The 144179-nt window shown below is 43.4% G+C and overlaps 3 protein-coding genes and 2 pseudogenes across 14 annotated transcripts; 2 read left to right on the top strand and 3 right to left on the bottom strand.

Moving 5' to 3' along the window:
• Positions 1 to 52825: 52825 nt before the first annotated feature.
• Positions 52826 to 84312, top strand: Them4 (thioesterase superfamily member 4). 11 transcript variants are annotated; one of them, XR_015448227.1, is made up of 8 exons: positions 52828 to 52984; positions 55041 to 55142; positions 60241 to 60427; positions 64064 to 64223; positions 65055 to 65165; positions 73870 to 74133; positions 74317 to 74441; positions 78345 to 84312. XR_015448227.1 is itself a non-coding variant. In XM_087203548.1 (7 exons), exons 1-7 carry the CDS (start codon positions 52925 to 52927, stop codon positions 78383 to 78385), a joined length of 783 nt encoding a protein of 260 aa, XP_087059674.1. In that variant the 5' UTR covers positions 52827 to 52924; the 3' UTR covers positions 78386 to 84312. The 11 variants fall into 11 exon arrangements, 8 of the variants coding, with proteins under 8 accessions (XP_087059677.1, XP_087059674.1, XP_087059675.1 ...); XR_015448225.1 differs by lacking the exon at positions 73870 to 74133 and adding an exon at positions 65858 to 66008; XM_087203548.1 differs by lacking the exon at positions 73870 to 74133 and having other exon boundaries at positions 52827 to 52984; positions 55044 to 55142.
• Positions 84313 to 98597: 14285 nt separating this feature from the next.
• Tchhl1 (trichohyalin like 1) lies at positions 98598 to 105273 on the bottom strand. Its single transcript, XM_087203448.1, is given in 8 exon segments — positions 98598 to 98665; positions 98668 to 98869; positions 99078 to 100127; positions 100129 to 100691; positions 100694 to 101357; positions 102580 to 102722; positions 103588 to 103627; positions 105235 to 105273. Coding segments are annotated over 8 exon segments (2769 nt in total).
• LOC110351029 (protein YIPF1 pseudogene) lies at positions 101335 to 115425 on the top strand (annotated as a pseudogene). Its single transcript, XR_015448122.1, has 3 exons — positions 101335 to 104456; positions 105172 to 105258; positions 113888 to 115425. The product of XR_015448122.1 is annotated as a protein YIPF1 pseudogene (transcript).
• Positions 115426 to 115793: 368 nt separating this feature from the next.
• Positions 115794 to 116390, bottom strand: LOC101704235 (large ribosomal subunit protein eL6 pseudogene; annotated as a pseudogene).
• Positions 116391 to 119753: 3363 nt separating this feature from the next.
• Tchh (trichohyalin) lies at positions 119754 to 127496 on the bottom strand. The gene is made up of 3 exons (XM_087203432.1): positions 127451 to 127496; positions 125911 to 126077; positions 119754 to 125371 (listed from the first exon to the last, which is right to left on the bottom strand). Exons 2-3 carry the CDS (start codon positions 126046 to 126048, stop codon positions 122852 to 122854), a joined length of 2658 nt encoding a protein of 885 aa, XP_087059558.1. The 5' UTR covers positions 126049 to 126077; positions 127451 to 127496; the 3' UTR covers positions 119754 to 122851.
• Between the last annotated feature and the right edge of the window lie 16683 nt (positions 127497 to 144179).

The following is a 144179-nucleotide window of genomic DNA, read 5'->3' as shown; positions in this document are numbered from 1 at the left end:
AGACTGGGTTTCACTGCTTCCCACTGCTCTCCTTCTTGTCAGAACCATGCCCAGGGAACCTATAGGGTGCAGTTCATGGAAGCTTTTATAGGGCCGCACGTTTTTACTTGGGTCACAACCTAGGTGGGACCCTAACCCCATTAAAGACTATCTTCCTGTCCTACAAGTCTAAAAAGACATAAGATGTGTTGGTAACCTCCTGCCTTTTCCTGACACCCAGCCTCATGAAGAAGACCTGGCTAATAAATGGATTTTAATAAAAAATTTAAATTACCAGTCTCTACATCCTAAATGAAAAAGATACTTCCTGTTTGTCTACAGCACTCCAACAGCTATTCATCTCCAGGATCCTCCTCAATGGGTTCATCAATCTTGAGTGAAGCTGTGCCCAGCTGACACCTTGCCTGACCCCTCTTTGTAAAAATCGCAAGTGTTCTCCCCTACTTCCATCAGGTTGACTCAAATTCCAGAAGATACATAAATGCCTTTTTCTGTCTCTTGTCATTTCACCTACTTCCTTCATTCAGGCTGCTGTAATCTTATTTAGTCTCACCCTCATATTTCCACCCTCAAATCCTATCTTAGCTGGATAGAAGATCTCTTTTTTCAGGGCATTCTGTGTGACTTCTCCCAAGAAGAGACCAAATTGCTTTCTTTCCTTCTCACCCTCCTTGCCTTTCTCCTATTCTATAGTCAATAAAAAAGACCTTAAATACCTCCCTTTCCTTTTCCCATGTCCTTTAACCTAGTTATCTCTCCTGTTTCTTTTACAATGTCCTGCAGCTTCTCCTGACAGTTTCTCCATAAAACTGTAGTTAACCCCTTCCCTGCTTCCTCAGACTTCTCTTACAGGACTGCATTCAAGCTGCTGACCTGGCCACTCTCAGATATGTTTTCCAAGATTTTTTTCCCATTTGGGTTCCCCATTTGTCTCACACAAAGCAGCCATGAGAAACTTCACCCACTTTCCCGTATATAACAACAAAAAGACAGAAATGTCATGCCTGGCCTGAATAAGACCTTTGCAGGATAGAAGGGAATGGGATTAATATGAGAAAATGGAAAAACAGGAACAAAATCTTTGTAAATAGGGAGGAATGGAGGGGTTGAAGGGAGGGCTGGGCAAGGTTGAAAAATAAGAACCAAGAGAGATTATGTAAAGATGTAAATTTCCAATGATGAATGTCATTATATTGTATACCTAAAATGTACCAATGATTAGAATGAATAATCGATAATGCAAAATAAGAAGAAAAGGTCCAAAGGGGTAGGGGTAGTGGGAGGGGCAGGGGAAAGGAAAGAAGGGAAAGGAAAAATGCTGAGAAATGGAAAAAATGGAAATAAAGTCTTTGTAAATAGGGAAGGGTGGAGGGGGTGAAGGGAGGGCTAGGAATGTGGAAAAAATAAGAACCAAGATGCATTAGGTAAAGGTACAGGTTCCCAATGAGAAATGTAATTGTGCTGTATACCTACAATGTACCAATAAAAGAATTTAACAATAACAACAAAAAAAAGACCTTTGCAAAGCCAACAGGCCAGTCTCAGCAAACAACGGGCTATTTCCCAGCAAAAAGGACAGATAAGCATAAAACAATCTCACAGGTGCCAAAAGTCCAGTGATTATCTGCATACCTGCCCTGACTGTCCTTGGACCCTCCATTATAAACATTTCTTATAATCATAAACTCCCTTTTCAATACCTATGTAAGCCTAATTCCCTTCCCAGATAGCTGCTACTATCTATCTCTTGATGTCAGCCCATCCACACATGAATGTAACAGATTTGGCTTTTCCCAGCTGGCTGCTAAAATCTAAAACCCCAGTTTTAGTCTCTGTTCATGGGAGTAAACCACTCCTTTTCCTCACAAAGCCTGTCTCCAAGCAAGTGGTTTCACACACGGCGTTTATAACAAGATGTGGTAGTCCTGAGCCTCGTGCATGAACGGCAAGCACTCCATCCCTGAGCTCCAACCCAGATCAAGTGCTGACCTTCCTCTGCCATAAAGAACACTTTGGAGGTAGTTAGACTCACTCTATGCTACAGAAACAGCCCCACTTGGCAAGTGTCAGGCACACCCAGCATGTCCTGGTCTCTTCACTCTGATCAGCTCATACCCTCCCAGCTTCTGACCCAGCTTTCTATTCTTAGGTATGTGTGCCTCTACTTCACCTTCCAGACTTGAATTTACTCCTACTCTGTGTGCGTGCATGAGTGTGTGTGTGTGTGTGTGTGTGTGTGTGTGTTTTACTAGGGATTAAACCCAGAGCCTTTACACTGACCTACATCCCAAGCTCTTTTTTTGTTTTTGAGATAGGGTTTTGCTAAGTCACTAAGTTGCCCAAGCTGAGTTCAAACTCACTGTCCTCCTGCCTCAGCCTTTCAGAGCACTGCACACCCCCTTAGAGCTTCACTCCTGCTTAAATATGCTAACAATCTTGGCTTCTCTACTTAACAATGTTTCTCCCCAATGTATGCTTGCTTGAGAACTCTAGAGCCTTCCACATTATAGCCTCCTAGGAAAAAGACTTCCAACAGGCATTCTCTGGTAACAGATGGAGGGGCCAGGGTGCAAAACAAGTTACATTCAGCCATAAAAAGGAGAGAATTTTGACACACACTATAACATAGATAAACCTGGAGGACGTTATGCAAACAATCCAGTCACGAAAAGACAAACACTGTCTGATTGCACTTATATAAAGCACCAGGAATCATCTGACTTAGAGACAGACAGAACAGTGGAAACCAGGGACTGAAGAGTGGGTAGGATGAGGAGCTGATTCAGCTCTGGAGATGATTGCACAACAATGTGAATGTACTCAATGCCATTCAACCGAACACTTAAAATGGTTAAATTATATGTGATGTGTATGAATTTTTTTAAAAAGAAGTTTAAAAAATTTAACAGAGGGCTGAGGATTTAGCTCAGTGGTTTCGCTGCCTGCTGCGCAAGTGTAAGGATCAGAGTTCAATCGCCAGTACCAAAAAAACCCACAAAAAAATTTATAGTCAAAAAATGTAACAGAACTCAGTGACTAATAAAAATGGTTAAAAATAGAAGTATAAGATACACTTTAAAATCTTCTCCAGCTTGATCACTGGGGTTGGGGCTTAGGGTGGCAAACTTCCAAAGGAGCTCCTATAATGACCGGTAATGAATGAGCCACAATATGCAAGGATTTGTCCAGACTAAATCCTCACTTTGATGTGGGATTAGCCCATAGGCTATGCCTTCCCTCATAGATCTCAACACGTATCTGTGGGGCCATATGTGTGATGTCGGCGACTTCTGTGGCCTCCACCTACACTCTGTAGGCCGGTATTGTCCCTGCTTTGCTGGCCTCCAACCCCTAGTCTGATGCTGGTGCTGCCTTCTCAGCACTGACCACACACAACAGTTAGATACGATGGGGAGAAGTCAGAGAAGACACTTGCACAGACAGGGGTTGAAATGTCCACTGATAGCACTGAGGAAGCTTGGAGGACGGCCTGTAGTGCTGGAACAGGATGCAGGGGTGGCCATATGTATGGTGGTTACATGTTGGGACTCCAGAGTCAAGCAGATCAGTGCTCTTAGCTTGCCTATGGTGGTCTTTAGGACATTTTATAAGAATGGGTAACATCTATTGGCCATTTTTCATGAGCCAGGCATTTTACTGAGCTCTTGACATGTATTTTCTCATTTAATCATCATAGTGATGCCTGGGGATTTAGCTCAGTGGTTCCGGCGCTTGCCTCGCAAGCGCAAGGTCCCGAGTTCGATCCCCGGCACACACACACACAAAAAAAGTGAACATTAATCATCATAGTGATTCTGAGTTGAATATTATTGTCCTCACATTCCCAGTGAAGAAACTGAGCTGTAGAGAAATTAAGTAATCTGCTATGTAACTTTTAAGTGGTAGAGCTGTGATTCATGCCCAGATCTGACCCCAAATTCTATGCCTTTAGCCAAATAACTATTGAGTAGATGAGTATGAAGTCAAAAAATCAAATTTGAGAATCAAGTCTAGTTATTCTCCTCCATAGAGATCTATGGTTCCTACCTGAGAAGCAATAGCCTAATACTTAAGAGGCCAGACTCAAGCCACTCTTCCTGGGTTCAAATTCTGACTTTGATACTTACGGGCTGTGTAAACAAGTTACTCAGCCTTTTTGTGCCTTGTTTTCTCCTCTGTACACAGAGACAAGACTAGAACCTACCTCACAGGGTTGCTCTACAATTAAGTCATTAAATCTATAACACCTAGAACAATGGTTCTCCCTATACAAATATCACGAGGATTAGTCCTGCAATTCTTACTAAGTTTAAGTTCAAGAAGTTGGAAAGAGATGACAAAATCCTGGGAAGCAGGTTTTATGCCAGGGGATATTACAAAGCTTCATAAATCATCTTCCAACCAGCAGGTCCCGACCTGTCCCAAAAGCTAAAGCAAGAGCTTTGGAGTCAGAAAGAAAAAGCTTGCTTCATCACCATCTTCTGTGGCCTTAGGCAAGGTACTTGACCTCTTTGAGCAGTCACTCATACAATAGAATCCACGAGGCAAGATTGTTGGGAGGAGGAGTAAAAGAGACAATCACGTAAGATATGCACCTTGGCATCCTTCAGCCACACAGAAGCAAGAGCAAGGTTATTTGTTCTAGTTCAGTCTAGCTTAGGAAGAAGTCAGACCTTTGGTACTGAGTTGGTCAAACATTAATGAAGGGTGGCTTCTTTCTAGAGCACTACCAAACAGCACTGTCCATTTGTTCCAATAGAAGCTCTCTGCATTCTGGCTTCTCAAGTCATGGAACAAGGATCCAACTGAATTTCAGTCATTTTTAGGGGCACTTCCTATGGAGAACGTAAGCTTTTAAAATATTGCAGGTAAATAGAGGATCACAGTGAGGCTTAAAGCAAGCACTGACCTTGGGTCAGATTTAGGTGCTCCTGGGTGACTGTGGGCAAGTTACCTAACTTTTCTGGACCCCTATTGCATCATTTGCAAATTAGAAGGAACAACATCCACTCCCAGAGAGTTTTAGAAGGATTTAATGATATAATATAGAGCCTACATAAATCCCTTTTTGTTTTTCTCCTCTTATAACAGCTAGACACCTGACTTGCCCTCTGGGCTCTGGCTCTCATCTCCTCCCTGCCTTCTAGATTTCCTTCTATCAATCATCTGTTCTTTTCTATGTCTTCTTTCCATTGCTCCCCCGCAACACACACCAAGTCATTCTACTCATCTGACTTAATTTTTAGGTACGGCTAAGTTTCTCTCATTAGAAGAAAAAAAAATCCAGCAAGACCACAGCCCACAAATTTCTTGAAAGAATTGGACTTAACTGCTGTCTCTACTCTCTCATCATCTCTTTTTCAATTCATTCTATATGAACCATGCCCACTCCACTCCACTGAAAATTCTTGAGTTCAAATTTTCACAAAACTGCCTCCAACAGACAATTTTTTTTCTTTTCTTTTTGTAATGGGGATCGAACTTCGGACCTTACGCTTGCAAGGCAGGTGCCGGAACCACTGAGCTAAATCCCCAGCCCCTAACAGACAATTTTTAGCCCTAAATTAATCTGAATGTTTCTTCTTGTTAGCCGTTTCCTCCTTTAGAACACTCCTCCCTTAGGTTCCACAAGGTCTCCTTCTGGTTTTCTTCCTTCCTCTCAGACTTACTCTTCTCCCGGTTAGCATCTCTTCTTCCTCCTTGGATGCTGGTCTTTCTCCAGGACATTAGGACCTTTTCTCTCCCTGTGGACTCCCTCCCTGGGAAAGTTCACTGACCATTAGCTCCGCCCCACTCAATCACCATCAGTGTAGTAACAACCCCACCCGGATGTCCCACAGGCCTGTCCCGAACCCTAACCCTAACCCTAACTCACCTTAGGACCTATGCTCACCATCTCCCTGCCTACCTCACTTGGAAAGGAGAAAGCTCACTTTTCCATGGTTCTTGTTTTCAACCAACAAAATTCAGTCAGTCTTGTTTCAGCAAAAAAGAATTTCTAAGGATCTTGAAGACACAATAAGGCTGTAAGTTGGGCTCTGGGCCTGTGCTTTTCACCTGTAAATGACACTTCCTCCCACAGAACCAGGCAGTATCTTTCAGCTTCAAACACATGGAAATGGTTCCCATTCTCACAAAGCCTGCTAGATGGGTAACCTTGGTCACCCATTCTGAAGACACCTTCAAGACCCCATAAAAATCCCCAGCTCTCTTGAGTGTCTGTGCTGTAGTCTGAGTGTGTGCATTTTACATACTGCCTAATAAACCTCTTCATGCCTCTCTCACTGATATGTCCTGAAAATTATTTTTCTGTGACAAATGAAAGCCAATGAAATGAAAACCTACCCATGGGTTGGGTGAGTTGAGGTCCTCATTTCCTCTTTGGGGGACCTCATTGGGCCAGTCTGGGGATATCCTGACAGAGGGTTCCTATTCAACCCAGAGCCTTTGATTAAATGCACTTCCTCCAGAAAGCCATCCTGAATCCCCAGTCAGTGTTTATGGCCCTTCTATCTGCTCTCAAGGGATCCTGTTCTTTGCTAAATAAGGCACTCATCATATCATTTGGTAAAACTTTCCTTAATTCTCTGCCTCCAACAGTACTCTGTACATTTTGGGAGGGAAGAGACCATCTCTATTGCTCATGATTGCCCCAAAACAATCTAGCACGGTTCCAGGCACAATATAAAACTTTATGAATATGCCTGGCACATATTAGATGCCCCAAATGCTTGTGGGAATGGTGAGGGAAGAACTGATACAGGGCTCACAGCAAGATGTAGCATAACTAAGCCCAAGCAGGCAGATGCAGTTCAGAGAAGAAATGTGAAGCGCTTGGGCTCACTAGTCAGTCCAGTGTCCACCTGAGCCACTGTGGAACCAGACCTCCAACTCAGGAAATCATGGAATCAGCTTTCAACAAAATGACAGAGATCACCGGGTGTGGTGGTGCACCTGGTAGGAGGATTGCAGCCTGGAATACATGGCGAGATTCTGTCTTAAAAAACCAAGAAAAGAAAAAATGACAGAGACCATGTAGGTCATTGGATAGTGGTACTGTCAAAATGATTCGCAATTCATAAACCAATCTAGAATTAGCCTTATTAAATTAGCAGCAAGTTCTCAAATGGTAATAACATATTTTCGTAATTTGGTGACAGAAAAGACAGTGTATCCAAGTACATTAACTGCTGAGTCAAACAGCTGAATAAAGTCCAGTCAAGCCTGGCAGTGCCCTGTCCAGTGGTGACTCAGGGCTTCTCAGTCAGCAAAGGGTGAGGCAGGGGGGACACAGAAGAGGCAGAGAGGGCCAGGGATAGCTCAGTGGTTCTGGCACCTGCCTCAAAAGCGCAAGGTCCCAAATTCGATCCCTGGTACCAAAAAAAAAAAAAGTACAGAAGAGGCAGGGAGGGACGTGTGTGTGGAAGCTCACACTGACACCCAGTCACCTCCTGCCGCCCAAGCAGGAGTTCATTTTAGAAAACCAAAGTGAGCTGATGAGAATCAGGACTCCTTATCAGTACAACCAAGGGCCTTAGTCTTATCAAATGGACCCAGAGGCAAAGACAGGCATCGCTACAGCTCTCTCAGGGACCCTTGCAATATTTCCTGCTCCGCAGATCTCCCTGCCCCTGATTCTTCCTGCTTCCTCTTCCAGTTATCATGCAGTTTGCTCTTGGAATAACTAAGTTCAAATCTCCCCTCTCTAAATCCTACTAATGGCTCTCTGGTACCTGCCAGAGGCAGCATAAATTCTGCAGGGTGGCGTTAATGACCCACTATGCTTGCTTCATTTTCTGCCACTTCCTCTCCAGCCCCTAAAGCTTCTGGCAACGTCCTGCCTGGCACAGGCCATGCCTCTAGACGTGCTGCTGAAACGCCCCTTAAGCTTCTCCCGGGGAATACTGACCTCATCTCCAGATTCGATTTGTGTCTCTTCCCATATGAAGACTTCTCTAAATCTACCCTTTATCCAACTGAAGTTAACTATCTTCTCCTTTGAGCCACCACTTTTCTTTGTACATACATTGTGTAAGACATGTGTCACAGTACACGATCATTACTTGCTTACACATCTGTCTTACTATACTACTAACCCTTAGGTACAGGCCGTCTCTTCATCACTGTTTGCAGAGCCCACCATGGTGTGCAGGAGGTACTGGGAGCTCAGCAAGTGTGTGGCGAACAAATTAATGCATGTGTGCACACCCTTCCAGAGTGAACCTTGAATGGTGACATTCTTCTGTTACTCATGGAAGCCAATAGATGAAGATAATATTTCTAAACCAAAAATATGCCTCTAGGGCCTGTAATATCCCTCTCTCTCTCTCTCTCTCCCTCCCTCCCTCCCTCTTGGCAAAGTCTTGCTTTGTAATGCAGGCTGGCCTTCAACTCGAAGCAATCCTCCTATACCAGTGAGCCACCACGCTGGCTAAGGGCCTCTAATTTCAATTCAACCTGTGACTAGAACATTTGTGAACAATTTCATTCTAATTTCAGATTCAGCTGGGGAGAGAAAACAGTACTTTCTCATTTCTGCTGATCCTTTTATATATATTCATAAGTTCAAGCCAAACATGAGACATACACACGGAACCACAAGCAGAAGTGAGTTCCTGTCCAATGAGAAGAATTTATGCTCAGTCTAAACAACTTCCTACAGATGAAGAAGGTTTCAAATTTTGTTTTAATTTTTATCTCATTTTTTCAATTAAAATGTCAACACAGCTGGGCATATGCCCAGTGCTGTATGCCTTTAATCCCAGCACTCTGGGAGGGTGAGACAGGATGATTGCAGGTTCAAGTCCTGCTTAGGCAATTTAGTAAGACCTTGTCTCAGTTTTTTTTTTTTTTTTTGAGACAAGGTCTTGCTATGTAATCCAGGCTGGCCTTGAACTCACTATCCAGGCTAGCCTTGAACTCGTGGTAATCCTCCTGTCTCACCCTCCTGAGTGCTAGGATTACAAGTGTGTGCCACCACACCTGGCCCTGTCTCAAAAGTTAAAAAAGAAAAGGACTGGGGATGTATCTCAGTGCAAAGGCCCTGGGTTCAATCTCCAGTACAGCAAAATACAAAGTCAATTACTAATACCAAACATAGGGATTTTTAACTATCAGAAGACAATGACTGAATATAGCCTTTCCTAGACTGCCTATTAAGCTTTTACTTAAATCATACATCCTAATTTCAATGCCTGAGCTTAACTCTACATTCACAGTTCTAGTTTGCATGACTTAGCCCTAGTCATTTTATTTGTCTTGGAAATAACTTTTATTGAGAAATAGTAAGTACAGGTACTACGTTAGACGCTTTATGTATGTCATGTCATTTATTCTGAATCACAACCTCTTCAAGTGTTGCCATAGGTAGGTTTTAGGCTGCCCAGCATTTGAACTCCCTCCCCAGATTTGAGAAATTTCCCACCATATTCTTCTTCTTCTTTTTTTTTTTTTGGTTCTGGGGATCGAACTTGGGACCTTGCACTTGCGAGGCAGGCGGTGGAACCACTGAGCTAAATCCCTGGCTCCACTATTATTTCTCTTTCCTCTTTTTCTTCTTCTCCTCCTCCTCCTCTTCCTCCTCCTCCTCCTCCTTCTTCCTCTTCCTCTTCGTCGTCTGTGTCATCGTCTTCTTCCTCCTCCTCCTCTTCTTCTTCTTCTTCTTCTTCTTCTTCTTCTTCTTCTTCTTCTTCTTCTTCTTCTTCTTCTTCTTCTTCTTCTTCTTCTTCTTCTTCTCCTCCTTCTCCTCCTCCTCCTCCTCCTTCTCCTTCTCCTTCTCCTTCTTCTTCTTCTTCTTTCTTCTTCATCCCACTATTAAGTCTGAAAGGGCTGGTACTTACTTTCTAAGACTTCCTTCTACATAGGAAGTTGGCACAAGACCTAGGCTATCCTTGCAGTAAACCCACCGAGACTTATGTTTACCTAGCTATGCTATGCTTCATAGCACTGCTATGAAGAATCTCCATTAATGGAATTGTTACCGTGGTCACCTGGATGAATAATCCCACTGAAGGGAAGATTCCAGGGACACAGCAGTGACTGACCTATGTAGACAGCACAGGACCAAAGGACTGTGCTGGACAGCAGGGTGGTTTCTTCTCATGTCACTGGACAGAATAAGGAAAGACAGTAATAAGCTCAAATTCTTACACTTCCCCCTCACAGCATGGACTGAAACCCCAAAGTTAAAAGATACAAACTTTAAAACATTTTACCATAATAAAAATCTTTAAAAAGTAAAAACAAGGGCCGGGGATTTGGCTCAGTGGTTCCGGCACCTGCCTTGCAAGCGCAAGGTCCCGAGTTCAATCTCTGGTACCAAAAAAAAAAAAAGTAAAAACAAAATTCATATCTCCAATGGGTGTCAGACTGAGACAGTGCAAAAACAACACAAAGTTTGGTTCTGTGGGTCCCAAATTATTTGTTGAAGGCTGTGGAGTCTTGCAAGATCTTTTTGTGAGCTTCAGGACACCAAGCAGGAAGAATTTAATTTACCCCAGTACTGGAATTGAGGACTATGGTAGGCTGAGGCAGACTCAACCCTTAAATGACCCACTCTGGCTGAGTCAGCCCCCGCCCTGTGCATGTTTCAGCCTTTCTGCAACTTCAGGGAGGTGTCCTGCACTTGGAAATTGCTAAAACTCTGCTAATCTATACTGGAAAAAAGTTGGAAAATGTATACAAAAATAGATACAGAGCATTAGTTAAGGAGGACAGAGCATAAGTTTAGATAGATTATGGGTGTGGGTACATTTGGCCTTTTGTGGGGGGCAGTGGGGATTGAACCCAGGGCCTTCACACTGAGCTACATCCCTACCCCCCTCCTTTTTTACTTTGAGATATGGTCTCTATAGGATCTCTCTAAGTTGCCCAGGCTGGGCTAGATTTGGGATCCTCCTGCCTCAGCTTCCCAAAGTGCTGGGATTACAGGAGTGTGACACCACACTCGGCTCCATTTTCTGATTCACTGTGCAAACTTCAGCTGTGAGAATGAGCTCTAATTGCATGTTCAGTTGGTCGGCTAAATCTTGGGCCAGTGGTGGCCCATGCTAAATGAGGTTGAGAAGCCAGAAATTATCTGCTATTTATTCAGAAAAAAAATTGTCTTCTGTGATGTTCAGTACGAAATACATTCTCAAAATGATAAGGATGTTGGGGTCTTATCATGTGTAAGCTGCCTAGACATTCCCCTAAAATGCCTCCAGAGAGATCCTTTCACCAAGGCTGTGATGGCTGTGTCTAGATGTTCCCCCAAACGCTTGTGTGCTCATAGGAGGGGGTTTGGGGAAGCGGCCGGATCATGGGTATGTGATAGTGGGATTAAGGGTAGGTGGTACTGGATTAGCCCACCAATTGGTTTAGCATAGTTCTGAGTGTGGCTGGCTGGACTTACTGACAGGGAAGCCCCACCCTGGGTGTGTTGGCACCAACCAGTAGGCTTGTATCCTGAATGGAATGAAAGGGAGAGAGGCTGTGGCTGCTGCTTCCCTGCTTCCTGCCTGTGATGCCACCCTGCCTTGGAGCCACAGACTATGGACTGAGGCTTCTACAAACTGTGAGCTAAAATAAACCTTTCCTCCTTTAACTTGTAGGTGTCAAGTATTTTGTCCCAGCAATGGGAAAGTAACTCAGACAAAGGCCTTTAGAAATACATAGGTGAGGAAAATAGCCTGCTAGTGATTGTTCTCAGGTGAGCTAGGTAACAGAGAGACCATGCAGCTTAAATGAACTCCCTGACTTCAGGGAGAGCGCTAGGATCCCCAGGCTGCAGAAGCCAAGGAGCAAGGACTTACTGCTTGCCACATACTAGTTGGACTCGAGAGGCAGTTGAGCTAAGGTTATCAGGACAGTCTGTCCAAGAGGAGCTTCAAGTGTGGCTTGTTCATTACTGGATCCCTAAGGCCAAAATAGTTTTGCTGAAAGCATTCCAAGTCTGAAAAACAGAGACCTGAACTGAGTCACCCAGAAATAAAGTCCTGGCTATGAGCCATCTTCCAGGCCTGAGTCTTCACCTGGATGTGGAGGCCCTTGAACATGGAGGACTTGAACAAGGACCCCGCAATGACACCAAGCCCAGGTCCATCTTCCTCAGCTCTCTCCAGTGCAGCCTGCCATCATTCATAGGATAACCTCGCAGCATATTTATCTTCAGCTCTGAACTAACTCTAACTTCTGAGGACCTAGAATGTCACTGGTATCCACCAGCCAGAGTGGATCTTAAGGAAGAAAGTGAATAAGGAGGATTTTTCATATATATCCAGAACATGTTTGTTTTTTGAGAAAAGGCCTTGCTAAGTACCTCAGGCTAGGCTCAAATTTGCAGTTCTCCTGCCTCAGCCTCCCAGAGTGCTGGGATTATAGGTAGGAGCCTCCGTACCTGGCTACATAACGTGTTTATTGACATGGCCATCCTACAGGCTGCTAAAATAGCTCTGTCTTTGCTTTTACTTTTTATTTATACACAAAATATAAAATTATATTTTTTATAAAATTGTGGTGCATGTTTACATAACGTTAGTAATGACACTAGCTTCAACAATTATTAACTTTATTAATAATCCACTTTGAAGCTAATCTTATTTCTGCTATGCTCTCTATCTCCCTCTCTCCCCTGATTATTGTGAGCAAACCTCAGATGCATTTGGTCTGTAAATATTTCAGTATGTGCCTCCAGGGGACAAGGACTCTTCTATTTTTATACACACACACAAAATCAATACGTTAACAGAGTTTTTGCCTCCATTCTTTTTTTTTTTTTCTGGTACCGGGGATTGAACTCGAGTCCTTGCGCTTGCGCAGCAGGTGGCGGAAACCACTGAGCTAGATCCCTGGCCCCTGTTAACAGAGTTTTTGAAAAATAAGCTATTGCATCTTTCTCAGATACTCAAGCAGCTAAGAAAAATCCTCAAAGCTTGGTGATTGCAGCAATAAGGATAGAGTAGGGAGAAACTACACAATTATTTGAACAGAGGAGCTCTAATATAAAGAATGATTAACTTGTAACAAGAAATTACCAACTAAGGGGTAAAAGAAATCTAAAGAATGTGGAAACAGGCAGGCATGAGGGGGAAGCTTCACATCTAGGCTTTCGGCGGCGGAGTACCTCTGGAGAGAAGCAAAAAACCAAACCAACAAGTTTTTCTATTTCAACAGTCAACAGAATACTTCTGTGACCCCTGACCACCGAAATGTGTGGGGATTTCTTCCCACCAGCAGCCAATCGATTCTCCCGCAGATTCTCTAGCAGACACGGCTGGGTGTCCTCTCATTCGATCCAGTTCTAGCCAGGCATACTGGCACACACCTGTAATCCCAGCACTTGGGAGACTGAGGCAGGAGGATCGCCATGAGTTCGAGCCAGGGCTCCATAGTGAGTTCAAGGCCAGCCTGAACCGCATAGAGAGACCTAGTCCGACTCTGACACTGTCAGATCCTGACACTGTCTACCAAGAGGTGGCACTGGATCCCAACGCTGAAGCCTCAGTCCTTCGGGACGACTCCTCTTAGATGCCAGTCTCATGCTCAGGCTGTGCTTCTGACCCCGGGCTCACCGTCAGGGTCCCACTGTCCCCTCTTCAGGCTCAAGTAATCTGCTGGCACAGCATACAGGACTCAAGGAAACACATCCCTTACGTTTACATTTATTAAACAGATGGACAAGATGTGACCTGCTCCATGGGTATGACTCAACTTCTTTTTTCCATCTCAGTGAAGTTGTTTTGTTGTTCTATAGGTATTGATATGCAAAAGATAACCCTAATAAGAGAAGTGATAATTTTTTGACTTTTTTTTTTTTTTTGAGACAAGGTCTCACTATGTAGCCCAAGCTGGCCCTGAACTCACGGTGATCCTCCTGCCTCAGCCTCCCATGTGCTGGGATTACTGGTGTGCGCCATCACACCTAGCCTTAATTTTTCAATTTAATTGGAAACAGAGGCTGCCTTGAGACTCGTCAAACCACTGGGAAAACAAAACTTACCCTGTGTGGGAGACCAGAGGAGAACTGAAGCCTGGCTGGCCTCCTCTGTGAGCATAAAGGAGAAAAGGCTGCACTCAGGGGTGATGGCATGTTGCAGGTTCTAGGGAAAAATTAAGACGGCTGAGGTTAAGTCGTTTACCTGAGCATGTACCAATGGATAATGGAAAGCAGATGACTCTTGTGTTACCTTGAGGGCTTGAACCCATGTTTAGGTGAATAAAGGTAAGATAAGCCAGAGCGGGGAGCCTCCTCTCTAGACCAGAGGCAGGAACCCCCTGGCTGCCCGAGGGTTAACCTGCCTCCATGTCTCTTCATCATTCATCCTTGTTCACCTAGGGGCAGGGAGAACAGCAGTGGGTCTAAGTCCCCCACCAGTGGTGCCTGGGTGGGGAAAGCTCCGAGGAGTGGGCTGGCTCCCTATGGGTGGCTCCTGGGGCAGGAGAGACCTGAGACCTGCTTCTAAGGCCCCTGGGTGGGTGGCTACAATGCTGGGTGTGTCTGTGAGTGTTGTTTCAACTTTCCTGAATATCAAGAGGAAATTGAGCTGCTGCTGCTGCATAATAAACAAGAAAAGTATGGCTGGATCCAGGGGGGCCTAGGATTGTCAAGCTTAGCTCCCCCAGGAGTGGAGGTATGGGTCAGGCCACTCGATGAGGAACATCTCTTAGCCAAGGTAAAGGCTGAAGGTCAAGTGAGGTGGAATTTGGGGTGAAGGAGGGAAATCAGAAATACTTATTTTGGCCTTGTGACCTGATGCACAAGCATGGGATATAGAATTATCAACATTTCCTTTCTTGCTATGTGATGTGTTTACATATTTAAATTAATTTTCTTTCTCCCTCTTCAGTGTTGTAGGTTATTCCAGTGATGGTTACCTTTACAATTCAGTCTATATATTACAACAACTTTGAGATGGATCATGCCAGAGCTGAAGCAGGGATGGAGACCATTCAGAGATCCAGCATTTGAACATGAACACAGTGACCGGGCAGACTGGTGTTTCCCTCCTGGGAAAGGGGTGTGTGGTGGTTCACCTGGGTTGTCAACTGGATTGGGTTGAGAAGCATGTAGGAAATTAGGAAAGCACTCTTCTGGGGAAGTCTGTGAGGGTGTTTCCAGACATGACTGGCACACAGGACAACAAACCGAGGAGGCTCCCTAACCGTGGGTGGCTCTACGCAATAGGTGGGGGCCCAGATAGAACAAAGGTAGAACAACGAGCTAGCCAGGCTCTTTCCCCTCTCTCTCTACTTCCTGGCTGCCATGAGGATGCCACCTCCCCTGCCACATTGCTCCAGCTGCCATCATGGGTTTTGCCCCACCTCAGGCCCAAAGTAATAGCACCAGCAGACCATGGACTGAAACCTCTGAAACCGTGAGCCAAAGTAAGCCTTTCCTCCTCCAAGTTGTTTTTCTCAAGTGTCTGGACACAGTGACAAAAACCTGATTAGCAAGCAGGAAGCACAGAGGATCGCTGCATCAGATTGTATAGGAGAAACTGTTTCTCTAGAAGAGTAAATGTAAGGAAAATGAGGTAGATCAGTGTTGGACAATCAAAGGGATGGACTCTGGTGAATATTTTCTTTCTTCCTTTCTTCCTCTCTTCCTTTCTCCCTTGTAGTGGTGGTAGGGGACTAACTCTGGATCTCCTTCCTATGTTTGAAAAATCCCCAGTCTTAGGAATTTCAATGGATGGGAAGAGTCTATTCCTTACTATGGAAACCAAAACCACAGATATTTGCTTTCTCAGACTCCTTCACTGCTAGTGAATAGCAGATGACCTGTGCTCACCAGGCGAACACAGCACTGAATTGGAAGTGAGTGATGTTGCAAAGCAGAGGCTGCAGAGAAGCCTCTCCACCAGTGGTTAGGGCAAGAGGACAGAAATCCTGAGTTTGCATGAGAGAGGGGCCACGAAATGCTAACTAGTATCAGTGTCCAGCCACAGGGCAGCACTGTCTCACCAGACTGACTCTGCGACATACTTCAGCTGCCAATCCCACAGCTGCTTGGTCACCTTTGTTCCTATACATTTTCCTTTCTGGAGATTCTTGAGCTAGCCCATTCTCAGTAAACTGCTGCTTCAGTGTCAATTAATTGTGTAGTTGGTTTCAGTTGTTATAAACTAAGGACTCTGCTGGATAGAGGTGGATATTACCTCATTTCGTGGATGTGGAAATTGAGGTTTTAGAGAGGGTAAGTGATACAGGACAAGAGAGAGCCAAAGAATAGCAGGACTGGATTTGGCTCCAAGCCAGCTTGTCTCTCTTGGCTGTGTTTTTTCCTTTCCATTCTCCAACGTCTAGAACTGAAATGTTTTCCTCTACCAAGGAAAACTGCTCAAATCAAAGTCACTATTAAATGAATGCAGAGAAAGTCATGTACAACATTTTAGTGTAAGGTGGGAAAAATCAATTTTTCCAACAACTTTTCCCAAGTTCTGCTTATCAGAATCAGCCACTGCAGTGGAAAGGTTTGGAATGCAATACTTCCATCCTCTTCAAAACAAAATCTGTTTCCTTTCTCTGTCAGAGCATGCCAGGAAAAAAAAAATGCTGTTCTAAAGAAATTCTAAGAAAAAGTTGAAGGAGAGTTACTTTTTTTCCCTTCTACTAAAGTGGAGATAATCTTTTGAATAATTAATCAACTAAGAGGACAAAACTCTAGGAAAACTCAGGTTCTTGTCTTATCATTAAACAATTGTGGGAGGTGTACAAATTCCAAATGAACAAGGCCAGCCTTTTCACATGAACGTGGGGTTGATGAAAAGACTGCTTTGATTAGAATAACACCTTCAGAGATTTTTGGACTGCTTGGGAATTACACACAGTAGGTGCCCAATACTTATTGAATGAAGGTATTTTTACCATTTCTATATAAACAGTTTAAAGCCATCTAATTTGGAGTTCAGAGCCTACATAGAAGGATGATTTGCAAATCAGGAATTAGTTTAATCCTTTTTAAAGATACAGTATCAAAACCATTCTTTTTTTTTTTTTTTGTACCAGGGATCGAACTCGGGACCTTGCACTTGTGAGGCAGGCAGCAGAACCACTGAGCTAAATCCCCGGCTAAAAGCATTCATTTTTGTTAATCCCTCAGCTTCCATTCCCTCATGTTCTTAGTGCTACAGAAGTTGAGATGAAAACAAATTAACCATGACCAACAGGGCTAGAATTTCTTTCTAAAGGATCCCTAGAAAAGTAAAAAAATTCCATGGAAGAGGAATAAAAAGCTCTGGCCCAAAAGGGAGGGTGTGCTTGGTCACTGATGCCTGCTTTCAAAGACTTTATACACTCAAAGAAGTGGACATGCTACACTATACAGATACCCACGTATCTGTGTTTGTATACAGATACCCACATACCTGAGGCACAATTCACAATAGCCAAGATATGCAACCATCCTAGCTACCTGTCAACAGATGAAAATTCAGCTGTAAAGAAGAGCAAAATTTTGCGGGGGATTTAGCTCAGTGGCACCAAACCTGTGTTGCAAGCGCAAGGTCCTGAGTTTGATTCCTGGTACCAAAGAAAAAGAACAAACTTTTGCCATTTATAGGAAAATGGATGAAGCTAGAGACTCTCATGAAGAGCAAAATAAGCCAGACTCAGAAAGACAAGTATCTCATGCTCTCCCTAATATGTGGAATCTTAAAAAAAGGTGACATGAAAGCAGAAAGGAGACTATCATGAAACAAAAGGAAAGGAATACAGGGGAGGAAGGAGGGCTTCAGGGAGGGTAAGGGAGAGAATGAATATGATCAAAATATAGAGTATACATAGAAACCCAATATTTTGTAACATTAATAGGTGCTAATGATAAAAGGAAAAAAGAATATGTTAATTTTTAAAATTTCTTTTTAGAGGGGCCAGGGATATGGCTTAGTGGTTCTGCCTCCTGCCTCGCAAGCACAAGGACCTGAGTTCGATCCCTGATACCAAAAAAAAAAAAAAATTTCTTTTTAGAAGTAGGCATGCTATTTTTTTTAATCCTTGAACTAAAAAGAAAAAGCCTACAATTCTGTGTCTAGAATTTCACTCTACCCACCAGAAGGGAAACCATAGGTAGCCAATAAATATTTTCATCTTCAGGATTAATATTCAGTGACTCAGAAGACAAACTTATGACCTAGCCAGCATCACAAGCACCAACTTCAAGTTTTTAACCTTTCAACAATCTATGTAGAGGCATAGGATATGCAGCATAAAACTCCCCTCCCCTAGACATGTCCTTGTTCTAATTCTCAGAGCCTGGGAATATTTTACACATTCAAAGGGACCTGCATTTCTTCATCTTTTGTTGGCTATCTCTACTTTTTTGACCAGCCATTCCATTTCTACGTATCTTACCAAAAGAGTTAAAGACAGAACATTACAGTGATACATTCACACCTGTGTTTATAGTTTATAGTTAAATCTTGGAAGCAGCTTATATGTCCATCAAGAGATGAATAAAGAAAATGTGGTATTTATACACAATGTAGCACTACTCTGCCATAAAGAAGGATAAATTTGAGTCATTTGTAGGAAAATGAATGCAACTTGAGACCATAATGTTAAGTGAAATAAATCAGACACACAAGCTTAAATATCATATCAAGTTATAAATAAAGAGCAAAATAAAAGACAGATAATAGGAAGTGGGTGTCATGCCTGGCCTGAATGAGATCTTCATAGTAAATATGCCATTCTCAGCAAACAGGTTATCCTCAACAAACAGAACAGATGGCCGTAAAGAAAATTTGGGACAAGATATACAATCTTCCAGTGCTGCAGAGTCCAGTATTATGTGCACAACCTGCACTGACTGTCCTTGGACGCTCTCTCATAAACATTCCACTCAATTCCTTAGGATTATAGGCCCCTTCTCAGAACATACAAGAACTTAATTTCTTCTTAGCTAGCTGCTGTAATCACTCAGAATCTTAGCCTTGTGTGTGTCCAGACAGAATAAATCCAGCCTTTTCCCACATATGCCCATGTCCAGTGAGTCATTTGCAAAGTTGGGATAGGGTTCCCCTCCTTGGAGGGAATAGGTCTCCCGCCCTTGCTCCAGTGCTCCAGGCAGCTCGCCAGCTCCCGCCATTCCAGCAGGTTCAGACCAGATGAGGCTTTTTTCCTACCTCCTAGCCACCTCTGCCCTGCTTTTCCACTCCCCATGCATCTCCCTCTCTCTCCTCTCTGTTCTACACCTTTAACCCCCACTCTGGCACTGCAGGCTCTGCTGCTGCTGCTACAGCTACACCATAGTCCCACCCTCTCTTCTCCTTAGCTGTTCTCTCTCTCCCCTCACACACCATCACAGAGAGGTCCATCCTGCTTTTCTGTGCTGTTTTACTTTTTTTTTGGTACCGGGCATGGAACTTGGGTCCTTGTGCTTGCAAGGCAGGCGGCGGAACCACTGGGCTAAATCCCCAGCCCTCTGTGCTGTTTTAAATCCAGCACTGGTGACAGAACTCCCCAGAGAAAGAACTGTCTCCCCTTGGTGTTTGACCAATCATAGTGACACTGTTTTGGTCACTCACCCACATTCTGTCACAGCCTGGGTCACAGCTGGAGATGTCTGTTGTTGACCCTATTGCTGCTCTTTGTCATGCCAAGTGTGACAATATTCTCTCTGCTTCCATGGGAAAGTTTTCTTTTTCTATTCCTCTTTCCTCTCCCCTAGCCTGTCTCTTAAAGAACTTGAAATCTCTCTGCCTCTACCCTGATCTGAAGCCTAAATGTCTGATATTCTTCTGCATGGCCATAATATAAACTAGAAAGTGGCTCTCAGTGGCCAGAGAATGGCACTTTTGATTTCTCCGTCCTACAGGACTTAGACAACTACTGCAGGAGGCTGAGCAAATGGCCTGAAGTGCCCTATGTTTATACTTTATACTTCATGACATTCCCACTCTGTGCACCTCTTGTGAGTCCTCTCAAATCCTTCTTTCTCATCTGCACCCCCTCTACTTGACACTGACTCCTCCCTGACAACAGATCCAACTGACCTCTCTGTTCCCTGGCAGCTCCCAGTGCCTCCTCTCACAGCTGCAAGCACTGCTCCCTCCCCTTCCCTGGAGCCCGCTTGGTGCTTTACAGCCCAGCAACATAGCACGACAGGCAGCAATGCCGGGGGCCACTTCACAGGGCACCGCCATAGAGGCCACGGTCCTGCTCAGCTGGCACTCACGATCACGTGGCAGGGCTATAGCCTGCACCCGAAGGCTGCCCACAGCACCCTTGCACACACCCCACCGTCCAGCCACCAGCCTGAGTCCAGCTGGACAAGATGAATGCAAGCCTGCGTGGAGCACCCCTCTGCCCTCCCGCTGTCACCACCACTGTGGCCGCCTGGCTCTGCAGTCGAGCTGGTCTGCACCCCGCCTGAGTCCCCAGGCCCACCTCCATCGGGGCTGCTCTCCCTCTTCCCCCTTCTCCCCTTTCTGATTAAACAGGCCCCTGCGCCACAGGTGGCACCACACGTAGTTCTTCCATCCCCCAGATCCTCCTGCCAATGAACTCTGGGTCTCTACAGCCTAAGTAGAACTTATTGTCCTCGGATAAAACTGTTTCCAGCTGCCTGACTCCTTATAAGAATTGCCAGTAATCTCCCCTACTTCCCTCAGACTATCCTGAATTCCAGAGAGTCCCGGAAACATCCATGGTTGATAAAGGGAGCTTAAAGCACCCTGTGTTTCTGTTATGTGTTCTACGGGTTCTGCTCTCCATTCTGCTGGTCCTCCAACTCGGTGGCTTCTTGCTTCAGGGATGGATTCATTTCTCTTCCTCACAGTCCTCACGTTCAACACCTCCTTCCCCCTTCCCATGCCCTTTGACCCAATTAGGCTTCCTCTTCTTTTTCCACCATGCCTGGAGGTTGCACCCCCCTAACCCTGCAGAATCTCCAGGCAGTTCCTAATTATCTTTAACCCACTCCCTGCTAAACTGGTGTCATGTCTCCTCAGACTTCTCTCTAGCCCTATTCCTAAGATCTTTCTCCCATCTAGGCTGCCCACACTGCCCATTTGTCATGCACAGAGCAGTCATGAGAAGCATCATCCCCTTTCCTGCCCCTTTCTGTACATAACAACAAAAAGATGGGAATGTCATGCCTGGCTTGAATGAGATCTTCACAGCAAACATGCTGTTCTCAGCAAACAACAGGCTATCTTTGACAGATGGCCATAAAGAATATTTGGGACAAGATATACAATCTCCCCAGTGCTGCAGAGTCCAGTATTATGTTCACAACCTGCACTGACTGTCCTTGGACATCAATCATAAACATCTCACTCAATTCCTTAGGATTATAACCCCCTTCACAGAACCTTTAAAAACTTAATTTCTCCCCCAGCTAGCTGCTGAAATCATTCAGAATCTAGCTCTGTCTGCATCCAAACAGAATAAATCCAGTCTCTTCTCAGATAAAGCCTGTCAGGCCAAGGATTTAGCTCAGTGGTTCTGGTGCCTGCCTCGCAAGTGCAAGGTCCCAAGTTTGATCCCTGGTACCAAAAAAAAACAACCAAAAAAACCCCAAACAAATCAAATAAAGCCTGTGTCCGCGTGTTCTCTTGTGAGCCATTTATAACAGTACATCTTTCTCATATGGGAAGGGAATAAGAGATAGAGGTGGGGGAGGGATAGGGAATGAAAAATATTAAGATGTGTTCTATACATGTACCAATTCTCCACAAGGAATGTAATCATGTGCTGCAAATACGTACTGGAGAGAGAGAGAGAGACTCTGTAGATACGATTAATGGCTAAGTATCACGAGATAGGGAGGTTATCTGTCTTACCTGTGTAGGCCCAGTTTTATCATATTAGTCCTTTAAAAACAGAGAAACTTTCCTGGCTCCCTGGGAAAGATGAGAGGGGAGAAGAGAGAAAAAGAAGCCAGATCCTCGCTTTGAAAATAGTCGAGGGGCCACAAGTCAAGGAATGTGGATGGTCTCCAGATCAGCCTCAGCTTTATCCAGCAGGAGGGGGCCACCACCCTCCAGCTGCAAAGAACTAAGTTCTGATAAGAAACATGGAAGCAAATCCTCTCTTAGAGGCTCCAAAGGGAATGCAGCCCTGTAGACACCTTGAGTTCGGTTCAATGGGACTACCAGAGGTGTGTTGCTTTTCGATTTGACTTCCTGAGCACCTATTCAAGCCCTTGCTGAAGTCCCTCTGGAGCCAATGCTAGCATTTTCTTTTCTGTGTGAAATTATTCAAAGGGACCATTCTGGTGGGGTTTGAGGGGGGCCAATAGCTGAGCTAATGAAAAAGGCAGATTCCCCTCTCTGCACCACCCAATGTTGGAGTTAGCTAGGGCCCTGGAGGTCATCTAGTTGAATCTAGAAACAGATGCTCAGAGAGTTCAAAGGACTTCCTCAAGAACACACAGCAAGCTATGCCAGAGCTAGGACTTCAAACTTGGTATTTTGGCTTCCATTTCAGGGCTGGGTTTCCATCATGCTGGGGGTCCCCAGCCTTGGATGTGCATAGAATCACCAAGAAAGTGTTAATTAAAATTGGATACCAGGGCCCACCCCAGTGATTCTGACTCAGTCAGGTCTGGGTGGTACCCAAATCATTATTTTTTATGTATTTATTTTTATTTTTTATTTTTAAAATTTTAAAATATTTAGCAGTACATGTTTGCATACATGATTAGATTCCTTGTGAGGAATTGGTACATGTACATAACACATTTTGATTCTTTTTTCCCCTTCCCCTAAACCTCCATATTTTTCATTTTTTTGCCAGCATCAGATTTATTTATTTTATGTTTTTATCAAGTTAATTATCATAAACACAGATTAACAGCCAGACTATTAGGCCAAAAAAGATACAAAACACATAAAACAATTATGCTAAATCAAGATACACTTTTAGATATATTGGCCACATTGGATTACAATAAAGTTCTCTCTGCCACCCCCCTCTTTCCTATTATCTGTCTTTTATTTTGTACTTTTTTTATATATGGGGCTTCTCATATAAGAGAAACCATGTGACATTTAACCTTGTGTGTCTGATTTACTTCATTTAATATAGCGTCAAGGTGCAACCACTGTCTTATAAACAACTCAAAGTTTATCATTCTTTATGGTAGGACACATTTTCTTTATCCATTCATCTATTTTTGGGTTTTTTTAAAAGCATACATTTATTTTTTTTATTTTTTTAGTTTTTTGGTACTGGGGATCGAACTTGGGTCCTTGTGCTTGCGTAGCAGGCGTTGAAAATACATTTATTTATTTATTTATTTATTGGCACCAGGGATCGAACTTGGGACCTGGTGCTTGTGAGGTAGGCGGCAGAACCACTGAGTAAATCCCCGGCCCTACCCATTCATCTGTTGATGGACATATCAGCCACTTCCAAGATTTAGCTATTATGAATTGTGCTGCTATAAACATATGTATCCATGTAATAGGATGTCTTCTTCAGGAAATATCCAGAAGGGGAATAGCTGGATCAAATGAAAGTTCTATTTTTAGTTTTTTGAGGATTCCCTATAGAGAATTGTTTCCATAGTGGCGGTACCATATCTACATTGCCACCAACAGTGGAGAAGGGTTCCTTTTTCTCTGCAGCCTCTCCATCATTTGTTATTGTTTGATTTCTTAAAGATAGCCATTCTTTCTGGAATGAGATGAAACTCAGTGTTGTTTTAATTTGCATTTCTCTACTGGACAGCCATGATGAACATTTTTTCATGTATTTATTGGCCATTTGCACTTCTTCTGAGAAGTGTCTATTCATTTCAGCTGCCCATTTTTTTTATTGAGTCTTTTATTTTAGGGGCCTAGTGTTTTCGAGTTCTTGATATATTTCAGATGTTAGTCTTTTGTTCAACGACTAGCTGGCAAAATTTTTTCCATAGGTTGTCTCTTCACTCTGTTGGTTGTTTCTTTTTTTCTTTCTTTTTTTTTTTCTTTGGTACCGGGGATCAAACCCAGGTCCTTCCCTGGCCCTTGTTCCAACATTTAGATCTTTCATCCATTTTGATTTTATTTAGTGCATGGTGAGAGACATGGCTCTAGCTTTAATCACTGGCATGTGAAAAACCAGTTTTCTCAGTACCATATATTAAGGAGGCTGTCTTTCTGTCACTTTTTTAACCTTGTCAAAGATCAAATAGCTAAACGTGTCTGGGGTTGTTTCTGCTTTCTCTATTCTGTTCCACTGATACACAGATCTGTTTTTGTGCCCAAATTGGTATTTTTTAAAAGCTCTCTTAAGGCCAGTCATTGGGCACCTGCCTATAGTCCCAGCACTTGAGAGGCTGAGGCTGGAGGATGACAAGTTCAAGGCCAGCTTGGAGGCCATAGTAAGTTAAGGCCAGCCTGAACTATAGCCTGGCTCAAAAACCAAATTGAAAATAAATAAATAAAAGCTCTCCTATTCGAATGTGCTTCCCTCAATGCTTTTACATTTTGGCCCATTCTCAGCACACACTGAATTCTACTTAAAGGATGAATGATAGCAAATGTCAAGCACAACATAGAGACCAATACCAATTTTATTCCTGGTAACCATAGGTTTTCATTAGATGCAAAGTGTAAGCAAAATATTTCACTGGATTCCCCCTTTTTCTCTTCTAACAGAAGTTCTCTTCCCCTGAGCTTGCTTACCTTGTGACACGGAGGTAAACATTCTGCCATCTAGAACATCTGGCATTTGCCTCCATTTTCTTTTTCTTTTTTTTTTGGTACCGGGTATCAAACTTGGGTCCTTGCACTTGCCCAGCAGGCGGCGAAATCACTGAGCTAAATCCTCGGCTCTCTGTCTCCATTTTCTGCCCCTTGTCCCACAGCTGTCAATGTTTCTTTTTCCTCTAACGGCTCCGGAGCTTCCCTTAGCTCCCTTCCACCTGCCTGCCCGGACCACTTCCGGTCAACCCTGCATGCCAGCCAGGCTGTGTTCGGCCTGCAGCAGTCTGCCCTGTGGTGGCAGCCCAACTTCCTTCCTTACTCGCTCCCCTGAAGGTCCCCTACTAAAACCTGCCCCACTCCATGCCAACAGGAAGTTGCTGATGTCCTTGAAGATGACAATTGCACACAGAAAAAAAGTTAATTATAGAGTTTTTATCTTTAAGTCTCATACTTGGTTTGTTTTTTTTTTAATTGGGGGGGTTGTTTTGTATTTTTTTTGAGACAGAGTCTTGCTGTAGTTCAGGCTGGCCTTAACCCACTATGTAGCCTGGGCTGGCCTTGAACTCACAGTGACCCTCCTACCTCAGTCTGCTAACTGCTGGGATTATAGGCATGCACCTGTACACCTGCATCCCTAGCAAAGTTAAAATGTTTAAACCCAGGGGTTTTGTTTGTTTGTTTTTGTTTTGAGACAGGATCATGATATATAGTCCAGACTGGCCTTGAACTCATGGAGATCCTACTGTCTCAGTCTCCTGACGGCACCACCATACCTGGCTAAAACTCAGGCTATTAATCTTTTTATATTTTAAGTAAAACTCTTCATATTCTAATTACTAATCAAGAAGGAAAATTCAACAATCACTTTTAAGGAGTACCGTGACAAATGAACTATGTGCTCTTAAACATTTTAAAACTGACTGTAGATTTAGTGTATTTTCTTTTTCATTTTAATTTGTTTTTCTGGCTAATAATCTCACTCTCAAATAATTTCAGGGTTATAATGTCAATTCTTCAGCCCCTTCACACCTTATGAAATTATGGTGTAAAATTTTGCACTTTACTGCATGAGCCAGGTTGGATTCTTTTCATCTTTTCCTAGCATGGCAGGGCCATACCAAACAAGTTTCTTTTTTGTTTTTGTTTCGTTTGTTTGTTTGTTTTTTGCTTTTTGAGAGATGGTCTCACTGTGTAGCCCAGGCTGGCCTTGAACTCACAGCTTCAGCCTCCTGGGGGCTGGGATTACAGGTTGTGCCACCACGCCTGGCTCCCAAACAAGTTTCACATAGTCCCCCTTTGGATTCTCTTGGTTGGCTCCACAAGCACTGCATCCTGTGCTAGGAATTCCCACTGCATGCTAACCCCACCCTACACCAGTGAGCTCTCCCCCATGTCTGGCCCTCCCTTGCCCTGTCCCAATATCCCCCCATGGGCCAAATTCCAGTGCTGAGACCCAGCCTCTGCAGTTACCCTTGCCCTGCGCATCCCCTCCTTCTCCGCTGGCCCTTTAAAGGTCATGCCAAGCCTGCCTTCTCTGACCACCAGAGCCCAGATCGACTTCTCCCTCCTCCACGTGCACCACCGGTTGCCCACACTATTCATTTATTGTTACCACACACACTACATTATTGGTATTTTTTTCCTTCCTGATTTGTCTTCTCTTTTACCTAGATTATAAACTCCCAGAAAGCAAGGGTGGTGTTTTACAGTGTCGAAACCCCTGCCTATGTCCTAGCGTGGTGCCTTTTTCACGGCCACAGCTCCAAAAGACCTAAGTGATTGAGTGGTTGGCTTTGTTAGCAAGTCACTTCCTAAAGGGCCTGTCAAGTTCTGTTCCTGCCTGCTATGCTATGGGAAGTCAGTGAGATTGAGCAACATTAATCCAAACTAACCACTCGAAGCTTATGACATCCCTATCAGGAGGTGGCATGCAATTCTGCTTCCTGGCTTGTTTGATGCAGATTTGCTGACTTAAACCAGCTAGTAAATTCCAGAGATTTTCCATCCTGAAATTATGTTGCTTGTGGCTTTTCAAATATTTCCAGTGGAAAAATCTCTTCCCATGTAATGAACTGAGAAGAAAATGCTGGTTAATTCATTCCCGAGTAATGATGTATGAACAAGGCATGTTTGTGAAGAGGTGGAAAGTAATATAGATAGCTCAGCTGGGCCCACAGGGCCCCTCCCTTCCATATGCTGCTGGACCACTCCCTTCTGCTCGCCTGGTCCCGGGCCATTCCACAAAGCCAACCCTCAACCTTTGTCCTAAGGCCCACTACCCAAAGACAGAGGTAAGAAAAACAAAAAACCCTTGGGCCTGCCCTGGAAAAAACTGAAATCCCAAACCAGGACTCACGGGTGCCAGACCTACCAGCATGACCTGCAACAAACTTTTGTCACTTGGCACTCATTGAAGTTTCACCTATGCACTGCATCTCCTACACCCAATTATAACAGAGTGAACGATGGGAAAAGGACGATGTGACTCAGCATCCTGTCAATCATGTTGTCAGTCAACTTCTGGAAGACCCAATAGGAGGCGCCCTAGGTCCAGTAACATTTTAAGTACATTTTAAATTCTTGTTTGTTTGTTTGTTTTTTGGTACTGGGGATCAAACTTGGGACCTTGCACTTGTGAGGCAGGTGGCGGAACCACTGAGCTAAATCCCCAGCCCAACACTTTAAATTCTTAAACCCACCGCCTTCCTTCCTTGTGCCATTTTCCTTTCTGCCTGCTGGAGCCCAATCATTCTGAGCATACTGTCACCTAATTAAAACTTTTCTGCTTTTTCCTTACCATCACATGTCATGGCTAATTCTTTGTTCCTCACACACAAGAACCTAGAAACCTGTCTGGGATCCAATCACCTGAGGCAACAGAAGGAGGCCACATTATTAGAGTAATGCAAATTAAAACAACACTGACATTCCATTTTACCCCAGAAAGAATGACCATCATCAAAAAATCAAGTAATAATACATGCTGGATATGCAGAGGGAAAAAGGAACCCTTCTACACTGTTGGTGGAAATGTAAACAAATTCAACCCCTAAGGAAATCAGTATGGAGATTCCTCGAAAAAACTGAAACTAGATCTTTCATCTGATCCAACTATTTACCTTCTAGGTATATTCTCACCTCAAAGAGTTAAAGACATCATATTACAGAGATACACACATATCCATGTTTAGAGCAGCATAATTCATCATTGCTCAATCTTGGAGCAGCCTATATGTCTCCATCAAGGGATGAATGGACAAAGAAAATGTGGTGTTTGCACACAATGGTGCACTACTGCGCCATAAGGAAAGGTAAACTTGAGTCCTTTGTAGAAAAATGGCCGCACCTTGAAACCACAAATGTTAAGTTAAATAAATCAGACACACAAGCTTAAGTATCACGTGCTTTCTCTTATATGAGAAACCCAGAGTAAAAATAAAGAGCAAAATAAAAAATAGATAATAGGAAGTAGGGAGACAGATCTTTCTCAAAGAGTAAGGAGATAGGGATAGAAGGAGGGAAGGGATAAAAGAATTTAGAATTGAGATGTGTTATGTACATGTACCAACTTCCTACAAGGAATGTAAACATTATGTACTACACACATGTACTAAAACTAAAATAAAATTTAATACAGATGTTGCGGTGAGGTGGGATGTATGCACATTCCTCGGCTGGAACACGCAGCTACCAGGATGGTAAACTGTCAGCTTCGGTAATGAATTAAAGAGGCAGAGTTTTAAATAAAGGAAGATGGTTTATTTGGAAAAGGATGGAAACAAGAGAAGATAAACAGCTACCCTGGAAGAATAGGGAGCATCAGAAAGTGAATATCCATAGATTTTTGTCCTCAGCTCCTTTTTATTTAGGCCTGGTGATTTCTCCCCATTTGGACACTGGAAGTTGTTCATCATTGGATTGGCTCTCTGGCTGTTTTTGATCCTAAACTGAGCACCTCTATCTACCTTCTTTCTGGTGTTTGAGTCCTTTTTGTGATGGATAAGTGTGGGAGGAGCCTCATAGAAGTTCGAGTTAGAAATTAAGTAAAGGGGACATGTGTGTGTCTGGTGCAGGTATAGTGATGCTAAAGTGAGACTACATGTATAAGTATATATGTACAGGTGTGTGTGTCTTTTACATATTAAATAAGAGTTTTTAGGTAGCTGCTCCTTATCTCCTTTGCATTTTATCAGAGGTGGGTGAGGGGGCTGATTTCCCCGGTGTTTTATGTTTCTGGCTTCCTCTGTGCTTTGTGAGCGCTTTCTAATAAATTCTTAGGTGATTGAATTACCTGGCACTTCACTTGGTCCAGTTTCTCTCTCCTCTGTCTTTCTGATTGCTCTAACTGTAGAGTCTGGCTGTAGAGACAAAAGCTCTTTTCAGTAAGTTTCCCCATGAATTTTTAATAAAGTCACTTTTCCCTACCAAAAAAAAAAGTATATATAAAAGGAAAGAAAGAGGTCACAAAAATCCTCTGGCCAGTTTTAGCTACGTCAAGACTTTACAGGAAAATAGAACTTATATCATCAGAACTTTGTAGCTTGTTGATACATGTAGAAGAGCAACATACTAGTTGGAGCTCCCTCCACTCAAAAGAAGGAAATAGGAGAAAATGTCCACATGACAAATTAACCAGTGTACAATCCCCTCCGCTCTGAGAGGCCTCTGACTTATTGCAGAGACCAGAGCTGCCTCCCAATTCGACTTTCAGTCCAGCGGTTTGAAAATGAAAGCAGTCACCCTCTCCCCACCCAGCCCTGACTGTGACTCATTAACTGTCCTCCAGGCTGAGTGTTTGACAAAATATTCTGCATCACTATGGCAACACCCCAGCACTCGTGGGTGTGGTTGACTAAGTACTGCCGCTCTTTTTGTTGTTGTTGGGGGAGCAATCTTTAGTTATAAATTTGAAACATTACTCACAGGAAGAGGCCATTTGGTACAAGAGAGCGGTCACATAGCAGGGAAGAAGCAAAGAGGGGGGAAAAAAGGAATCTAAAATAAATAACTCAATTATTTCTTGTTAACAGCTACTATTTTAGTGTATAGGGTGTGATCGGAAAATACGGTGAATCAAAACTTTAAAATTACTACAGTAAAAAACACATTGCCATTAATCCCCCTCCCTCCAAATGCTCCCTCACTTTGAACACATTTCTCTCATCATTCTTGCCACTTTCTGAAGCAATTCTGGAAGTCGTCTTTCATTAGTGTTTTTAGTTGTACCAGTATAGCTGCCTCAATGTCCTGAATTGATTCAAAATGGTCATTTTGACTTTGGGGAATTGCTAGAGGTGCACGGTGCCAGATCCGGTGACTAAGGTGGATGAGGACACAACAGTGTTTCCCAAGCCTGCTGTCGCCTGCATCCCCTGTAGTGTTTGTGGTCACACCTCATAAAGACACTGGCAGAAGAGGACTTCCAGAACTGCTCAGAAGGTGGCAAGAAAAGTGTGTTTGACCCAAGGGAGAGTATTTTGAGGAAGATTAGTGGCAATGTGTCTTTTATTTTTATTTATTATATTTTTAAAAATTTAAACACACACTGTATATATATATTTTTAAAATCAGCCCTTCAGTGCTAGCTTTAGTCACGGCCACATGGAGGGTAATGGGAAACAGACGAGGAGAATTACTGAGGTCCAGCTGGGAGGCCCGCTTAACTCCACAGCATCCATTACTCATTCCTGTTTACAGCGAAGAAACCGACACTCCCAGAGCTTCGGGTTACACGTCTGGTGAGGCACAGGGCCTGGACCCAAAGGTGGGCGTCCCATTCCGATTCCGGGGCCCCCTCTTCACTGCTCTCTGGTGACCTCGGGTTATAGGTCAGAAAGAGCCTCGTAGACTGTCGGGGGTTGTTGTTGCTTTTCCTGACCGTGGCTCAATTACACCACGTCTTTAGGAACTAAAAGAGGGTAGATTTACAATTGGCCAGATTACTCCTAAGCAAGCAAGCAAAACTGGAGGTGCGTAGCGGAGACCTGGCCTCAGAGGTGGACATGCCCCTTCCCGGGGTGTGGAGAAATCTCTCTGCCTGGCGCCCTCCGACACGCTCCTTACCCCGACAGTACCCGGTTGCTTTCACCGGGGCCAGGCGCCTCCATATCCCGGCCCTCAGCACAGGGCGGCCTTCAGGCCCCAGGCGCAGGCCCGTCCTGCTGGCACAGCACAGGGACATCTCGGCCCTGAGAAATGTGCTCGCTTGCCAGGACGCCCCCGGCTCCTTCGACTGCCTGGACTGGGAGGACCGTTAGCTGAGTCCAGGGCTGTTATCCGACCCTCAAATGGAAAGGGAAGCAGTGTCGCCATTTACCCTCCGCGCCGCTGGGAAGGGAGGTTCGGGTGAACAAAATTCAAAAGCAAACTGAGTCTTACATTTAACCACTTTTTTCGGCTCTGAAGTAATTTAAGTGTTCTCTCATTGCTGGATAACAATTTTTTTTTTTTTTTTAGGATGAAGGACCGGTTTGTTTTGTCTTTTAATTTTTGAAAAACAACCATTGAGAAATAATTGACATCTCATACAGTTTTCCCATTTAAAGTGTAAAACCCAGTGGTTTTTAGTAAGTTCGCAGGGTTGTGTAACCACCCCCAAGTCAATTACAGAGCATTTTCATCACCCAAGAAAGCAGCTCCGAAAGTATTACTGGTCATTCCCAGTTTCTAACAACCCCTCATGTCCTCCCTGTCCCTACCAGGAGGTGGAGGTCACTTACCTTCCTTCCGTTTCTATGTATTTGCTTATTCTTGGGTTTACTTTCTGTCTAACCATAACTGCATACTGTTTGACCACCATTCCTGTGTGCCCTTTGCTTTAAATACCCAAGCCTCTAGTGACCACCATTCTCCTCTGTCCTTCTGTGAAATCAACTTTTTTAGATTGCACACGTGAGCGAGATCATATGGTATTGGTCTTTCTGTGCTTAGCTTATTGTACTTCACAGAGTGTTCTCCACGTTCACCCATGTTGTCACAAATGGCAGGATTTCTTTTTTATGGCTGAGTAGCATTCCATTGTGTGTATGTACCACATTGTTTTAGCCATTCATCTGTTGATGGTTAGCAATTCTCTTAGATCTGATCTGTTATTATAGGTAACATGAAATTCCTCTGGGTTCACCCTAGTATGCTTTAAGCACCAAGATTATGGTAAGTCACATGCAAAATCATTGTGCTACTATAAACAAGTGGATTGGCAGTTACAGTTAGCAGGCTGGGCCTGCTCAGGGAGGTCAGCAAGATGCACTCATCAGAAACTGTTCCATCATTGGAGCACAGGCCCTGTCACTGGGCTGCCTGGGCTCCCACCCCACCTCTGCCATTTGCTAGTTGTGTGACTGGGCGTGGTCCTGTCCCGCCCCTCAGTTTCCTCACCTGCAGAAGGGGTGTGATGACAGCTGCCGCCTCTTAAGGCTATTGAGAGAACCAGAGAAACTCATCAGTGCCAGGTGCTTGTGGTGATTCCTGGACATCCTGCCACACACTCCAGTCTTAGGTTGAGCGCTTGCCATTCAGCCCAGGTGACAGAACTCCCACCTGACATCCCCACATCTGAAATATGGCAGGTGGAGAAAGTCAGCTTGCTTGCTAACTGGGATGCTGTGATATGAAATGCCAGGTTTCGCTAATTCATCTTGTTTTTGTAAAGTATTTATAGCTAAGGGAGCCACACCAGAATGCTGGATCGCTAACAGGGCCTAGTTAAGCACAATTGCTTCTTAAAAGTAATTCTGATCGGGGCCGGAGATTTAGCTCAGTAGTTCTGTCGCCTGCCTTGCAAGTGCAAGAACCTGAGTTCGATCCCTGGTACCAAAAAAAAAAGTAATTCTGATCATAGTCCCAACAAAGTACCTGGATCAAGTTCAAAGAAGGGAGTCAAATCGGTTTTCGAAAAACCATAAAACCACCTAGTTTGCTATGAACCCATGACGGTAGGGTTGACCAACTCTGGAATGAAGCCCAGTCTCTGTTGTTTCCATCCACACCTCTCTTCCGGGGAAGGGTGTAGGCTGCCATTAACTGCTTCCATCTCTTGGGAATTCCTAAAGAGGAGGGGTCCAGGGGTCACAGTCTGGGGGGGGGGAGTGGAGCCTGGGGACTTGTCACTTTACTTTCATTTGCAACAAAAAATACTTTTCTTTTTTTAACTTGGATGACATATTTACTTGGCAAGGGTCTTTGTAGACTGAAGGGCTGAAGTCTGCCAAACTGCTGCTTGGTTACCATCACTTCTTTCATGTTCCTGTCAGTGGCAGAAGCATTTAGTTATATGAAGAATTTACATTGATCATGTTTTAAGATTAGTTTGAGAATTCTATACAGCCCCATTCATTCATTCCCCACCCCACTCCACCCCATGATTGGCGAAGCACCCTGGAGTGTTCTGAAACCAGACTTTCACAAGGCAAGCCACAGAAATGTTATTTGATCAGTGTCATTTTCCTGATTGAAGAGCTTCCTTTTGAACTTCCAGATGCACGCCCTAGTGTGGCAGAAATGCAAATACACTTCTGTCCACTGTCTTGAGAGAAAGGTTTCTGATGGATGTGCCCAAAGCCACTGAAAGTGGTCCTCAGGATGGGCCCACCATGGTGGGACCAGTGGCTTTGTAAGAAGAGGACAAGAGACTGGAGTGGACATGTGCTTGCTCTGTCTCTCCAGTTGGGGCCCTTTAGAGTGTTAGTGACAGGCCCTCACCAGGTGCGGGCATTGCACTGTGCTCTCAGACTTCCCAGGCCCTGGAACGGCACACCAAGCTTCTACCTTTTATAAATTAACTAGTCTCAGGTATTTTGTTATAGCAAGAGAACCATCTTCCAGACTGGAGGTACTAATACATTCAAATTCAATGTGGCCAGATATGAAATTTATTTCATTCTTTTTTGTTGTTGTTGTCAAGGATGGTAGTGTTAAGAGTTTTGCCAACAAATATCAAAAACAGCAATTAAAATAGTCACCGTGAAGCAGTTCTATGCCATGGATTCAAATGTGTCACCTGCAAAATTTGGCAGAAAGAGTGTTATGAATGGATACCAAACCCAAGGGAGGAGTGAGGGAAGTTCAAATCTGGAGGATCATTGGAATTTTGCTTGCCTGTTACAACAATGAGAATGAGAGGCTCTAGAAGGGGTGGTCAATTTCAATTTGTCAAAGTTACTTTCAATGAGTATAATTACCAAGCAACTGTAACCAAGTTACTACCTCAGTGGGGAAAATACAATACTCACACACAATCTTTCCAGTGAATACTCAGTCCCTGACTCATTTTTGCCAGTCTTTAATATAATCATTCACAGATCTGCAGTGGCTAAGATATCATCATTTCACCATGTCCTCCTTTTTGTTTGGCTTTTTTTGGGGGGGGGGGATAGGGTCTTACTGTGTAGTTAGACTGGTCTTGAACTCATTATGTAGCCCAGACTGGCCTCGCCACCATACCTGGGTCATCTCTTTCACTGAGCCACAGAGTATGGATGTGTGTGTGAGACAGACAGACAGACAAAGACAGAGACAGAGAGAGAGAGAGACAGGGGGGCAGAGACAGAGACGGGACATAGGCCAGGTAACTCAAAAGGGAGTCAAATGAGCTTAATCAGTTCCCCAGCAGCAGGCTTAGTCAAATTAGCTTGGGATACTCTGCTAAGCGGCAATGGAATCCCTGTTCTGGGGGAAATGACTGAGCACTGACCAGCTTCTACCGTACGGGAGTGGGGTGCAAGGGTTACACAAGGTTCTGGCACCAAACCGTTTAGGTCTAAATTTCAGTTTCTTTACTTACTAGCTATATTTTCTTGGGTGAATTACTTAATTTTAACCTTGATAAGTTTTGACTCCTCTCATCTGAAAATTTAAGATAACAGTAGATTCTGTACTGGGGAGCTGTTGTAAGGGTTAAATGAGTTTAAACAGGTTCAGTGTTTAGAACATTGTGTGACGAACAGTAAGCAACAGATGTCAACCTTACTATTACCACCTCTCCCAGTGAAAATCCCAGGTAAGTAAAACGTGCTGACCTCATCAACCAGTGATTCTCAGTAGGGATGAGGTCACTTCCAGAAAGGGTGGGAAGCGTGTGTGTGTGTGTGTGTGTGTGTGTGTGGTGGGGTGTTCTGGTCTGTCTGTCCGTCTTTAGTTGTCACAGTGATTGGTAACCACTGCCAGCGTTTTATGGCTAAGGTTAGGCCCAGATACTTGAGGTTCTGCCCTCATGGGACAGTGCGATGGTGAAGCGGCCCATGTCCTTTAGTTTGTTTTCTGTTTTGTTTTGGTTTTTTGGTACCAGGGATTGAACTCAGGACCTTCCGCTTGGGAGGCAGCAGCGGTGCCACTGAGCTAGATCCCTGGCCCCCATGTGCCTCATATACCCGGCCTTTCTGTCGGTGACTCCCTGAACCTGAATACTGAGAAGCACAAAAACCTTCGCACAGCTTGAATATTACTGAATTTTCTAGGAATGCAGCTATCGTGTGAATCAAGTCCAGGTGAAGCCAAGATCCGTGGTGCTTGGAATGTTCCCATGAGTTGTCCATTCCTTATAAAACTGATGAATAACAACAAACCTGAGTCACCGGCATGCCTCAGCTGTGTCAGCCAGTACTGTAACATTGTGCTCACGGCAGCCTGTGGCGATGTGCAAGGCTCTTACTCCATCATTGTGTGGAACCGATAGGGCTTTATCATTTCCCTCTCCTTTCTGCTCTGTACAACAGTTGGTTTTATCAGTTGTGCATGGAAATATGACATTATCCATGTTTCCTGACAGCAAGGGGAACATTACAGAATATTTGCTGTGAGAAGGATGTTGGACCACCAGTGTTGGAAGGACAAGCAGAGCCCACATTTAAAGACTATGCAAACAACTAAATTCTTTAACTAGTTAAATAAATGTTCATGTGTAAACTGTATTGGTGCTTGATGTGGTAGGCAGAATAACACCCTCCAAATATGTCCATGTCTTACACTCCATAACCTGTAAATAGGGCAAATTACACAGGGAATGAAGGGTGCCGAGGGAATTACAGTGGCTAATCAGCTGGCCTGAGGGAGGAATTATCCAAGGGTGCTCAATATAGTCACAGAAGTCCCTAAAAAAGTGGTGGAGGGTGTCAGAAGAGGGGAGACAGAGAAGGGTGTCATGAACAAGGGCCCTGAGAGAAGGAACACTGCTGGGCTTAAAGAGGGATGGGGGTGGGGTGGGGGCTGCTGACTACTCCGCTGAAACTCAATTTGGACTTCTTCAAAACTGTAACATAGCACATTTGTGTTGTTTAAACTACGAAATTGGTGGAAATGTGTTACCCAGGAAGAGAAAACAGATATACATGAAAATAAATACTACATATGAAATATTGTTCAACGAAAGGCGCAGCATTCAAAAGGCACAGGTGCACATGCTGTGGGACGTGGTGAAGGGTGGCCTGCTGCTGCAGTCCTGCCAAGTGGACGAGGCTCGGCACTCTGGGCCCAGGCTCAAGCCCACCACCAACTCACTGTGAGGAATTATATGAGTCGCTTCACACACCTCGGGTTTCCCCATTCTGCTGAAAAATGTTTACAGACCACCTGTTACTGACCAGGCCCTGGGCTGGGCTTTGCAGTGTCAAAGAACAAGACGTTAGCCAGGTGTGAGAATCCCAGCACACTGGGAGGCTGAGGCAGGAGGGTCACAGGTTTGAACCTGGCCTAGGTCACCTAGTGACTTAGGAAAACCTTGTATCAAAATTTAAAAATAAAGGGCCGGGGATGTAGCTCAGTGGTTCCGCTGCCTGCTGTGCAAGCACAAGGACCTGAGTTCGATCCCCGGTACAAAATAAATAAATAAATAAATAAATAAAAATAAAGGGCTGGGGATGTAGCCCAGTGTGAAGGCCTTGGGTTCAATCCCTAGTACCACAAAAAAACCAACCAAACAAACAAACCGAAAAAACCAAGACACCATCCTTGGTCTCAAAGAGCTGCTTGCATACTCTTGCAGAGAGAGGAGTGGTCAGCTGCCCTCTGAGTCTCATCCAGCTTTAACAGCGAGCCTGTGAGTCTAAATAAATGTGACACCCGACCTTATGGGTGTGAGTAAGTGTACAAGGCCACACAAGTTCACAAATGTTTTGGATTGCAGGAGTTTCCTGAGATTAGATCACTGCAGAAGTGTATCTACAACAGAACAGCAAAAGCAATCACCATAACAATTCCTTAACTCAATCCAAAGCATCTGTGTTTAACTTTTCTTTTTTCTCAAAATTAAGTATAAGCATTGTTACTTTCAATTTCATTTAATTTTAATTCAGTGCTCCCTGCCCTTGAAAAAATTAGCGAGAACATACCAGCATCTTCTCCTCTTGACCATCTTGCTTTCAGGATCAGTGCTGCTATGTTACTTTCAATTTCCACGCATAAAGACAGTATTTTTTCTACTTTTTGATATAAGATCTTGCAATGGCCAGACATGGAGGCACATGTCTATGATCCTAACACTTGGGAGGCTGATCAAGCAGGAGGATCAAGCAGAAGAATCAGGAGTTTGAGCCCAGCCTGGACAATTTAGCGACTTAGCAAGACCCTGTCTCAGAATAAAAGCTATGAAACAAGGCGTGGGAATGTAGCTCAGTGCAAAGGCCCTGAGTTCAATCCCTGATCCAGGGGCAGGGGTGATCTTAAAAGAAGGAGGAGAAGAACAGGAAGAGTTGTAAAGAATAAATTAGAGATGTTTTTAAAAACACAATTATGGTGAACAGTATTAGGAAGAAGGTTAAAAGATAATTCCAAAAAATATATATTTTTCCGGTAAAGGAAAAGAAATGTCGGATAACAGCAAGGAAGAAAGCAAGGCATCCGTTTTCATATGGAAGCTTCCCTTGCTTTAGGACTGTGCTTCCAGTAAAGGAGCCGTAGGCTGTGGCCCTCTACCGCCACCTGTGGGTCATACAGACAACTTTTTCTTATTTCCCAGGTGATAGGCAGGGTCTCTACCACTAAACTACACACACACACACACACACACACACACACACACACACACACACATGCACGCACACCTCCTCTTTCTCTTGTTTTTAATGTGCTCATCAGACCATGTGCTTGGTCTTTCCAATGCAACTTGGGCCTAACAATGAGACACGGAGGTTTCAACAGCTCTGTTGTGGAGAGTGATGCTGAGATTATGCTTTGGCCTTCCCTATACATGTGAAATGAGATTTCACCATCACTGTAAAAAGCCGGTAGGTTAGTTTCCTGTGATTTAGTTAAAATGCACTCATCCTGTCAGAGAGACCATAATTCCTGCTCCATAATTTACGGTGAACTGTGTAGTCTTAGGAAATTTTATTAATCTCTTGGAGCTGCCTCCTTGCTTTTAAGAGTGGATGCACCTGATAGACCTTCGAAGGTTAAACATCATATCACAAATATAAAATGCCTCATCAGCAGGGCGTGGGGGCACATGCTGTAATCCCAGCATTTGGGAGGCTGAGGAAGGAGGAATGCCCCAAGTTCAAGGCCAGCCTGGATAGTGAGACCAAGGTCTCCAAAAACCAAAAAAATAAAAGATAAAAGATAAAAAATATAAAATGCCTCATCACTCACTATCTACAGCCTGGTAGCTCCTCAGTAAGTGTACTGTGATCACCTCATTCCGACGAGTAGAAGAGATTGTTAGCTCTGCAGCGCCTGTGATACAGAAGCCAAGGTAATATAAATAATAGACTTGTAATAATCCTACAGTTTTTTTTTTTCCTTGAGACAGGGTCTTGCTAAGTTTCCCAGGCTGGCCTTGAACTGTCAGTCCTTCTGCCTCAGTATGTCAGGTAGCTAGGTTCACAGTTCTGTGCCACCTTGCCCAGCTATAATCTTACATTCTCTTTTTCTTTCATTTATTTATTACTTGTACCAGGGATCAAACTCAGGACCTTGTACTTTGAGGCAGGCTCAGTGCCACTGAGCTAAATCTCTGGCCCTATCTTACATTCTTTATTCTTCCCCTTCCCCCTTGGGCAACTTCTCTGTGCAGGAGACAGCTGAGATTTCAGTGGTTTCTGCTCTGGAATGAGAAATCCTTCAGGTGAGTCCATGCTCCCTGCAGCTGCCCGCGCTTCCCTGCCACTTGCCCACCCAGCTGCCCTGTGAGTAGAACGGCCCACACCCCACTCTTGAGCGTGGTGCTCACGGCAGCGCAGCACTTACAACTCCAGGTACTTTTTCCTTGCAGCCCTACAAGCTCTGCAGTGTTAACCAGCAGACTTCCCGTGACAGACTGCTAAGCCTAAGTGTCTTCCCCTGACCCTAATCCCCACTTGGGAGGATTTGGTGTTGCTTCTCAATACCTATTGAGGTTTTCATGCAGGATTATCTGAAGTATATATGTCACAGTACATTTTTCCCTGAATTGGTACAGATTACCACAAAGTGTTGTTTTTCCCTCCCTTCCTGGGTCTCCTCCATTCCTCTAAGTTCTTCAATGAATTTTAGGGCATCCGCTTACAGTGAGAGACATAGTGGAGCCCTGTGGTGCTTTTTGTCGTCTTATGGTAAGGATGAACTGAAAATATTACTCATTGATTATATAAAATCCCCTCCCGGGAACCCTTGTATAAATTCATGTCTTAAGGTCTGGGCCCTGGAAACAGCCCTTTCTACACAGAGAGTTGTTCTGTTTAAGTCTTACAGAAATATAACATAGGTGACATTATACTGAACCTCTGCAATGAGGTATAAAAATAGAACTACACAGTCCGATTCATTATAAGTTATAGACTAGTTATATATCACTATTCACTCTTCCATTATAACCAATGTATCACACTAAAGCAAGATGTTAATAATAGAAGAAACTAAGGCAGAAAGAATCTATGGTAACTCTCTGTATTTGCTCATTCTTTTCTGTGAAACTAAAATGTGTCTAAAAAAACAGAGACTACAAATTAAGGAAAAGCACTATGACATACATACAGCAAAGCACACACATCTGGTTCTGGAAAGATGGCAGCCACATGGATAATCTTGTGAAAACAGACAAGCAACTTGCCATGGTCTGCATGTTTGTGTGCCCCACAAACACAAGTCACATGTGGAAACCGAAGCCCTGAGGTGATGTTTCTAAAGGTGGGGCTTTGGGGAGGTGCGTAGTTCACAAGGCTCTGCCCTCAGCAATGATGATGCCTCTATAAAGGAGACTCAGGTAGGGGCCCCTCTACCACGTAAGGACATGCCAGAGAGAAGGCACTCTCTATGAGGAACAGGCCCTCAGACTCTGAATCTGCTAGCACTGTGATCTTACACTCCCCAGCCCCAGAACTGTGTGAAATAAACTTCTGGTGTTTGTGAATGACCCAGCCTGAAGTATTTTTTACAGGAGCCCACATAAACTGGATACAGCTAGATAGTGAAACTAAAACCCTTTGGAGATTTACAATAAACTAAAGGATAAAGCATCCCCATGGACTCCAAAACTGAAAGCAAGTGGAGACAACCAATAGTCACAAAGCCTGCGTGGAGCTGGGAGTGGTGGCACACATCTCTAACATCAGCAGTCTGGAAGGCTGAGGCAAGAGGAGCACAAGTTCCAGCCCAGCCTGGGCAACTCAGTGACTTAGTAAGACTCTGCCTCAAAATTAAAAAATTAAAAGGGGCTGGGATATAGCTTAGAGCAAAGGATCTGGGTGCAATCCCTAGTACCACAAAAAAAGGGAAAAGAAAAAAAACCCCACATGGAATCAGAATCAGTATGGGAAGATGAAGATGGAAGAAATGGGGTGGCTTCTGGGGGACTTATAAACCCCAAATAGCAAGAGGTACAGAAGACATAGCTGACAGGGAGAGAGTTTTTCTCTCTCTAATGCCAGGTGAGTGCAAGTGCCCCTCACAGGGACTGAGCTCCTGAGCAGCCCACTCCCTGGAGCCCTCAGAATTCACGGTCAGTTCCCCTCAAGCACATTAGGGTCCCAGGCCGGGGTGAAGCAACAGGAAATAGAAGCAAAATTGAGCAAGGCATGTAAAAGAAAAGGCAAAGAGAAGGTTCTGATCAAAGTTGAAGAAAACAGTCCTGAATCTCAGAGAACAAGTGTTCATATTTTTAACGGCTATGGTGCTAAGTATGTATTAGTTAATTTGCATTTCCTTCATGGTACTACACCAAAACAACAGCAGGGGGAGATCTGCAGTTGGAAGAGCGATCTTGCCTCATTCTACAAGAGGGAAAACTGCTTTCACCTAAAAATAAGCAACAGTAAAGGATTTAGGTCAAATCATCTCAAAGTTATTATGGTTTTTATGAGTAAGGGACAGAATAACACTCCTACAAATAATAAACCATGCCACAAAACAGATTTTAAAACATAATTTATTATTTCACATGCGTTAAAAATAATGAATGATACAAACCCTTCCTATGGGTTTCTATAAATTGCTGTATCAATGCAACTATTGCCTGGATAGAACTGGAACAAGCTGGGGTGGCACCTACAATCCTAGCCCTTGGGAGGCTGAGGCAAGGGGGTCATGAGTTCAACACCAGCCTGGACTACATATTGAGACTCTATCTCAAAATGACACAAAAGAACTGGGACATTACTCGCATCCTGCCTGCTCCTTACCCCCTCCTGATAAAGAACTATCAACACTCCCCAAAGGTAAATACGTTTTGAACCCCATCATTGTAAATTAGTCTTGCCAGGTTTTGAAGGTCATATTAATGGAATTTAAATGTACTGCTGTATGTCTGGATTTTTTCACTCACCAGTAGTTTGAGAGATTCACCTAGGCTGTGAGGGGCATGATCCATTCTTTACCACTGTCATAAAGAATTGTACGAATTTACTGTAGCTTATCCATTCTACTGTTGATGGACACTTGGCTTGCTTCCACTTCAGTGCTATAATATTTTTTTTAAAGTTATGATGAGTATTATTTTCCTTATCTTTTCACTCATTCTCTTGGGCATATACTTAGGAGTGGAATTGTCAGATCATAGGGTCACAAGTCATGGTTCAGCCTTAGTAGACACTGCCCGTTTTCCAGAGTGGTTTTATCAGTTTACATTCTCACCAACAGTCTGAGAATTCCAGGTGCTCCATATCCCTACTAAAGCTTGGTATTATTGGGGGTTTTTTGATGGCTATTATGATGGGTATGTTAATTTGCATTTTGTTAATGACTATAAAGCTAATTACCCTTTTTTTGGGGGGGCACCAGGAGATCAAACTCAGGAGCTTGTGTTTTCGAGGCACTGTCAGAACCACTGAGCTAAATCCCCGGGTCTATAATTACCTTTTCATTTGTTTATTGGTCATTTGGATGTCCTCTTTTTTGATGTGCCTGTTTGAGTTTTTTTATTATTGTTGTTGTTGTATTCAACTTTTTCTCATTGACATGTAGTTCTTTTCATCAGATGTTTTTGCAACTATCTTCTTCCACTTCCATGCTCAGCCTTGCCTTTTCATTTTCTAATTGGTATTTTTTGACTAATAAAAGTTCTTAATTGTAATGAAGTGCAATTTATCCTTTTTCCCCTTTACGATTAATGATTTTTATATACTGTTAAATAGTTTCTACCTTAGGTCATGAAGAGCTCCCATGCTATCTTTAGAAGTTTACCTTTCATGTAGATATCTACAAACCATCTGAAAGTGATCTTGTGCGTAGCATGAGATGGGATCAAGGCTTGTTTTTTTCCATCAAATAACCAACAGATTCACCACCATTTGTCTAAAAAAGAAAAACCACCTATAGTTAGTTCCCCTTCTCAATTACTATTTGTTATAAATCAGGTGCCATACATGTGTGAGTCTGAGTCTGTGTGCTCTTTTCTGGTCCATGGGTCCATTTGTCTATCCCAAACCTAAGGCAAAGAAAATTGAACTCCTGATCTTCGTCACTAAGACACGCTCTTCTGACATCTTCCCCACCTTGGTTTCCATCCTTGGCTCCATCCTTCTCATTGCTCAGGCCCAAGTCCTTGGTATGATCCTTGACTCCTCTTTCTCACATTCCACCTGCAATTTTTAGCAATTACTGTTCCCTTTACCATCAAAATATATATAAAATTATTGCTGCCATTGCTACCCCCCCCACGCAACCCATCATCCTCTCAACTAGGTTACGGCAGTGGCCTTCTAATGGGCTCCCTGACGCCTGGAACGTGGTGGTAGAGAAGTCAGGATGTTGAGGAGGTCTGGCGTTGGGTGGTGCCGACCGCTTCCCCGAGTGGGAAACAGGGAGCTTCCCTAGCCACTTTCTCGCTGCTGAGACACAGTACTCGACACCCACAACTTGGAGGTGGTGGGTGTGTTCTAGCTCCCAGTTACAGTGCATGGCTGGCAGTCTCCAAGGCAGAAGCAGTAGGTCAGGGGCATGGTGGAGCAAAGCTGCTCACGTCAGGACGGCCCGGAAGCAGAGGAGAATGGAGGAAGTGGGAGGGAGAAAGTCACTTCCGGGTCCTGTGCCCAATGACCGGCGTCTAACCAGGCCCCACCTCCTAACAACAAGCCTATAGCGCCCCCTTTATCCAACCACCCTCCACAAGCCCCGCCTCTGGCTTGGGGAACATTCCTAGTCCAAACCATAAGGGAAGAATTGGATTGGAGGCAGAGGGAAGAGAGGCTCCCTTGGGTCTCTTGTTAGCTCACATGAGTCAGATCCTGTCCCTCCTCTTCTCAGCGCTCTCCAGCAGCTTCCCAGCTCGCTCAGAGTGACAGCCAAGCCTTTACAATGCCTACCAGTCGCTACAGAATTCTCGAACTTACTTTGTCCCCGCCACAGTGGCCTCTTCCCTGCTCTTTGAAAAGCGTACTTCCTTCTCAGACCCCGGAAGGGCTGGCCCTCTTTTTCATCTTCTATCTCCTTCTGCTTTGTTGTCCTCCTTGGTTCTGATTGCCTTCTAATGATTACCTTTTCATTCTGAACTCCACAAAAGCAATGCTGACAAAGACCAAATCAAGGGCCGGGGATTTGGTTCAGCGGCACAATGCCTGCCTGGCAAATGCCAGGTCCTGAGTTCGATTCCCGGTGCCAAAAAGAAAAAAAAAGACCAAACCAGGACTCTATGAGAACCATGCTGCAGAACTCTCTGTGAAATGCATAGTAACACCCATAATTGGCTTTTTAGGATTTTCATATTTTGTTCACTACTACCTCCTCAGGACTTAAAAGAAAATCTGGCTGGGCTTAGTGGCACATGCCTGTAATCCCAGCACTCTGGAGGCTGAAGCGGGAGGCTTGTCACAAGTTCAAGGCCAGCTGGGACTACACAGCAAAATTCTGTCTCAAAAAAAAAAAAAAAAGAAAAGAAAAGAAATGAGGGGCTGAGGATTTAGCTCAGTGGTTCTAGCGCCTGCCTTGCAAGTGCAAGGTCCTGAGTTCGATCCCCAGTAACGAAAAAAGAAATGAAAAGAAAATTTAATATATACAGACATAAAGATATCTACAGATATTTAAGATCTACGTGATGCTCAATAAACACTGTATATTAATGACTAACTGAACCAAATGTTAAAGACCCACAATATTTAATGGCTTAGTAAAGAAAGATAAACTTTCAAAAGAGACTGAGAAGGATACAAAGGGAATTACCTGGGCGACAGGTGTGTCTTCTGTTACTCATTACAAGTCCCTTTCTGCCACACCTGTTTGTGCCAATGATCTAACTCAAGGTACTGTGCTTCAGGGTTTAGAAAACAACTGTGTGATTAGTGTTAGAAAATTTCGGTCCTGTTCTCTGTTCAAATCACCCGTGGCCAATGGCTTTTTTTTCTTTTTCTTTTTTTTTTTTGGTACTGGGGATTGAACTCGGCTCCTTGTGCTTGTGCAGCAGGCAGTGAAACCACTGAGCTAAATCCCTGGCCCCAATGGCTTAATCAATCCTGACTTTGTAATAGAATTTCAATTTTAAGGGCAGGGAATTTAGCTCAGTGGTGCCACCGCTTGCCTCGCAAGTGAAAGGTTCCAAGTTCGATCTCTGGTACCAAAAAAAAAATTTCAATTTAAAAAATTCAGACAGTGTTTAGGGATCTTCCAAGTTGGTGAACTTTTCTTTTTTTCCAGTACTGCGGACTGAACCCAGGGCCCGAGCCCTGAGCTACATCCACATCCCCAGCCCTTTTAAAATTTGGAGATAGGGTCTCCCTAAGTCACTAACTTGCCCAGGATGGGCTTAAACTTTCGATCTTCCTGCCTCAGCCTCCCAGAGTGCTAGGATTATAGTCGTGTGCCACAACACCTGGCATCAGTTGGTGGACTCAATGGGCTGTGCCCAGACAGCTTGGAAGCCCTGTGCACCCTCGGGCTGCCCTCCCCTCTCCCCTCACCATGGCTCCTCCCCTCTTCCCCCTGCCACACTTGCCCTATGCATCTTTTCCATTTGACTCTCCTTCAGTTGTATCCTAATAAACCTAGTATTATAACTGCAGCACTTCACTGAATTCTGTGTTATTCTAGGGAATTATGGGGGGGTGGAAAGGGCTGTGGGAACCCTACAGTTTATAGCTGGAAAGACAGAGGTAGACACCCCATTTATGCTGGTGTCTAAGAAAGGGCAGCCGTGTGGGCCTCTGCCGACTTAGCATGCATCATATCAGGATTCAGATTAATTAATTATAGACACCCACTCGGTGTCTGAGAAGTGGGAAATAAGTCACTCAGCCAGAAAGGAACATAGTCCAACTGAAATCCAAGCTCCTTATCAGAATGTAGAGACTAGCTAAGGTCATCCATCAGAGGATCATACAGGAGGGCAGAGAGGAGGTGCTGTGACTTAACCAGAAAGTGCTGTGGATGGTTCCATGACGCAGCACATTTCCGGAGATGCAGGAATGAAATTGGTATGGAAACCAAGAGAAAAGGAAGTTCAAATGGGGACCAGTAATTAACTGTAGACTGCTGCAGAGACCAAGTAAGAAAGTTGGCAAATACTCTATGTGCCAGTTGTGAATGACAATTAGTGGGCCTGTAATAGAAATAGCCTTTGAGGACAGGCTGGTTTTGGGGTTTTTTGTTTGTTTTTTTTTGGGTACCGGAGATTGAACTCGGGACCTTGCGGTTTCAAGGCAGGCACTGGAACCACTTAGCTAAATCCCCGGTCCCTTGGGCTGGTTTTTAAAAAGAACTCTGTGGTGGAAAGAGAGGGGCTGGCGAACGGTGAGAGGTACGGAGGAGGCTTTTCGTGGCCTTACTGTTTGTTTTTTTGGGGGGGTGGTACTGGGGATTGAACTCAGGACCTTGCTCTTGCGAGACAGGTGGCAGGACCACTGAGCTAAATCCCTGGCCCGGCCTTACTGTTTTGTGTGAGAGGTCTGAGCTTGTCAGACAGCAGGCTCAGTGCCTAGAGTGCCAAACCCACCTTCCAGGCCTCAGAACTCAGGAACCTGGTCCAAAGCCAGGCTGACGAGTTTTTACTTTTATTTTTGTAACTTCTGTATCATTTGAGTTTTCTTAGCAAGTACAGATGACAGGTTTATTTTAAAAATTGGGTGAGAAAGCCAGGTATGGTGGCCCATGATTGTAACCTCAGCCACTGCAAAGGCTGAGGTGCCAGGGTCACAAGTTCAAGGCCAGCCTGGGGAAGTTAGTAGGACCCTGTCTCAAAATTAAAAAAAAGAAAAAGGGGAGAGGGTTGGTGCTGGGGACATCCCTTAGTGGTACCAGGGTTTGATCCCTGGTACCCCCACACATCCACACATATAAAGTGGGCTATGTGTAGATTGGTATTGGTGAGAAGTTTTCCTTTATATACTTTCTACTGAGAAGGAAGGAAGGGAGGAAGGGAGGAAGGGAGGAAGGGAGGAGGGGAGGAGGGGAGGAGGGGAGGGGTGGGGAAGGGGTGGAAATGCAAGCACAGTTGCTTCAAAACTCAGTCACATCCCGCCTTGGGTCTCCCGCCCCGTCTTCACGTGGGGCCTCTGAAGTACACCCACTGTTCCTGCTGTCTTCGCACGTCCGCGTCCTCAGCCCGCAGCCTCTCCACACCCCAACGGCGCCAGCTGAATTCTCTTAATATGTTATGCCCTAGATGAAGGGATATTTCCAGATCCTTCTCTTGCATTTCAAACTCCTCTAAAACGAGGCTCCCCTTTCTTCCCTCTGCGCCCAAACACTGTCCTTCTCCACCTCCGCTCGGAAGAGTCCCTTCTCTCCCTCCTCCAACCCCGGGAACAGAGTCCTCCTTCTCTCCTATGCCCCAGCCTCATCCCGTACCAAATCTCTTCACTCTCACTCACTCCGGAGCACTCAAGAGTCCCTTGATTTCCACAAAACAAACCAGATGATGCTAGCTCTCTGCGAAGTCTTTCTGCCGCTCCCCACGGCCCCCAGAGTAAGCCCGAGAGCGCTGATGTGGGTAGAGGAGGTGCTTTGCTGCCTTGAGGCCCCGCCCACTCCTCTGGCCTCTCGGGTCACCAAGTCTCCTCCCGAATGAGGCCTACGAGGGCCAGCTGAGTTAGAAAGAAATTAACATACAGTCAGAGAGGGACTGGGCTCCCAAGGAAGTCAGCAGAAAAAATCAAGACCTCAGAATTGTGGTTGGAGGTGCATCTGAAGAAGACCGGGCCTCAAGATAAGGGATAAGCAGTACCTGGGAATTATACTGTAATTAACACCACCTGGGCCAGGAAGTCCAGCTAGGATGAGTCACCCAGGTGGGTGACCAGAGCATCTGGACCCATCCGGTCCCAAAGTGCCTTTGTCCTTTCCACGCACCCTTGCTATGTGACCTGTTTCCCCACTGGACCAATATTGGCTAAGCAGCCATACTTGGAATCCTATAGGCTGACTATAGTCTGACCCACGTTGTGACTTTGCTGTATAAATTACTCCTGACAAAGGGCCTCGGTGGCCACCCACTTTCGGGTCCCCCAGGAGCTATTCCTGCTCCCCAATAAATCTCTCCTACTCTTAACCTCCTTTGTCCTCTGGAATTCATTCTTTGATTTCAGGGGACACAAACTGGACACATCTGACATCTAGCAGGTTGGGAGTTAGGTTTTTCTCCTCTACCAGGCCCAGGCCCCACGGAAACCTGCACAGTCCCCTGAACTGTTGCTGATGTGGAGAATTATGGACTCAGGACACCTGCATTGCCCTTTCTATCTCACAGGGCGCTCAGATCCAGGAACACGGAGGCTGGAGGCTATGGAGGGGGGAGGAACGTAAGGCCCTGTATCTAAGGAAAAGGAAAGGGCTTATTCAGAGCTAGCCTTGAAGGCCATGAAGAGGCCTCTCACTGCCTCAGGTCTCTGTCTCACCCAGTTCAGGTTTGCAAGGGCTTTTGTGGTAGGGAAGAAGGGGAGAAAACACTGAGAGGATAGACAGGAAATTCCCACCCAGACCCTGCCCCAGGGCTTCACTCCCTAGAAGAAAGGAAACCAGACTCCCTGGGGCCAGCATCTAGAGTTTTGCATCCTTTCTCTGAGCTGGTGGGGTGGGCTACACTCTCAGCCTGTGGAAGGTTTAGAGAAGCAGCTTAAATTTTAAGGATACATTTTATTCTTTAGTATTCACTTGTGTACAGCTTACTACACTAACTCCTTTCCCTTAACATTTAGCTCAGCCTTCATCTGCTCAGGGATTTAGTGACTCACACAGGCATGGTCTCTCTTCTTGCTTGCCTTACTTTCTTTCCTTTTTTTTTTTTTTTTGGTACTGGGGATCGAACTTGGGTCCTTCTGCTTGCGAGGCAGGCGGCGAAACCACTGAGCTGGATCCCCGGCCCTCTTTTTGCTTGCTGGTGTTCCTCTCTCCCCCTCTCCCTCCTCCTTCTGGTGCCAGGGATCAAACCCTGGACTCATGCTAGGCAAGCACTCTACTCATGCTAGGCAAGCACACTGAGCTTGGCCCTAGCCCAGTGGTTTTATTGTTAATCTATTGTAGTTTTTCTTTTTTAGACTCTAAAGGCATTTGGAGGGGTGTCACTCCTAAATAGCTTCATACACTATTAAAAGAAGTACAGCTTACAGTGATCCCGCAACTACAGGAGTAGATTTCTTCTTTTAGTCATATATTACTGTCTTAAAATCTGTACTGAGCATTTAGTATTTAAAAATGGTGCTTTTACTACTCACAGTGATATAGGGGAAACGGATGTAACTCCCAAACCTACTAGATATCTGAAAACACGAGTTCGTGTTTTCTAAAATCGAAGAATGAATTCTAGGAACAATGGAGGTTAAGAGTAGGAGAATTTTCTTTCTTTCTTTTTTTTTAAACTGGGGATTGAACTTGGGAGCTTCGAGGGAGGCGCCGGAACCACTGAGCTAGATCCCCAGCCCTAAGAGTAGGGAAGTTTATCGAGAGAAAGATAGCTTTTAAGAGAGACAAAAGGGGGACCAGAAAGTGGGTTGCCTGCCTACCCCACTTTTCAAAGATGTTTTATACAGCAAAGCCATGTGGTGAGGCGGGTACAAAGTGGGACAAAACTATAAGACCTAATGGAAATTTACAAGGTGGGCATAAGGTGGGACAAAACCACGACCAACCAGTAGGATTACAAGTACAGTCACCCAGGTAATACTGATCAAATGGGGATGAAATGGGAAAACAAGTCACACACAAGGAATTTTCCATTTAGAACATCAACCACTGCTGTCTATCTCTAGGGGAAGTAGTGCCTCTTCTTTTTATAATGCTGACCAGTGAATGTGCCTCAGTTGTTCTCCCTGTTGGCTCCTTGCTGTGCTGGCTCCTGGAGGCCTGGGACCTTGAGGCCTGGGGTTTTGAGGGGGACCCTCTCTAACAGCCTACAAGATATCTAATTAACATACCTATCTACAATAGCAGCATACCAAGGTAAAAGTAAACTACCTCAAGTCAGAATTCTATAAAGATTGCTGCTTATTGGCCACTTACTCCTACCCCAGAACCTTCATGTGACAGACCGGTTAAGCCCAGTACCCCAGAAATCTAAGCCCCACCTCCACCCCATACTGGGGGTTGAACCCAGGGCCCTCACACTGAGCTGCTTTTGTCTTTTGAGGCAGGGGCTCACTGAATCACTAAATAGCCCCGGCTGGGCTCAGATTTATAATCCTCTTGCCTTGGCCTCCCAGAGTGTTGGGAATACAGTCCAGGTATCTTTACACAACAAATCCTACAGGAGCCTTTAACTCTGAATTCAACAAATGCAATGTTAAAAAAGATGGAGCCAGCACTCTGTAATGAGAACAATATAGCAGAACCTCCTTAGAAATGTATCAAAACATCCTCCAAACTCTGCATTTGTTGTTGACATGGGAACATATAATTTTCCCCCGATGTTTCAGCTGTAACATAGGGATAATAATGATGATCTCACGTGATCTGATGATTAAGCGCTTTGAACTGGAATTAAAAAGTTGGAAGTCATCAGCTCACAAACGGTGTTGCAAACCATGGGAAATGCTGAGATGACCTAGATCAGTGGTGGCCACCTAGGGCACGTGTGGTTTTGTGGTTTTCTTTTCAGACAAAAGATGTTAATGTATGAGTTGTTTTTTCTAAACTAAAGCCTCAGTATTCAGGTTTAATTGCTGAGCTGGCACTTTGCCATACGTAAGTGGGTTTGGGGCTGCAGTTTGGGTCCTCAGCTCTACAAGGTTTGCCAGCACTGACCTAGAGAAAAGGTTGAGAAAAGAAGACTTCAGCACTCCTTCCAAACGTTTCCTTCTCATTTGCACACTCAACTACTCTGTATGTGTGTGGTGTATGTGTGTGCATGGTGTGTGTGTGTGTGTCAGCTGGGGGTTGGACCTAGGGTCTTGCACATGCTAGGCAAGTGCTCTACTACTAAGCTGCATCCCCAGCCATTTTTATGGTCTCACCATGTGGCACAGGCTGCTCTTAACTCCTGGACTCAAGTGATACTCCTGCCTCAGCCTCCTTGGTAGCTACAATTACAATTGTGCACCTCCATACCCATCTTCAACAACTAGTTTTGTTTTGTTTTGTTTGGTACCAGGGATTGAACTTGGGATCTTGTGCTTCCCAGGCAGGCAGTGGCACCACTGAGCTAAATCCCCAGCCTCCCTCCCGGGTGAGATCAAAAGGACAAAGCAGCTGGAAATGGTGGTGCACGCCTGTAATCCTAGCACTCGGGAGGCAGAGGCAGGAGGATCATGAGTTCAAGGCCAGCCTGGGCTACATAGGGAAACCCTGTCTCAAAAACAGCAACAAAAAATGACACAGCAAAGCTAGACCCTACTTCCAAAGACTTATGATGTAAATGAATGCATGGGCCTGCAGTTCCAACCCATCCCTCGGCCTCATGGAGACACCATTCTAATCTCTTCTTCTCCGAGTTTGACTTTATTCACTCATTTGCAGTTCTGGGAATCAAACCCACAGCCTCTTGCATGCTAGGCAAGTGATCTCCACTGAGCTCCACCCACAGCCCAGTTCAACTGTTTTAGGTGACACATGTAAGTGAGGTCACAGGTATTTGTCTTTCTGTGACTGGTTTAGTTCACTTGACATACTGTCTTCCAGGTTCATTTATGTTGATGGAAATGATAGAATTTCCATCTTTTTATGGCTGAATAGCATTCAATTGTGCATGTGTACTGCATTTTCTTTATCCTTTCATCCATTAATGGAAAATCCACACTGGTTTGATTCCATCTTATGAAACAAATTTCAAGCCACTGGACATCTAGTGATAAAGGATATTGATCCTTAAGAGTCAGGAAATAAATGAGGAGAGAGCCCTGCATTAAGTTAAGGGAGTATCCAGGATGGGGCCCAGGACAGGACCCCAAGTTGAGGAAGCACAGTTGAAAGTATGGGAGGCCCTGGCCAGTGTTTAAAGGACAATGCCAGAGAGGGGACCTGCCTGGAGAAGAACTCTGGAGACGTGGGGAGGTACAGTCAGAGCACAGCAGTGCATGGGTGAAAGGAAGCTCCTGAGGCTGGGAAAGCTATGTGAGAGAATTAGAGTGTGGGACCGCATAGCCTTTGTTCCTTTTCTCCAGCCTCATTGTGATTAAATGTGAGTTAATGGATAAAGATGCTTGTTAGTTTTGGGACACTAGATAAAAATCTGTAACAGACCTAAAGTCCCAAAGTAAACTACTCAACTCCTTGTTTGCCTGGAACTGATGTTCCGGACACCACAATCTATAGAACAAGCTGCAAATGTCTGCTGACCATCAATACATGACAGTCGACTACTAACCTTTGTCCCCTTTTCTTTAATTCTATATGTTAACTTCCCCCCTCAACCCCCTATAAGAACAGCCTCGGACTCTGAGCCAGTTGCCTCTCTAAGCTATTTTGCTTTGGGAGTGCCATCTGGCCAGACTAATAAAGGTCTGTTTTATTTTCCAACTTGTCAGGTGTGTTCCTTCCTGGGTGTTCTTCACTGCAGTCAGCTCCTCGGAGCGTTTTGTAAGGCCCTCGGTCTTACAAGAGAAGAGTGTCCACTGTTCCTGCAGGGCCGAGAGCAGAGCCTTTCCCAACAGCCTGACTAGAAAGCTCCACAAATGACGAGCATTTGAAAAGGCCCCTCCTCAGTAGTGGAAATAACTAGCTCAACGCCAGTGGTTGTCAACCAGGGGAAGTTTTGCTTCCCTCTCTGAGGAGACATTTAGTGAAGTCTGAAGATATTTCTGATCGTCAGGACTAGGGGGGAGGTGCTACTATCCTTAGTGAGATGGCCAGGGTCACTACTAAACGTCTTACAGTGTACAAGTCAGTCCCTAACCCACCACAAAGAATTATCTGGCCCACAATGCCGAAGTGGTAAGGTTGTGTAAACCTGCTGTAGATTAGTCACTGCTCTGTCTTTCTCAACAAATCTTAAAAGTAACACACAGAAGGATCAAACTGCTCCAAGGGATTTAACTACATCCCAGAACAAAGCTCAAAAACATTTACAAGAGTACAAAACTATCCAGCACCCAATATGGTAAAATTCACAATATCTGACATCCAATTCCTCGCCAAAGATGATAAGAGATGCAAAGAGGAAAAGCAACGCATGATAAGGAGAAAAACCAGCCAATTCAATCAAATACAGAAGAGACCCAGATGTTGGAGAAACAGCACTAATTCGGAGGTGACAGTCGAGAGAGGTGACCCGAGCCCTCCAGCGCAGGCCGGCGCGAAGCCTCAGGGTAGCTTCCGGGGGCGGAAGCTGGGCGCGCCCCCACGGCTGAAGCCTCCCCGCGAGAGGCTGGGGCGGAAAGTGCCCCCGGAACTCAAAGGCCCAAGCCGGAAGTCGGAGGGACAGCCACGGCCTCCCACCGGGGGCGTGGTCCCGCCAGGCCTCGCCCCGCCCCTTGGGCCAGCCTGTGGGGGAAGGCGTCCGCTTTCCCGGCCGCGAGCTCGGGTGCCGCTCTCGTCCGCCGCCACTCGGAGTCATGTTGAGGAGCTGCGCAGCGCGCTTTCGCGCGCTCGGGGCCCCACGGGGCAGCGCGAGGGTGAGTCCGGGCGGCGGCCGTGGGGGGGGGGGCGACCCCGGGAGACGAGCCTGGTGACGGGCGGGCCAGCAGCGATTCAAACCCTGGGACCCTGCGGGGACGGACGGGAAGGTTATTGAGGATTGAACCCAAGATCTTCGCGCTAAGCTGTGTTCCCAGCCTTTTATTTTGAGATGGTCTCACGAAATTGCCCAGGCTGGGCTCTAACTTGCGATCCCCCTGTCTCAGCCTCCTAGAGTACTGGCATTACGGGTGTGTGATTCAGTTTTGAAGCAGTGCGGGATGCTTGATTGGTTATTAGGGAACGGACAGGCGCTATTACTGATATTAATAAGGAAAAGTTAAGCAAGGTCACCCTGAAGTTTCATGGTAGAAGTGACCCCTGATCGTAGGCTGTAGGATCCAACCGTTACCTCACAAGAGGAGCGTTGTCCATCCCTTCGGGTGGTTTAATCCTGATAGGCTCTCACTCATCTTATTTCTGAGAATGCAAACCAACCAGGGCACAGGTAGAAGATGATCCTTATGCCCATTCTAAATCAGTTTCCCCTCCTCTAAAGATTGTTACAGGATAATGAGATTACACAAGGAAGGTGTTTAACACAATGCCTGAAACATAGTGTTAAATAAATATCAACTCTCATTGCATCATTGGTGTCTGCAATTAATGTTGATTAAGCTTCAAGAATACTCCAGTCATTACTGGCCACTATGATATGCAAGGGATGATCAAAATATATAATGAAAGTTTTAATTTTTAAAAAAGTACTACAGTAGAAGACACATTGCCATTAATCCCCCTAAAAATACTGCCCCTTGCTACCATTTTCTATAGCATTTCCGGAAGCCTTGTTTCATAAGTGTCTTTAGGAGGTGAGATCAAAAATGAGGTGACTGCTGCTGTCAAATGCCATCCAATAGAAAGGTGGGCTTGTAAAAACATTACAGTGTGTCCTCATCCACCTTATTCACTGGATCTTGCACCATCAACTTCTGGCTTTTCCTCAAAGTCAAAATGACTAAAGATGAAAGGTAAATGTTTTGAATCAGTTCAGGTCACGGAGACAGCCACAACTATGCAACTAAAGACATGAAAGAGGACTTCAGAACTGCTTTAGAAAGTGGCAAGAACAATATGATAAGTGTGTTCAGAGTGAGGGGAGAATTTGAAAGGGGAATATTTTGAGGAGGATTTATGGCAGTCTTTTTTTTTAAATTTAAATATTCACGGTACTTGTCAATCCCACCTCATATATAGATTAAGAAACAGCCCTTTCTGTAAAGGAGCTTACAGTCTAGTTTAGGCAACAGGGTCAAATTTTGCAAAATTAAAATGTGTATGTATAGCATCTTAAGCTATTGGAGCTTTCTGCTAAAGAATTAGTATAGGTTGGTGATTAATCATGTACCATCTTGCCCTTCAACAAAGAAAATGTCTTGTGTAGATCTCAATAAAGGTGAATTAATTTCTTTAATTATATGTTGGTGCCTTATAATCTGTGCTGAGAGTATTTAAGTATTAGTACTTACAGTCTTTATAAGTCATGCTTCTTTCTGCTTAGTAATTTAATCTTAAAAGGAGACATAAAAAAGGTCATAACTTTTCTTATAAGGCCCACTTTTATAAATGTATAACCAAAGATCAAGCATGACCTTTCTTCTATTTAGGATAACCAAGGGCAGTGATTGTCCCTAACATTTCCTCCTCAGATGTTGTCTCTGTGTGAATTTGCAGGCTTGCATATTTCAGGTGTCTATTAGCTCTCACCTTCATGAACTGAAACTATTTTTCTTTGCCATGTAGGCAAACAAACTCAGTATACCCCACACTAAAATTAGTAGATCCACTCTTTTTCGCTCCTTCCACATACCCACTGCTACACCCACATCCACACCCACACACACACACATACCCACACACACACCCACACACCCACCCACCCACACACACACACACACACACACACACACACCCGTTTCCTTCTAACCACCAGAATCTTTTTTTTTCTTTTTTTTTGTTACGGGGGATCGACCTCTGGTCCTTGTGCTTGTGCAGCAGGCGCTGGAACCACTGAGCCACATCCCTGGCAAACCATCAGAATCTTCAAAGCCACATCTCTGGAATCAAGACTCCTCTGCTTGCTTCTCCCCACAGTCAGTAAGTAAATCCCCTCATCTTTGATTCCAGGGTCGTAAATATGTCCTAAAACCTTTCTTCTCAGTACTCTGTACCTCATTAAGATTCTGATCATGTCTCACCTGGATCTCAGCAGTTGCTGACCTGGTTTCCCCACCATTGCTTCTTCCCATTTCAGCTATACCAGATGGAACTTTCTAAAACCTGTTTGTGGTCAGGCATGATGACGCACGTCTATGGTGCCAGCACTTGGGAGGCTGAGGCAGGAGGTCACCATGAGTTCAAGGCCAGCCTGAACTACATAGCAAGACCTTATCTCAAAACCCCCCCAAAACTGTGTTACTCACATAATGGGAAAAAAATGTTTTGTTCAAATACCACCCTCATGATTCTTTTTTTTTTGGTACCGGGAATCAAACTCGGGTCCTTGGGGTTGCACAGCAGGCAGTGAAACCACTAAGCTAAATCCCCGGCCCACACCCTCATGATTCTTTAGACTTCCTTTTACTATTTTTTTTTTTGGTACCAGAGATGGAACTCAGGACCTTGCACTTTCAAGGCAGGCACCGGAACCACTGAGCTAAATCCCCGGCTAGACTTCCTTTTAAAAATTAGCTTCATTTTAAGTAATAACATTTGTGAAATCATAAGTGTGATGTGCTATATTTATGCCCTTTTATGCCATAAATATATGTCAAATGTAAGTATTTCCTAATTTTTTTTTTCTGGTACCGAGAATGGAACTCATGACCTTGTGCTTGCGAGGCAGGCACAGTGCCACTGAGCTACATCCCTGGCCCTAGTACCTAATATTTAAAAATATATACATCATTGTCCTGTGTCATCTAAAACTGTCTCCCATAACTACTGGGCTTCTGAACCATTGACTCGGAAGAGTTTCTGTGGTGTGACCCTGCTTCTGCTTTGCCAACCACATCCTGCTGTTGCTCCTCCCTTCACCCCTTACTTCCATGAAGGCTGAAGTCCTGGCAGTTTCCCTGTGTATCATGGTTGTCTCATCCTCTGTGCCCTTCTTAGAGCACCCCTCTCAGGTTCTCCTTCAGGAACTTTAACCGTAAGGAATCACGCATCAGCTTCCAGTGTTACCTGAAAGCACTCCTATGTCTGAGTCCACTTTTGTTGTGTGGTTTTTCACATTCATGGCTGCTGACACCTGATAGCAGGGCCTACATCTTCTCTGGGTTGCCTATCCCTGGCGTTGAACCAGAGCTCAAAAAAGTGTGTTGCTTTAGCCAAATCCAGACTTTAAAAGATTTTAATTCAAATCAGGGCCCAAGGAGTGATTCTAATTTGTGAAAGTCTTCAATTAGCTGTGTTTCACTGCTCCAGGAAAAGACACTGGAACTGGTCGATCCCGGAGTTGCCTAGTTAAGAGAACTAGGTGAGCTGAAACTCATACTTCTAAAGCCTGAACGTACTTGTGCCTCTCACTTGCCATTTATTGATGAGCACATATTAATCTGTGATGAGTTGTGTTTGCTAGGTTACTTCCAGAACTCAGGAACTTTAGAAGCTACGTGGTTGGGACTGGATTTGTATTGGAAATAATCCAAAAGAGAGAAAATACTATGTTCATAAGGTCTCAGTCAACATTTTCATTTAGAGCAGCAAAAGATTGTAAACTCGTTTGTTTTTGAGACAGGGTCTCCCTGGGATATAGCCCAAGTTGGCCTTGAACTCAAGATCTTCCTGTCTTAGCCTGTTGTGCTAGGGTTGCAGCAGGCAGCAGTGTATCCAGCTGGAGACAATAAAAATGATTAAGTACAGTATAGTACATTCATTTAAAGGATTTTTTTCTGCTGAGAAATTTTGAGATTACAGGTATATTAAGAAAAATTACACTTCAAAATCTTGGAGGAGGTGGGCACAGAAAAACATTCTAAATGTTCTCACTCATCTGTGGAAACTAAAAGGTTTATTTTCATTGAAATAGAGTAGAGTTGTGATCACTTGTAGGAAGGGAAGGAGGAAAGGAGAGAGAAGCTGGATGACCAGTACAAAGAATAAGTACTAAGTGTTTTCCAACACAGTAGGGGGACTATAGTTGACAACAATTTGTTGTTTGTTTTTTTTTTGTCCTGGGGATCAAACTCGGGTCCTTGCACTTTCGAGGCAGGTGACGGAACCACTAAGCTACCTCCCCGGCCCTATAACAATTTGGTTTTGGGCGGGGTGGGGGTGAGGTTGGTACCAGGGATCGAACTCGGGACCTTCTGCTTGGGAGGCTGGCGGCGGCACCACTGAGTGGCACCACTGAGCTAAATCCCCGGCCCTAACAATTGGTTTTATGTTTTGTTGTGTTGTTTTGAGACAAAGGGCTGGTTATGTAGTTCAGGCTGGCCTTGAACTCATCCACCACGCCCAGCAAGTGTATAAAAATTGATCACATTTTATAAAGCAGAAGAGAGGAGTTTAAAGGTTCCCACACCAAGTAATGGCAAATGTTGAAGGAGACAGAAATGCAGCCAGGGATGTAGCTCAGTGGTTCTGCTGCCTGCTGTGCAAGTGCAAGGACCCGAGTTTGATCCCCGGTAACAAAAAAAAAAAAAAATAAAAAAAAAATAAAGAAATGCTAACTATCTTGATTTGATCATTATACATTGTTTACATGTCTCAAATTATCTCTTTTTATCCCCCAAATATGTTCAATTTTCAATGAAAAAATAAAGCCAGATGGACACATCTGAGAGAATAAGCAGTGTAGAAAAGAAAAGAAATGCACAGATTATTGAATGAACTTTACCATTATCCCATTATGGACTCTGCAAAACATAGACGTAGCTCAGTGGTGGAGCACTTGCCTAGCGTGCGTGCAGTCCTAAGTTCATCCCCAGCATCATAAAACAATCTCATTACCAAAGCTATGCCAGAAAAACGCAAAGTACAGCTCCTTAGCAGTCAGAAGGGTACACTTTACTGGGGACCAGTAAGCTGAAGAGAGCAATATAGGGGGAAAAAGGCTTGGAAGGGATACATCAAAAGCCTACTGTCCAGTGCATTAAGAGTTAAGTTAAAAAAAAAGAGTTAAGAAATAACAGCGTAGGGCTGGGATTTAGCTCAGTGGTTCCACCACCTGCTGCACAAGCACAAGGACCCGAGTTCAATCCCTGGTACCAAAAAAAAAAAAAAAAGAAATAACAGGTAGATAGAAAAAAAACCCAAAAATAAAGAAATAACAGGTAGAGTTTTTGTTGTTCTTTCTTTCCCAGATTTTCTGAGCTGGGTTCCGAAGGGATAACCCAATCAGAAACACCACAGAAAAGCACCAGTCCTGGGCTAAAGGCAGAGTGGTCTCACCCGTGCCCCTGTTTCCCTCCTAGCTGGTAGCACAGTCAGGACTCCCTTGTTTTTGACTGCACAGAGTTCCCGAGGCAGGTTCCCACTGTTTTTCAGAACTCGCAGCCAGCCCAGGAGTCAGCAGGAGGCTGGTTCTCTCATCACATCAAGGGCAGCTTTCCTGGTCAGGCCCAGAGGTACAATCCAGGTGCCATAGCTACATTAAATCAAATGAAGTAATGATGCTGGAAGGGATGGGGTAGAGTCGATGGCTTCTGGGACTTAACTGTCTCAAGATTTCTGCAGTGGTTAAAAGAACCAATTTTCCTGTCTGGTCTCTGGGTGTTTGCTTGATTCTGCTCCTCTGTAGGTCACACTTTGTCTTCTAAGCTCTCCAGCACCCCTGCAGTATTCCAGTTGTCGGCTGGGTACTGGAGCAGCAGTGCTCAGTGCTGCCGAAAAATATCATGGATACAAGCTTTGGTTACTGTGACACCGAGCGCTCTTCCCAGCCCCTTCTATTGCTCTTGTGTTCCTTTTCTTGGTCATTCACTCTGTCACTCATCCTACTCACAGCTCAAAAACCTGGAATTTGCTCTGGTGTTTCCCCTTTTCCTTAAATACAGTCACCAGATGCCACTGCATGCTGACATCGAGTTGCTGAATAGCCTCCAAACAGAGCCCTCCGATTCCAGTCTCAGTCACTCCTGCTATCTTTTACACTGTGGCCAATCCGGTCCTGTCACTCACTTGTTTAAAATCTAGTGGTCAGGGCCAGGGATTTACCTCAGTGGTCCCTAGTTCGATCCCTGGTACCAAAAAAAAAAGAAAACACAAATCTTAGTGGCCAGGCATGGTGGTGCATCCCTTGTAATCCCAGCTACTCGGGAAACTGAGGCAGTAGGGTCACAGGTTTGAGGCCAGTCTGGGCGACTTAGTAAGCTCCTGTCTCAGAAATGAAAAAGGCTGGGGATGTAGCCTAGGTGAGGTCCTGGCTTCCATCCCTAGTACTACAAAGTAAAAGCAGGAATGCCTCGGAGAGCACTTCAGGTACAGTTCAGACCAGTTCACTTGTTCTTGAGGCTTTGCCTGTATCTCACGATCCTCTTGCACTGTGGCAGTTTTCTTTGAGGCCTTAATTTCATCTCCTGTAAAATGGGGATAATAATCACTACTTACTGGAGCCAGGGATGTAGCTCAGGGGTTCCGCCACCCGCCTCGAAAGGGCAAGGTCCTGGGTTCAATCCCCGCTACCAAAAAAACCCAAACAACTAATCATTACTTACTTCATGCAGTTGTAATAAGGCCCTTTAGACTGCACCATGCCTCCCTGCTTTCCACGAAGTGCCCTGTGTCTTCAGTACTCCTTCCAGCTGGCTGGCTTCTGTGTGATAATCAGTATTTAAGTCTTACAAACCCAGCTGAAGTGAAAGCCGTTCCCTTGTGCTCTAGCTTCCTGTGCAGGGTCTACCGGGGCACTGTTACATGGGGGCCATGTCTGTCCTTCGTCTCCGGCTCACCTGGGCTTAATTTGGCTTTGTCAGATGCTAGCTGGGTGATGTCAGACAAATCATTTACCCTTTCCAAATCTCCCATTTCTCTTCAGGAGTTTGGACCAAGTGATCCCTTCATCCCCGCCCTGTACCAGGGATCAAACTCAGGGGCTTGTGCTTGCAAAGCAAGTGAGCTAAATCCCTGGCCCATCCCTTCAATTTTGAAATGGGAAGAAGAAATGCTGCAATATAGTCTTAGAAAATGAGAGAATATGTTCCCAAATAGGGCGCATCTCCTATTATTCTCCTTTTTCTTCTCTCTCTTTTAGAGGTCATTTGCTTCTGAGAACGTTCCTGACAGGGACCATGCTCTCCCCAACTTCAGCTGGCACAAGGACTTACGACTTCTCTTTGACCAGTTCATGAAGAAGTGTGAAGCGGGCTCCTGGAAACGTTTGCCTTCATACAAACGAAGTCTTCCTGAGACCGTCCAAGATTTCCAAACCCTTTATGTTGGTAGGCACAGCTGTTTTCCTATCAGTAATATTTGATTATCAAATAGAAAACTAAGAACAAGTTGAAGTACTAGTTATTACTTGAGAAAGAGTATAGTACGAGGATTTCTGTAGCCACCAGTTTTATGGGCCAGAAATCTCAATAGATTTTGCAGATTATGGGAGAATGTAAAGCCTGCTGTCAAGAATCAGATGGCCCCACCCTGGCAGTCTCATCCCCATGAGCCTGCACCCGCATCACCCCTCTATGGAGGCTGTCATCACCAGTCTCAGTTTGCCTTTGTCACAATACCTGGCGCCATCACCCTAAGCAGCTCAGAACACTCAGGCCTCCCCTGCATATTTCAGCTCTAAAACCCCAAAAGCAACCCACCTACACCTAGTATACACCCAGTGTTAGGATACTTCCGTGTCTCAGTGTTTAGTAATCCTTCTCTGTTCTCCTTAGGTAATTGTATTCAGTCTCATGGCCTAAGAGCCTATCCAAAAGCCAATGGTTCCCTAATTTAATGGTAAAATAGTTATTTCTCAGTTGATATTCTGGTTCCACAATGTAAAGCCACGTGACCTTGGGCACGGAACTTTACCTTTACATGCCTCTGTTTTCCTAGTGAAGGAATGCATGAAACAGACATACAGCTACTTTAACCAAGAAAAAATAGTAAAGTTCTTAAGTTTCTTTTCAGACCTTTCAGTTTAGAGCTAAGAATTCTGTATATAAATGAAGGGAAAATTAATTTGTATTTTTAATTAAATTAAATGATTAAATTTATGAAATTACTTAAAAATTAACTTTTTAGGGCTAGAGGTGCAGCTCAATGGTAGAATGTTTGCCTAGCACTCATAAAGCCCCAGATTCCATCTCCAGCCCTACAAAAATAATTACTAATTTTTTAAATTAAAATTTTATAAATGATTTAAAATGTAATTGATTTGTAATATTTATGCCATTCTACTACCACATCACACAATGAATTGAAAGTCCTTACCTTAGTGCAGTCTGGCTTCTACTTGATCGGCTCTACTAAAATGTCTTCATGGAAGGTACTGCTGACTTAAGTGCTGAATTCGGTGGGCATTGTTCATTTTGTTGTGTTACAGTGATCCTGTAACCCCTCCTGCCTCTATTCTCACCCTCAAAGCCCTCCTTACTCCCCGCTGTCCAAGTGGCTCAAAATGCAGATCTGAGCTGGGCATAGTGATGCACACCTGTAATCTCAGCACTCTGGGAGCCTGAGGCAGGATTATCACCAGTTAGAGCCCAGCCTGGGCAATTTAGGGATTAGTGAGACCCTATTTAAAAAACAAACTGGGGATGTAGCTCAGTGCGAAGACCCTGGGTTCAATCCCTGGTGCCCCTCTACACACACACACACGCACACACACACACTCACACACACACACACACACACACACACACACTATGCAAAGCTGATTTTACCCCTCTGCCACCTCTATTGTCATTCTCTGCTATGTGAGTGAGAAGCCCTGGGAGTCTCGGTCAAGGCTGATTGTGCTTTAGTGGGTTAGGAGTAGAGCCTGAGACTCTGTATTTCAAACAGACCTGTTCTACTAGCCTTATTTTTCTTATTTTGGTGAGATGATCTCATGGTTTGGTAATCTAGACTAGAAATGTTGAACTCTTGTTTTTTCTTTTGGTACCGGGAAATCGAACTTTGGACCTTGTGCTTGCGAGGCAGGCACTGGAACCACTGAGCTAAATCCCTGGCCTGAAATTTTGAACTCTTATGTAAAAATTTAGAAGCTTGTCTTATCCTGAATATACCTGCCTCATTCTGACGTCAGCATTAGAAGAGATCTTGCATTTATTTCATTGTAAATAAATGGATAAACTGGAGCAAAATAGCTAGTTCTAGGCTAGAGCCAGACTTAAGAATTTTAATCTCCCTGGGCCAGTGGTGGTGAACCAATGGCATGCATGCTATTTGTTTTTCTTTTAAGACAAAAAATGTTAATGCTGAGTTGTTTTTTTCTAAACTGAAACTTCAGCATTCAGGTTTAATTGTAGTGTTGGCACTTTGCGATAAATAAGTGGGTTTTGCCGTAGGCCAGGTTTCTCCTCTGCCTTGACTCCTAGGCCAGGGTTCTTGCTGCCACACCATAGTACTAATCCCTGACTTTAAGTTTCTTTGTCTGGCCCTCTGAGTCCTGACTTTCCTCGGCACCTGCTTGGACACATACCCTGTGCACACATCTGTGCCAGCTGGGCATGCAGGCTAAAAGGGTGACTGTCCAGGAGACTCAAGGCCTGCAGAGAAGACACCCTTCCCCAGCCTCACTTCTTCCAGGCCTTCTCATCCCATGTCCTTGTCCAGGTTTTTACATGTAATTAGGTAGAAATAAAGCAATGTAAGTAATTTTATGCATGACAAATCATGACAACCTATGAAAGAAAGCTAAGAATATAGAGGATTAAATTTTAAAATAGATATGAAAGAACAAACACACCATTTCATTAAATCAGTCACTTTCGAATCAGCCTATATTTTGACTCAACGCAGAACATCTACCCTTCACAGAGTACTGAGTGAAGAACTACCTAAACAGTTGCACTGGGATTTAGAGCCAGAATATATGTGAAGTAGTCTTTTGCTTTTGCTTTTGCTTTTGTTTTTGTTTTGAGACAGGGTTTCTCTCTGTAGTTCAGGCTGTCCTTGAACTCACTATGTAGCCCAGGCCGGCCTCAAACTCATGGCACTCCTCCTGCCTCAGCCTCCTGAGTGCTGGGTTTACAGGCATGCACCACCATGCCCAGCATATTCTGTTTCTTTTTAAAGTCTGATTGCAACCCACTAATTTGATTTCATGATCCTGATGGCTCTACCCTAATTGGGGGATTTAGCATCTTCATCACACTGAATATTGAACTTGACCCTGTTTCTATTTATATTATTTTTTTTTGTTAAATTCTTTTATTGGTACATTGTAGGTATACAACACATTTACATTTCTCATTGGGAACCTGTACCTTTACATGATGCATCTTGGTTCTTATTTTTTCCCCATTCCTAGCCCTCCCTTCACCCCCTCCACCCTTCCCTATTTACAGAGACTTTATTTCCATTTTTTCCATTTCTCATCATTTTTCCTTTCCCTTCTTTCCTTTCTCCTGCCCCTCCCACTATCCCTACCCCTTTGGACCTTTTCTTCCTGTTTTGCCTTATCGATTATTTTGAACTTGACCCTATTTCTTACTCAGTATAACTAACAGGTTAAACTCAGGTCTGCTAGAGTTACAGTTAGATTATTCATTTTCTTTAAATTTCATTTGAACCGTGCTTACTCCTCCAAGAAGAGTTTCTGTTTGTACTTTGCCACTTTATCCAGTTTTCCATCAGCAATCGCAGGCTGTATTTTCTGCTTGCCGTGTGTGGGTAAGTCCTTTGTTTTCATTTCAAGTGTGTGTAGTCCGCCCCCGATGAGACCCGAAGTTCCCCAAGGGCAGAGATTCTGTATTCGGTCCCTGACACCTTCCCACTCCTTTCAGTTCGCACCCAGTTGACGTATTAATCACCGATCTGTCGGCACGCGAGTCCGGCAGGGTGCGAGCCCTTCTCTCCTGGCATTTGTCTCCTGTTTCTCACCCAGCTGTGCCCATCTACTTGTTTCTTTACAGACCCGAAGCTTCTGAAGAAACAACCAATTTCACAGGCCCAACTTTTCACCAGAAGCTTTGAGGACGGCCTGGGCTTTGAGTATGTGATGTTCTGCAATGATGCTGAGAAAAGAGTAGTTTGCTTTTTTCAAGGAGGTCCTCACCTGCAGGGCACACCCGGGTAAGGGTGCTCTCGAGGTGTGGGTATGAAAGGGTTTATCTCCTAGCCCCTCATGTATCTGGGGGTGCAAAGAAGACATTAAAATGGTCATGTAGATATATAGTCATTGACATTAAAAGATGTTTATAGTATATCATTAAAATACGTATTCTCTCTATTGTTTATTAATTAACATTTTAATATATTATTGTAGGACACAGGGCAATCAAGTATAACTTCGGGGACTATGATTAACGTGTAAACAGCGGCTTAGCCCTGACTGGATGGTAGTGTTATGGGCCTTAATTTTTTCTTCTACTTATCTGCATATCCTAAATTTTTGTTTTTTTGGTACTGGGGATCAAATTGGGACCTTGCGCTTGTGAGGCAGGTGGCAGAACCACTGAGGTAGATCCCCAGCCCTGAATATCCTAAATTTTTTAACAGTGAATGTATATAGTTTGTTTAGTAAAAATAGAAATTTTCTAGATTATAATTGAGCTTTTTGCCAGCTGTGATCTGATTAAGTTATGATTTTATTTTTATTTATTTATTTATTTATTTTGGTACCCGGGATTGAACTCGGGTCCTTGCGCTTGCACAGCAGGCAACGAAACGACTGAGCTAAATCCCCGGCCCTAGTTATGATTTTATTATAAGTGCTTAAGACCACACTACTGTGATATAAACACAGTAACACTGATTTGACTGACATTCAGTATCCTGAACACGGACTATGAGAGCCTCTCCTAAGTGAATGTGTGGAAATGCTTGGATCGTTTCCCTCTCTCTCACGAGGCTCCCTGTTTCCTGGCCCTTCTGAAAGCATTTCTCTTTCTGTGTTGTAACTAGGTTCACTCATGGTGGCGCCATTGCATCCATCATTGATGTTACCACTGGTACATGTGCGTTTAGAGCCGGAGGAGCTGTCATGACTGCCAATCTCAACATCAATTATAAAAGGTAAATTTGTAATAATTCCGTACCTCTCCTTAGGTGTCACAAGTCAGATTCCCCAGCAGCAGATCCTGAGACAAAGCTTTGTGTGCCAGTGCTTACTAGGGAAGTACTCGCAGGGGGAAGGAACAGGGACAGGGAGAAGCAGGACAGTCAGTGCAGGTGAGGAAGCCACCCAAGGCTGAGCTCTTGCCAAGCTCCCCAAATCCTGCAGAGGGTAGCTGCAGCCTGATCGTACAGACGAACTCCACAGTGAAATGCGCTCCTCAGCACTGTCCCTGTCTCAGATGAGGGAGCTAGAGTCTTCATACACCCACACGTGGTGGCCAGGACAAGGACTACCTGGGGACCATGAGTTCTCAGGCACAGGATCCTAAGGTCTCTGTGTGTGAGCAAAGCAGGCTCTAGGGAATTTTTATTGGGGGTGAGGTACTGGGAATTGAACCAGGGCCTTCACACTGAGCTACATTCCCAGCCCCTTTTTATGTTTTGAGACAGGATCTCACTAAGTATGTTGCCCAGACTGTGCTCAAACTTGCATTCCTCCTGCCTCAGCCTTTCAGAGTGCTGAGATTACAGGCGTGTGCCACCACCCTCGGCTAGGGCACGTAATTTTTGTAAAATGAAAAAAAGATCTGGGTGAAGCACCAACATCTACTATATAACAAAATATAGAAATTTTACCTAACTTCACACAGAGTTTGGAGTCCAACAGAAACAAACCTCAACATCTTCAGTCACACAGCTGTACCTTTACCATAAAAAGAAGTGTGGATACCTGCCCGGGAATAAAGGGCAATACCGCAGAACAGAACTTACAAACGGAAAGTTCAATACGTGAGACTCCAGGTGAGGTTTTGTGGCTTCTGACCTTGGAGAACTCTTCTGTGCCCCATAGTAGCATCTTGAGGGCCATGCTTTATAGATTATGGGTTGATTGCCTATCAGTAATCCTTAGGGATATCCTACCAAGGTCAATCCATAGAAAAGGGTTCTTTCTCTTAGAAAATATTAGTTGATTTCAGGGATCAGCAGACTTTTTCTGTGAACATGCTTTGTGAGCTAGATGGTCTTTGACACAAATAGTCAACTTTGACATTGTAGCACAAAAGCAGAAATAGACAATACATGAACAAGTACAGCTGTGTTCCAGTGAAACTTTATTTACAAAAACAGCCATCCATCCAGTGGGCCTGTGTACACAAACACAGAATTGCAGGCCAACTATTTTAACTTCTTCCTCCTCGGCTGCCAATGATAATATAACTTCAAATTAAAATTACTTAAACAGAATAGAACCGTATTATGTGAAATAAATCTAGAAAAAGGTATCCTGAGCTGGCATGGCAACTCCATGGTTCCCAGAGATGCATGTGCCTTTCATTTTTTCACCATCCAGAATGACTGCAAGAACCATCCAGCCCTACTATGAGATCTTAAAAAAATTGAGGTATACAGTACAATATTGACAGCAGGCACAATGTGGTTCAGCAGATCTCTAGCACTTAATTATCTTGCCTAATTGAAACTTTATTCTTATTGATTAGCAATTTCTACCCCTCCTTATAATCACCATTCTGCTCTCGGACTCTTTGTGTTTTTTTTTTGTTTTTTTTGGGTACCGGGGATTGAACTCTCGGGTCCTTGCGCTTGTGAGGCAGGCGGCGGAACCACTGAGCTAAGTCCCCGGCCCAGACTCTTGGCTTTGATTTGTGTGTGTGTGCGTGGTTCTGGGGATTGAGCCTTGGACCTTCACTCTGAGCTACATCCCCAGGCCTTTTTGTATATATTTTATTTTGAGTCAGGATCTTATTAAGTCGCTAAATTGCACAGGCTGGGCTTAAACTTGTGATCCTCTGCCTCAGCCTCCTAATATGCTGGAATTGTAAGTGTGTGGCACCATCCCCAGCTAGTTTGACTTTTTGGGGGCCACCAAGTGGTTGCCAGGGATTGAACCCAGGATCTCTCACATGCTCAGTACACACTGTACCACTGAGCTCTGTACTCGACCCCTGAGTTTGACTATTTTTGATGATACCTTATATAAGTATTTGTCCTGCTGTGACTGGCTTATTTCACTTAGCTAAGTGTCTTCAAATTTCACCCATATTGTCTCATATTGCAAGATTTCCTTTTTTTTGGTACCGGGGATTGAACTCAGGACCTTGTGCTTTTGGGGTAGGTGTGGTGCCACTGAGCTACATCCCCGGCCCTAGATTTCCTTTGTTTTTAAGGATGAATATTCTCTTATAGGTATGTACACATTTTCTTTATTATATCTTAACTATAATGAATAGCATAGTGAACGTTGGGGTCCTAATTTCTTGTCAAGATCTTGATTTGTATAAATATCCAGAGGTGGGACTGCTGGATCATGTAGTAATCCTATTTTTAATTTTTTGAGGACTGCTTCTACTGCTCTCCATACTGGGTCCAACATTTTACATTCTCACACACAGAGTGTAAGGGTTCCAGTTCCTCCACCTCCTGGCCCACAGGTGTGGGTGCTGGGGATTAAACCAAGAGCCTCACACATGCTGAGCGTGTTCTCTTTCACATCCCAACCCCGCAAACCCTGTCTTTTTTGTTCTAATTTTGTAATAGCCATCCTGATAAGTGAGGTGATATTTCAGTTTTGTATTTGTACTTTCTTTTTTTGTACCGGGGATTGAACTCGGGTCCTTGTGCTATTTGTATTTTCTTGTTCCTAATGATTAGTAACATTAAGCATCTTTTCATACATTGTTGGCTATTTGTATGTCTTGTTTTAGAAAATGTTTATTTGGGTCTTTAGCCCATTTTTACAATTAGGCTATTTTGCTACTGAGTCACGGGAATCCTTATATATTCTGGAAATCAACCCCTTATCTGATATATAGTCTTACAAATACTCTCTCCCATTCTGTCAGTTGCTTTCTTTACCTTTCAGAACATACTGTTTCTGGGCCGGGGATTAAGCTCAGTGGTTCTGCCGCCTGCCTTGCAAGCACAAGGTCCTGAGTTCAATCCCTGGTACCAATTAAACAATTAATTTTGTATCCTGATACTTTACCAAATCTCTTTATTCTAGGAGTTTTTATGTGTAATCTTCAGCATTTTCTACATCATCATGCCATCTGCAAACAGATAATTTTACCCCTTTCAAGTTTGGATACCTTTTATGTATTTTTCTTTCCTAATTACTTTGTTTAAACTTTCAGTACTATATCAACAAGAAAAGATTTTCGCAGTAAAAAGAAAATACTATACAACATGATAAGAATATATTGTTTTTAATATTTTTCCATGTTTTAAAAAATATTTTTCCACATTCACATAAAGTTGAATGAAGTACAACATACTCCCTCAAAAAAACCTTTTAGGCAGGGAGGGCATGGTGGCACACACCTCTAACCTCAGCTACATGCGAGGCTGAGGTAGGAGCATCAAAAGTACTAGGCCAGCCTGGGCAGTTTAGTGAGACCCTGTCTCAAAAAAAACAAACAGGGGGCCGGGGATTCAGCTCAGTGGTTCTGCTGCCTGCCCTGCAACCACAAGGACCAGAGTTCGATCCCCAGTACCAAAAAATGAAAAAATAAAAAGGACTGGAAATGTAGTTCAGTGCTTCTGGGGTTCACTCTCTAGTATCCAAAAAAAAAAAAAATTAAAAGGTTCATTTCAAAGCAAACTGAATTAAATTATTTTGATTGCAGTTTAGTTCAGGTGTTTGTCTTGAATATATGCTACCTGTGACTCTGTACTTAGTCATCCCTTCCAAGAAGCCATCCACATAAATGAATTGCATTGCTGTTGTTTTGTTCCTGATGGTTAGAAAATATACATAATTTACATGGAATCCTGTGGATGGTGAGTGCAGTGAGGCAGGGTCAGAGCTCACATCTCACGACTCCAGCTCTGGTGCTCTCATCGCATTGCACAGCCTTCATTCTCTCTGTCAAGTGACAATGAGAGGTCAGGGTAAAGCAGTGGATGATATAAACAGTTTAGAAGTGTATATTTATCAAGCCCTATCCTTTTGTGTAAGGTTGTTTAGATTCATAATAATGATAAAATTTAATCTGATCACTTGATAGTTCTTCAGGATACTAGAGGGAACATCCTTGAATTAAATTTTGTAAAAATAATTTGGAGCCAGGTGTGGTGGTGCCCGCCTGTAGTCCCAGCACTCTGGGAGGCTGAGGCAGGAGGATGGCAAGTTTGAGCCCAGCCTGAGAAACTTAGCTCAGTGTGAACGCCTTGAGTTCAATCCCCAGAATTGAAAAAAAAAAAGTCAGGGAATTAAAATTCAACTTATAGTGTTAATTGAGCATCATTTAATCTACCTTCTTATTTATTCCTTAGCCATATAAAATAATTTCCAGCCCTCTGATCCAAATGTCACACTTATTTCCTTGTCCCTAGCATATTAAAGGAGACAGAGCCGCTCATAACTAGTGGTGGCCAGCCTGCTGAAAGGTCTGCTATCTCACCATGCCTGTAACCCATTCAGGGCATATCAGGAGGGAAGCTGTGGTTTGGACTTCTGCATGCAACGTGGCAGACAAGAAGCACTGAACACACTCCTCCTTCAAGACCAGTAGATCTTGTACCAAGTACAAAAGTCAGTAAACTACCAAGAGTATCAATAGAAACAATAAATGACAGATTTAGACCCTCAAAGACTCAACAAGGTATCACGATATGTTTATCAAATACACAATAGAAAAGAACAAAGTATGAGATTTTTAAAGATGAAATCACAAAAATAAAAAGCAGTAAGAAGCTATAAAAATTATTAGGCAGATTTGCCATGGAACCTAATAAATCTTTTATAAATTAAAGTGTAGAAATTATTTTAAAGCACAAACAGCAGTGACTAGGTTAAAGCACTATTTATACACAATTGAAAGTGAACAGAAATGTAGATCTGAAGAAATTACTCTGACAAAGCTGTGCTGTTGAAGCCCAAAATCTTTTCTCTGAATCTATTTAGAAGCTCAAAAGCTATAGAATTAACCTTCCTGTTTTCCTGTTATAACTACCCCACTGTGTGGGCAGTCTATATAGAAGGGTTTCACTGCTCCTTGCATGGTGGGATAGCAAGGGGTAAATCTTGTGGGTAGAAAACAGGAATTATTCTATCAGAATTTTTTTTTTGGTACCGGAGATTGAACTCAGGACCTTGCGCTTGCGAGGCAGGCAGTGGCACCACTGAGCTAAATCCCTGGCCCCAAAATAGGAATTATTCTCTGCATATTAGATATTTAAAACAAACATATATGGTGGGATGGATCCGACAGAGTCTAGGCTCTTGTGTAGGATGAGTATAGAATTGCAAATGTGCATCCAGTAGTAAAAGAAAGGCAGCTGCATTTGTTGAAGATCGCTGAAAGATCTGCTCAGAGCAGGCAGAAACAGGAAAGTGGTGCCGGGAGGACAGGAAAGTAAAAGGCACAGCACACAAATTAATCAGGCGTTGGGATTTTAAAGGAAGTGCACCCCAACCCAGTGCTTCTTACTGGGTCTCTAGGTAAGATTGACAGGAATGATTGACAAGGGTCTGAGTCGTCTCAGGGGCTTTTGTCCCAGCATTCACTCTGATTAAATTTCATGTATGAGATATAGTCCATGTTTATGAACCTTAAAAGAGGTTCGAGTGGGGCCGGGTGTGGTGGTGCCCACCTGTGATTGCAGCCCTCGGGAGGCTGAGGCAGGAGGATCACTGCGAGTTTGAGGCCAGCCTAGGTTACATAGTGAGTTCAAGGTCAGCCTGAACTATGAACTATATAGTGAGACCCTGTCTCAAAAAAAAAAAAAAAAAGTTTCAGAAAGGTTAGAACAATGGAAGGAGGATTGGCCCTGGGGTGTACATTTTTTACTACAGGGCTTAAGAAGTGTATCTGGCCCGGGCATGGTGGCACATGCTTGTAATCCAAGCACTTGGGAAGGTGAGGCACAGGGGACCGCTGCCAGTTTGAGGCCAGCCAGGGCTACCTAGTGAGAGTTCCAGGCCAGCCTGAACTACATAGCGAGACCCTGTCTCTCAAAAGAAAAAGAATGAACCATATCTGGCCTCTTTTGTAGACCTTAAGACCCTTTGTAGTGATTGACTCTAGACAATATAAAGTTATATCAAAAAGGTAACAAAGCTTAGTAGCTAGACTATTTATATTTCCATTCTTATTTTATAGCCACACCTATACAAGAATATAAATCTTTACCTGAGGAGTACTTAAAAGTAGATGAGTATACCATAATGGGGATATATCGAGAGAGGCTGAGGCACACAGTTTTGGAATAGCTAGTGTGACTGGAAATCAGAACTTTTTACGACTGTAAGTTACAGGTACAGCTGGAGACTGTCAGCAGGGCCTGGTGCAGTTTCTGGAGCCTTTTTTTATATCTAGCCTAGCTTTTTAATATTAACATTAACATTAATATTCTCTCTCTATGTATCCTTTTGGGTTATATTTGCCTGCTGAGTTTTCAAGACCAAGTAAAAGTAAGACTGTATTAATCAAAATTACTCTCTCCACACACACACACACACACACACACACACACACACGTCTCTTCATAGTTACTTCTGGGGCCATGCGAGGAGCCTCTTAGCCCCCTAGTTTTTCCTCTACCAGTTGTCATATGGCAGGATGGATCGTGAGCTTTGCTTGGCCGTCCGGCTCCCCTTGGAAACACAGGGGACATTTCCTCTCTACTGACCTGCCCTTTGCAGATTGCACGCTGATTGACTCCTGTCCCCTGAGTCCAGCATCACCCTGCTTGGGAGGCTGGATGACTCCCTGGAGTTGCAGATCCTTCAGAGGGGTCCCTCATGCCCTGGGTCCTGCCTGACTTTGGAGGGTCGGGGCCAAAATGTTGGCTGTTCTCTTCACGCAGTTACCTTCTTTAGCTTTGGTCTCTAAACTCCTAGAAGGTCATTTGCACCAGTCTTGAAGTGGGAATAGAAAGCTTTAGTTATTATAATCCTACCTGGAGATCAGGCACTTTGAAATATAAAGTATGACTGGAGAACAGCTGCTGCTTATTAATCATGGTCAGAGTTAGTATTAGGAGTCTGTCTTATTTCATATGTACTACAGGTGGTAACCTACCATCTTAACATATCGTGTAGTACTTTTTTGTAAGTCATATTTCTGCAGAATGTTACCAGATCAGAATTACAAAATTTTACAAGGAAAATTTAAAATCAACAACAAATAAAGCATTTATTAACTCTGAAAGAATACATTTAAATTCCTATTTTACTGTAAAATAACTTAAAACAGGTTACCCTTACCCAATTGTAAAATATTCCATGATATATATAAATATACGATATATTCTTATCAAGTAGAAGGTGCTTGTCTACAGGTGCAGTCCACAGGTGAGCAGTGTCTAGATTGTATTGTGTTTAGCACACCTGTCACAATACAGTTACACAACTGTCAAATAAACGTAAGCCTGAAAGAATTTATCATTACAATTGTGTTTGAGGACATCAGTATTATAATATTCTTTAATCCGAGTCCTAGAAGAACAGAACAGAGAGGATGGAAGAGACCCAGAATTTGAAGATATACTGGGTGAGCGTATTCTAGAACTAAAGAAAATCATGAACCCACAGGTACAGAAAGCATAACAAATAGCAAGCAGGATACATAGATATAAAACTGTGCGGGAAGATATAGAAAAATACAGACTATTACAAATAGAGGGATCTTAGAAGCAGTCCATCAAAGACAAGAGAGGGCACCATTACACTAGCAATAAACCTCCAAGTAACAACTGCAGAATGAAGTATCTTCAGAGTGCTGAGAGAAACACGTGAAGCTAAAGTCATGGCCTCAGCAAAACTGAAGTTCAAGGCAAAGTAGAGGATTTTTCATTAAGCAAAACTGCAGAGTGTGCAGAATGATAGGACAATACTCAGGGAACTTCTAAAGGGTGTACTTAAGAGACAGAAGGAGAATAGCCCCAGTAGGCAAGAGGATGAAAGAAGGAACAGAGCGAATAAACTGGTAGCATATAGGCAACACAGACAGAGTCTTACGGAAGTGAAGGCGGTATCTCAGTCTCAGGGACTGACGCGAGCCAGCCTTCAGCAGTTTGCCAACTTAAGCCCGGAGATGTTCTTGTTCACATACAGTCCCATGTTACCCTGGGCAGTGAGGGACTTACCCCGGGAGGTGGTTCAGGGAGGGGCTCCTTTGTGAGTATGGCTTTTCTGTCCTATTAGGACCCAGTGGCATTCAGCTTCTCAGGCTTTCTAATCCTTTACTGTAGTTTTAATGACATTTAAAAAATATTTTCCATTACCTCCAAGTTTTGAAATTTATTGATGTGAAGTTATTCATAATAACCTCAAGTTTTTAAATCTCAGCAGGGGGATAATTAAAGTGAAAACTTCCTTTCTACCTGGAGTAGTTCCTTTGCCCCGCGTGGTGGTCCAGTAGAAGCAGAAAACACATTTCCATGCCTTGTCTTATGTCTCCACCAGCTGAAATCTCACCTTTAAAGTGATACCTTTCCCACTGTGCTCCTAAACCTCCAGGAGTCCCAAAAGTGACTGTAGCCTCTAGTCACATGTAGCTGTGTAAATACAAATTGACCAAAATTATGTAAATTTAAAGATTCAGTTTCCTATTCATACTAGCTACATTTTAAGTGCTCAGTAGCTCCATGGGGTCGCATGTTGGAACAGCTCGGACAGGGAACGTTTATGTCATCACAGGAAGTTCTTCTGGACAGCATGGGCTTGAACAGTGAGCTGTTACCGGCAGCTTGTCCTTAGGGGTCTTTCTAGTGACTGTTGTCTAAAGGAATTGGTGAGAAATTTAGGTTATGACAGAAGAATGGGAGCAGCAGATGGAGGGACCATCGCAAGGCCCTGCTTTCCCTTCCTGACGGGATTTCCGCTCGCCTCAGACTTTGCTCTGCGTCTCTGAAGGGGAAGTCCTTGCCACCACAGAGCAGGAATCGCCTGTCCCGCAGCCTGGTGAGGGCAGGGGTGCTGCGTGGGGCGAGAGGCGGGAGACTTGGTGAGGGCAGGGGACGCTGTCTGAGGCCATCACTGCTGGCTGACGCTGAGCCTCACAGGGCCCACGCTTGTCGTGCACTTGATCGCCTGGCAGTATTATATCATTTTATCAAAACCGGTATTTTTTTCCCTCTTCTGCAGACCTATTCCCCTTTGTTCTGTTGTTGTGATAAAGAGCCAACTTGATAAAGTTGAAGGAAGGAAATTTTTTGTTTCCTGTAATGTTCGAAGTGTCGATGACGAGACCTTGTACTCAGAGGCAACAAGTAAGGAGCTGCCACTCTTTTGGGGGTGGGGTGGGTTCTAGTTTTGTTTTATTTTGTTTGGTTTTATGATCCACCCACACCTAGAAATTCTTAATTACATGTTATCCACAGGACAAGTCAAAAGTTTCTTATACTGTGCATTGCTGTAAAGGGCTTTTGCCAGTATCATCAAAATTACAGAATTATGGGCTGGGGATTTAGCTCAGTGGTTTCGCTGCCTGCTGCGCAAGCACGAGGACCTGAGTTTGATCCCCGGTACCAAAAAAAAAAAAACTTACAGAGTTATTCCGGGTGTGCTAATGCACATATGTGATCCCAGCACTCAGGAGGCTGAGGCAGGAGGATAGCCTCAAGTTCAAGGGTAGCCTGAACTACATAACAAGGCCTTGTATCAAAAAAAAAAAAATTACAGAGTTACATATGCTTTGACCCACTTCCAGGGCTTTATCTCACAGGTATATGTACTAATATGTGAACAAAATTACAATGTATTTGTCATACAGTTCCCATATTTGTACGTTCCATTATTACTTCCAATAGCAAAAAATTCTCAAAATATAGATATCCCTCAGTAGGAGACTGGTTAAATAGTTACAGTTCATCCCCAAACTATTTAGAGTGTGCCATAGAAAAGATTGTGGAATATTGTGATGCCATGGGGAGGGCTGAGGAAGCTCCTTAATATGGAGCTATCTCACTGACATATACTGTATGAAAAAGCCAAGAAGCAGGACAGTAAATGGAGTGTGTTGGTGCTAGTGTAGGAAGAACCAAGAGGTTCTCGTTTCTTTCCTTTTTCTTCTTTTTCCTTTGCACCTTCCTTCCCTCCGTGGTAATGTGTTCCAAGAGCCACTAGGCAGGCTTGGGCAGGATGGGCGCAGTGGTGAGGGGGCCCGGGGAAGGGGCTGCAGTGGCCCAGTGCAGGTGTCAGAGCCCAAGGAGGGGTGAGCAGGCGTCCCATGGAGAGCAGCATGGGCGGCAGAGCCCCTGCAGAGGGAGGGTGGCATCTGGAGGCCGGCAGCAGTGATGAATCTTGAGGCTGCGCGGAACTGGAGACACGGGGTGGGTGTGTGTTCCTAATCTTCTGCTCTTGCAAATAGTACTGTGACAAATAACTTGTCATTTTATACACATTGTGGCAAATTACTCTCCAACAGTTTGGGGAGAAATAAATCTTTGCACTAGTTTCACAGTCATCTGTAAGCTTGAAACTATTTTAAAATAAAAAGTAGTAAGTGAGGGGGGGAATGAGTGCTTATGCTCGCACGTGTGCAGACTGTGTCACGAGGATCACACACACATGTTTCTGCGGGGAGGGAAGCAGGCAAGGAAGGGGGAGGCCAGCGTACCTTAGAAAGTGGTTATGTGAGTGGATTACCAGGGGGAGTCAGCTTTTATGGGGCCACGTTTAAGAAAAAGAATTCAGTGTTAAGCCTTCCGGTGAGGAAAAAAACACAGCCTATTACTGCCATCCTTGAGATGGCAGATCCTTCCTTCTGCGGTCTCCATGGGCAGTTGCCAGAAATCCCACACTGAAAAGCCTCCTGACTGCAGCCTGGAGCACTACAATTCCTGGCTCCACTGGGGCCTTTGCACGTGAGGCGCCCTCGAAGCCCTCTGTTCACCAGCATCGGATCAGGCAGGCTGGACATCAGGGGTTTCCCTTCTTTTATTGTAAAGTTCCTTGGGTGTGCACGTTTAGATTAATCATAATCCTTGCCTTAGGACACACAGTCATCTCTGCTACAGCACTGGTAATCTTTTATTTATTCACTTAACACTTTTTAAAAAAATTTAGTAATAATAGGAACCAGACTCGTAGACATTTTATCCCTAAGTGCTATTCCCATCTTGTCCTTCTGCTTAAGGTCATTCTGATCTAGTTTTTGTTTTCCATTCTTTTGTGAGTTCTTGTTTTTATTTTTAAAATTTTCATCAAGAATAATACATATCTGGGGCGGGGATTTAGCTCAGTGGTTCTGCTGCCTGCCTTGCAAGTGCAAGGTCCCAAGTTTGATCCCCGGTACCAAAATAAAAAAGAATAATACATATCCAAGGAATATCTTGTTCAGTTTTTTTTTTTGTTTTTTTTTTTGGTACTGGGGATCGAACTTGGGACCTTGCAGAACCACTGAGCTAAATTCCTGGCCCTTGTTCAGTTTGTTTTTGAACTTCGTATGTGCTTTTCTGGGGCTTGATTTGTTTTTTCGCTCTGCTCCATGCTGCAGTGGTTCATCCCAGTTGCTGGCTGTGTAGTTCACTCATTTTTGCTGCTGAATAATGCTCCCCGGGTGACTACACCACAATGAGCTGAACTCTTCTGGCGGCCTCTGGCTGTCTTGAGGGAGCTGCTCTTGACATTTTCCTGGTTCATGTCTCCTGGTGGTGTGCATGGACGAGAGCCTGGCATATACCAGTGGTGGTGAACCCGTGCCATGTGTGTTGTTTTTCTAAATTAAAACCTCAGTATGGGCCAGGGATTTAGCTCAGTGGTTTTGCCACCTGCTGTGCAAGTGCAAGGACCCGAGTTCAATCCCTGGTACCAAAACAACGACAGCAACAACAAAAACCTCAGTATTTGTGTTTAATTGCAGTGCTGGCACCTTGTGATAAATAAGTGGCTTTTGGCTTGCAGCTTGGGCACTCGTCTTCAAAAGGTTCGCCATCACTGAGGTACACTGAGGTACTGAATTTCTGGTTGCAGAGTAGGTGCACATCTGGCTTTGTTACAAGGGTGCGCCAGAGTGCTGCCTGAAGCTGTACCAGATTACACTTCCGCCAGCAACATGAGAGTCTTCTGATCTCCATCTTCTGTAACAGTTGATAAAGTCAGACTTCTTAATTTTGCCAATTAAAATGGCTCTAAAATGGCATCTCAGCTGGGGATTTAGCTTAGTGGTGCCTCCACCTGCCTCGAAAGCGCAAGGTCCCGAGTTTGATACCCGGTACCAAAAAAAAAAATAAAACGGTATCTCAGTGTGATCTTGATTTGCATTTTCCTGATTGAAATTAGTTAAGTATCTCTTCATTATGTTTACTGATCATATTTTTTTCCATTCTGTGAAATTCCTGTTTGCTTTTTCAGCTTTTTTTTCATTTTCTTACTGATTTATAATCATTCTTTTTATATGTCATGTTATACTAACCCCTTTATTGGATATATATACACACACACATATATATGTATATATGTGTGTGTGTGTATATATATATATATATATAGTGCATATCTTTTTCCATTGTGTAAGTTATTTTCCGTTTGCTTTAAGCTATCTTTTTTATGAACAGAAGTTTTTAATGTTAATGTAATCAGACTTATGTTTTTCCCTTTACGGTTAATGCTTTTTGTACCCTGTAAGAAATTTGCTTTTTGGGCCGGGGATTTAGCTCAGTGGTTCAGGTGCCTGCCTCGCAAGCACAAGGTTCCGAGTTTGATCCCTGGTACCAAAAAAAAAAAAAAAAGAAATTTGTTTTTCACCAAAGTATCAGCTGTTTGCAGGAATGATAGATAAAGGCATAGGAAAAAGATCATGAATAATTTGAACAGTCAATTTATAACTCCATTCCAGTCTGCACCTTATAATTCCTGCCTGACTAAACCTTTCCCTATCATAAAGGTACCAGATGGCTCAGTTGTAATCTTACTTCTTTTCATTTCTCTGGCTCTCTCTAATGGAAGTGCTAATGAACTGTAAAATGGCCTGGTAGTAGAGGACCTGGTTATCTGGGGGAGGTTGTACAGTATGTGGCAGCCAAAAGCTGATTCTTAGTTTAGCTGAAAAATCAGTAGGCAGAGAGACTGAAGGCATAAATATGAATCTAGACGCCTTCCTTTGTACGTGTCTCTCTATTAGTTTCGTCAGATTGAAGTCAGCTGACTTATGATCATCTTATTTTGTTTAGGCTTATTTATAATGCTGGATCCTAATAAAAAACTGACTTAGAAGAGCTTCTGGTGAATTCCACCTCATTTTTTGTGAACTTTCCCGGCCCCCACTCCTGTTCTGCTCATGCTGCTGATACCCCAGGGAAGCCTGCTGACACAGACCTTCTGGAACTGCCTTCGGAGCGCCACGCCCAGAGCTCCCTTTCAACAAGAAACACCCCCGTGAGACCTTCGGCAGTTCTCTGTATCTCCTTACCATACCTGTGCGGGTCTCCGAAAGCTTGAATGGGCTCCTCGGAGTTGCACAGCCATGGCATCCGCCGACCCACTGCAGACTGAAGGAAAAGTCTGTATTGAAACTTGAACTTGCAAACTAGGAAACCGAACAAAGGAATAAATATGTGCGGCTGTGCACACGTACACACGTGTGCCTGTGCACACTCACTGTAAGTTACAAAGCCATCTTTGTCATATCCAAACAAACAAATCTTTCTGGCAAGGATGGGAAACACAGCTGTTTCCTCTAAGAACGGATGCCTCAGATCTCTTGCCTAGAGTTCCAGGGATTAAAGCCTGCGCCGTTGTAACAGACGCTGTACTGGTGTGTTACCAGCGGCAGGGTCAGTCATCACTGGGAGGAGCCTGAATTGTTTTCCCAGGTGTGTAACCAGGAACCTCAAACTGCGTGACTCAAACCAACAAAACTCATTGTCTCATGGTTCTGGAGGCCAGAAGTCCACGATTAAGATAAGGCCACTCCCCTTGCAAAGGTGCGAGGGAAGTAACGGTTTCAAGGCTTCCGGTGGCCTCGCCTCCCTCGGGCCGTAGAGGCAGTACAGCCTCCCTGTTTTCACATTGTCTTCCCTCTACGCATGCCTGTATCTCCTGATTACCCTTTTTTGTGAGGACACCTGCCTATTGATAGAGCCCACCCGGATTATCCCATTTTAAATTTTCACTTGATTACTTCTGTAAAGACCCTGTTTCCAAATAAGGTCATTATAAAAAAAAACGCTGTAAGTTAGGACTTCACCCTTCTTGAGGTTGGGAACACAATTCAACCTGTATAAGTCTCAGACAAAACTAAAAAGGAGTTGGGAGATTAATGTTTTGAACATATTATGCTTCCTGTGCAGGCAGTAGATTCTTTGGGCTTTAGTTTCTTGCCTTTCTTCTCCCTTACTGAAAGTTTAAGCTGAACCATATGAAATTGCTGTTTTCGAAAATCAGAATGGTTTCGCGGTGACAGTTTTCCTTTTTTTTTTCTTTTGGTACCGGGCATCCAACTCGGGACCTTGCACTTTTGAGGCAGGCCATGGAACCACTGACCTAAGTGCCCGGCCCCAAGGTGAGTTTTCTATGGCTAAGCCTGTTAACTTGGGATAGCTCTTACCTTACCAGTCATCCTTCCACAGGCAGAGGCTCAGCTGGAGGGCCTCAGAGCCACGGGCCCCTGGCATGGCCAAGCCTCAGAAGACCTGGGTCCTAGGAGCTGTGTCTATGCCCACAGCAGCTCCCAAGCTGCAGGAAGGCCAAGCGCACGGGGCGCCTGCCCCACACAGGGGAGCTGTCAGGTCCTTCTCCCCGGAAACTCAGCCTGGGGAAGCGCCCAGGAGGTGGCTGGGCTCACAGTTTATTCCCAGTCTTCCTTTCAAGTAATCCTGAGATGTCAGAGACAGTTTTCATAGAAACTGGCCGTGTTTAAAAAAAAAAAAGTGAAACTGAAGGAACAAGCTACCAGTGCTGTCTAGGTTCAGGTGCCTAGGAGAGGGAGATCAGTGAGAGCCCTTCGCCCTGTCATTCGGCTGTCTGAGCAGGGTCGCAGAACAGTAGAGAACACCAGACCTGCACCGGGCCTAAGAACCCACTCAGAGCGCCGGGTGACCAGTTTTCCTTTTCCTGCTAAGCGCTCCGCTCCTTTGGTACCATTTTCCCTCCTACCCACTTGCCCGGCTTCAGTGGTCGCAGTGCTTGGCCGAATCGGGGTGTGGTGCAGGGTATCAGTGAGATTCCATGGAATCTCAAAGGAAAAGCTCAGTTGCAGTGGGCTTCCCTGCTTTGCAGCAGCCTGTCTGTAGGCTTCACCCTGGCATCCCTGGCGGCTCTGGGTTGGATTCTGATGGATACGTAAGGTGGCTGGACAGCCAGACCCGCCGCTGGCTCACTGTGGGACTTGACAGGACTGCCCGTTGCCTGTTTCTCCTTTCCGCACTGGGAGTAAGCAGCACTGTGAGTGGAGATTAGGACTTGGTGCGGGTTAGGGTTCAGCTGTCTTTGTATGAACATAATTAGGCAGTGAAGTCTTGCTTTCACTTTTACATTTCTCATTGTCTGAGAAGCATGGTAAGAAAATCATAAACAGAAATACAGGGTTGGAAGAATTTTTTAAAATGGATTTTTTTTCTCTGAGAGGAAGATGAAACATAAGGAAGTCAAGTAAGACCTTTTGTGTATGAAGGAAACTCATTCGCCACTTCCTATGTTCCACTGTCCATTCCTCCTCATCCACGCCCTTGACCTTCCGTCCTGGGGAAGTGAGGCCAAATTATTGTTCTGCTTAAGACCTGGCCCCTGTTGAAGCCTAGCCAGGCATGCTTTTCGATGCCAAGTGTTTGACATTATCTGAGGTAGAGAGAGGGCAGAATTTAAGTCACTGAAAATACGTTACGGATTTTATTGTCTCAGGTTTAAATTTCTTTTAATTTTAAAAAATATTTCTATTGGTAGTCTTGGTCTAGTAATACTATGACATGTTCAAAGTGACAGAATTGGTTTCTCCTTCATGTTAATTGGAGATTTTAAATTAGGTAGTCTTCAGACAAGGATACCACAAGGGGAAAAAAGAAAACCACAGACCAATATTCCTTATGAATTTAGGTACAGAAGTGTTTAGAAGACTACTAGGGAACTAAATCCAACAGTACATTTAAAAGATTTTACACTGACCTAGGGGAATTTATCCCACCAGTGCCGGAGTGATTCAACTTTAAAAAATCAATCGCCCAGGGCCGGGGATTTAGCTCAGTGGTTTTGAAGCCTGCTGCGCAAGCGCAAGGACCCGAGTTTGATCCCCAGTACCAAAAAAAAAAAAAAAAAAAAATCAGTCGCCCAGATGTGGTGCAGCCTGTAATTCCAGCACTCTGCCAGGCTGAGGCAGGAAGAGTGTGTGTGAGTTTGAGCCCAACCTGGGCAATTTAGCAAGACCTGTCTCAAAAAATAAAAAGGGCTGGGAATGTAGCTTAGTGTAAGATAGAGATTATGTAGCGGTAAGAGGGAATGAAATACATGTGCTGCAGTTTGATGAAGCACAACAATATGCTAGCTGGAAGAAGATGGTATTCAGATTAGGCAAAGCAGAAGCAGACAGTGGTTGTTGGGGATGGCAGGAAAGAACAGGTGTGAACACTCACAGCACTGTTCAGGGGAGATGAAGCTCCGAAACTGCAGAAAGCTGATGCACGTTGTGAAAGCTCAGTACTGTGCAGCTTTTCATGGGTGATTGTGAAGGGAATCTGACCTTGTCTTAAAAAATAATCCCAGTGAGATGCCACTTCGCACTGCCAGGGTGTAAGTAACATGGAAAGTGGCGAGTGTTGGCGAGGGTGTGGGAAACACAGTTGGCAGGGCTGTTTCTCAGAAAGCTAAATAATCTTAACCACGTGGACCAGAAGCTCTGCTGGCGGCACAAACCCGGATGAATGGAAGAGGCCCTCAGACAGCTGCCGGTGTGCCAGTGTTCACAGCAGTGCCACTCGCAATGGCCAAAAGGTGGAGCCAGCTAATGTCCAGGGACAGACGGCTGGACAAACAATGCCATAGATGCCCCTCAAGTGAAACTCCATCCTGATAAACCCACCATAAATTGAAAATGTGATTAACATGCATAACCCACCAAACCTCACAGTTCAGCGGCAGTCCACTGTGGCTCAGTGATAGCGAACCTTTTAGAGACCAAGTGCCAGACTGCTGCCCAAAACCCAAAGTGCTAACACTGCAATTAAACCTGAATACTGAGGTTTTGGATTAGAAAAAAATTCATACATTAACATCTTTTGTTTTAAAAACACAATAACAGCTTTCCATGGTACAGCTTTTTATTGGAAGGTAAAAGTTTGCATTTGGCATGCTTTTGCACAATGAATGTGCTCTTTGCTGTTGTGTGCGTGCTGATACATAACTTGTGGAATTCTGGCTGGGGTGACTTGGCTCGTGCCCGCTGCGGCACCTGTGCCACAGGTTCGCCTCCCCTGCCTTAGATCACCTGCTGATTTCCCTAAAGGTCCAGAGGCCCACGGAGCTGTAGCTCACTGCTGCCACCCAGCATCAGGAGAGAGTACTGCACCTCACGTCACTAGCCAACACAAAAGGCAAGGGGATGGAGATGTGTCGTGTACATGAACCAACTCCCCACAAGGAATATAAACATCATGTACTAGACACGCTTACTAATGAAAGGTGAATAAAATTCACAATACCGTCACTAATGCCTATCAGTTTCATACCCTGGTAAAGTAAAAAACTTCAGGTGAACCCTCATGAGAATATATGCATATATACATAAACAGATTTTTTTTGGTGTTCTGAGACAGTCTTTCATGCAGTCCAGACGCCTTGAACTGTGTAGCTCAGGTTGGCTTCAACCTCCCAGCAATCCTCCTGCTCAGCCTCCCAAGTTAGCTGGGCTTCCAGGCAGGCACCACCACTAGCAATACTTAGAATGCAAATACAAACAAACATAAGAAACTGGCAGAGCGCGCTGGGGGTTAGCTCAGTGGTGCCGTCGCCTGCCTCACAAGCACAAGGTCCTGAGTTCGATCCCTGGTACCAAAAAAAAAAAATTGGCAGAGCACTTTTGCTGCTGGGCCTCCTTTGCCACGCTGTAAGGATAAAACTGACTAACATTCAAAATTTTCATCAGAAAATCAAATAAATGCTGGGGAGGCTGCAGGGGAGAAAAAGAATATTTCTACCTTGTTGTGGGAGTGTAAACCAGTACAATCACTATAGAAATCAGCATGGAGATTCCTCAAAACTAAAACAGCGGGGCAAGATGTCGCACACCTGTAATCCCAGCACTTGGGAAGCTGAGGCAGGAGGATTGCTTGTGAGTTCGAGGCCAGCCTGGGGTACACAGTGAGTTCAAGGCCAGCCTGCACTACAAAACAAGACTGTCTCGCAAAACCAGACCAAACCCCCCAAAAACCCACTAAACATAAAAATTCCATTTGAATCAGGTATTTCTCTTCTAGGTATCTTCTTGAAAGAATGAAAGTCGTCACATTACAAGACCCATGCATATCCATGTTTCTAGCAGCATAACTCTTAATAACTAAATCTTAGAAATGGCCTATTTGCCTATCAACAGAGTAATAGGTTTTAAAAAATGTATTTACACTCAATGGAGTACTACTCTGCCATAAAGAAGGATAGACTTGAGCCATTGGTAGGTAAATGGATGCACCTCGAGTACATAACGTTAAGTGAAATAAATCAGACACACAGCATAGTTAAATATCATGGTCTTTCTTATATGAGAAATCCAAAATATGAATAAAGAGCAAAACAAAAGGTAGTAGGAAGTAGGGAGATCTTTTTCAAGCAGAGAGGGAAGAGAGGGGTAGGGGACATAAAAAATTAAGATGTGTTATGTATGTGTACCACCTCCTCACGATAACCAATCATTAGGTACTGCCAACATGGACTAGTAACAAATAAAAAAGATATTCAATTTCACTGATCCTATTTAAAATACTACTGGTGCCAGGCATGGAAGCACATGCCTATAATCCCAGCACTCGGGAGGCTGAGGCAGGAGGATCACCACCAGTTTGAGGCTAATCTGGATTTCATGGTGAATTCAAGGCAGCCTGAACTGCATAGTGAGGCCGTGCCTCAAAAATAAATAAACATATTAATAATACGTTGTTTTAGTGAAAGCAAGAACTTTGTATTAATAGTAAATAAAGTGAAATGGTTAAAAATTAAGTGGTTTGGAAAATGTATCAATGTTGTGTTATAGTATATGTTTATTTTGTAGATTTTGTTTATTTCATTACTTAGGAGAAATTAGAATTGCCCAAGCTGGAAGGTTTTAAGAAGGTTTCATTTTCTTCCATTCCTGGCTTCTCAGGCCTCCCCAAACTGTATTCATTCCCTTTTCAGACTCACCTCACTCATCTCTAACTCTCAAAACCTTTAAAGCAGCGCTATGCCCTGGAGCTCACCTAATTGGCTAATTAATTAACAAGCTAATAAAGAGCCCAAAATGTCCCGCTTTGAGGTCAGCATAACCTCAAACTCTCAATAACACTTAAGCCCTTTCTCTGAAGGAAATGAAATGAGGAATGGGAGTAGCTGGTTTTAGGGGGCTGTGTTTAGAGTCTTTACACAAGCCTAGCTGGTCAGTTATATTATTCAAATGGCTAGGGCAGGGATCAGCCAACTTCATCTGAACTGACACATGGTAAATTCTTGAGACACATTTGTGACTGTTTCTATCACAGTTAATCAACCAGTAGGCTGTAGCACAAAAGCAGCCACAGATAAGCGCAAAGGAACGGATCCTGCGTGTCACAATAAAACACTACTTAGAGGACATTTGGCTGGGTGGTGGCTATAGTTTGCTGGCCCTTGAGTTAGGAAATGTGAAGGTTTCAAGCGCAGGTATTGTCCTGATAATCCACTCCTTCAGAGGGTGGAGTGTAATTCTTCTTTGAGCGTGGACTGATTTAATGACTTGCTTCTAACAAACTAACCAAGACAGAAGTGACATCATCCAGGCATTCTGCCTCCCCCTTCCGTTTCAAAATCCATTTTAGGGGAGGTTGTCCCTCAGCAGCGGCCCTATGGACAGGTTACAGCCGGTAGAAACTGATTCCAGCCCAGCCAAGTCTCCGGAGAACACGGACCTGGGCCAGACCCATTCAGTACACAGTGCCGGGTTCCTGACCCCCAGAAATGGCATGAGATAATACATGGTATTTTAAACAGCTAAAATTGGGGTTAATCTATAATGTAGCAATCAATAACAAAGAACATAGAGGATTAAAATGCTAGTGGCACAGATACTTCCAACTAGATAATCCTCTTAGTGGCTTGAAGGGTACTTAAAGGTTTTTATGTAGCAAGTTTCAAAACTAATTATTAGACTGATACTAGGAGGGATTCAGATTTCCTATGTGTACACTGTATTTATTTGTGATAAAGCCTGGGAGAACTGTTAAAGCCATTAGGAGTTCAAATTGACAGCAATACACAATAGAATATTCCTCAGGCATAAAAAATGATGAAATTCTGTTATTGGCACCAACGCAGGTGGAACTAGGGGACATTAAGTGAAATAAGCCAGTCATAGAAAGCCAGCACATTTTCCCTTATATCTGGAAGCTAGTCATAGAAGAGAGTAGCAGAGTGGTTACCAGCCGCTGGGAAGGGAGCAGGGATAGGGAATAGCTAGCAGATACAGGGGTGCAGTTGGATAGGAGGAATAACTTCTAATGTCATGTTAGGAGGGAAACTATGATTGACAATCAACTGTGTATTTCAGAATAATACAGGGGATCTTGAATCTTCCCAACACAAAGCACAGATAACCATTTGAAATGATAAACACGCTAGTGCCCCTGACCTGACCATTCCACATTGCATGCACATGTTAAGATATTACACTGTACCCCATAAACATGTACATGTGTTAGTTTTTTAAATGGGTAACAAATAAATAATGGCAGAAGAGCCTAGTTTGGAGGACCAGGATTGAGGTTCCCAATTGAGTTATTTGGTTCCTGAAGAGACAGTTGACTCCAATATAAAATAAATCTTACCCAGGCGCGGTGGTGCACGCCTGCAATCACACCACCTGGGAGGCTGAGGCAGGATCGCCATGAGTTCAAGGCCAGACCGGGCTACATAGCAAGGCCCTGTCTCAAAAAACAACAAAACAAAAAGATAAATTCAAACATTTTGTCACTAAATTCATAAATCCTTACAAAGCTCTTAAAAATGTAGCATGTGCATTTTGAAGCCTCATAGGTTCTAATTCAAAATAAAATACGGAAATGATAGTAAGAGAAATGAAACCAGAGTACTTTGTCAAGTTCAGACCTAATATGGTGGACCCTTGACTTACAAACTCCATTTGTTCTCAAGGGCTGGTTGTAACTCAAGTTGGTCAACTGAAGTCTCAGGCTCCTCCACACGGCCTTCAAAGTCTCTCTCCTGTATCAGGCAGAGCTCAGAGTCCCTAGAGCGACACTGGCCCAGGATTTCTCAGTTAACCCCTACAGGAGAGGATGCTGTCCTGCTCCTTCCAGGACTCTTAAGGGTTAAATCTGTGTCTGAGGCCATCTGGAAGCACAAGCGGCCAGCATTAGGGTCGTAACTCAAGACTTTGTTCATAAGTTAAAACTAAAATTCCAGTCACAACCCCAGTTGTTCCTATGTCAGGCTGGTCATAACTCAAGGATCCACTGTATTAAAAAATTAAGAAGTAACACTATGTGTACATTTTAAAAACAGAAGAAACAGCTGTAGCAGTTAGAAGTGCTTGAATCTGGATGTGGGAAAGGTGTAGGGTGGAAGGAACACAATGTTTTTTAAGAATAATAAATAAACCTTGTTCCCATAAGGCTTAACTCTAACGTGCTTGCAAGAATTACCCTGATAAAATAAAAACTAAATTTTTAAAATAGCTCACGCCTCATGGGAATGATGTGGAAAGGGTAAACACACAAACAGTTCTTAGCACGGTGCATGACAGGTGTTCCAGAAACACACGTCCGTGTCCCTGAGCAGATGAGTGATTTCCAGAGGGCACCCCTGGCTGACACAGAAGACACAACTCACAGAAACCGCAGCTGTGGACAGGGCTGGGCCTCATGCTCACGGAGGAGCCGTGAGCGGCCCTGGTGGGCTGAGGACCTTTCCCTGCAGCTTCCCACCCTGTGCGGACTGCCCCAGAGGAGGCCTTCTGGCAGCCCACGGTCTGTGGAAGTCAGAGCACGGGCCTGGGGCAGACACTCGTGCTGGGACCTGGGTGCGTGACTCTGGCCAAGTTGGTCAGCCTCCGAGAGCGTCTCCCCATCTGTCCCACAGAGTTCCATCAGCTCTGTTTCCCAGAGTTATCATGGACATGGAGTGAGTGAAGGAATACGCAGTGCTTACAAAGTGTATTCATCTGCTTTCTATTACTATAGCAAAGTATCCAGGGCTGGGTAAGGTGTAAAGAAAAGAGGTTACGTAGCCCATGGCTCTGTAGGTCCAGGAACACGGTACTGGCCTCTGCTGGACTCTGGTGAGGGCCTTGTGCTGGCAATACCACAAGCGGGGTCGCACTCTTGAGATTGTCACAGGGCCAGACAGGAAGCCAGAGGGCGGGGAGGGGCCGATCTTGCTGTTTTTATAACAATCCGCTTTGAAGGAATTAATTTACCCCAAGCGATCAGCGTTAAAGCATTAATCCCAGTAACCTCCAGCGAGGTTCCACCTCTGGGGACTGGACTCAGGGCCTTCTGCAGCCCCTTGAATTATTATTTATTTTGATACAGCGTCTCCCTAAGTTGTCCAGGGTAGGCTCAGACTTGCAATTTTCCTGCCTCAGCCTCCCAAGAGGTGTGCACCACCACACTCGGCTCAGGCTCCACCTCTGGAAGGTCCTGACTACCTCTCCCACCACCACACCGGGGACCACACTTCAAGTACATAAACCTTTGGGGGAGTCACACTCAAGCCAAAGCAGAAGGATTCCCCAGTAAGTGCCATGTACTTGTCAACTGTCATTGTCGAGTTGTTTTGCTTTTGGACTTTAAATATTAAATAAGTGGGCTGGGCGTGTAGCTCTGTGGTAGAACGCATGCCTAGTGTGGGTAAGGGCCTGGATTTGATCCCTGGCATCGAGAAAAAATTAAAATAAGCATAGCTGTATGTAGGGAACAGGGAAAGGGGAAGTTACTAGAACCTCTGCAGTACGTCCTAGTCTCCTGTAAGCCACAGCAGTACACGGTGAATTACAGGAAAGGTGGAAAAATGAGACTGAGAAGAAGCTGAGCTTGGACCCTGCGTCTTTCCAAGCTCAAAAGGACAGAGATCCCAGGAGTGAAAGTTTTGGAACGTGTCCGGAAGTCCTAGGTGGTACAGGAGAGGGGCAGAGTGGGGAGCAGCGGCCACAGGCAGAGAGTTTGGGAGGCAGGTCCACGAGGTGGCTCCTCCCACCTTTGGGTGACAGTCTGCGTGCAGGGGCAGCCACCGGTGAGACCGCAGCCGCAGAGCAGTGTCACCATGGCAGCCGTGGGAACCGGGGCCACCTGTTGGGAGGACCCAGGTGGTTCTTGCTCTTGGAAGAGGAACTTCCCCTTCTCACCGCATCGAGGACTTGCTTCCCCGAGCAGGCGTCACCATGGTGACCTGATGATGCAGCAGAGGGCAGCATCAGCCTCAGGGACAGAGTCCTCGCTGCATCCGCGCTGGCCCTGCCGCGGGGGCTCCTGGCTCCCCATAGCAGGACCGGAGAGCAGCCGGGGCGGGGCAAGGTTAGGCTCACACCAGCCTGTGCAGGTTGGGGTGGCTGTGCAGCTCCTATCAAACTTGGGGTACCCGCTTTTGGACCGGGACTCACAGCCTGGATGGGGGGTGTGCACAGCTATGAATGACACTGACGAAAACGAGGGCCCCCGGTGGCTCCCCCAGGACACACGCCCGGCCTTCGGGCGTGGACGTATCCAGCTTCCTCTAAGCCTCCCCTGCCCGCATCCTTGTGCTTCCAGAGCAGGGCAATCAGGCCAAATGCAGAAGGGAAGCGGGAGAAGAAGAGGAAGGGGCAGGGGATGGCCAGCAGCTGACAGTGACTTTGAAGAATCTTTTTAAGGAGCAGACTGGGATAGATTCAGTGTGCAGCTTTTGCACCCCTTAACTGTTTATGTCCCGAGTGGCCAACAGTGGAGAAGCAGGGTTAAGAGGAAGCTGGGTGTGGCGGCTAAGCCTGTAATCCCAGTACTCCGGGAGGCTGAGGCAGGAGGATTACAAATTCAACCCCAGCCTGGGCATCTTAGTGACTTAGCGAGACCCTGTCTCAGAATGAAAAATTTGGAGATGTAGCTCAGTGCAAAGACCTTGGGTTAAGTTCCCTGTGCCCCAAGAGGGGGGGAGAAAGAGAAGGAGGAGGAGAAAGAGCACTGGTAATGAAGGGGCTGTAACCAGAGGGTGCAAGTGAAAACCAGCTGGGCCAGAGCACTTATCCTGAGCAGGCCCGGCCTACTGCAGTCAAAGAAACTATGAAAGGCGTGATGGGGATTGCTTAGAATGACAATTTGCCAGACATTGTAAAACCAGATTATTATTTGTATCACCTAATGGCCTCAATTTGCAGGTAAACACCTGCGTCAGGCTTAAGTAAATTTCTCCAATCACACAGCCAGGCTATGAAGCAGGTCCTCTTATTATTCCCATTTTGCAGCTGCAGAAGCTGAGGCAAAGCTGGGACTTGCTTCTGGGTCCTTCCAAGCCCAGATCCCAACCTTCCAGCACTGGGATTTACTCTCCCTTGTGTTATGATTTAAACATGAAGTGCCCTGCCGCAACGCTCGTGTATTGAGGGCTTCGTTTCCAGGGCAGCAGTGTTCAGAGGTGGGGCCTGCAGAAGTGATTGGATCATGAGGCCTCAACCTCGTTGATCAATTCATCCACTGATTAGCAGAAGGAAGAGGCTACTCGGAGGCGTGGCCCGATTGGAGGAAGCAGCCACGGGCAAGCCTTTGGAGGGTGTATTCCGGCCTCAGCTCCTTTCTCACTATCTCTTTCCAAGAGTCGCTCTTCCGGAACAGCAGGAGATGAGTGGCTTTCCTCTCCATGCCTTTCTGCCAAGATGCTCCCACCCTGGAGCCAGCCAGCCATGGACTGAATCCTCTGGAGTCTTGAGCCAAAATAAACCTTTTCTCCCCTAGGTCGTGTGTGTCAGGTATTTTGTTTAAGTGACAAAAAACTAACACAACCTATGATCACACTTGGGCACAGAATATGTAAGAGAAATCCTGGAGAAGGCAGACAGTAGAACAGACTTCTCATTTAAAAAACAAAACAAAATAAAACGTGGTCTCGATGTGTTGCCCAGGCCGGCATCACACTCCTGGACTCAAGTGGTCCCTTGCCTTAGCTTTCTGAGTAGCTGGGACAGTAGGTGTGTGCTGCGGTGCCCATCCTGGACCCTTCCTTTAGCACTGTACTTAGGGCCAGAGGTTTTGGGGTTTTTTTTTTTGCACCAGGGATCGAACTCAGGACCTTGTGCTTTCGAGGTGGGCAGCGGAACCACCGAGCTAAATCTCCAGCCCTACAGCCAGAGTTTTTCAACTTGAATTTTTAAAAATTTATATTTTACAAAAAATGATATGTTAATCCAGAAATTGATAAATTTTAATGATCAGGTAAAATTTGGTAGTGGTATATCATTAGTGCCCATTTTAGGATCAGAAAAAAACCTTCTCAAATAGCACCAGTCATAAGGTGCACACCTGTAATCCCAGCTGCCCAGGAGGCTGAGGCAGGAGAGTTGCAAGTTCAAGGCCAAGCTGGACAATTTTGTGAGACCTCATGTCGAAAAATACTAATAAATAAAATACTAATAATACCAGTCATAAGTAAGTAAACCTACAAAGGCTCAGAGTGGCTGTTGTAGCACTATAGCTAATCATCTCTAATTCAGCTGTCAGGAATACACATGGAATAAATGTCCTAGGTGAGGGCCAACACCAGTGATCCATATTGGCCTTTGGAAAAAATCCGTCACTGCAGGCAGATGAATGAGACAAAAGGACAAGCACCAGAAACACGTCACAGGTCGCCTTCAAATCTAAAATATGAGCAAAAGGTTTCCACACCGTCGCCCACGGCCCCAACTTCAGCAAGTTTCTGACGAACTGCAGAGCTGACCTTGGTTCCCTGAAGTGAGCCTCAGCAAAGGCCTCTGCCCTCTGACGCTGTCTGCCCTCCCTCTCTCCTCTCCCAGACACTGTCTTCCCCCCGGGGCTGTGCCTCCCTGCCGCCTCGGCCTGCGCCCTCTGCTTCGGCACTGACCCCTTCCTTTTTCCATTCATCTCTCAGGAAGAAACTTCGGAATTGCTGAGATGCATGCAGTCCCACCCACCCTGTTCCCCAGCAGGCCAGTGGGGGCCGCCGTTGTGTGCGGCCTTTCTCAGCACTGCGTGGGACGGTCGATCTTTACACCGAAAACCGGATGAACAAGGGTCACGCAGGGGCACGTGGACGGGAGGCGCCCAGTGCTCTCACGCAGAGGAGAGCTGCATGGGCCACCAGGGCGATTTCCTCTTCATTAGTGGAACCCTTGACTTCCTGCACCCGGTGAGTAATTGGCATCAGGAATGACTGAGGGCAGCGGGTGCTTTCGTGTGGATCCGCAGGGCAAGCAGGACGGGTATTAGACGTAATTATGAGCTGATTCTGATCCGCTCCAGGAAACAGGCCTCCGCCTGCCCTCTTGGGAGGCTTTGATCAGGGAGCACCATTCAGGTGTGTCCCAATCCCAGGCAGCAGCCTGGCCAGTCGCAGACTGGGCTGGAGACTTCCCAGGAGAAGTGGGGCTGGGAGGAAGAGGTGGAGGTGAGAAGCTGTTTCTTATATGACTTGTCTTTTGAGCTGAATTCTATTTCGATTTATGGACCCAGAACCTGGATGCTCTTCTGGTGATGGAACAGGGAACTGCTAGGTTCAGAGAGCCAAAATCTGATATCGAGAAGGAGCTGGGTTGGGGACTCAGGTGGCCTGTGGGGCAGGCTTGACTCTGCCCCTTCAGGGATAAGTGGCCCCGGGTAAGTCACTTCCCTCCTCTGGGTCACTCAGCTCTTTTGCAGACCATGAGCCGACTTCCGGTTCTGAAGTTCAGGAAATCTTTGGAGAGGGGTTCCTAACCTTTGTTTAGGATGAGTTGGGAAACTTAAGATTTTGCGCAGTGCTTTTTTGTTGTTTTTTTTTGTTGTTTTTTGCTACCAGGGATCGAACTTGAGACCTTGTGCTTGTGAGGCAGGCGGTGGAACCACTGAGCTGAATCCCCGGCCCCGTGCAGTGTTTTTTAACAGAGGCATAAAAAGCAGTGGTGGTGAAACTATGGCACGCATGTTACTGTGTTTTTCTTTTAAGACAAAAGATGTAATGTGTGAGTTTTTTTCCTAAAATAAATCTTCAGTATTCAGGTTTAATTGCAGTGTGGGCACTTCGTGAGAAAGAAATGGGTTTTGGGTTGCAGTTTGGGCACTTGGTCTCCGAAAGTTTCGCCATCACTGAAATAAAGCAGAGAGGTTAAAGGTCTTGCCCAGGGACACCCTAAGTAGCCGGTAGACCTAGGATTGAGTCCACCCTGGGAATGGTATAGCTCCTGAGCCTGTGTTCTCAATCACTACTCAATTCTCCCGTTATTCCTCATGTCCTCACTTCTTAGATAATTGTCTTCTGACACTCTGAGGAAGAGGCACGAAGTTCTTCTATATTGTGGCACATGGCATTAATTCTTTTAGTTTCACTGGTCCTTGGCGTAAATTTAGCACAATTTATTGGCGTCCATTTTCAGTGAGTGGACTTTTGGATTGGCTCGGCTCTCTTTGGAGCTGCTATAAACTGTGCTGGTGTGAATGTCTCTGAACACCATTCTCGGTGCATCTCTGTTGGGTCATATACCTGGGGCAGAGTCACGCAGTCATTGAGTCTGCATGTGTTCAGTACAGTAGATAGTGCCCTGTAATTCTCCACAGTGATTGTTATGTCAACTCATCTTTCTGTCGGGGAACATTTGTGAATGAGGGTTCTAGTTGCCCTCCATCTATGCACACACTTTATATTATGTTTGTAACTTCAGGCATTTAGTAGGTATGAGTAGTCCTCCCTGTGGTTTAATCTGGATTTATCTGACAGCTAATGGGGTTGGATATATTTTCACTGGCTTTTGGACATACTTTTTATGCCTTTTAGTTTTTTTTTTTTGGTACCGGGGTTCAAACTTGGGACCTTGCGCTTGTGAGGCAGGCAGTGGAACCACTGAGCTAAATCCCCAGCCCTGCCTTTTAGTTTTTTACAAAAGAGATTAGGTTATATTTTATTCATTGACTTATAGGCATTCTCTGTATATTCTGGATTCTACTTCTATTTTTAAAAAATTCTTCATCAGGGCTGGGGATTTAGCTCAGTGATTTCGTTGCCTGCTGCGCAAGCGCAAGGACCTGAGTTTGATCCCTGGTACCAAAAAAAAAAAATTCTTTATCATAGGCCTGTGAATTAGATGACATTTTGCACAGGCAGATACTGCAGTCAGAGAAGTTGAGTAACTTCCTCAAGTGTACTTGGGCATTAGAGGATTAAAACTCTTCCTTCTTTCCAGTGGTTTATAATTTACTTAGTTGGGGAAATAACATTCAGAGAACAATTAGTATGTGGAGAACAATTAGTAATATTCAGCAGTAAGTATTAATTTTGGTAGGGCAGACTATGAATAATATAGTAGTTAAATGACCTGGTTGAACTTCTTAGAGAGGTAGGACTTAGTCTAGGACTTTAAGGACAGTTATAATTGAGGAAGTAGAGAGGAAGGGAAAAGCATTTCAGGGAGGGTGAGTCACAGGAGCAGAGCCATGGGGATGGAACTAGTAATATTATTAACCTCTGAGAAGCTTTGCATGGTGTTCCAGTTGGCTTATGCAGGACTACATCCCTTATTAAGGTGGGGACCATAACCATTCCATTCACTGGGAATGTCCAGGGTCCACCATAGTGCCTGGCCCATAGCTAGTGCTTAACAAATATGTGTAAATGAAGTGAAAGAATCCACTCAATCCCAAGGTTTCCTTGTAATTTAACAGGATGGGATTTAAATGATCCAAGTGAGGGTTAAAGACAATTGGATAACCAATATGTTGAGCTCAGAAAGATTTTTACAGAAACTAGTAGCAAACAGTGATTAAAGGGATAGACTATAGAGAGTTTGGTCAGTTTAGGCTTGATGTGGTACAGAAAAAGCTATAAGGTGTCCCTGAGAGATCTTTAACAGAGGGAGGAAGAAGAGAAAAAAAACAATCTTTTGTAAAACTCAAGTGTGGTTGAATGGATAATGGACTAGAAGGGGGGCAGATAAGAGGATATTGCAGTAATTTAGGCACTCATTTGCTTATTCAACACACATTCATTGATATCACAGTCCACACCCGAGGCTAAACTGTGCTGGTGAAGGAGAAGATGAATAAGTTGTGAAGCTGGCCATTGAGGAGTTTATAGAGTGTGAGGAGAGCTAAGGAAAGCACACACAAAAATTACAATTCAGAAGAGGGAGGTTTGAAAAAGAGGCACGAATAAAGACTAGAGACTCCAGGACAGGTTAAGATCTCTTCTGCCAAGGCATTAGGAAGGGTAAAGCAGTATGCTAGGGGAGCACTTCCGCCTGCCTCTGCCTCCCCATATCCCACCTCCTCTCTATCAGGTCACTTTACTTTATTACTTGGAATTCTTCTGTTTACTTCTTGTTATACTTATTTGTTACTTGGAATTCTTCTGTTTATTTCTTGTTATACTTATTTGTTGTTTGTCACTCCCTTCCCTTATTAGAATACAAGCTGCAGGATGAAGAGCTCTCATTTGTTCTGGTCCCTGCCATTTCCCTAAAGCCACACCCAGTCTCTGGCACTACTGTGGAGTTTTCAATAAACCTTTTGGAATGAATGAATAAAGTGGATCCCATAGGATGGAGTTGGATCCCATAGGGGATTTGGACATTCAATAAAAGGGGAGACAAATGTATTATTTTAAATGGAGGGTATGTGAAGTTCAACAGGAAGTAAAAGTGTATCTAGACAATGGATATAAAGAAAATTCTTCAAGATACTATGGTGGGATACACATGAAGAATAAAGGAGAGACAAAGCAAATGATGATTCCAAAGCTCATTCCTTTGAAGCCTGATAGAATGGGGATTGAGGAAAGGACAGATGAAAGGAAATTGAAAAGACAAACTAGTTTTTTAGGTAATGGTTGAAGTATCGGGGGTGATACCTGTGAGCCGTTGTAGAGCCTGGATTGAAGCGCATACTCCTCTCTGAACGAGGTGAATTGAGACTCCCCCGTGTGGAAGAGATATTAGTAATTTGGACCGTGACGGATTCTCAAAGGGAGAAAGCTCAGGAAAACAAGAACCTTTGAAAAGAGCCCACAGACTTGGGAACTGGGTGGGATGGATTCACAGTGGAGGTGGGGAAAAACCGACCAAGGGAGCAAGTCAGGAGAGGTGGCGATCAGTACCAGGTGCCCCAAAGAAGCCCCAAAACATGGAGGTCTTTAGGTCTTTAGGTTCATTCGATAGAGGGCAATGACACCTTCAATAAAAGAATTTTACAGGACAGTGGGAAATATATTGTCGTGTATATGTATGTAAATGTGTGTAAAACACTGTTACATGAACACACATACTCTTTGGCATGGTCTCCAGCCAACATATATTTATATATGATATATGTAATGTATAGGAATAAAGATTCCTATAAATAATATGTAATTCTTCCTCTTTTAACTAAATATGTTACTTCAGAATTTCTAATGGTTTTTGCCATTTTACAGTATCTACAAGGCATAAATTACTCATTTCATTAATGGTGGATATTTAAGTTTCTTCTTGTTTTTTTAATATGCTATGACTTCTTGTAGATGAATTTTAATACACATTCCTGATTATTTTCCCATAATTCTATCTGAAAATATTTGAAATCCTTTTGATGCCTATTACTGAATTGCCTTCCTGGAAGATTGCACTAATTTGTACTCCTATCACCTGTGTTTCCGGGTTCCTATTTCCCCACACTCTTAAACTTGTGTGGCTATTAGAAACAAGTAAATAATTTTTACCAGTTTGTGAATGGCATTTCTTGAAGCTTATTAAAGCTTTCACACGTGTGTTAGTCAGTTTTCTGTATTGTAACAAGTACCTGAGATTAATCAATTTATAGAGGAGATGTTTATTTTGGCTCAAATTTTGGAAGTTTCAGTCCAAGAGGTTTGGCCATGTTGCCTTTGGGCCTGTGGCAGGGCTGCACATCACCGTGCGAGTGCAGGGCGGAGCAAAGAGCCCACTAGATGGCGTCTAGGAAGCATAAGAAGAAAAAAGAAGAGGGCTGGGAATTTAACTCAGCAGCACAGCACCTGCCTGGCAAGTGCGAGGTCTGGAGTTCGATCCCCAGTACCGAAACAAAACAAACAAACAAAAACAAAAACAAAAAGAGAAAAAAGAAAAGACCACAGTCCCATAACCCTCTTCAAGGGCACGTCCATAACAACCTAAGACTTCCCACTAGGTCCCACCCCTTGAAGGTTCTACCACCTCCCAATACCTCCACAGGCTGGGGACCAACCTTTAACACATGGGCCTTTGGGGGACCGTCTAGAGCTGAGCTCTAGCAATATGCTTATTGGCCATCAATATAGATCCTTTTGTGATTTCATTATTAATAAAATATATAATTTTTGTCCTAGATTCATTTTGCAGAGCTTGCCAAAATGGCTGATTAATTTATGCTCGAGAATGTATTTTTCTTTTCTTTTTTTTTTTTTTTTGGTGAATTGTCTCCTGTCTCTTATTTAAGATAAAAAAATGTTGTTGTTTTTAGGTAGAAATATTCATTTAGATTTGAAGGTAGAATGAAAGTTGCTGAAAATGTTTCAGGGACAAGGTATATACTTAGAGTTTAGGTTTTGAAAGAGATATAAATTGAAGTGGAAGAAAATTGAGCCAAATGTGGAAGAATGAAAAGGGAGGGAGGGTATTGGCCTGCTAAGATAACTGTGGCTCATTACTGAGCTCTAAGAACATCATTCTTTAATTAGCCTTCTGAAAAACACAAATAACTAAGATTGTTTTTGTTTTTGATCAATGTCTCCAAGGCAGATCTTCAACAGAATAAAGAAAATGAATCAATAAAAGAAATCAACCATCAGGTTATTTAATTACCAATTTTAATTCAAAAACCCCAGTAAATCATATGGGCAAATGTTAGTAGACTCATTAAATGATTGGTTTCTTATGGAAGCTTCTTATGGAATTGTGCATACTTTAGATTTTTTTTATTTCAGCCATGTGAGCCACCACTTAAATTATTCTGCTAGCTTATTTGAGTCAGAAGCTGGGTTCTGTAAGGAGTGGTATTTAATAAGTGTGTTGAATGGATAAATGGATGAATTAATTCCAGGCATAGATTCAACTGTACTTGATCAAACAAGTCATGAATTTACATTAATCAGGTGCAAGAAAATCATAATTACTTTGTTATGGCCATATCTGAATTTTAAAAATTTTATGAAACAAAAATTCACAACAAAATAGTAAGAGAATAGCAATAGTCACTACATAGTGTATTGTTATCTTTGAAGTAGTTACGCAGAGTACAAGACATTGACAAAAAAGATTCTTACAAAGGAACAGATATTAGCACAAAACTTTCTTTTTAGTGATCTAAGAGAAACTAGTACTATAAATGAAACAAATTAGCATGTTTATCAAAATAGTTTTGAAGCAATGGAATAGATAGTTTAGAAACTGAAAGTATATAGATGAAATTATTTTAAGCGATAAAATTTTAGGATCCATTTGAAGTCCTCCTAGAAAATGTAATGAAGCCGAACAGTTTATGAGTTAGCATTTTATGATAAGATAACATTGCGAAGTCTTATAACTTTCTACTGCTACATTTTGAAAAGCCAATGAATTAGTTGAAGAAATTGGTACTTGCTAAAGACATGGAAGGGATGTTTCTTTTCTTTTTTTTAATTTTTTGTTTGGTACCGGGGATTGAACTCAGGATGTTGTGCTTGTGAGGCAGGCAGCAGGCCTGGGATCTTTCTATTTTTAGTGATAGGTAAATTATTTTACAAGAAAGTTCATTTTGGCACTTGGAAATAGCATTATATTGTAGGATTCTTACCAATTGTTATTTGTTTGGTCAAATTGGTGGTGGATCCCACGGCTAAATACTTTATTATTTGCTTTTGTAGAAATTTATGATTTTTTTTTTTTTTTTTTTTTGGTACCGGGGATCGAACTGAGGTCCTTGCGCTTGTGCAGCAGGCGGTGAAACCACTGAGCTAAATCCCTGGCCCAGAAAGGTAGGATTATTAATACAATATTATTAGCCTGCACCTGAATGTACACACACACACATGCTGCAGGTAACTGGAGGGAAGAGGTCTGGGTCAAATTGAGATCCATGCAGCTCCCTGTAACTTCCGTGATAATGAAAAAGGACTCATTGCTTTGGAGTGCTCACCTCCATTTGTGGTACTGGTTTCTCTCTCTGAGAGTGACCCTGATTGTTTCCAGGGCTTGGGGAGCTGATATTTGTTCTGGATCTGCAGGGTCCTCTTCATCATGCAGAAATTCTCTGGTGTACTTCTTGGCTGTGGTTGAAATAGATACAAGTCTTACTGGGGACAGATGCCCTTGACTGGGCATGTTCCCTGGACTTCTGAGCTTGTTTTTGGGTTTGCACGCTGCTGTATTATCTTCCCCTCCCCCTCCCTCCCCCGCCCCCACTTCCTTTTTTTTTTTTTTTGTGGCACTCGGTATTGAAACTAGAGCTTTGCCCATGCTAGGCAAGCATTTTACTACTGAGCTACACCCCCATCCCTTTAAAATCTTTTGTTTTGAGGCAGGATCTTGCTAAGTGGCCCAGGCTGGACTTGAACTTGTAATCCTTTTGCCTCAGGGTCCTGAGTTGCTGGGGTCACAGGCTTGAGCCACCATGCCTGGCCTGCTGTATCTTCTCTTGCAGGCTCTGGTATAGTGCACTAGATTGGATCACATCCCTCCGCACAGAGCAGGGCTTCTGGCCTCTCTGCATCCTTTCTTGAGTACCTGGCAGGGGGACTGAAGAATCATAGTTTTTCTTGGTCTGACTTTGTTGCTTATCACTTTCTCCTGCAGGCTCACAGGGTCTTTCATCCTTTTCTTCCAAAGTGGCTGGTTCCTCTGCTTCTAGGTGTGTCTTGAGGAAGGCTGACCTGTCCTCATCTGGATTTTTAAAGGGAATTTCCTGGAGCTCTGGTGCTCCGTCTTCCTCTTCTTTGGTCACTGGGGCCTGGGTCTTTTGCTCTTTTCTGTTGCCTCCCTTTTTGGGGAGCTATGTTACAGTAAAGTTGGTATCCAGGTCACCTGGGACTTCTGCCTCCAGGGACTTTCTATTTTTGCCTTTTCTTGTGGACTTCTGAACTTCTAGGGGTCTACTGGGCTCCACAGCTGTATCTGGGCTTTTGATCCCTGTGCTGTGACTCTTGAGGTCCACTCCTGCAAGCTCTTCCTGTTCCCCTGGGAGGCGAATATCTGCTTCTCTGAGTGACAGCACCACTGTGTCCTGTGCGCTATTGTTCTCACCTGGTGCTCCGTGCTTCTGGAGATCCGGGTTATCGTGGCAACTTTCTTGCACAGACCTTTTGTGTGGGTGTGCTTGACTCTTGGAATCCCCTTGCACACGTAATTCACCTGTGTCTGAGCTGCTGTCGCCTTCCTCTGGAGGCAGATTGCTGGGAGTTGCACAAGACCCCTTGCTATTCTGTGCCTCAGGATCCTCTCCCTGGCAGCCATCTTCTTCTCCAACTGGCTTGTCACGAGGCTTGGCGGCCCTGCTGTATTCTCCTTCAGAACGCCTATCAGGTGGAGCAGATTCTTGGGTTCTTCCTCTTGTTCCTGGTGCCCCCTTGGCTGCAGGGCCATTTTTGCTGTCCACAAATGCTGGTGCTGTGTCCTCCTCAGCGTGTCTCATCTCTTCTCCTGGGACTGGGGGTGCGTTCAGTTTCAGGGTGATTCTGATTTCTTTCTTCTGTGCTTAGACCCAGGGTGTCAGAATTTCTTTCTTTGGATGATCTTTGGAGCTCCTGATGCTTCCCATGCTGCGTGTGGGCTTCCTGGACTGGAGGCCGAGTTTTCTTCACACGTTCTTTCTGCTGTTCTGGTCCACGTGCCTCAGGATCTCTACTCTCCTTCCTTTCAGCTTGAATATCAGGTGTTTCTGAGACATCTTTGCTACCACCTTGGACTTGTGAGTTCTTTATTTCATGTTCTCTTTTCTGTGCTGGTGACTCTTGGGTCTCGGATATCCTACCACAATCCTCAGGTTCATCTGTATCCTTAGTCTTAGGTGATGTCCTATTGACATCCTTTCCTGGCTCTGGAGTCTCCAACATTCTTTGGTCATCCTCAGGGTTAGCTGATTTCTGTGTCTGAGATGGTTTCCTGGCAGCAGCTTGTTCTAGGAGGTCAGCATGCTCTGACCTGGGTTCATCTTCACCTTGAAGGTGTGTTTCTTGTGCTTTAGAGTGGTTTTTAATATACTCTTTCCTGGTACAGCCTCCTGATCTGGAAGTCTCTGCATTGTTTCTTGTTTCAGTTTCAAATTGTCTTCCTGTTCTTCAAATTGGTCACTTGTCTTATTACCACTTTCCCTTCTGACTGGTTTAGCGTCCTCTCTGGGGATCTGCTTTGTAGGACTGCTAGTCTCTTCTGATTCTGCTAATGGTTTATTTGTCTCAATTTGGGCTCTGTTGTCTTCCATTGCTGGCACATCTCGGGCCACTTCTTGGCTCTGTTCATCTCCTTCCAGGTATTGGTTCCCAGGGCCCCTGGGCTTCCATGCTTCTCTTGGGAGGTTGTGAGTCTTGATGTCTTCCCATGAGTGCACTTGATTGTGTCCAACGGCCTCGCTTTCTTCATCCCAGGTGAGCGGGGATGATGATGCTATTCCTGAAGGAAACAACACCTTTTCTTGAGTTGGCAGAGTTCCCACCACTTGCTGACCATTTCTTGTGACCACCTGAAGATTCTCATCATTTGACTTGTCCTTTTCTGACTTAGATACCTCTCTTGGTTCTGAACTTAGTAATGACTGTATATCAAGATAACAGAGGCTCAGTAAGCTGTAGAGTGCAAGAACAAATTTGTCAAAGTTGATGGTACCATCATTGTCAATATCCAGAAGATTCAGGTGTCTCTCCACACCATGAATGACATGTGGCTGCATGAAAACACAGTGAGAAATAGCATATTCATATGTGGTCAAGTGTCCTTCATGAATAGCTCCCAAGAATTCTTTTATTTCCAGTGCTAGACATCAAACCCAGGGGCTTCCTCATGCTAAGCAAGTACTCTACCTCTGAGCTACATTCCCAGCCTAAGAATCCTCTTTTTTTTTTTTATTGGTCCACAACTTGACATTTATGAAACATACCAGCTAGAATCACATTGCAGTCAATTTGTCCAATAATGGTATTACTCTGATAATTATTAAAATCTGTTCCAGGTATATATATTGAAAATATTTTCTTTTGCATTCTTGCCCAAGATAGGTACAGTACTTTGGAGAAATTGTACTTATCCCTTCAGGATGTCTGTATGTACATATATACACACGTGTGTATCTGGATCTGTAGCTCTACATGCCTTCTATATACAGCTACACACACACACACACACACAAACACACGCGCAGCTGGGAACCTGTGCATGTGTGCGTCATCACAAGCACACATTGGAAACATCAGCACTGCAAGATACTGGTCAGATTCTACTTCACTCGTCACTGGCTGCACTTGTTCCCCTCAATTGACCTTGATTAAATAAACATTTTGATATTGTCTCTGACCCTACGGGGGACTCATCTAGGCATCAGCAGCCGAAGTGCCTCGGACGGAAACTTTTTTACGCATTGTTTCTAGTTCTTTCTGAGTCTCATCTTCCATTCTCCTAATGTCTTCCATTGTCAGATCAATCCACTTGTCAATCCAACAAAAAAGCTGGCGATGGAAGTTTGTAAATATCCTTTTAAGAATCCTCTTTTTTTGATTCCATTCCTCAAGCATATATGAAATTTCTCAAATAAGTAAGAATTTATTGGTTCTGGGTGCCATTTTCACCAGAGGGCTATGACTAAGGTGCATTTATACCACTTGAGGGCTGTGATGAGGCGCGCAGTGATTCACGACTCCACTCGAAAGCCTCCTTTGCTGAAGCAGTAGTCCCAGTGACGGAAACCTCATTTTCTCCGGGGCACTGTTCTTGGGGCTAAGTGACTGCAAGGGTTAAAGCAAACAAGACTGCAATTTTTGTCTCAAAAGTCAGCAAGTGCTGAGAGCTGGCGACCAAGTATAAATGGGCAGAGGTCACGTGAGCCCACCTTCCGTGGATTATGCGGAAGTGGCAAGTGGGGAAGAATTTCCAGAGCTCCGTGAGGGCCTCACCTGAAGAACGTCCCCCATCTCGCCCTGAAGGAGCTGTTTCAGTTCTCTGCAGGTCAGTGTCGCCTCATCCTCGTCCTCTCTGGCGTACTTGTGGAATGCTTCCGTTATGCAGACAATAGCGCTCAGCAGCCCAGCCGAGGCATCTTTGCAAACTCAGGGGAGACTGTGAGCGAGGAGAAACACAGCTCATTTCCCAGGCTAGGTCCTTCAGGAAGGGGACACCGAGATTGTCCTTTCTGCTCCTACCCAGCTCCACTTGCATCACCTGCTGTCTTAGACTATTGTAGCTGCATGCCAGGAGTCATTTAGTTTTGCACTGGACACTGTGGTGAGATGAGACCTCTGACAGGCTGGCATATTGTAGAAGAGACTTTTTTTTTTTTTTGGTACCGGGGATCGAACTCGGGTCCTTGCGCTTGCCAGGCAGGCGGCGGAACCACTGAGCTAAATCGCCATCCCTGTAGAAGAGACTTTTCACCCTACCTGCAGTAAATAGCAATATTCAGGTGTTCAGAGAACAGTTTATTGCAAGAAAAGGGTGAAAAAAGAACAAGCTCAAACGTAAGGATTGAAATGTACAAATGAAACCGACCCCGGAGGATCATCCTTTCAGCGTCTGCCTGCGTGCTTCCCGCCCTGGCTCAGTCTTTCCTCTCTGCTGAGAAGAGAAATGAACTCACTGGCAACGCAAAGTGAAGACCTCTCAGTCATTACCTATCATTTAAATGACTCTACGATTTCTTTTGAATGTAAATCAGAGTCCTGTGTCTTATTAAATAATACTCATGCCTATGCCATTCAAACCGTTTGTATTTTTTTTAAAAAAGAAAACAATCAAAGAAGTTCCATAAAAACGAATGCATTTTGGAAGTCTGCATTCCCAGTTTAATATCACGAATGGAGGTTGACTTAGAGTGCGTTTCTTCTGAGCCATTAACACAGACTCACACATAAGCAAAGCTGCAGTGGGATCCTGAGTATGCTCAGCAGGTCATCTATGAGACTTACCTGGTTCAGGAGTGAGAGGCAGCAGGAGCTGTAGCAGAGGCTGTGAAGCAGAGGCAGATGCTGGAGCCTTTTATTGGGGCCCCGATTGCGCAGCTAAGAAGGAGACACCCTCTGGGTCTAACGACCTGATTCATCACCATGAGCCCTGTCCCTCCTTCCTGGCTGTTTGACAAATCTTAGGGCCGGTAGAGACCTCAGAAGTCATATGGTTCTGCCTGCAGGATGGCCTGTATTTGACCTAACCATGAGACATGGGTGTCTAATATGTGTTTAAAAATACAGGCCTCATTTAGTCATTTGACAAAAGTGGAGACACCAGTAGATTCAGCTATTTTAATACTATATTCTCCTTACCTAGAGGCACAGTTAGGGTGAAAAAGTCTTGCTGGATATGCAGAACTTTGCTTACTTAAGATGTGCTATTGAAAAAGTCTGCTTTTAAAAGGCATTTTTATAATTCAAGGAGCTTAGAAATGAGCATCCATATTACCATGTTCTCTCTGTAATGGAGAAAGGGAGACATAAAAGCTGAGGTGAGGACGGAAGTTGAGTCTGAGATGCTGAATGGGAAAAGCTTTATTACCTCATAGATCTGAGTCCCTCGCAGTACAGCATATTTAATTAACAGGAGAATTAGAGTCAGTTGTTTTCTTAGGCGTGAGTAAGCATGTTTTAAAACACTTGTGCCTCTTTTTCGAAGGATGTAAGAAATAGACAACCGATCATGGAAATGAGTATAAAGACAAAGACCAAATTAATGAAGGTGGGAAAGGTGGTGGGAATTAAATTAGAAAACCGAGGCTAAAGGATACATTGCAATCAAGCCACCACATTGCTCTGAGTTTCCAGATAATCAAGACAAGCACAAGGTAACTGAACATGGGAGGGGGGAAGGGGGCCCACTCTGATAATTTACATCTCTGTACAACTTCTCAGCATTTCTCTAAGAGGGGAGAAGACTTCTACTGAGAATTGGGATTGGCATATGAGGGTCATCTTAATTCTGATTAGTTAATATCCCCTAAATACCAACTATTTCTCAATAACTATGCCAGGCCCTGGGGTATTGAGAGTTGAATAAATTATATCTCTGCCCTGGATTTCACAGGCCAGTCTTAAGAATAAAACTGCGTATGTTCAGGCTAAACTGGAAAGAAAGACTTAGTGGAGATATAAATGACTGCATTTAAATAGCTGAATGGTTTTCACAGGTGTGGAAGAGTAAGGAACTAATGTTCTTCAAACACGCATGACATGTCAGCTGCTTTCTATGGGCAGTCTTAGGCCCTTATAAGTACTTATTATTCTCTGTTAACAGATAAGAAAGTTAAACCTCTCAGCTGTTGAGCAATTTCCTATAGATGTTTACCTAATAATGATAGAGGCAGGATTCAGAATTTAAATGTCTCAGGAACATATGTCTTTGAGCCCATGTCTTTCCATTAACTTGAGTTCCTTATTCTATGTAATGCCAGAGAATACAGCTAGAATTAGTGGTTGAAACTTTCTAGAAAGAAGGCTCCAGTTCTTATGAAGAACTTTCTGATGAGTAGTGTTGTCTAACGATATGCACTGTTCCTAAAGCAGACACCTGTGTCACTGGAACTGTCCACAGGAGGCTGAATCACTGTTCCTGGGCTGGATTACAGGAGGAGTTGTGTCTTGGAAAAGGTAAGACAGGTTCATCGCGAAGAGCGCAGGACTCTTCCAACTTTAAATCTCTTTGGTTTTATGTTATAGTCCCTATTTAGAAAGTCAAAAGTGGATCTTGCATTCTCTCTAACAATGTAAGGGCTGAACCTCAAGCCCGTTTATAGGTACTCCTACTTTTTCAGCGTTTACTTGAGATCATTGAATTAATGCCCATGCGCTGGGTGGGTAGTGTGACTCAGAGACATGCGAGAAGATGGAAGAAGATTGCTTTGTATCTAGTGTTTTATAAAAATATTTAGATTGTAAGAGAATGAGCCACAAACAACTCTAGCAGTACCAAAGAGAAGACCTATTTCCCTTTCTTTTCCTTCTAAACAGATCTTTGGAATAATCCCTCTATGATGTTATCACCTCTCTGATATTGTATGGGTATGATACAGAGATGAGGGAGGAAAGAGATGAGAAAAAAGAGAAAGACCACAACAAAATCTGTTGACTACAGTAGACATATCTTTAAAAGCCTATTACTTCTCACAGGTGACAATGGAAGTTTTGTATTGAGTCTTCTGATAAAAACCCATATGATGGGTACTTTGTAAAAGAATGGCCAATAAATCAATTTTTAATGACTAAAATACTGGAAAATTTAGCCACAAAGAGAGGGCTTCAGATTATATTTATATTTTCCTTATTTTCACTTATCACAAAAGTCCTAAGCATTTGTTCAGAGCCAATGTATATTCTTAACACTCCTCCTCAGATCCTCTAAAATGAAGGCATCAATGCATCAGAAGAAAAAAGCCCCACTAGAATTATAAAGAGAAGCGGAGGAGAATTGTACCCGCGAAATTTCACTATAGCTACAGAAATTGGGAAGTGGATGGTCCCGTGTTCGTGACCGACACAGTTGGAGAAAGGCACAACCTGGCCTGTGTTGAGGGCAGGAGAGTTGAAGCAAACCTGACTGCCAGAAGCTGGAGAAGGGCTGGACCCAGAATTAGTGTGAGAGGTGAAGGAGAAGTGGGGCTATAAACGGGAAGAGCAGCAGCAGGCTTGTACAGGGGGCGTGTTCAGCGGTCTTCCCTATTTCCCTCCTCCAGTTTACAGCACAGAGCATAGACACTGGGCATTTACCACCTGACCTCTCCAGAAAAGCCCTGGGCGGCTCTTTCCTAAAGAAACTGAACAACCTTCCTAGAAATGCTAAATGGAATCTTCTTGAGGGCAGGACTCTGTGTCACCAGTTAGGAGACAATTTGGGCTACAGTAGATGTTCTAGAATGTTTGTTGACCAACTAATAGATTGACCGAGAGCTAAGGTGTCTAGAACAGATCCTGGTGTTTCAGGAAAACTATCTCCATTATGGCACTTGGGGGCAGGGAGAGAATCTGCAGCCTGCTGCCATGTTCAGTCATATCTCGGTACTTGTTGGCTTCAGAACCTGCCAAGACTGGTACTTGTCGAATTTTGATGAGAACATTCTTTCAGCCGTGGGTGCTTGCCTGGGATTCATTGCACTTGATAGAACTTGCATGAGCCAAAACACTGCCCTGCAAAAGAAAAATGCTTCATCACTCATCACTTGCTCACCACTGGGCACCCCTGGCTCCCCATGACACAGAGGCAGATGTTCCAGTCTCAGGGTAGCTTGTAAGCAGTACCGAACCCTCACATGTTTGTTGGTACTGTCTTGTACCTTTGTTGCCAGTCAGTTGAAGGTTCTTTTGCTCAATTCAGATAGAAATCATGAATTGGCAAAGTATAGCTCAGCTAGTCGCCCTGATGCCACCAGTTGGCATCAGTTAATGCTGGATGCCAGCATAGACACTGCTGGCCACTGGTCTTTGCCACTGTTGGCTGGTGCAGTTTGACACCAGCTTGTGCTAGATGTCACCAGGGAACTGCTAGGTGCTGGCTTCTGTTACTGCTTCACTGGCTGCTGGTCTTGGGAGCACTTCTGTGATGTCTTAGTTACTTTTCTCATTGCTGAGACAAAATACCCAACACCCACAAGTTAAAGGGGGAAAGGATTATTTCAGCTCACAGTTTGTAGAGGTTGCAGTCCATAGTTGGCTTGCTCCATGGCAGGGTGGCCTGGCAGAGGGGCATCACAGGAGCAGCAGTTCATCACAGGGTGGGCAGAAGGTAGCAAGTAACAAAGCCGGTGTAAGCGAGACTGCCTTTCCCTTTTATGCCATCCAGGGTAGAACCCTTTTGGGGACTAGGGTGGGGCTTCTGTCTTTAGCACATTCATTCATCCACACCAGAACTATGCTGATTGCAATCAGTGGACTAATTTAGTAATGCACACCCTTGATCCCAGGATCACATACCAGCTCTGAAAATCCCCGCCTCAGAGTGCATGAGGCCTCGGGAGGACATGTAGGTCCGTGATGTCACAAGGGCTAACAGCCTCCTGTGTTTATTGCTCTTTCTTTTAAAGTGTTTGCTCTCCCCACACTACTCAGGATGAGAATCTCAAGTAGATTTAAAGGACATTCTGAACCCACACTACTCAAGAAATAAATCACAAGCAGATTTACAGGACCACCTGAACAATTCTTTATTTTAACAAGGCCTATGCAACAGTACAGAGGGGTCAGTGTGAGGGAAGTGCTGCTTACATGTGATCCATTTGTTAATTCTTGGTAGTGCATTGTGTGTCACTGGGGCTGTGTTCAGAAAGTCCTTGCCTATGCCTAAGTCTCTAAGAGTTTTACCTATTTTTACCTTCCAGCAGATCAAGTGTTTCCATTTCTTTCTCTTTTTCTTAGAGGCGTGGGAAGGGTTTATTAGGCAGAAATTTTAGGACCGAGTTAAGAGTGGAGTGTGGGTCCTTAGAGAAATGTGACACTGCAATTTGGAACCGAGAACCTATGTGTTTTGAGTGGTGGAAATCTGTGTTCTTTGATAATCTATAGTCTTGGTCTTGGATTTGTGGGTAGGGGAAGATGGCCCACCTATAGTAAAATAACCTGTTCATAGTAAGGTGGGGGAAATCCCCATTTACCTGTGATTTATTCACAGGTAAAAGAGGATCATTTCAAGTAAAAGGGAATGGCTAAACCTATTTGTAGGTGCAAGGAATGGCCCAGGTTTATTGTGATCTGGGACAAGAGAAAAAAATGAAATTGGGCTCCTGTCCTCAAGCTGCATATTTCAATTTTAAAATTATGATTTTTTTCTACTTTCTGTTTATTTTTTATTTCTTCTATACTACCTCATTTCCCCCAACCCTGAGACTTTGATCCCTTATTCTTTTTTTTTTTTTTTGGAACTGGGGATCGAACTCCGGTCCTTGCCCTTGCACAGCAGGTGGCGAAACCACTGAGGTAAATCCCCGGCCCTGATCCCTTATTCTTAAGGGGTGCAAAAAACCAAAGGTCTGTCTTTGTACAGCTACTTCAGGATAATGAGGTACACTGATGCTGCCTAGCCAGGGATCAAAAGGCACATGTTAACTAATGTAAGGAAACAAAGAAAGATGGGCTTTGCTGTTTGATGGATGATCATCTTTTGATAGTTTGGAAAAGAGTACAAAGACATTAGCAAGTCATTGGTGCTTAAACTTTATTTTATAATCTTACTAAATAGGCCAGGGCTGGAAATTAACAGTAGTATTAACAGTAATACTGAGCTGGGCATGCTGGTGCAGGCCTGTATCCTAACATTTGGTAGGCTGAGGCAGGAGTATTACCTCAAGTTTGAGGCCAGCCTGGGCTACATAATGAGTTCAAGGCCAGCCTGAGCCATGCAGCGAGACTCTGTCTCACAAAAAGAAGGCATAACAGTAATACTGATGAATAGTGGCTCCAAAAAATGGTGGCAGTCAGTAACCTTTAGCATGAGCCTTTAATCTTTAATATAACCTCTATTTGTTGAGATGTTTATCCAAATATAGCAGGTGGAGTTTAAGAGCAAATAGACTCATCCCTGTTTTGTCAATGAGAAATTTAAGGTCCTTTCTTTTTTTGAGACCGGGTCTCACTATGTAGTTCAGGCTGGCCTTGAACTCACTGTGTAGCCCAGGCTGGCCTCAAACTTACAGCAATCCTCCTGCTCAGCCTCCTGAGGGCTGGGATTACAGGCGTGCACCACCACGCCTGGCTAATGTCCCCCTACCGGGGATCGAACTTGGGACCTTGTGCTTGCAAAGCAGGTGACAGAACTACTGAGCTAAATCCCAGGCCCCCTCTTTTTAATTATATAAATGATAAATATGTGAAGTAATGGGTACATTAATTATCTTGATTTAATTGTCCCACAAGAGCGATATGTCAAAGAATCAGAATGTACACAATAAATATATAACACTTACATGTATTAATTAAAATAAATTTAAAATAACTCTGACATACTCCAAAGAGATTAAATATGACAAGACCAGGTGCTTTAAAAAGGGGAAATTTGGCAGGGATTTAGCTCAGTGGTCCTGGCGCCTGCCTCGCAAGCACAAGGTGATAAGTTCGATCCCTGGTTCCAACAACAACAACAATAACAAGAAAAGAAAGGGGGACAATTGGAGAACAAAAATATATTTATAGAGCTGGGGATGTAGTTGAGCAGTACAGCAACTGCCTGGCAAGCACAAGGCCCTGAATTCAATTCCTGGTACAAAAAATAATGTATTTGGCCAGGGATTTACCTCAGTGGTTCTGCCGCCTGCCTCACAAGTGCAAGGACCTGAGTTTGATCCCCAGTACCAAAAAAAAAAAGTATTTATGGATTAAAAGTAACATAAAAATTTAAATTAATAATAGAAAGCCTCGACATAGACAAAATCTTCTAGAATAGTGTTAAGCAATATAACTTTAGATAATTGCACTGAACAACATGGTAGTCACTGTATCTATATATATTGATATCTGTTAAGTGCTTGAAATGTAACTAGTGTGGCTGAAGAATTAAATTTTCATTTAATATTCATTAGTTTAAATTTGAATGTAAATAGTCACACGAGGATAGTGACTACCTTATCAAACAGTGTAGTTTTAGAATTTAAAGAGAAAGAAATGTTAGTGGTGGGAGAAAGGATAAGAAACATATAATCAACTGAAGAGGTCTTAGTTTCAACTAATGGGAACATCAGAAATACAGAATAGGAAAAAATGAAAAATAACATTTAGCAAAGAATTAATGGAGATTTCCTAGAGACTTCGAAGGGACTAGACTCAGATTTTTAAAGGCTCACAAAAATGTTCAGCCAGGATTATCCATGGAAATCTTAGAACATCAAAGACAAGGACAATGAAGGTCAAATGCCTTACCCAAAGCTGTAAAGCCTGGAAATTGGGAACCTAGTTTTGGTTCTCAGGCAAACTTAATTCTGTAACTGTGCACTTAACATGACAATATAGACTTCTTTTAGCCTCAAAGTGTTAGAGTTTCTCAGTGGGAAAAGTGTGGCAGATTTGGTTGTAGTTAGAAATGTAAAAGTGAAGTGATATTATGAAAAGTTGATGGGAAAAGCAAAACAATCATTTAGAGTTAGGAGAGCATAATTAAAACAATGAAAATATCAAACACTGAGAAAGGGAGAAGTGAGGTAGTGTGATTTAAATCTTCATCAATCACAGTGGAAATATAATTTAAAATTGATAATTTTTACTACCAGGGATTATTGCCTAAAGAATAAAAATAAATAATAGTTTTTCTCTGAGGAATAGGACTGGGACTTATTCATTTTATAATAATATTGTACTATTTCTGTACTATTTGCTATGTTATTTATATTCTGAATTATCTTAATAATGTAATTTTAAATATGAATATTAATTATAGAATATATGAAAGAGAAGTTAACATTTACCTACTATCCTTACTTAGTAAGCATTTTGTACGTATAACCTGTATCTACATAGCTACATTTTAATTACCTGAAGAGAGACCGAGTCATAGATTCTTTTTTCAGTACCAAAGATCGAACTCGGGTCCTTGTGCTTACGAGGCAGGTGGCAGAACCACTGAGCTAAATCCCTGGCCCGAGTCATAGATTCTTTATGGCGATTATTATTATTTTTTTTGGTACCGGGGATTGAATTTGGGACCTTGTGCTTGTGAGGCAGGTGGCAGAACCACTGAGCTAAATCGCCGGCCCTATGGTGATTAGTTTTTCTAGAAGAAATTTATTGGGAAAAAACCCCACTTGAGTTAGGAATAGACAATCTTGGTTGAAAACTCATCCCTACCACTTATCATTTATATCTCATCAGTGTTTATGTTTTACCAGTTTCTAGACTATTCGGTTTTATTTTCTTATCCAGAAATGGGGAAGATAGGGTAATAACTTCCAGAATTCCAGATCTCTTGTGAACATGAAGTAATACATGGAAAGACATTTAGCAGAAATATTTGGTTTACAGTGCTTCCTGCTGAATTAACAACTCTGAAAAGACTGCTTTAATCACTATTACATCATCAAGTCAACAATGTCTGAAACAGGAGATACTAAAAAAAAATTTGCTATGTAAAAAATGATTGAAAGAAGTGTACTGAAATGAAAGAGACTGGAATTGAAAGAACTGGACTTATTCCCATCTCTCGTTTTATATTTTGGGTCTTTTTTTTTCCCTCTGTAGATTTAGTATCTTCATGAAAATTGAAGGGTATCTACTAAACAATAGTACTCTCTTTCTTCAACCAGTCACTTTATATTTTACATGCATTATAGCTTCTCTTCACAATCCTGAAGGGTAGGGATTATTACGAGGAAAATGAAGTTTACATAAATTATGTAAGTTGCCTCACGTTAGAGTTCATTACTCCAAAAATCTGAGTTCTTTACGTTTTACCCTGCTGCCTCATGGCTAATGGCTAGGGTCCTAGCTTAGTCAGATCCGGCTGCTATAACAAAGTACCATAGATTGGGTGGTTTGCACACAATAGAATTTTTTTCTCAGATTGGGAAGCTGTAAGTCCCAAATCAGTTGTTGGCATGCTCAGGTTCATGTGAGAACCTGTTTCCTTGTTCATAAAGGGCCATCTTTCCCCTGAATCTTCGGATGGTAGAATGATATTGAGAGCTATCTGCGATCTCTCTTATGGCACTAATCCCATTCATGGGCACCCTACCCTCATAATTTAAGAATCTCCCTAAGGTCCCACCTTCTAATACCATCATATTGAGATTTAGAGATGAATTTTGAAGGGATACATACATTCAGTCTGTAAAAAGTCCCTTCCAAGCTCTAAGAGCTCATGAACTTATTGTATTCTACATTGGTCACAAATATATTTGGTGGACCAGTCAGTATTTTAAACTTCTAGGAACAGTGTTATGGAAAAATTGTTTTAATAATTTTATACAGAAGTATATTTTATTACATGGTACCCTGGAACTTATCATTATTATAACTACTTGTATTTCTAGAATAATAAATTCATAATTTCAGTCTCTCTGTTACATTTCTTGTTTTGGTCATTTGTTATTGTCCTCTTTCATTAAATTGTTTCCTCTGTATTTCCTTGAAGTTCACTGATCTTCCTTAAAATAATTATTTTGGGTTCTTTGTCATTTATACACCTCCACTTTTTTTTTTTTTTTTTTTAGTACCGGGGTTCAAACTCAGGACCTTGTGCTTGCGAGGCAGGTGGCAGAACCACTGAGCTAAATCCCTGGCCCTACACCTTCACTTCTTTAGGGGTGGTCACTGGCACTTTATTTTGTTCCATTGGTGATATCCCATTTCCTTGATTGACCTTGTGGCCATGCATTGGTATCTGCGCCTTTGAAGAAGTCGGTACTTACTCTAGTCTTACAGATTGGCTTTGCGTAGGAAAGCCCTTCACCAGTCAGCCTGTCCATTCAAGCTGCTGATTGGAATAAGAAATTCAGTTTACAAACTCTCCTGTCCATAGCCTCCTCTCCTTAAATCTCTCCAATTCATTGATTACCAAGAAACTAGATTTTCTGTCTCATTGGAACTTCCAGTTTGCATACACATGTCTCAGCCTCTGCCTGTGCTCGCTTGCTTAGATTCAGTTCTGTTTAACTTTATATGTTTGTTAACTTGTCTGAGCCATGGTGCCCAGATAGATGGCCAAACATTATTCTAGATGTTTCTATGAAGGTGGTTTTAGATGAGATTAATAGTTAAATAGGGGGCCGGGGATTTAGCTCAGTGGTTCTGGCACCTGTCTTACAAGCGCAAGGTCCCAAGTCCGATCCCCGGTACCAAAACCAAACAAATAGTTAAATAGGAACTTTGAGTAAAGAATTTGCTGTATTTAAAACCATTTCTATTCTGTGATGAAGTTTCTCTTTGGATGTTAACTCATGATTTCTTAAGAAACTTGCTATGTTGTTTATGCTGTCTTTCTTCTATACTTCAACTTCTCTCTGTTGGTTTCTTCTCATCAGCATTTATACATGCTCAAGTATCTCCCATTTTAAAAAGTCCTACCTTGTGCCTGCTTAACATTTATACTCACTTTCCTTGTATTCCTCAACCCATTTCATTGACTACCACTGACCACTATTACAAAATCATCATTTTTAGCATTTAGTTGGTCTCTCAGAAATATTTGATGATAACCATCTGCTCTTTCTTGCAGTTTATTCTTTCCAATGTGACATCAATTACATCTGCTTTTCCTCTTATTGCTCCTTTTCGATTCTGCTTATTTTTTTTTCTATTATGCTCGTAGGTGTGACTGCTACTCAGGGTGTGTCCTAGCCCAGTTCTCCATCTTTCTCTTCGCCTCATGCTCTGAATCATCTCATATATTCTTAAAGCTTCAATTGCGGCTGATATATTGATATTCCAGATCTCCCACCTGAACTCAAACCCTGAGTCTGCACCAGTAAGATACCACTTCCTGGGCGGCAACTCCGAGGGACGAAAGTGCTAGCAGAGCCTCTCAGGCCCGGGGGTGCCCGGGCTGCTCAGGAGATAAGGAAGCTGAGACCCAGAGGAGCTCCCACACAGCAGAGAAAGAACAGAATCAGGAATAAACTCAGACCCCTGCACATTTTCCTCCTCCTAACTGGGAGAAGACCCACTGGCTGAATGGCAGCTGTGGATAACTTGTGACTTGAAGAATTTGGTGATGCACCTGCTTCCTAGCAACAAACCCAGATACCACCTCGATAAGCATTGAGGATCCTGGCGAAACCCCAAAACATCAACCAGGACTTACAAGAGGCTCAGGGAGAGAAGAGGACGATGAGTTCCACGATGACTCTGGCAAAACAGAGTTACTTGCTGGACAGAAGAACAGCTCTCCCTTCTGGACATTTGAGTATTATCAAACATTCTTTGATGTGAACACTTATCAGGTCTTTGACAGAATAAAAGGGTCTCTTTTGCCAATACCTAGGAAAAACTTTGTGAGGTTACATATCCACAGCAATCCAGACCTCTGTGGGCCCTTTTGGATACGTGCCACATTGGTCTTTACATAGCAATTAGTGGGAATCTTTCCAACTTCTTAATCCATCTGGGAGAGAAGACTCACCGCTATGTGCCTGAATTCCGAAAAGGCCTACTTTTTTGATACACCAGAGATGGACCATCCTCCCAGAAAGTACAGTTACTCCTAACCAAACTGTTGCAGCAGCCAAGTTCAGCGAAGGAGAAACTTCTCTTTCATATACTGGGGAGCGTGGTTCTTCTTGACCTGACATCCACTGCAAGAAAGCAGAGTGGCCAAAGCCAGCAGGAAATGGACAGATGGCTCTGCACTGAAGTTCATCACCTATTTAATAAACGTTAAATGCTGGGCCCGGGAGTGGCTAGTGGTAGAGTGCTTGCCTAGCAAGCTTATGGCCCTGGATTTGATTCCCCAGGACCACAAAACAACAGCAACCAAAACAAAACTTAAATGTTGTTCAGCACACACACATACAAAAAGATATCAGTTCCTGGAAGCCTCAAATGGATCTCCCATTCGAAGTAAGTAAAACTGAACTTGTTATGTCCTTGCACTGTGGACCCGATAAGTGGTACCTCTTCATGAACTCAATTCTCACCATGATTCTAGTCTCAAACCAAACTGGACAAGAACCATATCAGATTTTTCCATGAGGCCGACATTGAACCTAACCATTGAGTTTGATTTGGTTCTTGTCTAGCATGATTCGCGACCAGAATTGTGGAAAGAATCAAGTTCGTGAACCTAGGTACCACTGTACCTTGTGTTTTCATCTCAACAATGGCCCTGATACCCACTCAACTTTCCCGACTATAAACCTGCTATCATATTTTATTTCCTCTTTTCTCATTCCTTCAGTATACCAACTTCTGTTAATTGGAGTTCTCAGATGCTTCTCAAATAAAACCATTTTTCCTTTCCCTCACTCCCATTATCCTAGCCAGGCCATCATTGTCTCTCATGGAGTCTACTGCACTATCCTCTTTTTAACAATTGTATTGGTACATGCTTGCAAGACATGAAGTTTACATTCACACTGGGGAGTGGGTGCATGTACATGATGCAGCTTGTTCCTTCTTTTGAACCTCTTCCCCTTCCTACCCGCTCCCTCCATCTGTCCCTAAATCCCCTTTCCCCATTTTCATTCTTATTGCTGTTATTTTTTTCTACAGCCTGGCAGTTATTTAATTTGGTTCTTAGTAAGAAATTCAGAACACCAATTTGTGAGGGTATATTCCATTTGTCAGAGCAAAAAGGGATTGGATGTAGCCCCGGAGCTGAGGAACAGCTTTGAGTTTTGGTAAAATCTGCAAGTCCACCACTCTCTGATCCACCTTGCGCTGCTCTGAAATCTGGTATCTCTCTTTCTCAGTGTTGAAGATCTCACCCTCCTGGTGTCTGGGCCTCCGCAGCTTCTTCTTCTTGAAGTAAGCATCAGTGAGGTGTTTGAGGATTTTCACGTTGCTGATATCAATTTTGGTGGAGGTGGCAATGACAAACTTCTGGTGTGTTCTACGCAGAGGAACTCGATTAACATTAAGAGGACCAGTCACATGTAGCAAGCCACTGGCCAGCTGCTTCAGGAAAACCACGCTCTTGCCTCGGTGGCGCCCAGTGAGGATGATCAAGACGGTGCCGGGAGTGATGCTGGCTCGAAGTTTTCTCACGTGCTGACTGAAGGGTTTTCTGCTGTGGCTCAACAGCTTTCGGGGCACATCTTCAGCAGGGTAGTACCGAGGCATTTTGCGAAGCTTAACCACCCGGGTACTGCCATTTTTGTCACCACCAACTGGTTTTGTGACAGTAGCAAGAACCTTCTTCTTTTTCCTCTCAACCTTGGATTTAGCAGCCGAGTGCTTCCTCTTGTCAGAGCCTTTCTGGAATACATAGCAGATCGGGAGTATCCACCAATTCCTCTAACCAGGACAGGGTTTCGGCTGCAGTGGGGCTGCCCCTTCTTGGATTTTTTAGCCTTCTTCACCTTCTTTTTAACCGTGCCAGTGGCATCAGCCATCTTGGCTTCAGGTTTCTCCACTTTAGTACTGGGCTTCTCAGGTTTTTCACCTGCCATCTTGCAAGATGGGAAAGAACCTTATTGATGTTATTATTCTTAGCTCAGGTTTATGACCTATAATGTTTATATTCATTGTATCTGGCACCTGTACATGGCATATCTTAAATCTTCTTACTCCCCTCCCCCTTTGCCCTCAGTGTTTTGGCCCCCTTCCAATTTTCAAGAGATTTATCCTGTTGTTTCTTTCTATCCATCCTTTATTTTACCCTTTGTACTTTGCCCTATTCAAATGAGACATGCTGTGTTGTATTTAATCTTGTGTGTCTGATTTATTTTATTCAACATTATGTTTTCTAGGTGCATTTATTTTCCTACAAATGTCTTGAATTTATCCTTCTTTATAGCCAAGAAGTGTTCTATTATATAAAGATACCCCATTTTCTTTTTCTGTTCATCTGTTGATGGTTATATAGGCTGCTTCCAGGATTTAGCTATTATGAATTGTGCTGCTATAAACATTAGTATGCCCATATCACTGTAATATGATATATTTAGCTTTTTTGGAAAGATATTTGGAAGGGAAATAGCTGGGTCAAATGGAATTTCTAATTTTAGTTCTTTGAGAAATCTCTGTACTGATTTCCATAGTGGTCGTAGTAGTTTACATTTCCACTAACACTGTAGGAGTGTTTGTTTACCTGCAGCCATGTCAGCATTTGCTATTCTTTGACTTCTTGAGGATTGCTTTTCTTTCAGATAAAAGATGAAATCTTAGCATTGTTCTAATTTGCATTTCCGTAATAGCCGGAAATGTTGAACATTTTTTCATAGATTAGTAGCCCACTGATATTTCATTTTCTGAGAAATGTCTATTCATTTCACTGGACTGTTTCTTGATTGGGTCTTTTATTTTGGGTGATCTGATTTTTTGGAGTTCTTTATATATTTTAAATATTAAATTATTAAATAATTTAAATATTCCTCTGCCTGAGGAATAGCTGGAAAAATTTTTTTTGCCTATTCTGTAGGTTGTCTCTTTATTCTACTAATTGATTCCTTTGCTGTGCAGAAGGTTTTAAATTTGATATAATCCCATTTGTTGATTCTTTTTTTTTTTTAATTTATGTATTTCTTTCTTTCTTTTTTTTTTTTTTTCCGGTACTGGGGATCGAACTCGGGACCTTACGCTTAGCGAAGCAGGCGCAGGAACCACTGAGCTAAATTCCCAGCCCTCCATTTGTTGATTCTTGTTATTTCTGCAGTTGAAGTTCTGTTCAGAAAGTCCTTGCCTGTACTTATTATTTTTTCTTTTTCCAGTACTGAGAATTACTGGGAATTGTGCTTGCCAGGCAGGAGTGGTGGTGCTGAGCTATACTTATGATTTGATTATTTTACGTATTTTTTCTCCCAATACATCCAATATTTTTGTTTAAATGTTTAGATCTCTGATCCATTTTATTTTAGTTTACTACATGGTGATAGATATGAGTCCAGCTTCGGTCTTCTGCAAATAGCCTATCTTCCCAGCACCACTTGTTAAATCGATTACCTTTCCTCCAGCATATGTTTCTGGCCCCTCTGATGAAGATTCCATAGCTTAATGTGTCTGTAGATGTTTCTGTATCCTTTATTCTGTTTCGCTGATCCACATTTCTGTTTTTGTGCAAGTACCACACTTTTTAAATATTGTTGCATTGTAGTATAGCTTGAAGTGAGGTCTGATAATGCCTCCTGCTGTGCTCTGGTTGTCCAAGATTGCTTTCATTGTTCTGGGTCTTTTTCAGTTCCATATGAATTTTAGGATTATTTTCTGTAGGTATGTGAAGAATGCTGCTGGTATTTTTATTGGGATTGTGTTGAATCTACATAACAGTTTTGGAGGTATGGCCATTTTGACTATATTGGTTCTGCCTATCCAGGAGCAGGGGATATCTTTCCATTTTCTGATGTCTCTTTAATCTCTTTTCTGAGTACTATAGTTTTCATTGTAGAGGTCTTTCATTTCTTGGTTAGATTAATTTCTAGGTATTTAATTTTTCTTGATGCTATTGTGAATGGTATTATTTTCATAGTTTCTTTCTCAGTGAGTTCATTACTGATGTACACAAATGGTATTGATTTTTGTGTGTTGGTTTTGTATTTTGTTACATTGCTGAGATTGGGCATTAATTCTTTGTGTCTTCTATGCAGAGTATTATGTTATCTGAGAAGCCACTCACCTCAAAAACTTCTGTAACCTCATTTCTTGCCACGTTATCTCTCAGGATTCTAGGCTCTAGCCAAATCTAATTTTTTTGAACTCATAGTGATTTCTCTTGCCTCAAATATTTATAAATTTCACTTTTCCTGGAAAGCTCTTTCTTATTCTCCTCACCAAGCTAACTTTATACCTATCCTCAGATTTTAGTTTAAACATCAGTTTCCTTGGGGAAGCGTTCCTGAGTCTGCCTAAGAGAATTAGATACTGCTGTTCTTATGAGCTCCATGCTTCCTGACCATCACGCTTGTGGGAAGATGGCGTGAAACTGGTCTTCCTCTCCCACTTCTACCCACTCCTCTCCACACGTGCTCAGGGATGAAACCTGGAGACTGGCTTGGCCGTGGGCCACATAATGAAGCCTAATGTGAGTATATATTGTAGGACTTTGTTTTCTTCTTAGAAAAGAATGAGAGTAATTAAATGCATAAGTGAAGTTCATAGGTCAGAAGGGAAATTATCTTTGGTAGTACTGGAGTCAAAGAAAATGGGATGTGTTTAAGATCTTCTCCCTCAATGAATAAATCTGAGACAATAACAAGAATTTTAGGAGACAAATAGAGGAAGTTCTGGGATGGCTGGCTAGAAAGGAAAGCTCTTCGAGGCTGAAGTAGGCTCTGATGATCAGTTCCCTCAGTTAATTTTTTCCTGCTTTTTGTTAGCTAAAGGTAGACATTGGGCGATGATTGTTTGAGTTGCTGTGAGAGTTTCAGGTGAATGTTGGAACTGAATTTTTTTCAGTCCTGGGAATAACCTTGGTGACAGCTCTTTCATCCACATATAAAACAAAAGGGACCCAGAAAGCTGAAGTGGTTTACAGAGGGTCGCACACATAGTAAAGCAAAGGAAAAGGACAGAATTATTACTTTACCACTGTATGTTTATTTCTTGGAAAAATGTTTGACACATAGGAAGAAATCAATAAGTATTTGTTGGACCAATTAAAAAAAATGTCCAGTTCCCAGGCTTTTGATTTCTTCTGGTATTCTTTCCACTGCATCATAGAAACTTTGGCAGATTTAATAAAAGAGTGTCTTTAAGCAATCAGGACTACTTGTGCAATTTCACAGGATAAGTATCATCACAAAACGTAGGGTTTCCTAGCAACATAATACCACTTTACAAGATATATTAGTTTTTTGGAGCTGTAATAACAAAGTATCACAGACTGGGTGGCCCGAAGAAAAGAAATTTGCTTTCTCACTATTCTGGAGGCTTGAAGTTCAATATCAAGGTGTCAGTTAGGATTAGTTTCTTCTCAGGACTATAAGAATCTGTTCCAGTCCTCTATCCTTGATTAAATTCAGTTCTGAGTGGTCATCTTTTCTCTATGTCTTCAGATCATCTTGTCTCTGTGTTCATCTTCATAATGTGAGAATAGCAGTCATGTTGGATTAAGACCCAATCTAACAATCTAATTTTAATTACCTGTTTAAACAGTGTGTCCACAAATATGGTTATATTCTGAATTACTGAGGGTTAGGACTTCAAATATATGCGTGCATGGCGCGCGTGTGTGTATGTGGTACACTTCAGTCCATAGCACATGGAGACCAGCTTTAACACCTCAGCACATGTAATTCTCTACCCTACTCCACAGCAGCAGCCAAGGTGGTGTTACTAGAGCTCCCAATTTATGGTAAGCAGACAGCTTTCCAGTAGCCTCAAGGGCCTGCCCATACATGTACATTATTCAGGTGGACCAGGAAAGTTGGCTTTCGTATTTCCTGCCAGTGTGAGAAGAGAACAGCTAGAGGGCATGGGTTGACTGACATCTTTTGTTAAACACAAAGTTATTAAAATTGTAATGAAACTACTTTCTTCTTTGGAAGTGGTATTTTCCTGATCTTGTAAAGTGCTACAAGGCTGAAGGGCTTAGATTGCTTTTACTATAATTGTTATTGTTGAACTGTAGCTTAGCTAAAAAATGTGTATTTTAGTAGTCTCCTGGGGCTAGGTATTTATAAAGAGGTTCCCAAATGAATGCCCTTTGGTAGAATCCTGGGGAAAATCATTGAGGCTCTTACAGTGTTTCTGTGAAGACCTATAAGAAAAAGTATATGTTTACTTTAGGAGAAAAATAATTTTGCAGTTAAAAATAATTTGAAAGATGCAAAATTCTAAGATAGTCTCAGGGGATTCCTTGGTTCTATCTTTGTGGATATCTTCCATTCGCATTAAAGTGTAAGAAGGGCGATGCTTCTTATAGAAAGTGCTCCCTTACTGTATCAGAAGGATACTCAGAAGTTATAGATCTAGTTTCCTCATTTATACTATTGACAAAAATGTTGAGTGACTGTAAGGCATTGTCTTATCCATGATCTTCACAATTATAAATGATATATCCTGATCAGGTCTTCTTGGACTTATTCCTAGTTACTAAATGGTGAATACTAAATATAGACTCCAGCAGATGGCACAGAGGTTTATGGATAATAAGATGATAATTTAATACTTTGGCCTGATTATTATTTAGCCTCTTTTGATTCAGTTCCTCATGGATTATGTCGCTTAAGTTACTAGGTCATCTGCTATGTCCATAATGCTGATCTGAAATTTTGGGCCATAGGCTGTTGACCTGACAGTAGAGACCGAAAGGTTGTTGCTTTCTCAGAGGGAATGAGGAGCACCAGCAAGAAAGGGCAGAGAAAGTGCTAGAACCAAGAACAAAAACACTTGGAAAGAGAACTTCAGGGCAGGGATGGAAATAATATAAGGTTCACCCTAACTGGGAAAAATGAATGAGAAAAGTAGAGGGTTCTCTCTTCCTTTTTGTATTTGGGCATAGATGATAGTAACAAAATACCTGTGACTGGGAAGCTATGTCAGTTTCCAGATTAGACCTTGAGTTTCGATTGACACATAATTAAAACAGAAAAAAAATTATTTGCCAACCATTTATTACGTTTTCATACAATGCAATTATTTCAGCAAGTTCTCCAAGGTAATAACAGGTTTCAAAGGAATATGGGCTGATAAATCTTGTTAAGGGCCTCTAGACACTTGCCCCTGTGCTCATACACATCACGTACACACACACTTTTCTCTAAATACGGCTTTTGTGATATCTTATTGCCCCTGTAACAAGATAGATGTTTATAGGGTCCTGATTAGGTTCCCTCTAAATTAAAATGAACAAAAGTGATAACATTTTCAAACCCATCAAAACTTGGAGGACGAGAACTGAGCACTACAAACTATAATAGACATTTTTAAAATTGGAACTCTGAGGTTGTTTGAGAAACACCTTGCTTTTGCTTCATGAGACTTTAAGTGTTTATGTGCAGTTAATTGTAAAAAAAAAATCCAAAATTCTCAATCTTTAAGCTAGACCATATTCTTAGCAAATATTTCTGCCAGTTATGGGCTGATTTCACAGGGAATTTTCCCGCAGAAGTCACTCCTGCATCAATAAAGGATTGTAAACATTCACTCACCTAGTGGAATCTGTGATAATCGTGAGACAGACAGACAGACACACACACACCCAAAAAACATTTTGGAGGTAAAGATTAATGAAATTTAGCCCCAAGAAAAAAAATCAACTATAACTTTTAAATGCATGTAAAATCTCCACAATATGATCAGCCATTAAAAACAGATTTAGTTGTCTTGAGTCTCAAATTGTTGCATTATTCTTGTTAGTTTTGAAGGCAATACATCAATGTGTTCCTCAAACAAAACTCCATGAACAAGTTAAATGACTTTTATGTTTTTAAAAATGCACACCAAATCTTCACCAAAGAGCAAAGACCTCTTGTAGTAAAGAACTACCAGAAGAAGAATAAAAGGCAAGGAGTACAAAGTAATGCAGTTAACTGTAGCTTAAGATTTTGGAAGAAAAGACACCTTCTAACATCAGAGTTTCCCCACTACCAGAAGCACATGAGTTATGACTTGTTACTCAGTGGCTCTCATTTTCTTTTGCTCAAAGCTTTGGCTGGTGTTAGCATGTTGGTAGCAGCTCTTAAGGGCGGAATTGAGATCTCTGCTCTTGGATATACTCATAGAGGGGGCTGGAGCGCACCACTGGAACATGGGCAAACTGGCGTTTGCCAGTCTCCATATCACCCTTTTCGTCTTGGGATTGCCTCTCTCGGACTTGGCTACGTCTTTGCTCCTCTTCTTGGCGCCTGAGCTGCTCTCCTTGGAATTTCCTCTCCCGCTCTACGCGACTTCGCTGCTCTTCTTGGCGCAGTTCTTGCTCCTGACTACTCTTCTCCCTGACAAAGGGCCCCTCGGCTTGGTAGTGACCCTGTTGTTCCTGGCGGCGCAGCTGCTCCTCCTTCCTTTCCTGACGGAGCTGTTCTTCACGGAATCTTCGGTCTCGTTCCTGCCGAAGCTGTTGCTCTCGTTCCCGGCGGCGCAGTTGCTGCTCCTCACGGTGCAGCTGCTCCTCCTCTCTTTCCCGACGGAGCTGTTCCTCCTCCCTGAATTTTCTGTCACGTTTCTGGGGATGCAGTTGCTCTTCCACCCTTTCCTGGTCCAGCACCTGCTTCCTGTGGAATTTCCTGTCGCGCTCCTGGCGGCGCAGCTGCTCTTCCTCCCTTTCCTGATGGAGTTCCTGTTCCTCGCGGAATCTCCTGTCGCGCTCCTGGCGGCGCAGCTGCTCTTCCTCCCTTTCCTGACGGAGTTCCTGTTCCTCGCGGAATCTCCTGTCGCGCTCCTGGCGGCGCAGCTGCTCTTCCTCCCTTTCCTGACGGAGTTCCTGTTCCTCGCGGAATCTCCTGTCGCGCTCCTGGCGGCGCAGCTGCTCTTCCTCCCTTTCCTGACGGAGTTCCTGTTCCTCGCGGAATCTCCTGTCGCGCTCCTGGCGGCGCAGCTGCTCTTCCTCCCTTTCCTGACGGAGTTCCTGTTCCTCGCGGAATCTCCTCTCGCGCTCCTGGCGGCGCAGCTGCTCTTCCTCCCTTTCCTGACGGAGTTCCTGTTCCTCGCGGAATCTCCTGTCGCGCTCCTGGCGGCGCAGCTGCTCTTCCTCCCTTTCCTGACGGAGTTCCTGTTCCTCGCGGAATCTCCTCTCGCGCTCCTGGCGGCGCAGCGGCTCTTCCTCCCTTTCCTGACGGAGTTCCTGTTCCTCACGGAATTTTCTGTCACGTTTCTGGGGATGCAGTTGCTCTTCCACCCTTTCCTGGTCCAGCTCCTGCTCCCTGTGGAATTTCCTGTCGCGCTCCTGGCGGCGCAGCTGCTCTTCCTCCCTTTCCTGATGGAGTTCCTGTTCCTCGCGGAATCTCCTGTCGCGCTCCTGGCGGCGCAGCTGCTCTTCCTCCCTTTCCTGACGGAGTTCCTGTTCCTCGCGGAATCTCCTGTCGCGCTCCTGGCGGCGCAGCTGCTCTTCCTCCCTTTCCTGACGGAGTTCCTGTTCCTCGCGGAATCTCCTCTCGCGCTCCCGGCGCCTGCTTTCTCGCAGCAGCTGCTCCTCTTCCCGCAGCTGCTCCCGCCGACCCGGCCCGGCGTACAGCTTCTGGCGCCGCCTCTGGCTTTCCTCCTCTATTTGCCACCCCCAGTTCTGGTCGCGGCGCTGCCCCTGCTGGCGGTCCTCACGGGCGCGGTCCTCCTGCAGCTGCCAGGCGCGCTCCGGGCTCCGCTCCTCCTCCTCTCGGAGCCGCAGCTCCTGCTCCTGCGGCCTCTCGCGGCGCCTGCCGCCCTTTTCTTCTGCCTGCCGCTGCCACGTCAGGTCGCGGAGCTGCTCCTCCTGCCTGCAAGGCCTGGAGTAGACCTTGCTCTGACGTGCTTCGGCTTCGCTTTCTAGCTGCCTGTGCCACCTCTGGGTGTGGCTGTCATCCCGTCCTCGGGCCTGTGCCAGCTCCTCCTTTTCAGCCACCGACTGCTGTTCGCGCCTCTCCTCCCTCCTCGGCAGCTGCCTCTCTTCTCGGCGCTCCCTCTTCAGCTCTGACCGCTCCTGCCTCTGTGGGCGCTCATCTTCCTCCTGGAGCGCCCTCTCGCGCGGCTCCGGTTCCCGGCGTGGCACTTGCGCCTCCTCGCCGCGGTCCCTTCTCAGTTTCTGCCACTCTTCCCTTCGATGTTCTTCCTCAGCAAACTCCTCCGCATCGCGACCCTTGCCCCTCCACAGCTGTTCCTCTGCTTGGCGCTCTTCCAGCTTTTGCCTTGGCAGCCGCTGCTCCTCGTCGTCGCGGGGCTGCGAGGAGCGCTGCTCAGATCTCTCCAGTTTCTTTCTCTGGTCTCCCTCAGCACTCTCCGGTTCCTGCCTCTTCTGCCAGCGTCGGCGACCAGGTTCTTCATCCACTTGTCTGTCCCGCGTCTCGAATTTCCTTTGGTCTTCTTGCCTGCGATCTGGTGAGAGGTCCCGCCTTCTCTCACCGTGGACTCGCTTCTCCTCGTCTAGCTCTGCGGCCTGGCCGAGAGCGTAATAACAAGCTTGAGCCACCTTGAAAACGAACAGGAGGAATTCACTGAAATCAACATGTCCATTAGTGTCGCGATCCAGAAGTTCCAGGACCGTTTCTACCGTCTCAGGGTCATGTGGTCTCTATGAAAAGATAAAAACAAAAAATTTAAATGTTATTTACAAGCAGTAAAATTTCACTCAGACACTTATGCTATCTCTGCCAACACTCAAGAGACATTTAGAACAATTAGAACACCCAGTGTATATCAAGACTTGTTTCCCTGTGAAAAATGTGAACATCTCATTTCAAAGCATATGTTCGTTGGAGATTTTAAAAAAATAGTTTAGTGCTATCAAAAGCACACAAGTTCCTGAAATTTGGAAGCACATATAAATCCCTCCCACTCTAGTTTGATTTGATACTTTTGATGGTAATGTTCCATAAGCAGTTCATTCCCATTGATAATGCCATCAAGTGACATGAAATACTTGATCTGAAGTTAATGCTCAAGTCTACAAAGCCAGTTAACTACCTTCAGATTGGGAAATGACTGAAGGAGGTATTGTAGAATTGTCATGGTACAAAACGAGTGTAAGCCGCCATTCCTTTTTCTGATCTTTCCTGAGAAGAAAATTCATAGCCCTAAATTAGTGGAGAGATTTCCTTTTCTCGTCCTTACCTGAAGGACAGTCCCAAATTCCCTTTCAAGGAGGTTCTTCAGGTCATTCTTGCTTAGTGCTGCTCCATCACAATCATGTGAGGCATACTGATTGAAAATTTCAGTGATGTCAAAGATGCTTCTCAGAAGTGGAGACATTTTTTTCCTTTCTTCAAGTTCAAGTAAACCTAAAACAATAAAGTAGGACCCAGAATCAAAAGTCTGTTTCTGCCTCTGGAAAGGCTTCATTCATATTGTTTTAGGCAGATCTCTAAATAATTTCACTTGTCAGCAGTAGTTATATTTAATCTCGATTTTCAGAGCATTTTTATCTTTGAACATTTATTCAGGGGAAAGGGGAGAGAGATCCTGAGAGGTTCTAAGCCAGGAAATCATCTTCAGTCTATCCTACAGCTGGTTTTTCATTGTCTATCCAATCAAGATTATCCGTATCATTTCCTTCTCCCTAGAGCAGGTAGTGAAGAGTGAAGGAACTTAAAATTGCTACCATAAACAACCTTTAAACTTAAACAGAGAGGATAGGTGAAAGCTTAAAGTGAAGGAAGATTTGAGGGTGCATTAAAGTGGATACAGCCTTGTATAGTGAATTGTGCCAGCAAAATGTGTCAGCAAATAGAAAAATGAAAAAGCGAATGTGAATTATTCCTCAACATTACAATCCATAAGAGATCTAGAAGTGTAATTCATAAGTTATCAGTTCTAAAAATAAATCCTATTTTGTTCTAGTCAAAGGTGGCAGTGTAACGTTCATATCCATCAATGCAGAAAACAGGGTGTATGTTACTTGCCTTAAGCTTAACTCACATTTAGGATGAACATTTACAAATTCAATTATTGAAAGATTCTGATAGATCTTTCCTGATTGGCTATTAGAGTCATTGGGCCAAACTAAACCTGGAAAACTTTGAATGATATTGATTTGCCTTTGTTAAACTCAAACAAACCATTCGAATCTTAGTATTAGACAAAAAATGAGTGGATAGGGATATAACTCAGTAGTAGAGTACTTGCCTAGCATGCACAGGGCCCAACATTTGATCCCAGGATTGCAAAAACCAAACCAAAGCAAAAATCAACCAGCAGCAGACCAATGTTAAAAGAATATATGGATGGCTTTGCTGGCTGGATGTGCATAGTGATTCATCTAGATGACTTCTTTATCTGCATCTCAACTCCAGTGCCTCAGGATGCCTTAACTATATGAAGAAAGCCCATATGAGGTGGGTTAGACATGAAAAGAGACCAGAAGGTTGGCAAACTTTGAAATGGCAATTACTGGAATATGAGACCCATCAGAGCCACACATGATCATCTCCTGATGTGCAAAAATACTGAGTTAAGAGCCTTGAGAGAAAGGCTGTTTCTATTCAAGTGATGGCTGCAGCCATAGGAAGGTGAGATGGAATAAATGAGAGCCAGCCCTCAGTGTAAGATACACATCCCTTCTAGCACATATAGCCTGCCCTGTTCTCCAACATCTCAATGGCATGAAGAACGAAGACTCATACAGAAGAACATGACCCCACAGAATGGGACTTACCCACTTCACCAGAGGAAGAAGTCGAGTGCTCGCTGACACTGCTGGCAAGTGCACTGGTTAACTAGGAGCTGGGCCTTTTATAGTGGTTTTAATTGTGCCCCGGAGAGCAACTTGGGGAGGAGACACCCACTCTTGTGGGATGGCCTGATTCATTCCAGGCCCAGCTCCACCTCTGTCTCCATGAATGTCTTGTTTATCTCACTATTTGCTCACATAGCTATTTGGCACGAGGTTCACAGACTTTGCCTTCTGACAGGGTACTGGCCTCACCTAATGTGAATGGCTAGACTATGTGGCAGAATCTCTAATTTTCTTTAATTGTTAAAATTAAATTAAATAATAAAAAGAGATTAAATATTCGGAGTCCTAATTATGACTTTATTACAAAAGAGTAACTTCCAAGCCATTTACTTTATACAAGATGTAAGTTCTAGGGTGGGGTCAAACAGAATCCTTGGAAATAAACTTAGGAAAACCAATTTCTCCATGGCATGTGAACAGTCCCCGAGGAGCTGATAAGAATCCCTGCCTGGAGCAATTCCCAAAGAGAAGGGTGAAAGGAATTATTAAGCTTCTCTAATAATGCAGGTGAGAAAACATTTTACATTTGTCTTCCTCGGTTTTCTGACGATGAGTTTTCCTACAGATTGGGGATTACTTCCACAGAAAAATTTGGAGGGTATCTTAAAATGTGGTTTTATTAAACTGTTCCGAAGAACACATAAAAATCATAAAATTTCATTTTTAGAGATATTAGATCTAAATGAAATTTGCTCATTCCTTTTCTCATTAGCACATAGACGCTGGTGGAGAAAAAGAGCTAATGTCATGCATTATTGTAGATATAATCATCCTGCTTAGCCTAAGTTACTAATGATTATGACACCTAAACACTTGAGTCTGCTTCTTCTGGAAGCATATTATGGTAATCGGTTATTCTGGCCCATTATAGCTATCAGGACTTTCTTCATCCTCATTGTCATTTGTGAATCTCAAGGCTGTTTTATTGGAAGGAACTAGATTTTATCCCTGGTTGTCAGCAACTCCCATTCTTACATTTCCGACTCTATGAAACTTTGGAAACTTCTTCATAATAGGATTATGGAAACTATTAAGTGATCCAGGGACTTCTCTGCATTTTTGTCTCTTCTTTTCCCAACAGAGGGAAGTATTGGTTTTCTGAAGTTGAGCAAAATTTAGGATCCTTGAGGATCACGTGAAATTATGGAACCTAAATTTTTTTTTTTTTTTTTTTTTTGGACCAGGGATTGAACTCAGGACCTTACACTTCCGAGGCAGGCAGCGGTACCACTGGGCTAAATCTCCGGCCCTTGGAACCTAAATCTTGACGATTATTCCTTTATGTGCAGCAGGGTACAGACGACCGTGAGGTTGAATTCTATTTGCCCCATCACTTGCTGCCATCCCAGATGTGGAGTTAAGAGGAAGGTGGAAGTGACAGGAGATGGGAAAGCCGTTGTAACTCTGGCTCATTTCTGCCTCCTTAAGGGCTTCAGTGCTGAAGTCTGTGATTTAATTTTTCTGGAACTGTCACTACTTCTTGGGCTCAGGGAATCAATTTGCTGTGGCAGCTCCTTAGGAAGTGTGAAGTCTTTTCTATTTTCCTTCCATTTAGGGTTTATACAGTTCTCTCAAACACTGGTTGCTAGGTCAGAAGCATCATGAACTCTGTACTCACTGCAACCACAAGTCATCATGGGATCTCTCTCTGTCTGTACTAATCTTTTTTTCTGTATGCTCTTCAAGGGATTCCCTGGAGAAACCCTGCCTATGTCAGCTTCTCTTTTTACCCACTTATACGTGATCTGTTGGGGGAAGTTCAGCCCAGGTTCTCCACTCTGAATGAAGCTAGATCTTAAATCCAATAATGGCTCTCTCAGTCATTTTTGTTTAAAGTTAGTACAGTGTAAAGGAAAATATGTAAAAGCCTGTATAGTCTGGTGGTGGAGGTACCCATAATCCCAGTATTCTGATAAGATGATGGAGGATCACAAGTTTGAGCCTAGCCTGGCCAACTTAGTGAGACCCTGTGTTTAAAAATAATAATAATAAAAAAGGATCTAGGGATGTAGCTCAGTGCAAAGACTCTAGATTTAATCCTGAGCAATTCCCACACCCCAGGAACAACAACAAAAAAAACCAAAACAAAAAACTCAAAGAGTTGTCCTGTCTTCCTTTCTACATTTTGGTTGATTCATAAGTAGATTCAAATTATAAGTAGATTCAAATTGAGGGCTGGGGATTTAGCTCAGTGGTTCCACCACCTGCCTCGCAAGCGGAAGGTCCTGAATTCGATCCCTGGTACAAAAAAAAAAAAATTAGGTTTGATGTTCTCCTGACAAAGTGACCCTCATTTCTATGTAATGTTCTTTTATTTTATACTGGGTCATTATTTAAGAATTTCACTTTAGAACTAGTTTCTGATATGAGGTTTGAAAAGAGAAACAATTTTAATTGTTTTCTAGTTTCCTAAAAGGTTGAAAAATGCCAGAGAATGTAGAAAATTATCGTGCTCCAACAAATTGGTTCAGTCTGTTTTTATTTAAGACCAATTGGGAATCTTTGAAATGTGATAGTGTCCACTCACTGTGGTCTATCAAACAATAATTGTGTTTTTATAACCTGAAGATCTATTTTTTATAGATAAAAAGTTTCATTATTTTCATTTTTGAGACTGGAGACTAAGCAGGTAAAGAACATTACTTAATGGATCAGGAATGAACCAGGAGTTGGGCATAGTGGCACATGCCTATAATTCCAGCACTTGGAGGCTGAGGCAGGAGGATTGCCATGAGTTCAAGGCCAGCCTGGGCTACATAGTGAGTTCAAGGCCAGCCTGGACTACATAGTGAGACCCTTTCTAAAAAAAACCAACAAAAACCCCTAAAAACAAAAACCAACCAACCAACCAAACAAACAAAACAAAAACAAAACAAACAAAAAAAAGGAATGAACTGGTTGCCCCTACTCCATTTCTAGAAGAATGCCCTTCTTTATCAGACGATCCAGAACATATCTACAGTATTACACTGGTAACTGGCTTTGAGACTTGGATACTTTATTACAGAACATTTGAAATGAGAAAATAAAATTCCTGCCATTCAGATGCTTTAACTACATATAATCTTGAAGCTTCAAAATATACACATCAATCATGAAGTCCCAGACTCTCAGGAGGATGGGACTGTGATGGATTAACAAACCAATCAACCAACCAACAAATAAAATATTAGATTTTCCTGGTCTCTATTTCATCCCAGGGCTCATTTCCCATTTTCTCTGTTAGAACTCAGAAAAAGAAGACAATAGATTTGACTTTCTCTGGCATTGACCAGGTCCAGATAAGCCTTTGATCAGTTAGAAAACCTCAAAATGAAAGTTTAGATAAAACAGAAGGTTCTAGTGTCATCTTCAGTTTAAAGGACTTTTTAAAGAACCCAATGGGAACCATGATACTGACACAGTGGGAAAATGCCCAGGGGAGGATGTTTTTAGATTTTTTTTGTAAGTTCTCTAAACACCTCTTCGATGAAGACATTTTCTTTAACATAATGTATTAAATCTTAAGTTTTCCCATTGTTTCTTCTTATTCATTGACCCACTTCCTGAGACCCCTCCATGCTTGCTAGTCCAAAATCTAATACAGTTTACTTGAGGGTCCACGTAAGTTCAGCCTCCTCCTCAAAACCTTCCTTGACCTTTGATCTTCTAATAAAAAATTTTTCCCCCACAGCATGCATCGTCACCCTCATACAACCTAGTGCTAGTTAATGTGTAATTTTCATATTCTTTAATTTAATGGATGCTTCTTTTTGTTTTCTCAATTAGGTTTTAAGTTCCTTGAAAGTAGTGCTGTAGCTTTTCTTCCTATGAATAGTTTAGTAAAATCCTGGCTGATAGGATGTAATTTTATTTCGTCGTGGCAGTTTAAGTGGCCAACAGGTCAGAATGGGATGAGTTGGTTACTCTGGGTTGGATCATCTGCTTGGATGATGGCTTGAGGATGAAGGCATTCACCATAATGGGAGTCAGCTCTTCTGGGCCTCTTTCTAGTTTCACCACTTACAAGGCAGATGACAGGGTAGGCGGCACTCCACCCCTCTCTCCCTTTTCCCATGTCCATCGCTTCACCCCTCAGTTAAATGAGGAGCTGTAAGATACGAATCCCTTTCTTAGAGGGGAGCTGTGATAATTACAGCTTGTAAAGCATTTTGTGATTCTGAGGTATAAAAGGGATAATTATTGTGATCATTAATAATTCTTAATTTTTATCTTCTTCAAGGTAAATTATCTTTACTCTAATTATACCCCCACCCTGCTAGTAATTATACCTCTGAGAGTCAGCAGATGGTTTCATCTCACGTCATGCCACGCAGGGTGCCTGGCACGGGTATCCAGGAAGAGCACTTCCACCTTGTGCCCACTCCTGCTGTCACTTCTAGCAGCAGAGGGCTCCTGGCTTTCTGTCATTCAACTGGTCCTAGATTTCAAATCTTTTGTTTTCTCAGTTCTATAACCGTATTTTTATCCTAACCAATGGCTGTCCAATTTGAAGAGCTTTGGGATTTGTCACTCTGAATGGGACAGATGAATTTAATTTTTCTAATTTAATGAATACCACGACTGGAGGAAGCAGACACTTCTGACTAGGCTGTGGAGGCTTTGTGATATCTATTATAAATGTGGCCACAGATGTCAAAAGAAAGGGTCTCAACTCCTCAAGGGTAGAAATGTTGCATAACATTCTCTATTCTCCTTGGTACAGCTGTCCTTTGGTATCCATAGGGCGTTGGCCCCAGGATTCCTATGGATACCAAATTCTAAAACTGTTTCTGGCTCTTATACAAAATGGCATAGTATAGTATTTGCATATAACTTAGTCACATCCTTCTGTGTACTCTATTTCTAGATTAGTTATAATATTTAATATAATATAAATGTTATGAAAATAGTTGTTATAAGATATCGTTTACAGTGTAACCTGGTCTGGTGCCTTGTACCTTGCCTGGAAGAGAATAGAGGGTTCAGTAAATGCTTATCAAGTAGAGAGACTTACTGAGGGAAGAACAAAAACCTTCTCCCTTACCTTTATGCCCTAAACAATACAGTGCAGTATTTCTTTTTTGTTTTAAACCTTAAAACTTGCTCAAATGGTTGTAAAGTAAACATTCCTATCAGCCTTTTAGCTGTTCTGTCAGATGTGTAATTGGAACTTTTCAGGTAGTTTTGAGCTTTTCCTTATCTGCAGATGCAGAGCACTATGGATGCTGGTCTCAGTACCTGACCAAGCCCAGCCTGGCCCTGGCTCTGCTGGTTCGCTGTCATCATCACAGGCTCATCTCTAACTGTATCTTTGGAAAATGTTTCCCAAAACCAAAAAAAAAAAAAAAAAAATTAAAAAAAAACGGCTTTCATCAGCACAAAGTAGACCTTTGAAGTGAACCATATCCTATACATGTTACAAATGGGGAATGATTACAACTTCTCCTAGGGCAGAAAGTCAGTTTTTCTGACATTAATGTAGTCCTTTTGCTCTAGACCACCATGTTTCAAAATCAGTTTTTGGAGTTTCTTTTGTAATGCTTTTTAAGGTTCAAAACTCTTTGAAAATCTTAGACTACAAGACCTAGGATATTGGTTTATAAACCCTCATCTATTCCATGAGTGTCCACAGTCCTTTGCTACCCAGATAATCAAAAACAAAGTAAGATCCCAGGGAAGGGTAGGTAGGGACTGGATGAAAGGAGTAAGCACTGGAAAAGACACAGCCCCAGATTGTATGACACTTGTGAAGCCTGGTTACAACTTGCAAGTGCTCTACAAGTTAGAGAGAGGACCACTGGGCAGGCTTCGGTGTCTGGTTCTGGGCAGAGTAGATTTCAGGCAGGCCAAAGGGAATGGAGACATTCCAGCCAGTGCAAAAGATGAGACAAATAAGTAAAGGACATTTTGAGAAAAAGATAGCTGACCAGTCAGACTATAGTGGAGACTTCATTACTTTTTGTAAGGGGTTGTGTTTCCTTAGTTCGTTCAGGGTTGACCTTACAAAAGAAATGTTGGTTTCAACCACCGGTCCATTCATTTAGTAAGGAATCGAGTAGAATCAGATGAAGGTTCCCTGAACACAGGTTACAGTCTGTTCTATTGGTTCCTTTATTCCCAGTGCCTGCCATAATCCCTCAAGAAATATTCACTAATTGAAAGAATAAATGAATTTATTCAGTGTCACGTTCAAGACCCCATATCAGTGATGGTGAACCTTTTAGAGACCGAGTGCCAAACTGAAATCCAAAACCCACTTGTTTATCGCAAAGTACCAACTCTGCAATTAAGCCTGAATACTGAGGTTTTAGCTTAGACAAAACAACTCTAGGACCGGGGATTTAGCTCAGTGGTTCCACCACCTGCCTCTTGAGAGCAAAGACCCTAGTCTGATCCCCGGTACTAAAAAAAAAACACCTTAAAAAACCCCCAAAACTCTACATTAACATTTTTTGTCTTAAAAGAAAAACACTTAAGAGAAGCCACAGTCAACTGTAGAAAGGGGAAAGGCACAGGTTTATCTTTTTAAGTCTGCTGGGAGTCCTGATTGTTAGGCTGCAGCAGATGAAACTGCGGATGGGGAAGGCAGGAGTAGCAACCTTAAAACTAGCATACTAGTTCCTCCGGTACTGGCCTGATCAGTGCTTTCTTTTGGAGATTAAAAGCAAAGGTTGAAGAAAAGAAATTATTTTTGCCTTGAGGTTGGTTTCATATCTGCATCTTGAAAGCAATTCCAAGAGTATTACCTGAGCCAGGCTGGATTTCCTGTGCTATTATTATTTAAATGAAAACTTGAATAAGCAGAATTTGCCTCAATGAGGAAAATTGCCTAGGGCACCAGCCTGCAAGAGGTTAAGTGGACTGGTTTTTCCCATACTGTACTAGACAGTGGCTCAAGAAGGAGGCCTCAACTTTCTCATTATTCATCTGCCATACTTTTCCTGATTCTCTACATTTAGCATCATTTGATTAATTCAGTCTAATCAAATTCACTGAGCACTGGTTGAGGTACTGAGAACTCAAAGATGGACCAGAGATATTTCTGTCCTGTATCTCCAGGTTAGTGGCGGGGAGTTTTGGCCTAAAAGGTATAATGGGGAGAGTCTATTTCTGTTGTGATCCTCACCATGGTCTCATCACTGTAAGGCAGGTACAGTAGTAAAAGTCGTCTCATTTAATTCTTATGCCAATCCCACTTAGCAGATGGATAATTGGAACTTTGAGATGTTACATGATTTACCTGAGGTCAAGAAGTTAGAAGTGGCAGAGCTGGAATTTGAATGCAGATTTAACAGCATCTACAATCCGTATTTTTTACTGTTATTCAATATTACTCCCTTCATTTGTTGCTGCCTGTGTCAAGGAAACAGTACATTGCTTTACCAAGAGTTTTTGGCCACTCTGTTGTGATTAGAAGGAACTCATGTTGTAGAAGGAAGTCCTCTCAGCCACAGGGAACAGAAGTTCATGAACATTGTTAGGAGCCAGAAGATCTTGAATCCAATGAAATATGGTGGGGATTTCTTCCCTGAGAGCTTGGTAGGAAGAAACCAGACTTGGCCTAGGTCAGTTTGTGCAGCTGATGGAAGCACAGGACAGATAGCATCCTGTTATCAGATCCCAGCACAGTGAGTGCTAAGTGTCATGTGTGAAGCTTGCTGACTTCTAGCCACAGCTTGATTATAATCATTAAGCTTTTACAGGACACTGAATGTATCGCAAAGAGTTTTTACAATCTTATTATTAGTAGCCCGATGGCAGGGCTGCTGCCTCCCCTCTCCAGGTGAGGAAACAGGGCCACTGTGGGGTTAAGTTGCCTGCCAGAGGTCATCCTTTGGCTAAGCCAGGGATTGGCCGGATGAGGTCGATCTTGATGTAGAAACTCTGGTGAGTTAGAGGAATGAAATAGTACCTTGGGGATCTGGAAGGTAGCAGGATAACTGAAATTTATGTTTTGTCATCTAATGCAAATTTTAGTTTTGATGTGAACAATTCTGATGAATAAAAGTTGGAAGAGGTCAGATCTTCCTTTCTTCCTCTGTGTTCTCCTTTTATAAATGCACCCTGGACCCTTGACTTATGAACAGGGCTGGTTGTAACTCAAGTTGGTTGTGAGTCAATACAGCTGAGATCTGGATGTTTACTTGGGTACATGCATAGCTAACAAGAGGGAGATGAATCTTTCATTAATCTAATTAACCTAAGTTGTTTGTATGTCAGACTGGTCGTGACTTGAGGGTCCACTGTACCATCTTTTTCTCTGTTATCCAAAAGAAGAAGTTGATCCTGAACAAGTGATTCCAAGTCCCAGGCAGATAAAGAAGGGCACAGGTTGGGGGTAGTTCTGATCATGCAGATTAGAGGTCAAACAAGAAGCTGAAAGTCGCTCCTTTTTGCTAGGAGATAGCATTATGATATTCTTTTATTCTCCATACAGTAAGTCCCTGACTTACAAATGAGTTCCATTCTGGGAGAATGTTTGTAAGTCAGATTTTTTCATAATCAACCAAGGGAGTCTTATCAGTACCCCTGTGAAAGTCCACAACTCAAATGTTTGTAAGTCGGGGACTTTCTGTATAAGGTTTTTAGTTAAAGCATTAGGACTTCCTAGGTATTCAGGTACTTCAGGCCATAATGTTAACTCAGTTTGGGAACTTGGGGTTAAGCAAATTAAAACAAGCCATCTATCACTTATCTGTCCATCCATCCTCCCACCTATCTACCTACCTTCCTACCTTGTGGCATAGGGCTATCCAAAACTCTTCGTATGCATTGTGAGTTTCTAAAGAGGGAACTTGAGTATAAAGCATTTCTGAGGCTCATGGACTACAGATTTTTGTGGTTGTTGTTGTTGTTGTTTGTTTTTTGACAGGATCTCACTATGTAGCCCAGCCTGGCTTCAAACTCTCAGCAAACCTCCTACCTTAGCCTCTGAGTGCTGGGATTACAGGTGTGTGCGACCACATCTGGCTCTGAAGACTGTCTTTTTGCCTTGATTTATCTTTTGGTGGTGGCTTTCTATTGAATACCCCTGAGCAAATGTGACCAAGAGTGTCTCATTCAGACAGGTAGCGGGCAGTCCCCTTCCGTCTTTTTGTATCACCTCCCTGGGGTTCCCTGGAGTTATGGAGCAGGAGGAAATGCTTCCTTCAAAATTCTTATAGAGCATAGGCTATTGTATAAGCCATTTAGTCATAAGCCTGTAATGAAAGCCAGAAAATGAACTGAACTTTTATTTTTGGTCTGGATGCATTATACCAACTGTAATATAAGTGAGTTTTGATTATAGGGTATGCATTAAGACATAAATTACTCTAAAGGTCTTTTTAAAGCACAAGTTAGTATCAGAGTTTAAGAATGCATATTCTTCGGGAAGTATTAATTTTTTAATAGATGCATGTGGTAAACTGGGAGCCTAGGGGTCTGTGTTATGGGTCCAGCTCAGGAATGGTATTCTCTGTGACTTTAGGTGAGTCAGACTCTCTGGATCCCGGATGTCTGTCTATAAAATTATGATGATTCTGGCCTCTTCTGTAGGGGTAGGGGAAGGAGGATGCACTAGAAAAAATAAGATTATAAATTGTGAAGTGCTCGGGTTTATAGGGGAAAAAACAAGGAGGGGATTTTAAGGTTCTCCCTTAGCATCTAAATGTGAATCCTGGGGACAGGTCCATGAAGAGAGAGGTAAGGGCAGGACACATCGCTGTGTGTGGGACCAAGCCAGGCATTCGCAAGACTCCCACTTTCACCGAGCTTCATATGGATCATCGCCCTTCTTCAGGCGGCGAAACCACTGAGCTAAATCCCCGGCCCTGATCATCGCCCTTCTTGAAGTGTCACTATCACTGTGAACACTGTTAGTTTTGTCCTTTCCTTCCTTTATCTGTCACTTGATAGCTTCTGCTATTGTGGGGTGTTCAGTTTTGGTTATTTTTTATTTCTGCCTTGCATCTGTTTCCTACCACATGCCAGGACCAGTCTCTTCATTAAACCTTATGAACCACGACCTTGCTGAAACTTGGACACCTTCACTGAATATTTGTTCTTCCACTTTGCCTTTTCTTACCACATGCCCAGGAAATCCAGGTTTGATGTCTCAAGCTATGCTTTACATCAGCTCATCAGGATCTCACATCTCAGCAGTTTTGTGCTGTCAGGAGCCCCAATCATTCCAGTTTTCTATTGTGCTTATATTAGCATGATGCCCATTTTCTGAGGATGAGATGGAGGCAGAACTTGGAAGGACTTGCCTGAGGCTACAGGGTGACTCAAGCACAGGGGAGGAGGATGTGAGTGAGAAATTCTCTCTCCCTGACCTCACTCCCAGACCATCACCCTGCAGTCAGTTTCCTCTCACGGAGCTGCCTACTTGGAAAGCTATTTTGTTGCCCTCTCTCATCCACTGTTCAGTTTTTGGTACCAAAACAATTAATTTTACTGTATGTACATTTTTTAAAAGCAAAACACTTATCGGTACATTTTATATAGAGAGATATATACTGATCACACTCATCATAGAGAATTTGCGACTGTAGATGATATATGCTGACTCTTCTTTTTTCCCATTCCTCCCTCCCCTCTCTCGATACAAAAGCTTTGTTTCTGTTTTTTCCCTCCTGTTTTTACTTTTTTCTTGTCCCTTCCTTCGTTTACCCCTCCCTCCTTATTTCCCTTCGCATTTGACCATTTCCTTCCTATTTCCCAATATCTATTCATTGTTCATTTTTGATTTAATTCATTTCTCTAAAGTTTCATTTCCCACATTATCTCCTTGTGGTTCTTAGATGATTGCCAACTTTCTCACCGTTAGGGTTGGGACAGTATGTATATGGATAAATGTGGAACGGTTCCTCAGGAGGGATGGGAAACTCCAACTTAGGGAATGTCTTCCATGTGTCACACTCTACATGAGACACAAAAACAACATAATAAACCTACGCGTGTGGTGCTCGTGTTCTGCTGATGAAGAAGCTGAGGCCTACAGAGGCCAAGTGGTTCACTGGAGGTCATGTGACAGTGAGGAGAAGGAGGAGACATCTTCTCACAGTGCCCTGTGGCCGTGGGTTTCCTGTTACTTATGTAATTATAATTTATTACATTTGTGGAATGATTTATAACTTCAGAAAGTTTTCAAAATATTTTATTTTATATTCAGTAACCTCATGTAGTAGGCACTGCATGTAATGATACTCCAATTTTTTTTTTTTTTTTTTTTTTTGGTACCGGGGATTGAACTCATGTCCTTGCGCTTGGTAGCAGGCAGCGAAACCACTGAGCTAAATCCCCAGCCCTGATACTCCAATTTTTTTGACATGAAGAAGCTGCTTCTCATGAGGGTGATTTGCCCAGTGTCCCTTGTTTGGTCACAAATCTACATCATATAAACTAGTATCAAAATATCCTTCTTCAAGTTCTAGTTTTATTTATGCCACTATTCTGTTAGGAAGCTTATAGTGATCATGCATATAAAATACAATTACATATTCATATACAATATTTATCTACAATAAATATATAGTTGTCAGTCAGTTGTTCAGCTCTTTTCGACAGATGGCCCTCCTTGGCCATCATTCACTCATTCACTCATTCATTCAACAAACCTTCGGTAAACACTTGTGATATACAAATAACTAGGGGTATATAGAGAAATAATACACATCCAAGCCTGTGAGTGGATATTATAGCATGGTCAGGCAGTCATTCAGATCAGCCCATTATTTTAATCCAGTGTAAGAAAGGGTGTTATGGGATCACAGTAAAGGGACACTTTATCCATAAAATGGGCTCATGGAGGGCAGCTTTGAAGTAAGGCTTCTGCCAAATCCTGTGGGACAAGTTGGTTGTAGGGTGTGAGTTAGGTGGGGAGGAGAGGTGAGGTTGGGAGAGCTAAGCAGAGATCACGGAGGACTTTGTAGGCAAAGGTAGGAATGTAGATTTTATCCTACAGGCTGCAGAGAGCCATTACAGGATTTGAGGCAGGGCATGAAGGCATAATCAGATTTGCATTTTAGAATGGTCTCTGGCACTAACACTGAGAATGGACAGGAAGGGGGCGAGATAGGAGACGGAGAAGTCACTTAGTAAAATAGCCAAGAAAAAGATGGCTGGAATAAAGGGTTTGCAGTTGGGTTGGAGAGAATGATTTAAGTAGTACAGACTTTAAGAAATGGAAATCCGTAGTGCATGGTGACATACTGGATAGAGAAGCAGAGGAAAAGGAAGGAATCTGGTAAGTCTGAGTTTTTGGCTTTAGTATCTGGGAGGATAATAGGACTGTTTACAAGCATTTTAGTTAACTTTCTGTTGCTATAATAGGGTATCTGAGAAGGGGTAACCTAAAGAAGAGAGGTTCTGGAGGCTGGCAAGTGCAAGATTGGGCAGCTATATCTGATGAGGACCTGTGCGTTTTCAACTCATGATAGAAAGTGGAATGGCAAGGGGGCAAGAGGACAAGACATAGCGGGCCAGATTCTTCCTAACAACCCACTCGCACAATAAGCCACTCTCCTGGGATCTATATCAACCCTTTCATGATGGTGAAGCCCCGTGACCTAAACTCCTTTAAAAGGCTCCACGACCTCTCAATACCATTATTCTCATAATTGAATTTCAAATGAGTTTTGGTGGGGACAAACCACAGAACAGGTAGAGGAACATGTAAAAGGGATTTCCATTTCTGAGGATGTTGAGTTGAGATGCTTGTGAGACACCTACGTAAAGGGGTCTAGGAGGTAGTAGGACACGTAGGTCTGGCCCTCAGGAGAGAAACCGGAGTTGGTGACACGGATTTGGAAGCCATCAGGGGAAATGTGGGGCTGGAATTTCAAGTGAAGGTGAGATTCACTGGGGAGAAGGGTGCAGGGCAGTGGCCGTGGAGCAGAACCACCTAGGGGAACTTCTAAGAATTCAGACAGCCAAAGTCATACTAAGGGCTACAGAATGACGATTCCTAGGAATAGGATTCTAACTCCAGTGTTTTAGATTTTTCCAGATGATAAAGTGGCAGTCAATGTTGAGAAGCACCTGTCTGAGAGAAGTGGGAAAAGCCCCATTTCAGGTCACAAAGTAAAAGAGGAGCCAAAGAAGAAGTTTTCCTAAGAGTAGGAGAATGGGGTGGGGAGATATGAACACCAAGGATGTGAGAGCAAGAAAAGAGTGAGCTCTGCTTTCCTACATAATCTTCAGCTACTCTCTAACAGAATCTTTTCTTATAGGTGCATAATTGGTTGGTTTTCCCTGCCTTTATCTTGGTAGATGCACATCTGTGGCTCTGCTGAAACTAATCATGATGGCCAGGATTAGAACCCTTCTTCAGGATGTGGATTCACATCCATTCCATTCTAAAGATTTAGCTCAAATAACCTCCTCTAGGGAATATCTAGTTAACTTCCCAGATTCTGGTTACTTCTCCTTATATGCTGTCTTGTGCATTTAGTTCTATGTTAAACATGGCCCAGTTGTGAGGCACTGGCAAGAGTTTTGGACTTAGACTCAGAAAATGTGGGTTCAAGATATAGCTGTGCTGCATGTTAATTAGCAGGGCCATCTTGAGGAGTTCATCAGTTTATCAGACATTCATAGTAATAGTGCCTTTGAAGGGTAGATAGGAGATTTGCATGTGGGAATGTAAAACCTATACATGTGGGAGAGTAACATCAACAAGATGACAAAATAGAAGGCTCTATAACTAGTCTCTGTGATGGTTAATTTTGGGTGTCAATTTGACTGGATTGAGGGATACCTAGAAAACTGACAAAGCATTATTCTGGGTGTGTCTTCTCAAGGTGTTTACAGAGAAGACTGGCGTGTGGGTCAGTGGACTGAATGGTGAATACTCTCAAGGCAAGCAGACACCATTCAATCATCTGGGGGCCAAGATGGAAGAAGAAAGCAGAAGAAAGAGGAGGTTCTTCCTTTTGTTTTCTTCTGTTGCTGGTCTTGATTATGAGACTCCAGTTTCTTCAGCCTTTGGACTCTAGAACTTGCACTAATGATCTTCTCTGGGCTCCTGGGCCTTCAATCTTTGTCTAGGGGCTCCACCACTTCCTTGGTTCTGAGGCTTCTGGCTTCTTAGACTTACATATGCTATCAACTTGTCTAAGTCTTCAGCTTTCCCATGGCCATGATTGAACTTTTCAGCCTCTGTAATCATGTGATTATATGATCTCCCTCCCTCTCTCTCTCTCTCTCTCTCTCTCTCTCTGTCTGTCTCCCCCCCCCATCTGTAAGAGAGAGTGTTCTAGCTAATTTTCTCTCTTTGCTGAGACAAAATACCTGACACCCACAAGTTAAGGGAGGGAAGATTTATTTGGCTCAGTTTGTAGAGGTTTCAGTCCATAATCAGCTGGCTCCAAGGCAGAGCGGTGTGGCAGAGGACATTGCAGAGGAGAACAGTTCATGGCACCCACAAGGTAGCAAAAACAACAGGAGAGAATTTAATAGCATCTTTCTGCCCTTTTTATCTTATCCAGACTGCTGGGATTAGGGCAGTGACAAACTAATCAGTGTACTGGTTTAGTAATCACACACCTTTAATCCCAGCATCACACCCTCTAGATTCAACCATCTCTGAAAAAGCCACCTATGACCCCATGAAGACATCTAGACCCAAACCTTAACAGAGAAAGAGAGAGAGAGGAGGGGGGGGGAGAGAAAGAGAGAGGGAGAGAAACACTTGTGTATTTTATTGGCTCTGTCTCTCTGGAGAGCCTGGATTAATAGTCTCCTCATAGACATCCACTGAACAACCATCTATGCACACAAATACCTAAGGGCTAAGCAAACCAGATGAGAGAGTACAACACTTGAATAATGCACAAAAATAAGATAGAGATTAGAAAGGAAAATTTCACATTACCCATGTGTTATGGTTTTCATCTTAAATGTCCCCCAAAGGCTGTGTGTTGAACTCTTGCTCATCAGCCTTGGAGGCTACTAGAGGTGATAGAAACCTTAGGAGGTGGGGACTAGTAGAAGAAAGTTAGACCATTGGAGGATGTGCCATTGAGGATACATTGGGATCCCAGTGCCTCCCTCTCTCTCTTTGCTTCCTAGCCTCCATGTTATGAGCAGTACCTTTTGTCACATGTTCCTGCCACCATGACATACTGTCTTGTCAAAAGTCCAAAGGCCATGGGACCAGGGACTGAAACCTTATTTGATTGCAAGTCAAAATGTACCTTTCTTCTTTTTAGTTGACTTTCTCAGGTGTTTTGTTACAATGGAAAGCATCATGCCATTCCTCCTCTGTGCTTAAACTGCATGGGACAGAGAGATAGTTCTTTGCCTGAGGGAAAAAGAATGAAATGAGTACCCGATTTTGCCAAGAACCCCAGCACCAGTCCAGCCTCTTTGGACATAAACTCAGGAGTGGCCCTCAAGGCTTCCAGATGTCCCTTGAAAACCTAAGCTGAAGGCCTGCCCCAGTACAAGGTCAACCAGTACAAGATTCCAAGCTGGCTACCATGGCCCCATGCTCTAGGATTGCCTCTGCAGATCCTAGTTTCAGGTCTACGCCATGGGAAATCAACCCTAGAGGATCCAGGCTGCCCTCTTGCCTCTGTGGACCCAAAATCCATCCCCACTCACTGACCCAGGCACCAAACCAGCCCACCTGAGAACTCTAGGAGCAATCCTGTCCATGGGCCCTGCCAGCTGAATCAGTTAGAGTCTGTGGAGAGGATAACTGGTGATGGGCTTTCCCTGCACAAGCCAATCTTCAAAGACTGAAAGAGTGTGTACTACTTCAAATGTGCGGAGATACTGACACAAGTCCCAAGGATCATCTATAGTCAAGGAAACATGGCATGACCAAAGAAACAAAATAAAGTGCCAAAAAACTATCCTTAAAGAATGGAGACCTATAAACTGCTGGAAAAATATTGCAAAAATAATAACTTTAAAGAAGCTTTTTGAGCTCCAAAAGAACACAGAGTGATAACTAAATAAAATCAAGAAAGTAATACATGAACAAAATAAGTTCAACAAAGAGATACAAACCACAAAAGAAAACCAAATTCTGTAGCTAAAGAATGCAACAACCAAACTAAAAAATTCAATAGACATCTTCAACAGCAGACTTGACCAAACAGAAGAGACAATCAGCAAACTTGAAGACAGGTCATTTGAAATTATCTAGCCAGAACAACAACAACAACAAAAAGAAAAAAAAAAAAGAAAAGAAAAAGAGTGAAGAAAGCTTGTAAGACTTATGGGGAATCATAAAGCAAACCAAATTATGCATTTTGAGTGTCTCAGAAGAAGCAGAGAAAGAGAATGGAAGAAGAGTTATTTCAAGAATAATGACTGAAAACTTTTCAATTCTGGATAGGGAAATGAACATCTAATTCTATGAAGCCCAAACAATTCCAAAAAGATTAAATATGAAGAGGTCTTCACTAAGGCATATTATAATCAAATTCTAAAAAGTTAAAGAGAATTTTGAAAGTAGTAAAAGAAAAAACTAGTCACATAAAACAACCTGCAGGATAGGAGAAGAGTGTGTTGATATAGTCAAAGTCCTGAAAGAAAAAAACTGCAAATCAAGAATTCTATACTTGGCAAAGCTGTCCTTCGGAAATAAAGGGGAGACAAAGACTTTCCAAGACAAACAAAAGTTGAGGAAGTTCATCGCTACAAACTTTTTCTACATGAATTTTTTTTTTTT

Source organism: Heterocephalus glaber, unplaced genomic scaffold, assembly GCF_053883595.1.
Source record: "Heterocephalus glaber isolate CG9 unplaced genomic scaffold, H.glaber_assembly_v1.0 deba00001795, whole genome shotgun sequence".
Taxonomy (NCBI): domain Eukaryota; kingdom Metazoa; phylum Chordata; class Mammalia; order Rodentia; family Bathyergidae; genus Heterocephalus; species Heterocephalus glaber.
The sequence above is the reverse complement of the archived record's forward strand: the minus strand, read 5'-3'. Positions and strand labels throughout refer to the sequence as shown.

Excerpts from the sequence above, each read along its gene's own strand:
- Them4 (XM_087203547.1), top strand. The coding sequence starts at position 52,925 with ATGTTGAGGAGCTGCGCAGCGCGCTTTCGCGCGCTCGGGGCCCCACGG. Across the intron at positions 55,143-60,240 it reads CTTGCTTCTCCCCACAGTCA|AGGTCATTTGCTTCTGAGAA; the intron begins GTAAGTAAATCC and ends TCTCTCTTTTAG. Across the intron at positions 65,166-74,316 it reads CTCAACATCAATTATAAAAG|ACCTATTCCCCTTTGTTCTG; the intron begins GTAAATTTGTAA and ends CCTCTTCTGCAG.
- Tchh (XM_087203432.1), bottom strand. The coding sequence starts at position 126,048 with ATGTCTCCACTTCTGAGAAGCATCTTTGACATCACTGAAATTTTCAAT. Across the intron at positions 125,372-125,910 it reads AATTTGGGACTGTCCTTCAG|AGACCACATGACCCTGAGAC; the intron begins GTAAGGACGAGA and ends ATCTTTTCATAG.